General features: G+C 39.7%; 7 protein-coding genes, 1 long non-coding RNA gene and 1 pseudogene across 14 annotated transcripts in view; 4 read left to right on the top strand and 5 right to left on the bottom strand.

Moving 5' to 3' along the window:
• LOC116309942 (protein shisa-like-2A) overlaps positions 1-3,000 on the top strand; it is a 13,130-nt gene extending 10,130 nt beyond the window's left edge. For both annotated transcript variants that reach the window (XM_031726667.2, XM_039606241.1), the window contains one exon: positions 1-3,000. This exon is cut by the window's left edge and continues 38 nt beyond it. In XM_031726667.2, coding sequence (XP_031582527.1) covers positions 1-150 — 150 coding nt within the window. In that variant the 3' untranslated portion in view covers positions 151-3,000.
• Positions 3,001-9,018: 6,018 nt separating this feature from the next.
• On the top strand, positions 9,019-29,597 carry c23h19orf44 (chromosome 23 C19orf44 homolog). 2 transcript variants are annotated; one of them, XR_005610324.1, is made up of 11 exons: positions 9,019-9,490; positions 12,054-12,221; positions 12,349-12,464; positions 12,564-13,089; positions 13,541-13,910; positions 15,105-15,184; positions 18,051-18,522; positions 19,254-19,343; positions 20,248-20,414; positions 20,614-20,975; positions 29,020-29,597. XR_005610324.1 is itself a non-coding variant. In XM_031726674.2 (10 exons), the coding sequence occupies exons 1-10, from the start codon at positions 9,371-9,373 to the stop codon at positions 20,701-20,703; spliced, it is 2,199 nt and encodes a 732-aa protein (XP_031582534.1). In that variant the 5' UTR covers positions 9,019-9,370; the 3' UTR covers positions 20,704-21,116. The 2 variants fall into 2 exon arrangements, 1 of the variants encoding a protein (XP_031582534.1); XM_031726674.2 differs by lacking the exon at positions 29,020-29,597 and having other exon boundaries at positions 20,614-21,116.
• Positions 23,240-29,892, bottom strand: akr1a1b (aldo-keto reductase family 1, member A1b (aldehyde reductase)). Of its 3 annotated transcripts, none has more exons than XM_031726678.2 (9): positions 29,739-29,892; positions 26,639-26,734; positions 25,805-25,924; positions 25,479-25,630; positions 24,999-25,194; positions 24,710-24,909; positions 24,266-24,338; positions 24,087-24,173; positions 23,240-23,551 (listed from the first exon to the last, which is right to left on the bottom strand). In XM_031726678.2, the coding sequence occupies exons 2-9, from the start codon at positions 26,717-26,719 to the stop codon at positions 23,486-23,488; spliced, it is 975 nt and encodes a 324-aa protein (XP_031582538.1). In that variant the 5' UTR covers positions 26,720-26,734; positions 29,739-29,892; the 3' UTR covers positions 23,240-23,485. The 3 variants fall into 3 exon arrangements, with proteins under 3 accessions (XP_031582538.1, XP_039463135.1, XP_031582537.1); XM_039607201.1 differs by lacking the exon at positions 29,739-29,892 and adding an exon at positions 29,604-29,716; XM_031726677.2 differs by lacking the exon at positions 29,739-29,892 and adding an exon at positions 27,939-28,098.
• An 840-nt stretch (positions 29,893-30,732) lies between these two features.
• uhmk1 (U2AF homology motif (UHM) kinase 1) lies at positions 30,733-37,960 on the top strand. Its single transcript, XM_031726676.2, has 9 exons — positions 30,733-31,596; positions 32,239-32,368; positions 33,404-33,590; positions 34,410-34,604; positions 34,708-34,802; positions 34,881-34,957; positions 35,095-35,193; positions 35,323-35,411; positions 35,910-37,960. The coding sequence occupies exons 1-9, from the start codon at positions 31,296-31,298 to the stop codon at positions 36,054-36,056; spliced, it is 1,320 nt and encodes a 439-aa protein (XP_031582536.1). The 5' UTR covers positions 30,733-31,295; the 3' UTR covers positions 36,057-37,960.
• A 1,391-nt stretch (positions 37,961-39,351) lies between these two features.
• Positions 39,352-46,423, bottom strand: LOC116309950 (annotated as a pseudogene).
• Positions 46,424-47,281: 858 nt separating this feature from the next.
• mep1ba (meprin A subunit beta a) lies at positions 47,282-56,456 on the bottom strand. Its single transcript, XM_031726672.2, has 15 exons — positions 56,362-56,456; positions 56,194-56,221; positions 55,901-55,951; positions 55,774-55,817; positions 54,509-54,587; positions 54,302-54,419; positions 53,091-53,269; positions 52,714-52,932; positions 51,030-51,179; positions 49,317-49,532; positions 48,829-49,085; positions 48,307-48,517; positions 48,041-48,217; positions 47,575-47,840; positions 47,282-47,459 (listed from the first exon to the last, which is right to left on the bottom strand). Exons 1-15 carry the CDS (start codon positions 56,401-56,403, stop codon positions 47,415-47,417), a joined length of 2,082 nt encoding a protein of 693 aa, XP_031582532.2. The 5' UTR covers positions 56,404-56,456; the 3' UTR covers positions 47,282-47,414.
• Positions 56,457-60,572: 4,116 nt separating this feature from the next.
• LOC116309946 (calcium-activated potassium channel subunit beta-2-like) lies at positions 60,573-76,875 on the bottom strand. Of its 2 annotated transcripts, XM_039607335.1 has the most exons (5): positions 76,798-76,863; positions 62,702-62,809; positions 62,414-62,584; positions 62,087-62,282; positions 60,573-61,930 (listed from the first exon to the last, which is right to left on the bottom strand). In XM_039607335.1, the coding sequence occupies exons 1-5, from the start codon at positions 76,845-76,847 to the stop codon at positions 61,646-61,648; spliced, it is 810 nt and encodes a 269-aa protein (XP_039463269.1). In that variant the 5' UTR covers positions 76,848-76,863; the 3' UTR covers positions 60,573-61,645. The 2 variants fall into 2 exon arrangements, with proteins under 2 accessions (XP_039463269.1, XP_039463270.1); XM_039607336.1 differs by lacking the exon at positions 62,702-62,809 and having other exon boundaries at positions 76,798-76,875.
• A 2,977-nt stretch (positions 76,876-79,852) lies between these two features.
• On the top strand, positions 79,853-81,401 carry LOC120436057. 2 transcript variants are annotated; one of them, XR_005610087.1, is made up of 3 exons: positions 79,853-80,027; positions 80,255-80,415; positions 81,091-81,401. It is a non-coding gene; the product is annotated as an uncharacterized LOC120436057 (long non-coding RNA). The 2 variants fall into 2 exon arrangements; XR_005610086.1 differs by lacking the exon at positions 81,091-81,401 and having other exon boundaries at positions 79,856-80,027; positions 80,255-80,706.
• A 115-nt stretch (positions 81,402-81,516) lies between these two features.
• LOC120436056 (clumping factor A-like) lies at positions 81,517-85,730 on the bottom strand. The gene is made up of 3 exons (XM_039606368.1): positions 84,566-85,730; positions 83,254-83,298; positions 81,517-83,161 (listed from the first exon to the last, which is right to left on the bottom strand). The coding sequence occupies exons 2-3, from the start codon at positions 83,291-83,293 to the stop codon at positions 82,404-82,406; spliced, it is 798 nt and encodes a 265-aa protein (XP_039462302.1). The 5' UTR covers positions 83,294-83,298; positions 84,566-85,730; the 3' UTR covers positions 81,517-82,403.
• Between the last annotated feature and the right edge of the window lie 41,684 nt (positions 85,731-127,414).

Raw genomic sequence — 127,414 nt, 5'->3', positions numbered from 1 at the left:
AGCAGTGTCCCACCTGGTCCCCAAGGCCTCAGGAAACACTTTCTGAGAGGCAGGCTGGACTGTGACAACCAACCCCCGGACCCTGAGCGCCTTTTCCAACGTTGTTTCATGGCTACAGTTACGTCTGTCAAAGTGGAAGGTCCTGCTTAGCCAGAGTTATTTCTTGGTGTTTCTTGGCCACCTACCTGTCACCACTGCACTATAGTTTTCTGCATTATAACAATCCAGGCTGAGCTGAAGTTTGATCTCCACATAATTACATTTTGTCATGTTTGATTGAACAGAACACAAATGCAAACATTTCTGTTTGAGCCCTGAGACAAATTAGGCCTGTTTTAGAAAAAGAACAAACTGAAAAGGTTTCAGCTGATTAAAAATGTAGCCAAAGATGCAAATGTGATTTCGATGGCGTAACCTTTTGCATATATTACTTTTAGTTTGGAGAGTCACAACTGTTATTTGTTGCACTGAAACCCAGAAGTTATTTAATCAACAGAGACAGCAAAACCTCTGATTGAAAATCATTATTTTGCTGCCTGTCCCAAAAGGCATTGCAGTCTGCTTGAAGGAATACAACTAAACAGTACAATTATAGACTGCTACTTTATGGATAATTGAATATTTATATGCTGGCAAATTGCCAGCAGTGGGTATTCAAAAGAATATATTTAGCCTACTGAAAAATGTTGATTGCACATTATTTAAAATCCACAGTTTGAAATGGCTTTAGATGGATGAGCTTACTTCTAATACATTTATTAGTGATTAATTCACTAATTAATCATTTTTTTAATTCATTTTTTTAATTAATCACAGAAAAAAAAATCCAACATTTTCCCAAAGTCCAGAGATTGGTAGCAGTGTTCACAACTTTGATATTTTATAAAAAATGTAAAAATGAAGTCCTCTCACATTTGACTTCTTTAAATGATAAGTAACCCCAACATGGACCTTGAGGGGAGAAAAAAACAAACAAACTCATTCACTCATTTAAATCACGGGGGGTTTGGGGTGGGCACACTGAGTTTGCCCACATGCTGTGTGTTTAATTTATTTGAGCCATTTCTTCTCATTTAAAAACTCAGTGAGCACAGTGTGAAGAGGCATTCAATAAAGAGAGGGCTTGAACTCTGAGTTAAAATGAACCCAAAGTATCTCACTGCTACCGAATCCTGTCTGCTTTTTTTTTTTTTTTTACACATTTTAGACATTTTTTAATTTTAAGTCCTTTTAAGCATGGGATAGATAACATTACTGGCTTCGTCAATCTCTTAAAGTAGTTTTTGTCATTCACACATGGGTTACTTTTATGCCAATTTCTCTCATGGAACATATACACATAACACTCATCACCCCGGCTATGAGAGCTAAGGTATATGTGCAATTCTTGCCATATGTTCAAAAAACCCGTTGCACTTTTTTTCAGTCAGCATTGTGTTTGTTTACTGTAGTGAAGCGTAACCATTACAACCACCACACTTTTGAAAATGTTGTTGTCCCCAGCATTGTCACTAAAGAATGGCGGGGTGCATATATGTTTGTACAGTGCAGCACCAATGGCTAGCTGCTCCTGCCACTCCCGATCAGGCTTTCATAAAGACAGAGCTCTTTCAAAGACAAAAATATCATTTTTATTGCAAATGAGAAATTCTGTTTTTTGTTTTTTTTGTTTGGCCTTTTTCTCCTTTTTTGTTGAATGTCAGGGGACATTCATAGGATAAGACAAAGCTAAGTGATGGGAAGTCCTAAATAAATGATAAAATAATGGCGACAAGAGAAAAAAACAAAGCGAGATGACTTGGCAAACAGACAATGACTGAAGGAAACATACAGACTAAATGCACAAAAAGGAAAGTGACAATAAGACACAGGTGGAGTGAATCAAGACAGCTGAAAGAGACGCAAATAATTTGCACAAAGAAACAAAGTACAGACAAACAGAACTGCAGGACAACAAAGGAAAAAATAAGATGTTGTAACAAAAGCCAACAACCATGACAGATTAACATTTGTGATTTTAAAGGAAATGTCTACAAAACTCCAAGATCGATCACCGGTATCAGGTCAAATGTTCACTCTGGGCGGTACATTGGTTTGTTTTGTATGCATATATTTAGTGCTAATTAACAAGCCAAACTTAAACAGTTGGTGATCATTATTCTTTCTTAGCAACTACACCTTAGCGTTGTCATTGTGAGCATGTTACAGTAGTATTAGCACCTGTCTCACAACAATGATGTGCCTTATATTCAGGCTCACAGAGCTGTTAGCATGGCTGAAGTCTCTTACTTTGTGTTGTATGAGAAACTATAGCCATCCATGCAGACCTGAAATACTGGAGTATAAAGTAGGCACCATGCATGTGGTTGATACTGGCACTCCAGCTCGAATGGCAGCAGTTTCTCTCTGGCAGCTGCCACTGCAGAGCAGAGCAGAGCAAGGGTGTGTCAAAACTGCATTTAAAGCAGTCCAACTGTACATTGTGCTTTGTTCAGCAACCACCAAATGAAAAGAAAGCTATGGATTTTTCTTTTTTTCTTATGTGACTTTTTTGTTTGTTGTTTTTGTTTGTTTTCAATCCAAAACACTTGAATTATGTGATTTGACTTTGTAATTTCACAGTGTTTTTGAGTCAGCTGTAGGAATGAAAACTAGGTCTGGCCGTGCTTTAATCCATCAGTGTTGTTGTGCTTTGCTGAGTGTGAAAAGAATCTGGAGGAATTTCAAACCCAGTTGTAAATCTCCCGTTTACATTATGGAACAGTTTGTGTTTACTTTGCAAAGAAAGAAAGAAAGAAAGAAAAATAAATCAGCTTTATGTTGTAGTTGTGGGTTTTCATGTTAATGCAACTGCTCAGTTTATTTAAATAATAGATGTCGGGCTTATTAATGACCTCATTACGATAAATCGTTCTTATTGTTGAAATGTACTTACAGAAAAATGTTTGGCAGCTCAAGTGCCTATTACTGATAAATAAGTTATTAAAGATTATGAAGCTATATGTGTGTGTGTGTGTGTGTGTGTGTGTGTGTGTGTGTGTACTGTTTGGTGCTTCATTACATAGCTTTGAACTTACTACACTTTTTTTTCAACTTGCTTTTTTTCAATGCTCATCGTGAATATTTTATAGTTTGAAGCACCGGAGCTGCTGTTGGACTTTCACTGGTAATTTACTCCCTATTATAGGATGTTTTTATGAGTCATTCATATCAAACCACATGTCAGAACCGCACTCTTTACATTTGCAACAGCACCATCAAGACTCCAAATGTCTTTCCAGCAAACACTTGGTCCTCTGCAATTCAAGCGCATATTTTAATAGTAGTTCATGGTTTCAAGTTATACCTAAATGTATGTGTATGAATATGAAATTTGTGCAAAACAGTTCAAATGTAGCAACAAATGTTTTTATTTTTAAAGCAGTCAAACTTGAGCCTCTTCATCCAGGCTTCAATGCAAAAGCCACACTACCATCTTCATCCTCTCTCTGTCTTACAAATACAACAATTTGGGCTCATTCGACCATTTTCACTGGTGTAGTGTTCACCTCATGGTGTTCCTTTTATTTTATTTTTTATTTTTTTGCCTGATTGCCACAGTCTATTCCAGACAATTAATGTTGATGTGTCTGCTACTTATCTGCTTATCGACTCTTATCTGGGGTAAATTAAATTGGTGATTTCTGAGGCTGGTAACTGAAATGAACTTATCCTCTATCTACAGCAAAACGGAAAAAGGGGGAAATTCAGATCTTTCTTTCCTGTGGTGATCCTCATGAGAGCCAGTTTTATCACACTGTTTGATGGTTTTTAAAACTACTTTTAAAGAAACTTTCTTGAAATGGTTCAGACTTACTTACCTCTATGATAGTAATCATGGTGCCATGAGTTTGGTGGTCTTACAAGACGGGCTATCATTTAGGCTAAATGAGGCAGTTTTTCACAACCCACAACATCAATATATAAATATCTTATAGTTAAAATTCATTCTTGTAGGTTAGTCAAATAAGTGAAATTGAACAGGTGGTGAGCTGATCTGAGAGACCGGGATGGGTAGTAAAGAGCAGCAGCTCAAAGTAGTCAAAGCAAAAACTGAGTGAGCAGGTGTTACAAATCTTTTGAGTGATTCCTGACTTAATGGTAATTTTTAGTTTATATGTTTTAATATAAGGCATTGCACAGCAGCTCGGTTTCATGCTTGTGCTTTGATCTTTTGGAGCCTCCAGACAGTATGTGATGTTTAGCGGGGATGAAGGTTCAACACTGTCAGAAGTGTGCAGTGTAGTTTCACTAGTGGAATGAAAAGTGTTATTTTTACATTCACATTCCTAGTAGCTGATGAATGTGGAAGGTGATGCAGCCAAAGAACTGCAGTGAATTTCTTTTAAGATCACAATAATTTATGTTTCATTTTGAGGCTGTTTAAAAACACTCAGAAAATGAAGTATTTTATTTTGGGTACAACAGCTTGTCACTGAGGCAATACCCTCTAAGGTACTGCTGCTGTACACTTGACAGGTAGTGCTCATTTGTACTCTTGTAATTTGAAGCTACCGTACTGAGACCAGTCTGAAGCCTAGTTGGTTTGGAACAGCACTTAGTATGTCAGATCCTTCACTCGAATACATAATTAGCACCAAATGTAGGGAGAGGAAGTAGGTGGCAGATTTGAAATGAGTCATAGTGTGCTCTTGTTCATGAGGTTTACTCCTGCAGGAAGAGCTAGTTTGATCATTTACGCAGACTGGAAAACTACCAAGGGAAAAAGTTTCATATTCAATTTCATCTTCAATCTTATTTAAGTAATATCATTAACCTGAAGTGTACTTAAGGTTCCATAAAAATGATCTTTCTGCTTATTTCTCGAACAGTGTAAAATTTCAGACTGAGGGGGAATTCAAATTCAATCCATCACTGGTTTCATTGTTTCGAAACAGATGAGCCAATCACAGTGAATGATGACAACAAAATCTCAAGAAGTTAAAAGAGGCCTCTCCACGAAATTATATCGGTCTTGGCAGTGTACAGAGACACGATTTGAACTCACAGCACTTTAAATTTCCAGCCACACGCAGATGGTTAAGTAATACAATGATGATGAAAATAAACAATGAAATGTGAAATCCTGCTTAAGCAAAAAGAAAGTTGGAAAGGAAGCAATGACGCAGGACTGAGGAGCTGCTGTATCAGATATAGAATACTGATTCATAAAGACAGTATGGTGTGTGTAGGACTGAATGAACTTGTTTTATAGTGGCATGGTGTCATTTGTAAATGACTTGTGGCAGGTCAGCACACTGCATGGATGGATGTGTGGGATGGCACTGCTCTCTGGCATAGCACTTATCCAATAAGTGGGTCTAATGAATTTAAGGAGAGCCATGAGTCATTTCAGTAAATGTTCTGCTAGTAACATCACAATGAAACAAACAAAGGAAGAGATTTGGGTTGACAAAATGCTGGGGAGACTATTTTTTGTGTTCTGACCAGACAGTCAGTACTGCTCCTTTTCAGTCCTTTTCAGTGATATAGGTATCCCATCATCACAAACACTTTCCAACAGCAAGTTCTGTTTTGTCCTGACGGCCATTCTTTGATTGAGGTTATAAAAGGTGTGGCCTTTTAGACATAAACAGTGACTTTGCTAACTGTAATAACGCATAGAAGGACATGTGTAGGCAGAATTACAGGGTGAAAAAAGTCTTCCACCTGTGTGCTGCATCAGTTTTGTGTGTTCTCAGTCTGCTTATGCAATGGGATTCAACCAATCTAAGTACCGAGAACAGCTCAACTGTAGAGCAGGGGTAATATCAGTCACAGGGACTGATGTGAGTTAATCAGTAGCATTACTTGCTTTTAATTACTGTGGTTCTGTCAGCCTGAAACTCAGCTCAGCTCAATGAACTGCTGAGTGGGAACAAGAGTTAGAAAAATCTCTACATTGTGATAAGAGAGAAACTCAAGCCGTAGAAGTCCAGCTACTGACTTAGCGCCTTGAACACTGGCATCCCAAAACTGGTGTTTGATCTCTCAAGAATCACCTATGTGGAGTACTCACCTCTTTACATGCCACACATAAACTACGTTGGTATGACATTAAGTAAAAAGCAATTTTATGTGCTCTGCATCTCGATCGTTAAGATCTTTCATATACAAACACGGGGAATGGCGAACATGTAGGCGATTAGGCGGAGAGCTCCAGCTTTTGCAGTGTTCAGGAATTTGCACGTTTCTTTGTTTACTTAAATTCACATTTGACAACAAACAGACGATTTTCGATATTTAATATATAAATCTTTTTTTTTTCCACAAAACTCCGGAGAGATTTCTGTTTGTTTGGACACCTCATTTCTCTGAATCTTCACAACAGAGACAGTGAGGGAAAAGTTATCATAACCATAGAGGCAGATAGAGCCACATTAATAAGAAAGACACTGCTGATATAAACTGGAATTAAAAAGCAAATGTAGGGTCCTTTTTTCCTCCAGTTTTTCACAGCTGAGTCAAGCATTGTTACAGACCTAAGGACAACCCCCACCATCAAGACACCAGCACACCGCAAACGTAGGCCTCTCTAAGCCACACTTGCAAAAACTGCTTAGAAATGGTTTAAGGACCGAAGAACAAGAGGTGTTGACCTTACCTGAGCTCACCAGCAAATTATATGGCGACATTCAACTGCAATCTCAGCAGTTCACTTCAGTGCTATGTCACATAATTCCCTTCTAAACAGCTGGTAATTATAGGCTCATATAGGGTGTGATATTTTTAACTCTTTAGCCTACAATGCTGTTATGCTGTATCGGCAACCCACTTTAAAACCCACCTTTACCCCAGATCCTCCTTTTAATGTATGTACTCACTTCACTAAGGTCAAATCTGTCATCACTCCTGCCTGCTTGGCTCTGTTGTCTTGCTTCTGTGAGCATACAAAGATAGACTCTATTATCCAGAAACAGCTGTGCTCTCTGTAAGTCTCTGCATAAACCATTTCCAAATATAGATCACTGCAGATCAGATATAAAATATAGTCTTTTGAGTGCAGAAGTGCTGACTGAAATCAAATTGATTTTATGTATATTGTGGATTCTTTTGGCACTGTAACAATATCTCATCTCCTTCGTTGTCTAGCACTATCATCAGGTCAGAAATTCAATTTGTCCAGTGATTTTGTTTACGACAAAATACCTGAAAAACAAATGACATTCCCATTTGTCTAATCTGTATGTTATCATGCTAGATTCACTGCTGGGACTATGCCCGGTCTCACAGAGCTGCTAGTGTGACTGAAAACCATTTCTTTCTTTCTTTCTTTTTTTAAATTATGGAACACCCCCATGATGTTGAAACTCGAAAACAATATCGAAGGCTTGATTTGAGCTTCCTCACGGGAAACAAAATGTCCTGAAGGGGATTCTGTTTTGTCACTAAAGAATCAGCAGCCTGATACAATAACAGGTGATTTCTTAGCACACAGGCTGACAATAAATAATGATGACTGGGTGCATGCAGAACTAGCCTGGCACAAGGGCATGAAAGAGCAACATAAACTCAATAATACAAAACAGCTCCAAGGACAGGGCCATTGGTGACTCCAGCCCTGCGCGGGACCTAGAAACAGCATTTCCTGTCAGCTTATTGAAGACCAAGAACTGCTAAACAAGGTCACTGATGTTACACACAGCTGCAAACACAGAACTCTGAGACACTCACTTTGCCAGTCACCGGTCTCTGCAGGATCCAAGCAGCTTTTAATAGCTCTGTCACACCAGGCGACTGTCTGACTTTTATGTTGCCACAATCTGACACAGGGCGGAAAAAAGTGAAAAAGACAGACTTTGTTTATCTCCGGGATGTGAAGCCAGAAGAAGGCAAAAAAAAAAAAGAATGAAAAACCTGGAGCATCTTAGTGTCATCTGCACTGAACCTCTGCAGGCAGCCAGATGCAGGTACTTCATATATCGGTCTGTTTGTTTAGTTTATTTGCACAATTCAGCAGCATCTGTGAAGCTATTCCGAAATATTCTAGAATAGAAAAATGCGTGCATTTTCTTGAATTCCTTTTAAATTGCTCCTTTGTCTCACAATACAAAAAAGATGATCTCAAAACTTCTGATAGTCGCCTCACAACATTTAAGCAGTAGAAACGCAATAAACACAAAGCAGTTGTTAACGATTTTTTTTGTCTTTGTCTTGCTGCTATTGACTGCTTGAAAACTCTGACATAAGAGCACGATGTAAAAAAAATAAAATTCTATTATTCATATTAGCAGCGAAAATATGTAATCATATATATATAGACAGAGAGACTATAAATATTCTTAATTAACAGCAATTCAGATTACACACTATACTTCAGCCTGTTAATATGGGTTTATCTGAACGCCACCTTCGTAGCAGAGTGGCGCAGCGGAAGCGTGCTGGGCCCATAACCCAGAGGTCGATGGATCGAAACCATCCTCTGCTATCACATGTTTTAAAATCAGCGCGTGTCAAATTAAACATGCTCATCATAAAGACTCACATTTACCTGCTGGATCGCACAGGGCCAGGGTTACCTCTACAGTCTGTTTAACATATATTACTATTTCCATTTTGCATTTTCTTGCCATTCCACCATGATTTTTTGTAGTATTTGTGGAATGATAGAATAATAACTAAAATAGTTTAACTTACTATTATTACCAACAAAACAATACTAATGTGGAATGGAGGGAATGGAGGGAAATGGGCGCATGCTTGGAGACAGAGGTATAAACAGAATAGATCGCAAATTATGAACGTACTTTGATAATGAACAAAACATAGCAGCCTAATAGCTTTAAATATATTTAAAGTAAACATAAAATAGCAAAGCTTAGATTTAATTTTGACTAACATACAGAGATAAAAATGGACTGAATGAAAAAAAAGACATAACGGTGCACATGTAGGACACGTACACGTAGCTTCTGTACTGAACTGTAGGTGGCGCTCCAAGGAAAACTTTCTTACTACCGAGAAGAAGAAGACGGAGGCGGAAGCTCTTCCATGGAAACAACAGACGCTTCTAACTCATACTCGTTTATGTTTACGTAGTACGTGGGATATGGAAACAATGTAGTTTAATTGGGAACTTCTGAATTTTGCATAATTGATAATTAACTATACTGACAGGAAATGCATCTAAATGAGTCTATGTCGAATTTTCTTTGTGCAGTTTGAAGTTTTAGCTTTAGCTACTTGCTAGTCAACAGTAGTCTCTCGTATGCAGGATAAATGGTGCCCAACATGGGTTAGCAACTGTGGAAATGGCGTACAAAATATTACATGATATTACATATCGAACTGTATCGAAGGAGCAGTTTGCCAGAAAGTGACTGTTTTAAAAATGTGGAAACAAGGTGGCCGAAGCTCCGCTGTGGATCGAGCTCAGGCGTTGCTATCCGCAAAGAGGAGCAACGGAGGAGACACTCAGGGCTCCAGGCAAGAGTCCTCATCCAAAACACGGGTATGTACCGAGTTTTCTTTAGCTGTCCCCCCCTTTTTAAGAGCTGTTTGTTCTTACACGGGAAAGTTACCTTGTCTGTGGTAAAATTAATTTTGAAATTCTTCAGCATTATAGTTAAAAGCGATGAAATGATTTAATTTGTTTTCTTGCGTTACTTTTGGTACAAATAATATCAGAATCTTTATTGTAACTTTACTCAGATGCAATGAAATTTTTCATATAAATAACAATTAAGTTAAATCTAGATAAAAATGTATAATTTTAATGAAAATCATCAAATAGAGGTTTTAAAGTGGCTTTGCATTGCAGTTCTTATCTCTGAGGGCGGTATGTATGTAAATTGCAGATTGTATGGGTGTAGTTCTACTCCTTGTTACCAGTGCTTTAATGGGGCAGAAAAATGGAGTGTCATAGAGGCCAAAACTCTTGGAAAGAAGTTGTATCTCAGCTTGTTGATACTACTTTACAGCAGTGGTTCAAACAGGCTGTGAACACGGTGGGTGGTATTTTCACTCCTGGCCCTCATTCTCAGTTGTCTGTTCTGCTGCTGTTCAGGTCCAGGAGTTTTGTCCCACTGAGCTGTGCTTACCACGTGATGCAGGTCCTTCCTTTCAATAGCAACACTTTAATGTGACATTCTCAGTGGTGCTCTTGTAGTTATTTACCAGCAGATTTTCCATTTAAGCTTTCTAAAGAAGTATTTCTTGTGAGATACTATAAGTGCGTTTGAGCTCTTTAAATAATTATATGATTTGTGTAATTTTAAGTCTTTCATATTTTGATGGAATCTTTAATCTTTCCTAAAGACCAGCTTTATTCTATGTATGTATGTATCTATCTGTAAACAATGCATTATATAGTATTCGTATTAAAGGTATGATGCCTTCTCACTCTGTCTGGATGGACGCTGCTGGTGAGACACCTGCTGCTTCGGTGGCTAAGTAGGACCTTTGAAGCCTAATTTACATCCTCTTGCTGCGAAGCCTGGGCAGGTAGGCGGAGGCTGGCGTGGCGTGGTTTTATGGGGAAGCCAGAGGTCAAAAGCTTTACCCTGCTTCTTCCTCAGGTCGCTAGCCTGCTGCATAGCAGTTACTGCCTCCTCAAACGATCCCCTAGCTTGTGATGGCTTATACGGAGAATTCCTAATGACCTTCTTATCTTGGCCAGGAAGGCTGGAGAGATTGAGCCTTGGGGTACCCTTATCCAGCAGGGGGCCCATGTCCTGAAACAGCTCAGCTTGGTAGGCTGAGAGCAGGATGACCACGTTCAGATTTTATATTGCCTGCGCTTCTGATTTATAAACCTTTTGGTACATGGAGGCTGTGAAATACTCCATCTTACCTGGAAGGATTGGTCCCACCGACACAAGTGGACGTCTGTTCGGATAGAGATGAAATGCCACTGACTGCTCCACCCTAAAAAGTGACCCCCAAAATTTCAAGAAAATGTTTAGTAATGGCTCATCTTCTTTATACACACTGGGACAGCAGTCATGAGCTGCTTGGTGGGTGCCTGGCGAGTGGGCAATATTTTTCTGTCTTACAGATCCCTCTCCTCCCCCCTGAAATTCTGACATCCTGCGCTGCATTCCAGCTAATGGACAGCCTGGCTGTCGCGTGCTTACACATCTCATTACGATTGACCTCACAGGGAGATGGAGTGGGCTGAGTTTTCCCGCCGATGGAGCTGCCAGGCCACGATGCCTGGGCAGAAGGGAGAATGGCATCCCTTTCATTTTCCTCATTTTCATCTCTGACTGGGTCCTCGACCATGTCACCCGCCAGCAAGCATTAGCTGAGTTGGCTTTTTTCACAAACGCCACTCTCGGATTCTGCTGGGAATTACACAGGAGTTAGAGTCTGCTAGTGACGCCTGGGCATGCTTGATGGCCATACAGGCAATGCAGAGGGGATGGGGGTTTTTCTCCGAGATGGTCAAGGGAAAATAGGTAACGCCTGGGCAAGGCTGGGACACGACATCCTTAACCTTGCCGCCACTGGCGTTACCCTGAAAGGATCCAATATCCATGATTACTAAAGCTTAGATCTGACAACTAGTAATAGCCACAAGCTACTTGTCTAGCTAGTTTTTTTTAACCTGCAGTTTGCAGCAACACAACAGCTGATATTATAACAATATATTTCCTTGACAAAAATATATAATTACATTGTAAAAGATGTTCCTGAAAACCAGTAAAACCCACATTCGGACTACTTTAATGGCTGTGTCAATAAACAGATTAATTGAATTATCCTGGTCCAGGACTGCTGAGGAGCTCTTATGAGTATGGGGTAGAAAATGAGAATGCTTGGTGTGGGGTCAGGGGACCCCATATCCTTCAAGTGATCGGTCTGTCTTAGACAGATGTGGTGGCACTGGAGCATCCATGATTGGTCATGCCAGAAGTTGCTTCCCATAGTGAGATTCAGAGTGACGTTTGATACAGATGTCATTCAAGTCGTTGTGACTCTGAAGCATAATTCACATGTAAGAGCAGAATGAGGTACTACAATAATTACATCTTAAAGCACTTCTTACATAAATATAATCTGTTTCTTTGTAGGTTTCTGTGGGTGAATCTTTCAAACCCAGATCTGCTTCCCCAAAAACACACAAGTTATTCTCAGATCTGAGCGACTTGTCCTCAGTCAGTTCAGCTCCTGAGTCTGGAGGGGATTTTAAAGCTACGGATGCTGAAAAGAACCATGGAAAAGAACTGGATTCAAACAAGGTAACTGCTAATTGTTGCTGTATCTCAATAATGGAAGACTACACATTAGTGTTGTTGAACCCAGTAAATTCAACTTGACATGAATTGTATAGATTATTTATTTATTTATTTATTATTTTTTGGTTAGGGTCTCAGGCCGCAGAGCTCTCTGGGAGGAGGAAGCAGGTTTTTGAAGAAGGCTCCACCACCAACAAACAGCAGCCAGTCACCCAGGGACCAAATGCACCCTCAATCTGAATCAAGGTAAGATTCAGCATATAAAACTTTGGTTATTAATTTGCACAGTAGAAAGAATAAAACGTTTTCTGATGTGAAGTTACCTATTTTAATATCTCTGGTCAGATATGCACCATCTTCGCGGCGTACCACTCAGACTCCGTCCTTGACTAGACTGGCTGAAATTGAGAGTCGCATCCGGAGCCGCAAGCAGGCGCAGGAACAGGCCAGACAGGAGACAAAATCTGCCCTCATTCTGACTTCGGATTTGGGAGTGTCATCATCAGCACCAGCAAGAGTCATCCAAACCCCAGAGACATCTGTGCAACAGTCTGTACAGTCTAGCAGTGACCAGAGCCCAAGGGGAGCCCGTTTCCTTAAGAAGAAAGCAGCTGGAGCTCTTGAGAACACTAATACATCTCCTACTATGGCTCCAAAAAGCGTAGATGTTAGTGTGAGAGTCAGGTCCAGAGCAGCAGATCGTGTAGCATCTTCAGAGCGTTTGGAGACAAAGTCAGTTAAACTAACGAGTGGTGTCAGTCTGGAAAGTGATGAAGAAGACATGAAGAAACTGCTTGGAGACTCGATGGACTCAACAGACTATAGCTTCTTAAGACCTGGGAGACCTTCCTCCATGAAAAAGTCAGATAAGGTACACTTGGGCAGTTTTTTTGCTTGGTTCACTCTCATTACTTACAGCCTATTAACTAACAGCATCATTCTGATAGGCATGAAAACAGTTTTAATAAGAAAAAGAAAAAGAAAAATTTTGAACCCAGTATTAATAAAAGAACAAGTTGTTTATTACAGGAAATTGGAAATTGTCTAAATTGAATGATTACGCAGGCAGAGCTAAATCATCTTAACATAATAGACAGACTTTTATGCATGACAGACTTTCATTGTGGAAATAATGACAAACCACATTCACACAGTGGTTGTTAATCATGCCAGACATGTACGTGGTTAAGCCATCAGGACGTTTTCCTGTAATCTGCAGCTTTAAGGGTTAGACAGAGTGAGAACCTGATAACATTTTCACTTTGATGGCTCAGAGACACAGTTTTATCAGCTCAAAGCAGCTGTGCTTTCTACTCATACAGGTATTCCTCAAAAGCAGTCATGAAGTTCACTCCGCTCCACTTACTGCCGAAGTAATTCCTTCGCCACCCTCCAACACAGCGCCACCTCGCTCCTCTGCTTCTCCTTCTAACCGGAGTTCTCCTTTCCGATTCACTGGCCATGCTCAGGCCCGCTTCAGCCCCTCTGTGCTCTCTTCTTCTCCCTCTCCACCCCGTGTCTCCTCCCCACATCCTCCAGAAAGACCGGGCACCTCCTATAGGCCAGAAAGCCCACAGCGTTCCCTGTCCTCCCTCTCAGGACGCAGTGAAGTGCTCTCTCTGGACGAGCTTTTCCCCGTGGAGACGGGATCTGAACGCCCACACAGTGAGATGAGTTCAGTTTCTTCTGAAGGTGAGAGGTGCTCATCAAATGCATTTAGTCCTAGTGTTCAAGAGTTGATTGGACTCAGCTGTGTTCTTTGTGTTTAACTATTAATAGCAATCTAGGAGTATGATGTATTGATCACTCCTAGGAAAGAGAGGGCAACATGGTGCTCATTCCTTTGTACATTAATGACTTTATATCTGAAATAAAATCACTAATGTCCAAATGAACGTCTCATTACTGCTCATGTAAAAGAGAAGGTTACAGTGTGGTCATTCTTCTGTTCAATAATGAAGTAATGTTATACTTGAAGTAAAATCATTAATGACAAAATGAACTCACAGGATGAATCTAATTTGTTTGGCAGTTCTTGGAAAGCTTTTCATGAATGCAGAAAACACAACTTTTGTGCTTTCAGAGGGAAAAAGGGGAATAAAGCCTGTATTATCAGTGTCTCGAGAACCTTTTTATTGTATCGAGCCACTGTGAGTTTTAACAAGCTGCTGTATTTGATAGTGGATTAATTTGATAACAACAGGAAAAGAATAGATTTTATTTTCTGATGCACAATGGCAAACACAAGTATTAGTTAAGCCATCCATCTTTCAAGCATGTCCATATTTGCAGCATCATCAGTCATTCCCTCAAAACACAGTTTGTTTGTTTTTTAATTACTACAGTTTAACGTGCAAAGAATTAACTTAGTTTAGACTATCTGTGTTTTGGGATATTCTGTTTTAAAATTATGTATGTATAGATCTTTTTTAACGATTCTTATTTAGTGAAGTGCTGTGTAAAAGTACAAATAACTGTGATCTAGCGTCCCTGTCATTACCACATGGAAGGTACAACTTCTAGGCCCAAAGACATATTGATAATATTCATAATAAATGTACTTTTACCAGTAATTGATACTGTTGGAGCAGTATGCTACTGGCAGTCATAGTGACCTGAGCTTTATTTCTAGTACCCTGACGTGCATTGTAATAGACTCCGATATGTCCCAGTTTGTCAAATAAACCAGTGTTATGAGATTGTCTCAATTTACAAGTTAGCCTCTTTCAATATTCAGTTTTCAGTTTTTAATCATCAGGTGTTTTTAGTGTCTTTTTGTAGTCCTATGCATTGCACTGCTAGCAGTTATAAACTGAGTAACATGTTATAGTCGGCTACATGAATATACACTCTGAATTCTGTCATTGTGGTTTTATGTTTCTGCAGACTTCAAGATTAATGTGATGACACTGGATGACCTTGCACCTGCTCGCCTTGAATTTACTGCAGAAACGCCAAGAAAACAGGTGGGAAATGACAGGAATTAGTTCCAAACAAGTATAAAGTGAAGAAGAAAGGAGAAAGTTTGCCATTCAGTGTAGCATAATTTAAAGAGGACCTATTAGTGTCATTTATAGCACCATATTTTTATTCTTGAACTCTGCCAGAGGAGCTTTGCATGATTCAGAGTTCAAAATAATCCATATTTATCTTCGACTCATCATCTCTCTGCTTTGGTGCAGCCCCCTCTGTTCATACTCAGTCTGAAAAAAACCATTCAACCAACTCTGCTCTGACTGGCTACCCCTCATAAACTCATGATTTGAGCAGTAGGTGGCTTGGGCTTCTTCCACACAGAGTCGTGTGCCAGAGATGACCATATCAGACTACACTTGAGTTTTTGGTCCGCACAGATGACTTGCACATATGACCTAACTAAACTTTGAGCATTTTTAAAATGAATGTCATCCACTTTAATGGTAAATGCATGAAAGAAAAGAGCATAGCAGGTGCACTTTAAAAGAAATATTTGTTGAATTGCACTCATTATATCTATGAAAACATGTTCTACACAAAGTCAAAACAAGCTTTGAACACATCATCAAAATATAATCTTTTCAGATATGGGGAAACAGGTGTGTTTTGGACCACAAGACATAATTGTTGCAGTTAAAATTATTATAATTCTGATTTGGTCTTCATCAGCTCCAAATGGAACATCCAGGTAGTTGGCTGCTAAATGCTTCACTATGATCCCTAGCTGTTGCTTACTTTGTCTGCTGTTGGGTTGGGACTGCTGCTGCCACAGACAAAGAGCAGCAATGATTAAGCTGGCCACCTAGGGAGCCACCAGCTGGAGTAGTGTCAAAGAAAAGGAAGAAATATTTTAAATTGCTCTTAATGTGATTTTTAAGAGTCTTCCACTGACTGCCTGATGTTCCTTACGACATTAAACAGTGAGAAAGAAAGCGCAAGGTGCTGTGACTCAGGTATTAATCACAGGTTCCTGATGTTATGTGCAAACATTATTCCACAGTGCACACACTAAATAAATCCTAATCAGAAAAAGATAATAACTGTATGTATGCAAAGTTGTATCCTCACCTTGAGTCTGTGATAGTGATGAATGATAAGCAACACCCTGAAATTAATGTAACGCCACTGATATTAATGCTGGAGACTCTAAATTCTGTCCACAAGGACATTTTCTCCTTGGCGTGGTGCACTGAAATTTGCATTAATAATGGAACCAAAAAATCTTACATCATAAAGCAGCCATGTGTTAAAGCCTCACATTAATAACCACAAGCATTAAAACACATATGTGCAGTAATCTGGATATTTACATGTGATATTTAGGATCCTAGGGGATATGATTATAAGTTTGTTTTCTGCCATATCCTAAATATGATACTTTCTCTGCTCTAAAATTGTCAAAAAAGGTTCTAAAGATTTATTAGAATAAACTAAATAGAAATAAACTAAATAGAAATAGAAATTTTATTCCACTGTGGCAGTGGAAAAATGAGCCTTTGACTAAGTTTGAATTCTAAGAGGCCCACAGAAATGAGGTCAGACTGAGATCAGCCCTGATTCGATTTGCTTTTGTTAACTGAAGTATAGAAATGTCTGAAGTGCATAAAGAAATAAAACAGCTTTGATACCAGTGGGAGCGCAGAAGAAATTCTTATCTGTCTGCAGATTGCTAAATTGCCTAATGACTTGTTGGGAAAAGAAGCTAATCTAAAAAACCTAGGAGTAGAGGAGGTGCCAGCCATAGACTCTATTATAAAAGATGGCTGTAGACGACGTTACAGTTGGTGTTAGACTCCACATTTTGAGTCACTTTTAGTTTAATTTTTTTTGTGGTTTTTAATAGCAAGAAGAGTCAATATTTAAATGAAACTTGTTGTCAAATAAGCAAGCTTGATAAGGTAGTTACATCTGTAGACTGCATGAGTCCAAACATAGATGATATAAATGTTGCTTCCTGGACTGAAGAGTGAGGCCAACACATTTTTACGTTTTAAGTAGACTGAGTATAACATTAGCATTTGTAACTTTTTTAACAACGCTATCCTATACAATAAACCTATATCATAAGATACATTTATATAGAGGGAATCAAACAGATTCACTCTATATTCTAGATGTATCTGCTAATTAGTGCTAAATAACCACACTAATTAGCTGTGCTAGAAAGTTCAGTCACCTACACTAGAGCACAAACTTCTTGTTGTGTTGTACCGCACACCAAGCCGTATTATTACCTGTATTATTATTAGTGGGGTGGCTGTAGCTCAGAGCAAGTAGAGCAGGTCATCCACCAATCAGAAGGTTGGTGGTTCGATCCCTGGCTGCTGCAGTCTGCATGCCAAAGTATCCTTGGGCAAGATACTGAACCGCAATTTGAGTGGATGTGTGAATGTTAGATAGAAGCAGTTAGGCATAGAAAACATGCTGGTGTAAATGAGTTGATGAGACATGTTGTATAAAGTGCGAAAGTAGAAAAAGTAGAAATGCTCCATAAATACTAACAACACAAATACTGTTGAGTGGTCCAGTTTACAGACTTTAATTGAAGGAGGTGAACCAACTGACAGCTGTTCTGCTGAGATATATACAGCGAATTATAGTTATCCTGTCTCAAGGAGATTAATGGGGCAGTAGTAATGCTCCTATTCTTGAGAGGATGAACTTACATTTTGAGATACTCTTCAGCTGGAGAAAGCAACTGTTTACCGCAATTTTTTGTGTTTGTCAAATTTCCTTGCATGCAGGTGAAGGCTGATTGTTAGTATACTTATAATATTCTTCAGGGGACCCTTTGTCTGAGACCTCTAAATTCTCTGAAGGACTCCCTAGACTGATATCTTTGCTTTCATGAAACAGGGTAGCCCTGTTCCAGGATCTCCAGACAGAAAGCAGCAGCTACACGAGGAGGAACAGCAACAAGACGAGCTGCTGGATTACCAAAGTGACTTTGAGAGTGAGAGCAAAACAGAGCCAGATTACAGTGCCAGTCAAGTGTCAGAGGATCTGCAAAGAAATGGAGGTGAAGAGAAGGTGATGTCAGAAGTCAGAGATGGGGGTTTGGATTCAGACATGTCTCATGGGAGGACAGAAGATGATTATTCGAGAGCTTTCTCAGAAGCAAGTCATTCCTCCACCTCACGGACCTCAGATCGCAGTCACACTTCCAAGTCAAACAGCCAAGGCAGAAGTGAGGACTCCAGATCCTCATTATTACATGAGGGCCAGGCTTCATATCAACAGTCGAGGAGACATACTTCAGCCAGAAAGGTTTTAAAAGAAACTGCAGTACAGACCCATTCTGGTCGACTAGCTTCAACATGGCCAACAGGTTAGTCTACTACATGTATTATTTGTCTATCTAAGATGTGAGAGAGACCACCATTTCTCACCAAAATTCCTTTAAATCATCAGCTTATTAAGTGAAAGGAGATCTTGTTTGTATGAAGGCGCTAATCTGAACTTTATCTTGCATTATTCTTTGGGTCTAAGAGAAATACTTACTTACTTTTTTAAAAACCTGTAACTAAAATGCCAGAGTAAACTGATATGTCTGAAGCTGACTTAGAAAGTCCACATAATCCACAAACTTCAGAGCATTTCAAAGGTCAGGCTCCATGGCCTCAGGCATGTGCAGAGAACTAGGAATAATTTTGGGTTGTTGGACTTGAGTGAGCGAGATAAAGAGTGAACTTGGCTGTGCAATACTCTGTAGGTAGGTAGGAATTTTAAATTGGATCCTTAATGCAACAAGTGTCATGGGAGCAGCCATTTGGCATTTGCGTTGCCTGCGAGCATTGGAAGGCAGAGTGACGAAAGTAGTGAATTGCAGACATCAATACAAGTTAAGATGAATGCATGAGTGAATATCTGAAGCTTCTTTTCACAAAAGAAGAGAAGCTTGAGAGCTGTTTCACGTTGGTGTTGATTGACAGGGACTAATATAAATGAGTCCATGATTATGTATGTCGATGTGAACCAGAGAGGTCCCCATTTTCTGAATAGGCAACTAGAACTTATGTCTTATCGCACTGAGCTTTAATTTTTTTTTTTTTTTTCCAGATATTCCTGCTGTGGACCCTATGGTGAGCATGACCTACATAAATCCTTCTCCAGTGGTCACTCATACCCTCAATGCAGAAATGGTAGAAGGTGAGAACCAATAAAACTAAATAAGATACAAAATAATTTTAAAAAACATTTTAAAACAGGACATATTCTGCTTTTCATTATTTGCTACCACATATGTGCTCTTCAAATAGTCAATGTTTAAAATTTTGCTCTTTCACACACTTTTTTACCCCTCAGCTGTAAAAGTCTGATCGGGTATTGTTGTCACCCTGCCAGGCGGGCAGGTGTCCTGTAGGGGTTTTCAAATTGATACCATAGAATCACCTACAAAAAATCTTTGATGAGTTTGAATCTCAGTGACCTTGATCTCAAAGTCAAGGTCAAAGGTCAAGTTTTCAGGAAATCTTATGAATGCAATAACATGAGAACAAGACGATGTAGTATTTTAAAATCCATACCATAGGTGCATCTACTAGGAGCCTGGGGTGTACTAGTACATCAGGCCAATTATGCTCCTTATTGGTTAAAAAAAAAGTGATCATGATTTTCTCCAAAATGTTTCAAAAATAAGATTTTTGATGGCATTTTCCACATGATCTTGCTGACAGATTGACTAACAGACGGCTCTGAAAACACACTTTCACTGAGACTCTTCACTTTGTCAAGAGAACTAGAAAGTTGTCAAATTTTGGATTTGTCACACTGATAACAAAATCTTTTAAACTTGGATCCAGATGGTAATTCTCAGGGATTATTAGGGTTTGTACAAGGATGATGGCAAATTTCAAGTGAGTCATACTGATGGCTGTGGTGGGGCCATTTAAAAAAAATTTATGAAACTGTAGCACCATCTATAGGTGATATACTGGGAGACAGTGCCTTCCAGATCAGATAAATAGTTGAGACATTTTTTGTTACTGTCATTTAAACATTCATAAATATTTCAATTTAACCCTGCAATGTGTATCCCTTGGTTCTCCATCAGCAATCAGCACCTTCAATCCAGCTGTGTTTGCACTCAATGAACTGCTAAAACAGCAGCTTGCCATGACAAGGCGGTTCATTGAAAGCAGCCGCCACCTGCACTCCAGCCTGGTGCAGAGTCTGGAACCACCAAACTACAAATATACCACTCTCGAGGACACCAAGAAGGTAAAGTATACTCACGCATTGACTGTGAATAACACTCATCTGTAGCTTTTTGGCTCAGTAATGGAAATAACAGACATTTAAAGTGTACTTGTTATACTCATTTCCAGCTCATTATTTTTATTTTTCATCTCCACAAAAGTAATTTCAAAACAATACCCGTCAAAATGTGACTTAGTGAAACTTTCCCCTCTGTTTTCAGCTTATCCCCATGCACAAATCTCCCAAACTGACAATGAAGGAAGCTTTAGAGGTGGTGCTTCAGGAGATCGGAGACGACCATTGTATGTGACCACTGTGATTGCAAGGACCAGAAGCTGGATCGTGTCTTTATTTTTAAAGACAATTTTTTATACACATTTAAAAACTTTTTTGTTCTACTAAGTGGGAAATTACTTTATTATTCATAAAACACTACATGGAGTTTTATACCAAGTGTCAAAATGAAGAGCTGGCAGCCAAATCCATCACTTTAGGTTCTTAATAAATACTGGACTGGACATTATCAGGCTGTGGTCTGCTAATGTAAAGATGGGCACACCTCCACGCCACCTGCAAGTTAAGGTAACTAACACAGAATGCAAAGTTGAAAGCTGATGTTGAAGGTAGACAAATTCATCAAAAGTGAGAGATTGAATAGCCTTTATAGCTACAGTGGCTTGCAAAAGTATTCGGCCCCCTTGAACTTCTCCACATTTTGTCACATTACAGCCACAAACATGAATCAATTTCATTGGAATTCCACGTGAAAGACCAATACAAAGTGGTGTACACGTGAGAAGTGGAACGAAAATCATACATGATTCCAAACATTTTTTACAAATAAATAACTGAAAAGTGGGGTGTGCGTAATTATTCAGCCCCCTGAGTCAATACTTTGTAGAACCACCTTTTGCTGCAATTACAGCTGCCAGTCTTTTAGGGTATGTCTCTACCAGCTTTGCACATCTAGAGACTGAAATTCTTGCCCATTCTTCTTTGCAAAACAGCTCCACAACTGCCCTGTGACGGCCTCAGAGGTTGTCTAAGAGAATATTGGGAGCAACAACACCATGAAGTCCAAAGAACACACCAGACAGGTCAGGGATAAAGTTATTGAGAAATTTAAAGCAGGCTTAGGCTACAAAAAGATTTCCCAAGCCTTGAACATCCCACGGAGCACTGTTCAAGCCATCATTCAGAAATGGAAGGAGTATGGCACAACTGTAAACCTACCAAGACGAGGCCGTCCACCTAAACTCACAGGCTGAACAAGGAGAGCGCTGATCAGAAATGCAGCCAAGAGGCCCATGGTGACTCTGGACGAGCTGCAGAGATCTACAGCTCAGGTGGGGGAATCTGTCCATAGCACAACTATTAGTCGTGCACTGCACAAAGTTGGCCTTTATTGAAGAGTGGCAAGAAGAAAGCCATTGTTAACAGAAAACCATAAGAAGTCCCGTTTGCAGTTTACCACAAGCCATGTGGGGGACACAGCAAACATGTGGAAGAAGGTGCTCTGGTCAGATGAGACCAAAATGGAACTTTTTGGCCAAAATGCAAAACCCTATGTGTGGCGGAAAACTACCACTGCACATCACTCTGAACACACCATCCCCACTGTCAAATATGGTGGTGGCAGCATCATGCTCTGGGGGTGCTTCTCTTCAGCAGGGACAGGGAAGCTGGTCAGAGTTGATGGGAAGATGGATGGAGCCAAATACAGGGAAACCTTGGAAGAAAACCTCTTGGAGTCGGCAAAAGACTTGAGACTGGGGTGGAGGTTCACCTTCCAGCAGGACAACGACCCTAAACATAAAGCCAGGGCAACAATGGGATGGTTTAAAACAAAACATATCCATGTGTTAGAATGGCCCAGTCAAAGTCCAGATCTAAATCCAATCGAGAATCTGTGGCAAGATCTGAAAACTGCTGTTCAAATGCTGTCCATCTAATCTGACTGAGCTGGAGCTGTTTTGCAAAGAAGAACGGGCAAGAATTTCAGTCTCTAGATGTGCAAAGCTGGTAGAGACATACCCTAAAAGACTGGCAGCTGTAACTGCAGCAAAAGGTGGTTCTACAAAGTATTGACTCAGGGGGCTGAATAATTACGCACACCCCACTTTTCAGTTATTTATTTGTAAAAAATGTTTGGAATCATGTATGATTTTTGTTCCACTTCTCAAGTGTACACCACTTTGTATTGGTCTTTCACCTGGAATTCCAATAAAACTGACTCATGTTTGTGGCTGTAATGTGACAAAATGTGGAAAAGTTCAAGGGGGCCAAATACTTTTGCAAGCCACTGTAATTATGCACCAAAAGACAACTTCTGTTTTCAAAGACTGTAATTTTTGAATTCATACACCATCAGTGATTTGGAGTTATAGGTGGAGAATGGAGGCATCAGACTGAATTAAAACAAAAACAAACAAAAGAGGGATGGAGTTACAGCACATTTCTCAACTTTAATTTTTATGTGCAGTTCGTTTCATGGCCTGCACTTTTAATGAAATTTAAGTTTCGTTACTTCTATATCAGGATATATTTGGTTTTAACGCTCGCCCCATGCAAACCATGGATGTCATATTCATGCTTGTGAAACAGGTTGTTGGGTGTATGTCAGCCTTCTTGTAGAACTGCACTCACAATTCACAAATTACTATTAATTACTTGACTGTATTATATAGACTTGTTGTTTTTTGTGCATGATTGAGGCGGTCATGTAGACCAGATGAAATGAATGGGTTTAAATGGACACACCAAACAATCTTAAAAGCACTTTCTTCTAAGATATAATATTAAACAGACAGCTTAAGCCAATAATCATTCAGTGAAATAAACACTTGCAAGGGAAGTAACAAAATGTTTATTAGAAAATTAACACATACAGTACGGTGTGTTTACAGTTACCAGTTTTTCAGTCTCCACCACCAATAGTAACTTGAATTACTCTAACGGCAAGTGCAGAATTGAACAAAATCTAAAGACAAACTTCGATGGCAGGACCCAGGAACATTTATCAGTCATGTGGGAAGGTGAAGGTGTGTTGATGGGGTTGTTGAAGGCACAAATTCAGGCTGTAGTGTGAGTTGTCAATATGGGTCATTGAAAGGGTAGAAGGGATGTCCGGCATCCCTGGGAACGCGCTTTCCTTCCACCTGCAGTAACACATTTAGCTTTTTTTGTTTGCATTTTGCAAGTTCATGTGTTAATTCTTGACATCAACTGCTTTTTCCTATTCAACCAAAACTGTCTGAAAATACGTATCCAATCTAGTTTCCGCTATGGCTTAGCTGGTAAAAATCAACCACCTCCTTTGAATAAATTAATTTTTAAAATAAATGAGCCAACTTAATTCTTTAATGACTTTAGTATATTCAATAAAGAGATGGAACATTTAATATTCATCCAATCCAATGAACATTTTCCAAATTACAGGTTTCCAAATCACACATAAGAGCTCCATAATCCAATATAAACTAACTTCAACCCACCCCCAACTTCATAAGCATAGGACAGGTATAGTATTTTTATTATTTTCAGCTCGTATTTACAAGATTTACGCAAATGTTGTGCACAGTGTTGCATCTCTGTCTCTGCTCATCAATGCAGAGCTGATGTAGACAGTAAGAGCTACTTAGCGGTTATGTCCCAACATAAAGACTTATTAGAGTACTGATAAAGTCCACTTACTTCTATCATTGGTACGATGTAGCGCCAGCCTCTGGTCAGTGCTCCAATACTTTTCATTTCTTCTGCTTCAAGGGTAAAGTCAAACACCTGACAACAACAAAAACCCCTTTACATATAACACAACATACCTCACTGTAGCTGGACCACAAGATGTAACATTTATTTAAATCTCACTTCACCTGTATGTTTTCTTTGATGCGGGACTCGGTCACACTCTTAGGGATTGTTACGACTCCACGTTGTGTCTGCCACCTGGAAATACAGGATTTGTGCTGATGTGAAGCTGCTGGAGGATTTCGTCACCTTACCAGTGTGCATTTCTGCCCAGAGCATCAAGCACAAGTTTTATACAAGTAGTATACTGCTTTTTTAGCTTTAGTTTGCTGTTATAAAACTACAAATGTGAGTAAAGGTGCCATGCAGTACACAGTTTAGATGCATACTGAGCTACAGACTAACAAGCTGAATCTAGATGTGTTTTTGATGGCATCATTTGAAATCTAAAATTGGAAACCTTAAGAAACAAGGAATGTAAAAAGGTCAAAGATAAACAGAGACACAGTGTGATCTCTGCTAAAAAAAAAATGCAGAATACTTTCGGATATTCTGATCTATAAATTTACCTCAGGAGAATCTGAGCTGGAGACTTTTTATATTTCTCTGCAAGGGAAGAGATCACAGACTCCTCCAGCAGGATGGGTTCGTTCGGATGTTTCCAGGCTCGATCAGCAGACCCCAATGGACTGTAGGCCGTCACCACCAGGCCCCGATCCCGACAGTGGGCCAGCAGCTCTACCTGGGCCAGATAGGGGTGGCATTCTACCTGTCCAGCAAAAATGAAGCAATACCAGGGTCACCTCAGGCATTTTACAAACACCTTTTATTATCATCAACATCACAAACATCCTGTACCTGAAGGACAGTTGGTTTGACACTGGCGACCGACAGGATGTCATCAATCTGCCTGCTGTTGAAGTTGGACAAGCCAATGGCTCGGACAAGACCCTTTCCCACCAGCTTCTCCATGGCAGACCAGGTCAGCTTGTAGTCTGTGTCATCATATAGCAAAGTGCCATCCTCCTGTCTGGGGAAAGGAACGTCTCCTCGTCTAGGAGCAAGCCAAGAAGGTCTTAAAATACAGGCTTGTTTATCAGTTTGAGCATCAACTAACTTTTAAGAAATGTCATAATTTTTATATAACCATTTTTTTTTTATGAAGTAGTATAGTTCTTGTCAAAATCATTTTAAAATCTAACTATTAAGCTGTGAGCAGATTAACTTGGCATAAGATAAGATATACAACAATCCATCAGTTATCTTGATATAACCAAGGTGGTTTTGGGAACATAAGCTAACTGTCTCATTATTGGACCATGTGGAGGCTGAGCTCACTGAAAGGCGTAAGGCCAGTGGATGAGGTAGAGGTCCAGGTATTCAAGCTTCAAGTCCTTCAGGGTCTTCAGGAGGGCTGGCTCGACATCATCTGGATGGTGTTTGCTGTTCCACAGCTTGGATGTGATGAACACATCCTCTCTTCTTAGGGACTGGAGCACAGAGAACACGATTGATATTAATTCTTTGTTTTTTTTTGTTTTTAAAGACTGTAGTAGACCTGACTGGTCAGTAAAGTCGGACAGGTCTAGAATCAGTTGCCCTCAGGGACACAGTTTATGTGCGTTTTTACTGGAGCTTTGAACAGTTTAGTGAAGCAGTTTTACCTTTTCGGGTCCAAGCTTTTCCTGCAGGGCTTCTCCAATCTCAGCCTCATTGCCATAGATGGATGCACAGTCAATGTGGCGATACCCAGCTTCCAGTGCCCAAATAACTGCTTGTTTCACCTGTTAGAAATAAATATACAAAGTTTCAGTAAGTACCCATACACGTTCTTAATGTTTGTACCAAAAAATCTAAATTTAACATCCGAATCTGCTAAATTCTCAGACCAACACGTGAAAAATAAATGGACTGCAATTACCAGACATACAACAATACTATATTTGACTTTCATTCACACATGCTCAGACTAATAATGGTCAAAATAATGTTCACTGGATGCTTAGAACTTATCAAAAGATTTATTGTCCACTTGGGGGCAGTGAAGCATATTGATAGGAATTTATGGGCAAAATCAGTTTAAATGTAAGACAATCTAAATGTAATAAACTGTATTTTTTCCATTTCTAATATATTGAAATAATATATGGTGAAAATAATGTGTCTTCCCCTTGTTCCTGTCTACTCTTCACTACTAGCCTGTCAAATAAAGGCAAAAAATTCCCCCAAATAATATTTTTTTCAATAATAAATAAATAAAATAGACAAGTAAAAAAACATCCAAAAAGCTGAGAGAACTGCAGAGTTGAATTTGTAAAAAACAGAAAGCACTTCTCAGTTTACACATGCCAATTTAATTAAGGATACAAAAAAAGTGCAACTTTATTGTGCGACATTAAAGATGAAGGAAAGGGGAAAGGGATAAACGCAACGCCATTTTATTTTATTAGAAAGTCTCAAATGGCTTAAAAACCGGAGGACAGAAGTGCAGTTTCTACCTTTCCAGGCTCACTCTTCCATGTTCCCAGTCCAATGAGGGGCATCTTGCGCCCTGTGTTAAGAACTGCAAAGTCATTCATGCCTCTCAGAAGCACCTTAAAAAGAAAAGCAGAGTAAGAGCCAGTCAGTGAGATCTGCTCAACTCAGGTGGCTGCGAAAAAGTAGGAAGTGTACACCATTCAGTAGTTTTTTACTGCATAAACTGAAGACAAAGACAAGGATGCACACAAACACAGGTCTTAGGAGAAACTGACAGCAAAGTAAATATATGACCAGTGTAACAACAGTATGTCACAGTTTCACAGTATAGCATTATTATTGATATTCTCAGGTAGAATGACCAATTAATGCTTTGAAAACAGAGTTCAAACCATTAATGAGTCCAGCAGGTACAGCTGGACAAATAAGATTCTTGAGCCATATACTTTATATCCCAAACATCATAGTCAAACAAATGAATATAAATAACAGTTTCCATGCTGAAAAACTGGTATAGCAACTGTCCAACTAGTAAAAGGAGGATCCAATTAAACTCATATTGACTGACAAATGGATTGACAGACTGTGCAAAGCCTTTATAAGGGATATATCAATATCAAAATTTAGCTTCGATTAAACAAAAGATCACATGATGAGAATGCAGCCAGAACACTAGAATTAAGTTTGTATACAGGAGTAAAAATATCAGCTTATGAAAAACATTTCTGAATTGAAAGCTTGCACATCTTAAAGTATGAGAATTTCCAAAGTTGTTTTTGCACCAAAGGGAAAAAAAGAAAAGCTGAAAAGGAAGCATGAAAGGAAATGAAGGCTGCTGACTTGCATTTTCAACAGCTAGAGCAGGGGTAGGCAACTCCAGGCCTCGAGTGCCGGTGTCCTGCAGGTTTTAGATATCACCCTGAGTCAACACAGCTAAATCAAATGATTAGTTCATTACCAGGACTCTGGAGAACCTTGACACATGTTAATGAGGTCTTTTAGCAATTTGAATCAGCTGTATTGGATCAAGGACACATCTAAAACCTGCAGGACACCGGCACTCGAGGAGTTGCCTACCCCTGAGCTAGAGGGATGTGATCATTCCCCTCACTATATAGAAATTACAATACTTCAAATAAAAAGACCTGAAAGTAAGAAACTTGAGGATTTTTCTCAGAGTTGGATTTGAGATTCAACATACAAAGAAATTTCTCAAAGTGCACTCACACAAACATTAATTATACAAAGCCCATATATGCAAAATTGTTTCTCATCTAATTTTGAACATCATAGAAACACATCTAATCTAATAATACCTACCATAGATGTGTATCAGTCAGTAGGTAGTGCAAGCCCGGACGTGAATGAGCTCAGTGTGGCAGCGTGTAGAAGGAACTACGTTTCTGTTGATCCAAAACACCTGTACCCGCCCTCTCTGACTCGCACCGCCTAACACAAACACTATCTGCTTGTGCCACGTTCCTCTCAGACATCTTCCACTGATGACATAAATAGTAACTGCTTTCAGCTGCTTCCGTATTCACTAGATTTTTTATGTCTTATGCAATTTCAAAGGAATTTGTGTCTCCTTCTGGGTGCCCGTTAGGGATGTTTCACTTGTTAGGCAAATGTGTAAACTACTACACTATGAAGCCACAAAGTTAAAAAAAAAACAAAAACAAAAAAACTCCACATCAGTTCTGGTGCCTTTTGAGACTTTGAAGGCTTGATCACTAGATGGCAGAGGGTGGTGTAAACAATTTATAGTCAGAATCTACAAATCATCTGTGAACTTCTTGGTTATCATCTATCTACTGACATCAGTAGCTTTCACTAACATCAGGCCCACACACTTTGTGGTTCCCATGTCAATGTCAGCTTTTAAGCACCTGATGTCTTTCTTTGACAGACACGTGGCACTCTAAAAACTGAGCATTATTGATGGTAGAAGTATGACTCCAGAGGGAAGAATGGCAGTTTCTTTGTTTTGGCTGTTGAATGCATGCATGCAGTTTTATATCCAAATGACCACTGAAATGGCTCCAAAAAAGTGGTCACCTACAAGGTGCCTACAAGGTGCATGAGCGGAGAACAATGCGGCATAACCGTTTTTCTCCTTTTCCCCCCTTTTGTTAATCATCTTGTGGGACCTCATGGGGCTCGTCAGGTTGGGAACCTTAAACGTGCCTCCTTTGGCTGAAAGCTCAGTTCAAAACAATCTTCTTACTTGTTCAATGCCCTTGATTCATTTCTGCAACACCTTTAGTAAATGCATTACAATTAGAAAATGACTTTTATGGTTATAGAGGTATATTTTGCCCTGTTTCAGCAGGTCTGACAGCTCTTTTTTTCATGTCGTATGTTAAACTTGTTTTCCTTCTGCATTCTTTTTTAATTGCAGGAAAGGAAAGCTGTGTTAATTTGGTTTACAACTCGACTGACCAATCTGCAAAAACACCAATATTTTCCAGATCTTTCCAAAAATCCCTGAAAGTCAGCTGGTTTTCTGGAAAGTCACGCGCCCTGCCACACCTCAATACCACTGTCCTCGCGCTCACTGTCCTTCGACATCAAGGACAGTGGCCCTGCGACAGACTGGCAACCTGTCCAGGGTGTACCCCGCCTCTCGCCCTATGACAGCTGGGATAGGCTCCAGCGCCCCCCGCGACCCCGGAAAGGATAAGCGGAAGCGAATGGATGGATGGATGGATGTTAGCAAACAATGCTACACGTAGTAAAGAGGGGGCTACGGTTAGATAAAGTGTTGTGGTTGTGAAGTCATTCGGTGATTTCGCTTGTTGCTGAGATTGTCTTCAGGAAAAAAAAAAATGAATGTAACAGCTGCTCGTTAAAAACAGCAGCCGCCACACTTTCTGTTGAAATAACAGCCGGCTGCTGTTGTAGCTTCTATTGAAGCCAACTCTCACATTCTCTCGCGTTACTATCTTTAAAGTCAGTTTTTAGTAGAAGTCTGCACACACTCACCCTGCTGCCGAAACCGACACACAAACGACACAGCGTCTGCTTTAGGAGCTGACACTTCAGTGACTGCATGCTGTAAAATTATATGACGTGAATCCTCCTTCACGGCTCTGTGCTCACTTTGATTCGTCAACTTACTGTTTCAAGGTTTTAAAAGCTGCCGACTTCAGTCAACGACCTGTTCCGGTTGTCCTCCTGCAGCGTAGGACCACTGTGAGAGTGCTGTTTTCTGCTAAATGTTCAAAAACACCACCTCATCTTGTTGACGTTTTCCTTTTCCGGTATGATGATTCTTCCATTTCCGGGGAATCTAAAGGTAGTTCACAGAAAAATAATAATAATAACGTAAAAATGCACAAACTGTGTAACAGAACGGGAAAAGGTCTACTCTGAAATAAAGTAAAAACTATTGGATAACGAAATTATCTTAATTTAAGGGCTTTCAAATAGGTTACTAGCTTTAGTGGCTTACTTTGCAAATATATATCGGATATCAATCCGATATATTCTCTAGAGAACAAAAGAAGCGATATTCCATTCCACATTTACGTCGTTTTTATAAATAATAAATAAACAAATTAATAAAGTCCTTCAGACGTCCCCAAGTATATTATTGTGTAGTGGGATATTAACGAATATGTATGATATTTTATCAGTGATTTAAAAGAAAAACCCATATGGGTGCCCCAAAGGACAAAACTGCTGTGGGCTCTGTGTGGACACATCCACCTGGGACGCAGGTGGGTCAAATGTGGGTTTGCCCTGCTCATACAGCCCCACAGTTCACCTGATTTTCTTAGGCGTGATCAGGAGGGACAGGATTACACATGAGTACATTCGAGAGACAGTTGAGACTGAGCAATTTGGAGACAAAGTTAGAGAGTCATGTGCAGAGGAGGGGTAGGGATACAATGGACAGAGGATGTTAAATACTGAGCTGCCAGATAGGAGGAAAAGAAGACCTCAGAGGAGACCCGTGGAGGTATTTACACCGGACATACAGAGTGTTGGTGTGACAGAGGAGGATGTTAGGAATAGAGTGAAATAGAGGCAGATGTCCCCTGTAATGACTCCAAAAAACGGTTAAATATTAGTTGTTGTTTTTTTTTTTTTCAAACTACGTTTAGCTTATAGTTGAATTTTAGTTAACCAACATAAATTTGTTTAATAATCTGAAATAGTGTAAGTACACTCCCTCCCGGTAGGGGGCAGAGTGCTGAGAAACATGCACCAACAAGGAAGGAGGGCGGTAGAAACGGAAGTAAGATCAATATCAACAACCTGAGTTTACAACTCAAGTCGAACTTCGCAGCAGTAGCGGATAATATTTTCGAAGTTATTGTTATAACTTCTTACGCTTTAATATTGCCCGGTGCATTATGGGGGAAGCTTCAGCCCGTGCGCTGTGGCGGCGGTTTATCTCTGTGCTCAAACTCAATGGCTAGTTTGGAGATAAGTTAGCTCACTTTCTGTCAGCTGACTGGCTTGAACTCACTTTGGCCGTCTCGGGCAGCAAACTGTCGTCTGATATGCTCGGATATTGCTTTCGGGTTAGTTTGAACACTGACGTAGGCTTAGTCAGAGAGTGTGCTCGCTGCTGTTGACGCGTCCCGGTACAGTCGTCTTTGCAATGATCCTGCAGCTGCTGCCACCAGTCATCTAGCTGGCTCCTCTTCTCCTGTCCCCCCTCCCTTAATGGCTCACTGCGGCTCCTCCGAGCCCAGCGCAAAGGTTCAGGCCCCGCACCCGGACAGCATCCTGCCCCCACAGGGCGGCGTAGACCAGAGCATGAAGCCGGTGCTGTTTGAGATCTTCGGCGAGCTTTGGACTGTCCAGTCGCGTCTCGGCCAGGGAGTCTCGGCCTCGGTGTACCGGGTCAGCTCGGGCAGAGCCACTGCAGCTGTGAAGGAGTTTCAAGCCGACACTCAGGGAGGAGATTACGGGTATCACAAGGAGAGGTCCGTGCTGGAAGACATCCAGGGACATAAAAACATCGGTAAAAGCCTTATTTCACTTGTGTAAAACGTTTGCTCTCATGTGGACCATTAAAACAGTTGCATAACAAACTACTTTTCTTTTCCTGTATAGAAGCGCAACCTACCTAATCATTCGTTTACAAAGCAGACGAAGAACAACCTCACATATCTGAAAAACTGCCATTTCAACAGTACATGTGTATAAGAGACCAGAGTGGATCTACAACTGCGGAAAAGCTTAATATGTAGCGTTTTTGTAACCAATAAATGTCAAATTTATTAGAAAATCACTGCCTATTTTTGCAGTATTTGCTTAGAAAACCCAGTCATCTGATTTGTCCCCACCCTAGTTTGTTTATTTTCTTTATAATAACTCATGAACTCTTATCTAGTAACATGCCAATCTTCAACACCCTCATCCGGCCTTAAGTAGTTCTTAAAAGTTATTGTGAAAGCTTAACTTCAGTGGATTGTAATAATCCATTTATGTCATAAGGATCATGTCTGTACAGATCAGCAAGATGGTCTTATACTGGTATGTCTTTCTGCTGGCATTGCACTGTTATTGACTGTTTTTTGTTGAAAACCTCAATGAAGTTCTAAGTATTATCATTCTCACCATGTGTGTAACGATGCATTCTTTTCCCCTGTTTGTTTCTCAGTCACACTGTATGGAGTGTTTACCAACCACAGCTCTATGAGTGTCACCACACGCTGTCTTTTGCTGGAGCTCCTGGATGTCAGCGTGTCTGAGCTGCTGGTGAGACGCAACAGTAGCACCCAAGGTGTAAGGTAAGTGAGGTGATATCACTATTGTGTGGAGTAGTGATTTAAAAAAACAATAGCTCGTAGCCAGTATGGATGAAACTGTGGATAGATAGAATGCTGATTGGTTGAAAACTGAACTGGAATAGATTAGAGTTAACAAAGTGAAAGAAGTGGGGAAAAATAGTCAAAGGTTAAAATAGCAGCCTGAGAACCTCATGCAGTAGCTGCATGTTTGAATTTTATTTCATTACAAAGAAGTTCTTTGTATGGTATGACTTCTGTCTTCTCAGTCTTCTCAGGGGGGAGCAAACAGGAATAGTTGTTCCACATATTTATATTTTGACAGTAACCCCTGGTGACAGCTATCACATGTAGACAGGTGTCTGCATAGCTCTACGTAGTCTACGTAGGACTGAGGCACAACCAAGCCAATCCCATTACTCTGTCTATGGCAGAGTAATGGGATCCTTACCATGTTTCATTTGCATTTTTCCCCCATCCTGACACTGTCAGTAGTCTCTGCAAATGACAAAATTTTATGATTTTGATTTGTATATGTCTACTTTTCAACTTAAACTGTGAAAAGTTGGTGGCATTTCTCATGGCAGTAGTTTCTATATTTACACTACAGACTTTTGCAACATTATGCGTTAAGTCTTTTATTGCCTTCTAAATACATTGGACAGTAACATAGTTTTCTTTTTCTAAAACATGAAGAGAAGGCTTCATGTTTTGCCATACTGATGTACTGTTGCAAAACCTCATTCAAGCAGCACATAATGCCATCTGCTGGTCAAACAAATATGCTGCATGTATTGTGGCTGTACTACAACATAAAGTGACGTATTGTGGGATAGTTTGACAGCACTATTTATCAGTTGTTGGGAGTGAAGATTGTTCAGTGTTGCTTTTTTTTTCCAGATGTAATACAGGATTTTTAACAATGTAAACAGCATCTGGACCAGTGATCATGTTATATAATAAATAATGTTAGATTTTGTTATTGCTAAGAGGATGTGAGCTACCTGTGTAACATCCTAGTTCAACATTTGTGTTTAGAGCCCAGCAGGGCCACTCCATGTGGCTTGTCCAGCACTGTGCCAGAGACATCCTCGAGGCTCTCGCCTTCCTTCACAGAGAAGGCTACGTCCACGCAGACCTCAAACCACGCAACATCCTCTGGAGCGCTGATGACGAGTCCTTCAAGCTCATCGACTTTGGCCTCAGCTTCAAACAGGGAAACCAGGTGGGTTTTTGTTATTATTCTCAATATTTTAACCTCAACAATTTATTCCCTAACATTAAAAAAACATGATGCAATGACTGAAGTTAAAGATGTGTCTTTTTACAGAAGATTTTCTTTAACTTTAAATATTGTTCAAGAGATTTTAAAAAATCCAGAAAAAGGTGGATGTGGTGGAAGATACAGGTTCATTCAATAGTGAGTTTGGCACTGATTAGGTGGGTTTTGACCAGTTTGTGATGGCCGCTAGTCTGTGGTTTCCTGCTGTTGTTGCAGGATGTCTGCAGGTGCAGATGAGACTAAAGAGAGGCCTAGGTGTTAGCAGACATGGATACCTCAGGAGACTTTGCGTGACAGACTTAGGGCAGGCAAAAGAAAGCTGACAGCCAGTAGCAGGCTGCTGAAAGCAGATTATGAGAGAGCCTGAGCAATTTGGAGATAAAGCAACTGTTGTTATTCCAAGCTTCACCTTATGGAGGCATTGAGAGTTTTTCCTCTTATTGACAGAACTTCTTAACACAAGGCTCTCTGTTTGTCTTCTTGGTTGGAGCTGAACCAACTAGCAATTGAGTTTAAGCTTTTATGAATCAGTCTGTATCAAATGCGTTTAGAGCACACCATTTGAAAAGAAATAAATGCACTTAATAGAGATGACTAGAAAAAATGTTTTGTGCTCATTTTGTTTTTATGTTAACTAAAGATAAAATCATTATTAAAATATGAGTAAATCCTAATGATCTAGTGTGTATTTAGATCTGAATGTTAATAAAAGAGGAGCAGGGATAGCTCTGTTTGTGAAATTACGACATCCTTATCTTGCAGGATGTCAAGTACATCCAGACAGACGGGTACCGCGCACCGGAGGCTGAGCTTCAGAACAGCCTGGCTCAGGCAGGGGTGGAAATGGGAGACTCGGGCTGCACGGCCGCCGTCGACCTGTGGAGCCTGGGCATCATCCTGCTGGAGATGTTCTCAGGAATCAAACTCAAAGACACCGTCCGCTCACAAGAGTGGAAGGTATGGCAAAGCTCTCCAAGTTTTAAGCAAAGAAAAATCTAACACTGACCTTTGGTGCAATAGAAAGACATGAGCTTACACAGTATGGTTTTCTGCCCTGTAGGATAACAGCGCTGCCATTGTAGACCATGTCTTTGCCAACAACAGCCTGGCGTGCCCTGCCATCCCCGTCTATCACCTCAGAGACCTTATCAAAAGGTAAAGAATCATCCACTAAACAGTGAAGTCTTATCACAATGGCTCCGGTTGTTGACTCATGTTACTTTGTGTCTGCAGCATGCTTGTCACCGATCCAAAACAAAGATGCACAGCTGAAACTGCCCTGCTGAGCCCATTCTTCAGTATTCCCTTTGGTAAGTGTCAATATTTGAGACATTCACCAAGATAAACACAACTCTCTGGTGTGTTATACTTAGAGTGTGTGTGTGTGTGTGTGTGTGTGTGTGTGTGTGTGTGTGTGTGTGTGTGTGTGTGTGTGTGTGTGTAACAGCACCTCACATTGAAGACCTGGTTCTGCTGCCTTCTCCTGTTCTGCGTCTGCTCAACCTAATCGATGACAGCCACCTGCACAATGAGGATGAATACGAAGGTACAACAGCATGTTTTTTTCTTTTTCTTTCTATATTTTTGTGTTGCTTCTATCCTTCACTGATTTCTCAAAGCTTTATTATTCCATCATTGCCTCAGTTAAGTAAAAATGTCGGATTGTCATTCCCAGATATCCTGGAGGACATGAAAGAGGAGTGCCAGAAGTACGGATCCGTGGTTTCTCTGCTCATCCCCAAGGAGAATCCAGGGAAAGGACAGGTGAGTCTTTTTGTCCTTCTAAAGGTGCTTTTTAAACTTTCCTTCTAAACAAATACAGCTTTTTCACACCTTTCAAATGAATTTAAATCTGAGAGGGTTTTAATCTTCCATCATTTCACAGTTGCTGTATTTTATTAAGAGAAGCCTTGAAAGAAAACATTACAATTCACACTTCCTTTGCTGCTGCAGGTTTATGTTAAAACACGACCGATCTTTTGTTTATTTTCAGACTTTTCATCTCACTGTATATAAATGTATATCTATAAATCCAGTTCAGAAGATGGATTAATAATGCAGTCATTACAGCAGAAAATGATGACAAATTTATTTTAAATTTATTAACCTTTATTTTAGCATGAAGTCCCATTAAATCAGATGTTTTATAAAGGAAAATTGTTTGCAGCTCATTATCTAAATGAGTTGAAAGCATGTATTTAGCATAGTTGTAAAATACAAACAAATGCACCCACTAAATCTTCATTTCCCTTCTGTCCACAGGTGTTTGTGGAGTATGCCAACTCCAGCGACTGCAAAGAGGCTCAGAGGCTGCTGACAGGCCGCACCTTCGATGGAAAGTTTGTTGTGGCTACCTTCTACCCTCTGAGCGCCTATAAAAGAGGTTACCTCTATCAGACTGTCCAGTGAACTTTTAAATCCTCAATTTACACCTCAGCATAGTTTGCATGTTAAAAACACAACTGCAAAGGTCACCACAAGGGAGAAGTCACCTCCCCATAAACATACCTGCAGTAATGAGTAGCTGCCCTGCAGTTTAAGCTCTTTCAGATATGAGTGAGTGTAGTTCTGCATGCAGTTTTCTACAGCAAATCTGTGTTTCATGCAGAGTGCAAACTGAGCTGTGGTGAGCCTCCGCCTTCAGTCTGTGTGCTCTTTTTATCCATCCAGTGCTTTAATATATACTAGATCTGTCTCATTTAATATCTGTTAGCCAGAGGCTTGCGTTCTGGGGACCGCAGTGCCTGTTCGAGCTTCCGTATCACTTTCATTCACTCATAAAACCTCCCATCAGAGTTGCAAGATGAAAAATCACAGCTCTGCACTGCATTTAAAAACTTCTAAAGGACATCTCACTTGATAAATATATAAAGAGAGACTTTATTTCATCAGCTTTATACTGAATGCTGCTAAAAACATGTAGCAGATGTTAAGTAGTAATTTAAAGGGAGTTTTATGCATCAAACTCAAAACTAATGACAAAAACACCCTGAAAATCACACCCCTTCAAAGTGAAAATTTACTGTGGTGAAAGCATTCTATTAATATTGCCTATTTATATATCTTTTTAGGTTAAACGTTTTAGAGGAAATGACTTGGTACCAGGGGAATATCCAGGTGTCTTCTGCCTGTTTTCAAGGAGATATTGTTTGACTAATGCTTCCACTAGCTGGTAGTTTTCACGCACTAACTCACTGCCATTATCTGAGCAAGCCGAGGGGTCTCTGCACCCTATCCTGTAGCCTTATGCGTCGTAGCCTTTCATTTAAAGCCAATGTGCTCTATTATCTATTTTGATTATTTTCATTGTGTGTGAAACCCTTCAGAAAAACATGCAGTAAGCATAGTTGTTTTTTTTCACTGCAACACACAAGCAAGAAAATTAAGAGATAAAACTGAAGAACTAGTAGGTAAATAAGTCTGTGAACAAAAAATGGTTCCAGCAGAGGTGAAAATGTCTTCTAACTTCCTCTGACTTGAGCCAGTGATGTGTTCCGTTTACCTCGTAGTTTTGTAGTCCGGAGCCAAAGCATCAACCAGATATTGGATGCAGATGTGTGCAGTGGGACATTGGAGAATACCCTGAACAAGTGGTGTAAAGCCACTACCTGGAGGATATTTGTAGCCTCTTTCTTTATGACTTTTTTTTTAAGACAATCTTGAGTTGGTACAGTCCGTGTTGCTGTCATCACTGTTTTTAAATCTTGCACATTGTGGCTTTAAAGGCTGTGCAGTGCTGTTGCAAGGTGAAGGCTACTGTACTAACTAGATAAAGTTTAATATATGACAAGCTTCCAGTGTGCTGGTGCATGATCCAGGTGATTGATTGTACACTGCCAGCCCAGTGTTGTAGCATCATCATCCTGTGGTAGCACTTTTCATACTTCTGCCAGTTTCTTGAAATGCTGCTTTTTGCATGATGAGGAAAAAAAAGAAATCAAAACAAAACATGTAGCCTTGAGATAAAGATTTCCTGGAGCCAACAAAGTTAATATTTTGCATCTTTGAGCAGCAGGTTTTGGTGTTTTTGCAGTGGAATGTGTTTTTTGTTTTCTTGGTTTTATTCTTTTCCATTAGTGGGTTTATAGTAAACACCAAGACCGCTCTGAAAGTCTTTTGAAACATCAGACAATTTCTACACAAGTGCCCTATGACATTCACAGGCTAGCTAACTAACCAAAATGCTGCAATGACAGCTGATTGTGCTACAGCTGCATGTGCTTATAGCTGAAGCCTTTGCTGATGCCTTATGAAATAACCTCCGTCCAGCAGTTTTAGTGTCCACACAAATTAAAGTGCACTGTTACCAACAATAACCTGGAACAAATCATTTTTCTCTATTCCTTCATTAGTTGCTCACTGCTAATTTTTCTTCTTAAAGCCCGACTAAGTAGCTATTAATCAAAAGCTCTAAGCTACATTTGACAATGCAGGTGTTAGCTGCGGTAAACACTAATGCTAATAATGCAAGATTCTAGAAGTGAAATTCCCGTTATATTCTTCATGTTGATTTTGATCGTGAGCTGTAATTTTGTAACCATCCAAAGCAGACTGGCTACAGGCGACAACATTATGAAGCAGCGCTGTGTGCTCCTGTAGAAAGCAGATAGCAACCTTGTTTTAACAAAAAAAAGAAAGCATTTTATTCATAGTAGAGTAAAATGGAAAAGAACTACTTCACCCACAATCATGACCTAAATCCTCAAATTCTGACTTGAATCCTTCTTGAAATGGAAAAGCCGCAATCAGTGATTCCAGGCAGGAACAAAGCCCTTTACTATATTGAGAACTTGTACTTTACTACATACGCAAACACCAACTACAAAATATATTGACAACTATTATTTTACAACACTATGATGGGGAACGAACAAGATTAAATTCAAGAAGGCTGAAAGTTGTTTCCTCTGGAATCTGGGGTGTGCAGTGCATTGTGGGATGTGTAGTTCCTTCTCTGTTAAAAGTAACTTTCTGAACAACAACATGTAAAGTCCTTTGAGTGCTTAGAGTAGAAAAGCGCTATATGCGAACCAGTCCACATCAATGGAGAAAATGAATGGGATATTCACTTCTAGAACCGGAGCTCTTAGAAACATGGGTGGTTACTGTTGGGCTAGCAACAGCTAGCAACAAAACAGCTTTGATTATATTAAACTGAACAAAAGTTTTTTGTTTTGTTTTTTTGCTCAAAGTTACCCTTACAGTTGACCTGTTATGTTTTTCCTTGTTTTCTGCCGCTGAGGGCAGATTTCCATAATATATCTTGTGTTTTGTAAAGGTTTGCTAGTCAGAAGAAATTTGGCTCAAAGGGAGAGGAAACGATTTGTTTCAGACAGGGTGGACTGAAGAGTAAGGCTCAGAATGTGGTAAAAGGAGTTATTGTGAACAGTGCAACATGCAAAGTCACTGTATTGGAGTCCAGTAATAATGATATTGAGCTGGCGTAATAAGTCTTCTTTAAAGTCTGGTGTGTGAAAAGCAGCAGCTGAGTATGCTGCTGAAACATAAAAACGTGATAGAAACCAGATGGTGACGTCGATGAGGAGAATAAGTTTATGCATTAATACTCTTTTTTTTTTTTTTTTTTTTTTTTAAATATAATCCGATTTCATTTGGATTATACTTAAAATATAAACTGAAAGAGAAACAGCAGTGTTATCCTTGGAAAGGTCTAAAGATGTATTTTTCTACAAACTTTATGTGTTTTTGCCTGAAATGTGAATTCCAAAGTTGAGAGCATCTCTGTTGAGTTGAGAGCTGAGAGCATCGCTGAACCAAAATCTTGAGTTTTAAAACTTGAGTCTTTTCAAACACTTTATGGTAAAGCAGGTTGTAGATCTGTGGCATGTAAGCACATTATGTAACTGTAAAACAGGGCTAAATAAAAAAACACCCCACATCTATTCACCCAGTCAGATTGATTAATTGGCTTACAAAGTGTTACAAGGAGAGATTGAATATTGTGAAGTGAATTCCTTGTTTGTGTGGAAAATGGTAAGCTATTCTCCACCTAAAATGGGCTGTAAGGGTGGTTTCACTACTCATGAATACCGACTGGGGCCATCCACAGTTTCTTTTGGACTGCCAGCCACAGCACACAATAAACCAGAGAAGCACAGAGACGAAGTTCAAGATGTTCGACTGAAAAAGAACAAAATAAAACCGGCTGTTATATCGAGCGACTGCTTAACATGAATCCACACTGTCGTCGTTAAAGCACTGCAACATGGTTAGTTTCATATGTTTTTGTCGTATATAATCAGTTGAGTTGAGTTGTGGTTTTTACTGTTAGTAGTTTGTAGTGAAAAGGGCAAAGCAGGTCTGTCTGTGGCTGCACCTTAAAAATGATAATGTGACCAGCTGGCTTTTATAAACGGATAGAAATACTTGTTGATTTTATGAAGCGTTTGTTACCTGAATGTCTGAGTCCAGTGCTGCTCTTTATTTCACTGGAAGCATGAATAGTCTATAAAAAGAAAATGCTTCCACAGAGCTGTGAGAGAGAGAGAGACGTGGGGGGAGTCCTTTAGCAGTTTTTAATGTTTGAGTGGAATATTTATTCAGGTTGCAGTTTTTTTTTTATGTGTTTGCTGATGGTGGTGTGAGCTCTATGATATGCAGAAACAATGTTTTTTGAGTTTGTTTATGATTTTCTTTAGGTAAACTTGCAGTGTGGAGCTTTGTCTCCCAAGTCTGGTAGTGGAAGTCATTTCATCAACACTGTTAATGCATGCTGACCATGATTGTTTTTAGACACATCATCAGAAACTCTTCTTGGAAGTTTCCTAGGTTTTTTCCACTTTCCTCTACTCTGTCTGCATTACTGTGGTTGCTTAACTCTTCAGTTGTGGCAAACCAGTTATTGCTGGGTAGACATAAAACACGTTGCTACCAGTGCATCAAGTTTAAAACTCCCGTACTCTATGAGCAATCATAAGCTTAATAAGCATTGTGTTTAGTAAGACCTTGAATGTGTGCCACAGTCCAGCTTGAAATTTTGAGATTGGGTAAAGTTTATTTAGATTTTTGTTTTTTAATATATTAGTTTAAAATACATTTTTCTTTGCTCAAGGCAAAAAAGACGCTCAGCGCGGCCTCATGCTGCTGGCACTCGCAGCAACTCGAGCAACTGAAAACGTACGCTGGCCTGAAAGTAATCCACAGATGGTTGTCTGGCTACATTTTTGAAACCCTGCAGATAGGAACTGCATTTATGTACTTTTATCACTCATAATAGAGCAAAGTGTGAGCAAATCAGAATATCTACGGTAGTGTTACGCCTCCTGTTTATGCCCTCTGAGGCTTGTATCTCTATCTTGTCTCTGAGGCAGCTCCTCACTTAAGACTTAAATCCATTATTTTGTCTTGATAGACTTCTTAGGCACTCAGTTAAGGTTGTTGATTATAAATTTATTTTCTTCATTTACACGACTGCTTGTTGCAGCACTAATGCACACTACTTTATGTGCGAATGCATTAGTGTTTGAAGTATCTGGTTCTCTGTGTGTGTGTGTTTGTGGCATTAGGCCTTGGAATGTCCTTAAAAACACATCCTTATTTAGTCCTAGAGCCAAAAATCGACCACACCAGAAAAAGTGCTATAAAAATATTATATATTAATATTTTTTTCCACTTTAAATTAGTCAGTCTTTTAAAACTACTTCTCCCTGAAATATTCATATAAAGTTTTAATTATATTTCGGGGGGTTTAACCCTTTAAATCCCAGTTTCGTTACAGGAGCGCACTGGTTTTTTAGCCGAAAAAAACAAAAAACTTAAATATTTTCCATAAAATACATTTGAAGTAATATTTGATTGTTATTATAATTAGGCCTTTGGATGGTCCAAAGATTACTACTGACATTCATTTTGATCCGCCGTTAGTTTTTTTGCAGGAGCATGGTTTTTCACTCTTGCCCCTCTAAATGCATATTATCTTATTGCCTTCTAAAATAAAATAAAAAGCATTATGTAAATAAAAATACAAGATCAGTTTGAACCAAATAAACATTTATTTTTCAACGATGAACAAGAACATATATATTGTTGGGAATGGGGAAATATATGAGAGAGAAAGAGAGAGAGCTAGTGACAGTGTGAGAAAGAGAGAGAGCGCGTGAGGGGGGGCTTGTGTGGCTGGGGGGTAAATGTCTTGCTCAGGTAGAGCAGTGGCTGCAGATAAATTTGCTGTGGGCTCGACAGGTGAACCTTCCACATTTGCTGCAGGTGTTTCCAACTCGCCTCCTTTTCTCAAAACAAAGCTCACAGTGCCTTCTGCCCGTGCTGTGTCACTCCAGAGGGGCCTGCAGCAGCACCATCCTGCGCAGCTCTGACTAATCCAGCAGCGGTTGATGAGCGGGGAAGGCGCTCTCTTTTCGATAAATGAGGCTTGATCATGGTTTCTCCCACCTCTTCTATGTAGAGCCTCCTCGTGTGGCTTCTGCTGATGCCAGGCCTGATCTACTGAGGTCCACAGCACGAAGGCGTTGTACAGGGAGATGTCTATCATGTTATGAAAGAGAGCCATTGGCCATCTATTGGTCCGTCTCCTGGAGGAGTAGGTGCTGACAACCTAACAAAAAAAAGAAAAAAAAAACAAAACATAAAACCTCTGTATATTTTACACAAGAATATATGAGCAAAAATGAATAAAGGTGTGCGTAACTGATGCGTAATGACACCCACCTTATCAAGGTTGTCGACACCTCCTTTGCATCGATTGTAGTCATCAATGATCACCGGCTTCTTTTTCTCTCCATCGCTGACCTCCGGCGTGCGATTTTGGTGCTCAATAAAAGCACATTCCTGCCCCGTCGGGGAATGTAGGATACTAGGGTGTGCCTCAATGTAAAGGCGAAGGTGGACGTGTAGATCGGTCTTCCTTTTGTCTGGCGCAAAACGGGTGGAATTTCTGGTTTGTTCTGCCGAATTGTGCCGACTAGAGCTATTTTGCTCTTGAGTTCCTCTGCCAGTTCAAATGAGGTAAAAAAGTTATCGCATGTGACGACGTGTCCCTGGAGCCCCTCGGTCATCTGCAGGACCACCCTCATCCCCTGATTTACTTCGGCTGGTTCGCCCGCTGCTCTCCTGGTGTAAACCTGCAGCCGCCAGGCGTACGATGTTTTGACGTCACAGGCTGCCCAAACCTTTATGCCGTATTTAGCAGGCTTTTTCGGAATGTACTGTCGGAAACTGCACCTTCCTTTGAACGGTACCAGCTGCTCATCCACCGTAAGGTCTCGGTCTGGGCTAAACAACATCATCAGGCGGTGTGTCCACATGTCCCATACCTGCCGAAAGGGAGAGTACGGCGTGCAGGTCGGGAGAGCTTGTCGTCAAATCTGAGGGCGCTGGAGATGTGAGAAAATATTTTTGGGGACATTGCGGCCCGGAAAATGCTCCTTCCGGTTTTCTCACTCCAAAGGCTGGAGGTGGGCTCGTGTTTTGACCGGTATACACCGGCCAAAATGAGCAGCCCCACATAAGCCAGCATTTCGTCTTTGTCCAAATCTCGCCAGGCTGAGATTGTGCGTCTGCCATGGAGGTTTGTCATTGCAACGATATGGTTCATGATCTCATCAGTCAGGAACAACCTGAAGCTGGAGAGTGGGTCAGAAATTCGGGCGACGGCGTAGTGGGTAGGTCCCGGAATATGCCCTGTGGCTGTTGCGACGTAGCGCAGCGTCTCGGTGTTTGTCGGGGACCATATCTTGCCGTTTTTGGAGGTCCACATCGCTGCTTCCTCGTGCATCTCCCCCTCGTTCTCATCTCCAGAAGACAAATCAGAAGAAGGCTCCTGCTGATCGGTGTGGAAAGACGAATCCTCCGTGTCATCCCCGGAGTCAGAGTCATTCTCGGCGGGTGAAGAGGAGAGATCCTCGCTGTCAGTGCGCATTAGAATATCCACGACTTCCTCGGTGTTGTAATACCGTGCCATCGTGAAAATGCCTACTCCCGCGCTACGGCTTATTCTTATAACCTCTGCTGCAGTGTACCTACATAAACAAGCTGAGCTTGAAGACAAAATAAAGTCTAATTTGGTTTTTGTTCTTGATTTGATGTTAGATTTGTTTGTATTGCAGGGTGGACTTCAAAGAGGAAAGGCTTCTGATTTTAGACATAAACATACTTTTATCTAAAGTTAGAAACAGACACCATTTTTTTTTCTTTTTTAAGGCAAAAAGACCTTTAATTTTTTTTAAATATAAAGGTCATTGATAGTGACACACAACACCACTCTTTTTTCACCCTCTAAAGCAGAACGACATGCTCAAAATCTGACTTTTTTTGGCTGGAGCTCGTTCAATGCTGAAATATGAAACAAGGGCGCCACCTATTGGACAAATAAAAAATTACAATTTTAAGGCCCGGACTTCAAAATGTCACCCACACTCGGAAGCTGAAATTCGATTTAGTCATAATGATCGTGCAGTGAAAAATGGCGTTTATAATGGTTTTCAATGGGGCGTTTTTTGGCTCTAGGACAAAAGGTGGATGGCGGTTTGTAACTTAGCCACTTTAAGCTAATTTAATGAACTCAGACCGCAATTCTAAAAATTAAAAAAAAAAAAAAAAAAAAAAATGTTTGGCAAATTTGGCTATATTCTATTCAACACAGTGAAAATGGCTTGAAATTAAAAAACACAGTGGATGAAAAATGGCTCCAGGACATTCCAAGGGTTAAAGCTGCTCAGAGTATTTTATGATGTTGTTCGGCAGACAAATGAAGAATATGAGGGTTCAGAGGTGGGCGATGATTTCCTTTGTCTTTCTTCCAGTTAGCTCTCCCACTTTTGACCTGCATTTGAGTGTGTATGCAGAGGATTTTGATTCTTTCCCCCCCTTTTTTTCCAATTTCATCCTGCCTGCTGTTGGAGTCTTCCATCCTTCTTCCCAAATCCACTGCTGTGATTCAAACGTGGTTCCTAAGCACTTACTTTTCCAACTTTTTTTAAGTTGTAGAAAATGAGATTTGTTCTCTGCATATTCCATCTGCTTCACTGAAATTCTGGGTTTGTCTTTACTGAGGTTGAAGTACATGATTCTAGGAGTTACAGCTTGTGTCCTTGTAGCTGCTAGTGAATCAAGGTGCAGCTTTAAGTCAGTCCATTTTCTATATTTCTGCCATCAAAGATATATTTTTTCAGAGTGTGCTTTATCTTCACTGCACATTTATTGTGCATCTAGATAGTGTCTTATATGTGTGTACACCTGTGTGGAGGATGAAATAGCAGTGAAAAAGTTAAAAGCCTTCTAGCTGTGTGCATGGCGTGATGTGTAATATGTGGTGGGACTATACTGCTCCATCAGCATGTGTGTATGTGTGTGGTGATATGGCTCTATATGCCAGTTTGCTTGCAAAGGCAATCGAAAAGTCCTTTGAAATGACAAACAGGGAGTCAGTTTAGAGCTGAAGAGTGAGTGAATATGAAAAAGTGCCACCAGCTGTTTAATCTTTAACACAACTGTTGTATGTTGTCCTGTTATTGAAAGCACATTATCAAAGGAATATCTTGAAATTCTTTACAGCACAGCAGATAAAAGCTGAAGATTAGATCAAATATAAAGAACATCAGCTGCTTCATTTACACGAAACATCAACTGACAGTGAAATGAGCGAGCTAAACGTGAGCAAGAACGCTACAACAGTAGAAATGTCCTGTTGGTTCAGTTTTTTTTGCTGAATTTGAATTTAACATGCTGCATATTGACAAAGTGTTTAGAAAAGTGTTCTTCGTGTGAATAATTGTAATTTTTCTTTTTAAATCTTTTAAAGCTGCAGTAATTGATCTGATTTTTCAAGCTAATAAATCCAAACAATAATTCTACATGGGTTCAGGAAAAAAAAAAAGCTCTGTGGAGCTGAGACGACAGTCACTCCTTATGACATCTTTCACGTTACCCTTTGTCATTTGACAACAAAGACACTGATTAGTGCAGCTTTAAAAGTGTGTTTTCTGCACAAACAGGTCCCAGAGTACTGACCTGAGTTTTTTTTCCTTTTTCTTTATAATATCTGACCAACTACTGTTGTAAAATCAGGTTTGGGTATAAATGCCGAGCAGGCAGCACAATCTCTGAGGGCTCAGAAATACCAAATCCAGACCGGAGTACCAGCTGAGTGAAACCAAATGATTTGAGAAGCGAGAGAACTTGCACAGTAATTGTTGTCATTTCGAGTCCGAACAACTCCAAAAAAAAAAAAAAGGTCTTTTAGTGTAATCATTTAAAAAGTCGAAAGACAATCCACAAGACAAGTGTTGCCTTTTTTTTTGGTTGAGGCCTTCCTGTTGATTTTATGTTTGAGAAGCAGTTTACTGAATGTTAAAGTTAGATGATCTTCCAGAGAGCAGTGGGTCCATTTGAAGCTCAGAACTGACTGATTGCTCATAAATCACAGGGATGTGAGGATTTCTGTCCTCAGTGAGGAGTCCTTCTTACTGAATATCCCACTGGTCACTGAAAACAGATGATTGTTTTTGATTGTTACAGATTGTCTGCTTAGAGAAAGCACAATGTAAGAAGGTCACTGTATGCAAGATGCATGCAACATGTGTGAAGCTGTGTGTGTTAATCCATTCTATAGAGCCTTCCAGATCACAGTAACCCATGACACTCACTGTGTTTGAGTGTATCACAATAAAAACAATGCTTGACTTGAAACTGCAGTCTGTCTGGTGTTTTGGGACTCTGGATTTTCTCTCTTTTTCTCTCAGAAGTCTTAAAAAGACCCCTATATGTAAAACAAATGTTCATTTAACAGTCCAAAATGAAAGATGGTTGTTACGTCCAGTATAAAATAATATTTAATAAATTACATTACTGGGATAAAAAGTCAATTTGTTTCTTTTCTGCAGTTCATTCTGTCCAGTAATATTGAGTGGAATGCCTCTTAGTGGTCACTGTTGGAACTGCAGTCAGCAGGTATAGTGACAAACCATCTCAGCATGGTTCAAACTCGGGAATTCAATTTACCAGATTGATGAGGTTTGGTTAGAGATCCTCTAAGGTCTTGTACATTAATAATGAGGTAATTGCATTAAGAACTGAAGATGCCTCTTGGATAAGAGGTGAAAATCTTCACACAAAAAAACTTGAAGTCCAGTCGCCTTTTTCTCAAGCTCTTAAGACTAAAGCTAATTGTGTGGTTAAACTTAAAATCCAGGTTATTCGCCTTTGAAAATCTAAACACTAATGCTTTGATTCCCAAACCTTTTCCTGGGTTACTTTCCCCAAAAATATTTCTCCAACTCAATGGAAGGATCCAGAAAAAAAAAACGCATATCATCAGCAAATCTTTTGTGTAATTTATTTTGGTTTACGTAATTCCCTCATTCTAATTTCACTGATGCACCTCAGCCATCAGCGTTGGACATGTGTCCTGCGTTCTGCACTTACCACCTGAACCAAAGCATTTACAGTAGTGTAAACACAGGTAAAGTAAATTTTAGATGGACATACATACATACGTACACATCGATGGTTAGGGTTCGGAACCAGGGAAAAAACCACTGATAATCCCCTGATGTGTATCAATTGTGTCCTACATTAAAGGTAAATGACAAAACATCCTGACCTGATTCTCCCAGCAGTCTTGTGAAAAAAGACAAGGTGGACAAGGAGGTGGACAAATGCTGTCAGATTTTATTTTATTTAAAGTCAGATTGCACTTGGTGACAATCTGATTAAACAATTGCAGAAATCACTGAGTCACTCATAATGTGGTTTCTGTTCTGGCCACTGTCACATGTTTCCTTTGACTGCCCATCACGGTGTAGTGAAAGGAGATGATACATCTTTACTTGGTTGCTCCTGTAATAAAAAAGAGAAATTTAATGTGGATTTGATCACATTTTCTTTAGACTAATCAGCACAGAAGGGACAGTAACAACTGAAGATGTGCTGACTCTGTTTTACTCGTACTCACTTCCACGAATCCAGATATGTTATGTATGATCACCCCCTCCGTGCTCTCCTGCTGTCTCCTCATCTTACTCGTCCTCCAGGCTTTCCCCACAATCAGCATGGAAACCACCAGCATGAGTCCTGCCACTGATCCAGCGATAGCTATGACTACAGTGGTGTTATTGACAGCTCCCTGTGGAGCTGCTTGATCTGCTGCCTTTATCGGTCTCTCATCACCATGGACGGCAGAGTCGGGCATGGGCTGCGTCTTCAACAAGTCTGATATATCTGAGGGAAGACAAGGAAACTATATTGTTGGGGTATAAAGCTATAAAATCTGAACACATCTAAGAGCCAGGCAATTATGTTGGAGCCTCTCCAAAAATTGCAAGGCTAACCAAACAGGGGTAGGTCATAATACTTGGCTCAGAATTGTAATTCTGATCATAACATTGTGGTTCCCATCTGTTGTCTAAAAGCTTCCTCACCTTCCAGACTGAAGAGGAAGAAGGCGTCGTCTCCTTTGATGAAGTATCTGCTCCTCAGTCTGTCGTGGGTGATGAAGCTACTTGTTCCTAACCCTGGGCCTCGATAGTAATAACTGCCATCAGACTCAGTTATTTTAGAGCCCACAATCTTGGGATTATCCCAGAAGAACTCAGTACCTGGAGAGAAAACATGGAAACATAACAGCTCACTGAAAACCCGGAATGACTTGGCAAATAATTAGTTAACCTGTTGCCCTGCTTCTTACCATCAGAGGACTTCCTCTCAGGGTCGGTTGTGATCATTCGGTTCATGTTCATGTGCTGCCTGATGTCGGACTGCTGATCCATCAAGGTCATGGTTACTTGGTGCCATGGACATGGCCACTTGAGATTGTCGTCATTGGGGCCTGAGGTCAGGTGGAAGTAGATGGCCATATACCCTGGATTGCTGCTTTGTCCGTTTAGGTACACACCTACCTGAAGAGGACAGGGCAATATGAAGTACTGAGCACTTTAAAGGTAGAGACGAGCACTTTGTAGCTACCACAGGGTTTCCACGTTACCTAATGTACACTGGTTCAAAAACCTTTTGTTTTTCTTCCATTTGAAAAATACAGGCTCTAAAATAGTGACTAAATCTATTTGAACATCATAAATAAAAAATAAATAAACAAAAATAGTGTTTTATTTATTATGGAGGACCATACTTTGAAGTGTTTCCAGTTATTTTTAATGCAACAGAATTAAAAAGATATATAAATATTAAATAGTAATTAATAGTAATTTACCTGGAAGGTGTAACCTGTTGGTGACAGGAAGCGAGGGCTGCCCATTCTCTTTCCAGCTGGTGTGGTGGCCAGCAGCTCGTTGATGCCACGGACATGCCAGATGTGATGAGGACACTTTGTGGATGACAGGTTAATGTCATCCAAAGAGAAACCTCCCTTTGATGGATTCATTCCCCTCACGCCCTCAAAAACCACTCGGGCCTTCTGTGTCACATTCAGGTTGATGTTGTGCAGCTCCCAGGAGCCCATGACACCTCCTACAAAGACAGAAGAACAGATGTTAACTCTTAATTTATCAATTATATCCAAACTTTAACACATCCGTGTATAAAGTTTTTCATTCATTTAAAACTTAATTGAATTGTTCTTTTTACAAATCTCGGTTAAATGTATTGATGCTTTCGCTAAGTGTCACCAAATTCAGAACTTTCCAAATCACACCTTTAACAATAACCTTCACAATCACAACTCTTTATGTCATTTCTTACCTGAAATGCTGTGGAAGAGCTTCATTTTCCCGTTGGGGTTGGCCTTGTCGTACTCTCTCACCCAGATGTTGAGAACATCATCGTCTGCCCCGGAGTTATAGAGGAAGAACTGCAGACACTGGGGTCCAGATTTGGGATAAAGCCAGCGACTCTCCAGAAAAGCACGCTCGCCAGGTAGTGCAGAGGCTGTGCTGAAGTGCATGAAGTAACCTTTCCCTGGGCAGCAAAAGTCAAGGGTGATATTAAGCATCAACATTGTGATGTCACAGTAAACCTGATTGCCTGTGAATGACATAATTGTTGAAATACTGTATTTCCAACAACTACAGATGCTTGATGCATCTCTCTTCTTTTTAAGGCATCTGCTTCTTCTTTTGTCTTTTTCTTTTTCCCAGTTTCCTCAGATTTTTTAATGACTCATTGGACAACATCTGGAGATATGCCAAATTATCAGCTAATTGAGAATCAACTTCATTACATACATTATCTTATGCCTGTCAAACTGTGTTACCTTTAGTATTTTTCTTAGGTTCGACTAAAGAAATTGAAACAAATTATGTGTTTTTGCAACAGACTTCTAGTAACAAAGTGCCTACTGGTAGAATTTAAATGGTTTCTTTGCTAAATTTTCTGTTTTGTGCAGACACAACACTAGTTCATCAAATTAGTTACGTGCTTTTAATGCTTAAATGAATAATAGGTCAGTGGTTAGTGGTTCAACAAACAACAAAGCATTCTGCTTACAATGGTCATGTAGAAGGACTGGACTGAAACTGAGTGATAAAGCAGCCAATGACGAAAGAAAAACTTTGAAAGACCTTCAGAAAGCATGAAAAACTATTGCACAAGACCACTTTAAAAATCACAAGATGGACTCAAATTTAGATTATTTAATATTATTATTTTGATTATGGAATGAAAATATAAAGAAATTAGGAGTGTCTCAAGAGTTTTGCCAAGTATTGTACAGACTAGGCCAGGGGTCCCCAATCTCAGTCCACGAGGGCCGGTGTCCCTGCAGGTTTTAGATGTGTCCTTGATCCATCACAGCTGATTTAAATGGCTAAATTACCTCCTCAACATGTCTTGAAGTTCTCCAGAAGCCTGGTAATGAACTAATCATTTGATTCAGGTGTGTTTCTATTCTCTTGATGTACCCCTGGTATTAAAGCAGTGGGATACTGGGTTTGTATTTTTGTTGTTAGTACAGTAGTAGTTCAACTTAATGAATAGAAAACCAAATAAAGAATGATTCTCTCTTTTAATGAGATCAGTATCGAAGCATTTTATCCTTGCCAAGTTTATCATATAAACACTTGCAAGTTATTTTTCTAACAAACTAAGCGTGTTTTTGTGAAAACAATAAATCACTTTATCTTGATTCCAGCCTGAACTTTGCACAGGCCACAGCTGTAAATCACCTCGGCTCTCTTTGTTTTTCAGATACATGTAACCAAAGTAGTAGCTCTTAACTCAGATAAGAGCACACAGGTAATCATTCCTTGGGACTCCGCTCAACATCTCTCCTCAGACATCCCCACCCTCCACAAACCAGAGTCCAGTTTTTGAAAGTGCACTAAATGTTTTTGTAGTGCAAACTATTTATTTAACTAAGGGAGAACTGTTGGGATTAAGAATCCCTTTGTGCATGGAAGGATCCTTCCATGAAGGCTTAGCATAATAACACACATTTTTGTGATTATTCATGGTTACCTTCGCATTGTCCCAAATTGGTGAAATCAGTCTGAGGTCCTCCAGCCACTGAAGCAAGCTGCTCCCACTTTGCATCGCCAGAGCCCTGAATCATCCCGCAGATGTTCTCCTCCTCAAAATTACAGCTGTCCACAAAGGTGGAAGACGTGGCTGTCGAGAGGAAGCAATCACATTTTCACTGCTCAAAGGAATCGATCTAGTCCTGTGGACAGAACACTGACATTTTCCCTTTTTACAAAAATTACAACGTTTTAATTTTGGGGAAAAAAGATGGCTAAAATTGAGAAATAAGCAAAAAGGAGAGGAAGTTGACACTTTTAATATAATGTAATATTTGCCAGGTCTTTTAGGTTTATTGGTATTTCATAATCAATATATTCTAATTATATTATATCATAGTATAATATTTTTGTTTTATGGAAACTTGTTATGCAAGAGTTATTGATGTGGCCCACTCTCATCAGCTGTGTTATCACAGATCCAAGTTTTATTGGGCTGCATTGAAGTCTGTTAAAAAGAAACAAGGTGTTGATAAAGAGCCTGACAACTAAGTTGTGATAACGCAAACAAACAGCAAGAGTACAACCATCCACATGTGGCTATATTATGATACAATAGTGCAAAAGGCTTCTAGGTCTAGAAAACAACTCGCAGACTTCCAAAGCACCTGTGTGTTGACCTGAAGACAGGAAACAAATCGGCACCTGTGCCGATCACCTGTGCCTTACATAACACTGTACAGTGTAGCGTGAGGAAAGTTAATCTGTTGATTAAACTATGGTTTACTATTAAACTTTGAAGACTGATTGTGGTTTATTGTCCAAGATTATCAGTGTATAATCTCATCACTTTCTGCCAGACAGACTTTAATCTGTGGAACACTGCTTGGTTATCATTGGACATTGGTTTTAATGAACTGATTCAATTTATTGTTTGTTCAAAGTGCCATCGGTCACTGTAGATTCAATATACGTGTAGAATTTTTGGCTACTGTTTTACAACAACACCCATGATGTGTTATGAATTTAAATATTGTTTTCCATCTTCATGCTTCTTCCCTTCTTGATGCTCAGCTGATGATGACTTAAGAAAAATAGGAAGATATGAAAATGATGAAAATGAGCAAGATATGCTTTCTCTGCACACTGAACACAAAGAGCAAATGTTTCTTTCATGCTTTGTTTCATGATCTGTGATCAGTTCTGTTTGTCTGCTACACTGTGCACAAATTACCACATGAATTTTGCAGAACTTGTTGTTTGGGTTGAGTATGGGTAAATTTTAAATTTCCTTGCCATAATTGTCTAAATTGTTGGAAAATGCTCAAAGAGTCACCACAAACAACAACAACCTCTTAAAATATTTTCAGTTTTCGCTCCATTTAATACAATAATAATCTATCTCAGGTGATTTTATCTACTCCAACATGTTAGCTTAGCATGCTAATCCACATTAGAGTCACTAAAGAGATTTTTATTGCATGACATGATTAGTATTTCATTTGGTTAAACATAGTTCTAAGAAAAAAAGGCCATTAACACTTAATTTATAACATCAGTTCATTAGTACTCAATAGTTTTTTTCTAGTGTGAAATGTTTTCTTCTGTACCTGTGAATATTCTGTACGGTTTCTGCATTTCTTGTACTATATGTGATTCGTTTCTGACAAGTTGTCATGACTCACTGCAGTTGTAGAGGCGGTTGAGCTTAGTTAGGTCACTAGAACTGAACCCCATCCTCTGGCCAATCACATTCATGAAGTGGGGGATCTTTGTGACGATGGTCGGCTCTGAGCCGATGCTGAAGGCTGTCTTGCTGTAGTGCATCACAGAACCGTAGTCATAGGGAACCCCCAGTGCGCTGGACACTGTGTCATCATATGTGTTGAAGTTGTGCTCTTTACCTGAGGAATACCAGGAAGAAATTACCCTTCTTTGACACAATATTTCAGTTGTCTGTCATTATTCTGACAACAGGTATATAAGGGAAACACAAACTCCTAATGGTTTTATAATCTAATTCTAGATTAAATGAGGTGTAATTCACACTTGTTACTCTTACCGGACTGAATCTGATTCCAAATGATGTTGACGTAGTCATCACGGTCAGCTCTGGACTGCTCGTGCCAGAAGCCGAGAGCATGCAGGAACTCATGTTCAACTGTTCCCAGACTATCACAGTTGCTACCAATGGAAAGCTCCTGCTTCCCCACATGCCGGTTGCCAACATAGGAGTAGCATCTGTAGAGGAAGAAATCTAGATGTACAAATCTCTAAACACACAGATCTCCAGTCTTCCAGGCTCAACTCACAAACTGTGTGACTATTAGCAGAAGGCAAACAGGTAATACAATAAAAGCCACCACTAATAATGTAATTGATCACTTAATTATCATCTCTTTTTTTTAGATTTTGTAATTGATTTCATTTACCAGTTATTTGTTATGTCAAGTGTTATGAATTATGTTTATTTATGTCACTAAGTTGTGTAAAAGTTTTATCTGAATATATTTTGTATCATAAACCATAGAAATATATATATATATATAGATAGATAGATAGATAGATAGATAGATATATGCAAGATGCAAGATGCTAGCAGGCAAGGCATACATGGAACGCCATAACCAAGTGGCCGGCATAGTGTACAGGAACATCTGTGCCGAGTATAACCTGGAAGTCCCAAGGTCAAAATGGGAGATGCCCCCAAGGGTTATGGAGAATGACCGAGCTAAGATCCTGTGGGACTTCCAGATGCAGACGGACAAAATGGCGGTGGCTAACCAACCGGACATAGTGGTGGTAGACAAACAGAAGAAGACGGCTGTAGTGATCGATGTAGCAGTTCCGAATGACAGCAATATCAGGAAGAAGGAACACGAGAAGCTGGAGAAATACCAAGGGCTCAGAGAAGAGCTCGAGAGGATGTGGAGGGTGAAGGTAACGGTGGTCCCCGTGGTAATCGGAGCACTAGGTGCGGTGACTCCCAAGCTAGGCGAGTGGCTCCAGCAGATCCCGGGAACAACATCGGAGATCTCTGTCCAGAAGAGCACAGTCCTGGGAACAGCTAAGATACTGCGCAGGACCCTCAAGCTCCCAGGCCTCTGGTAGAGGACCCGAGCTTGAAGGATAAACCGCCCGCAGGGGCGTGCTGGGTGTTTTTTTTTTTTTTTTATAATAGAACCATATTTATAGGGAATGGGCATGGAAATGATTACCAAATGTTATCATAGTTTCTTTAACAAGCCACCAGATGGTTGAAGCCTGACTCACCCATTGCCTTTAAAAACAGAGATATAGTTCTCCTCTCCTTTCCACGGCGAGAAATCAATGCAGGTCTTCAGTCTGTACTGATCGAAAGCCTTCAGGATCACCCCCTTTGCATTCATCTCTACAAAGTACAAAATAACATAGAGAAGCGTTATGATTTGGTGCATAGAGTCATAAGTGCTGTGAATGAGAGTTTCCAGAATGTCTTACCCAGGCTGTCCTCTAAGTAGTAGGGGATGGTTGTTGGCCAGCGATATTGATCACCTATGATGGAGTTTCTGTCGGATGTCTAAAGGGAAACACGAATGCTGTTATGTTGTAAAAATGCCCACTAAGCCAGTGAACGTTCTTTTATCCAGCTTTAAGACTCTAATAATTACAAAAATTTACAAAATTAATTTTATGATGTAATATGACTTGAAACTAGTGTTCGAGCCTATAACCAAAATTACAAACAACTGGATGTTTTTTTGCAAGCAGAAGAGACACCATTTAAACAAAGAAATATGCAGATTTAAAGCCTTTCTGCACTGCCATCACTTTTCTGACCAAGAATTTATGGTCATCTTTTATATGCAGTCTGTCTGTGTTTTCATTATGTTAAATATCACGCGCTGGTTCACTGACATGATTAGAAGGAGATGTTAAGTTCCCAATTTGGTGCTATAAGCTATTTCAGAAGATAAATAAATAACAGGACAAAATGACCTAAAAACTAGAATAGTAAAAAAAAAAATGCATAAAATATGGTGGAAATATATAATAATATGTTTAATATAGTCTTTTAATTTGTTCTAGAAAAATCAACAATTAATTTTTTTCACCTGCTCCTTTAATTGCACAAGCCCTTAAAAACTTAAATAAAATGTTGTAGGTGAGGAATATATTTCTCATCTTCAGTTTTAAGTCAGTGAGATACACATAAAAATGGGCTTTTTGCACACCAACACCAGAGTGACCAAATATAACATCCACAACTGAGGCTAAAATGAATCCCCAAAGCAAAGACACTAGAATCCAGGAAAGTCCGGGGTAAACAGGCAGGAAATGGTACAACACGACAAAGTACTGAGGGCACACAGAAACCATAAATACACAGAAGATAACAATGGACATGGAAACAGAAATAAAAGAAAACACAGCTTGCACCAACCAAGGTCACAACACAGGAAATTTAATTAAAATTTAAACACAAGAAACAAATGACTATCAAAATAAAACAGGAAGCGACTAAATAGGAAATCTCTATCATCTTGGACAAAGATTTGGCAAGATACAGGAAGACACTAGGAACGCTAGACTAATTAAAACGCAAACAATCAAAATTCTAAATAATCCTAAACACTAACAGAAACCAGATTACAAAGATGGTAAAAGCTCCAGACTTAACACAGTGGCACTACTAAAATATAGAAAAAACCCAAAAGAAATGAAAATATAAAACTCAGGATTTTCATGGCAAAGGATAAACTCACTTTTTCCTGATTAATATCTCCTTCCAACAGGTCCAGCCCAGCCGCTAAAGAGAAAAAAGTAAAATATGTTCACCGACGAGAGACATTATCAAGCAAAATGAAACAAGAACAGTGAACAATAACAAACCTTCATTGATGTTAATGATGTCCCAGTCATGGCCTTCGTCAACATCAATTTCTGCAGGTAAGGAATCAGTGATAATAAGATAAAAGACCTGTGAACTCTAATAACATGAATGCAGAATTGGCTGAAAAAGGTTGTTTTACTAAAGCATTAATATGCAGATGAGTAATAAAAAGAAGTATATGGAACAGTGACATTACAAGTTCAACATTCCTCTAAAACACTTCTGGGGTGTAACATTGTAATTCCTAACCCTAACCCTAACATCACCACCTAAAACATATTGTTTAGCTCACCTGTATCACCGGTTAGTCTGGCTGCTGTCTGTAAAGTAAATTAGAAAGCACAACAATCAATCAACAGAGAAAACTTTAATATTATCCACGTGAAACTGAATGGACTCAAATCCTGCCTGGAAATGTAATAGATACTTTTATTGTATCCACATGAAGAGGTTCTCTTACCAATCCCAGAGCAAACACCAGAATGATCCACCTGAGCTTCATGGTTCCAGCTGCAGGGCGATGCTCTCTGAAGGCCTGCTGTGGCTCAAGTAAAGCTGTTAACCTGTTTTTGTGCTGAAGATTTTCACGATCATTTTATAACTCAGGTTGTTAAAGATTGTGTGGTTACATAATTCATTATTAACTCCATCCATCCATTTTCTACTGCTTATCTGAGTTCAACTCATGGGGTCAGGAATCCAAACAGGACTTATCTGGTGTTGTTGGAGCGACAGTAAATAACAGGTTTGAATTTTTGAAGTTTAATACAGTAGAGAAGCACAGGAGAGGCTCACAGATGCAGATGTGGCTTTACCTCGGAGAGACAGTGACACAGATTTAAGATAAGATAAGATAAGATAAGATAAGATAAGATAAGACTTTATTGATCCCACGACGGGGAAATTTGCGTTACCTCAGCTCAGGTACAGATATCAGAAGGAAATACAAAAATACAAATAAGTACAACCAATGAAAAAAAGTAAGATAATACACTATATACAACGGTAGCATACACAGTATGTGATTATGGATATGGTTGGAAATATGCAAGACATAAACTATATAGCTTAACATAACTATTGTACCACTACTATTCCTATGTATAGACATGTACACACATGTACACACTAAATATACATATGTATACATATACATACATATATACCTGCACATGTCCATACACATAGAAGGTCCATTATGCATGAAGTGGTGACCATGGATGTTCACGGTGTTCAGTGAGTCATGACATCGTGATTGAGGAGTTATAGAGTCTAACTGCTGTTGGGATGAATGATCTGCGAAAGCGCTCCTTCCTGCAGCGAGGGTGTTTCAGTCTCTGACTAAAGGAGCTGCTCAGCACACTCACATACTCATGCAGTGGGTGTTGTGGGTTGTTCATAATGGATGTCAGCTTTACTAACATCCTCCTCTCGCCAACCACCTCCACAGACTCCAGAGGACATCCCAGCACGGAGCTAGACCTCCGCACCAGTTTGTCAATCCTGCTCCTGTCCCTGTCTGTGCATCTACTCCCCCAGCAGGCCACTGCATAGAAAAGGGCAGATGCTACCACAGTGTCATAGAATGTCCTTAGAGTCCTGCAGACTTCGAAGGACCTCAGTCTCCTCAGCAGGTGGAGTCGACTCTGGCCCTTCTTATACAGGACATCTGTATTTGTAGTCCAGTCCAGTTTATCGTTGAGGTGAACACCCAGGTACTTATAAGAGTCCACTATATCAATGTCTTTCCTTTGGATGTTCACCGGTGTTGTAGGGGGTGACTTCCTCCTGAAGTCTATGATCATCTCCTTTGTCTTGCCGGCGTTGATTTGGAGTGCGTTGGTCTCACACCAGCCAACAAAGTCACTGATGACCCCCCTGTATTCCTGATCATTCCCATCTGATTCACATCCAATGATGGCTGTATCATCTGAGAACTTCTGTAGATGGCAATCGTCCGAATTATAACAGAAGTCTGAAGTGTAAAGGCTGAACAGGAAAGGTGAGAGAACCGTGCCCTGTGGTACCCCCGTGCTACAGATGACCACCTCGGACACACAGTCATGGAGCCTCACCTACTGTGGTCTGTTGGTAAGGTAGTCGATGGTCCATGCAGTCAGCTGTTTGCCTACTCCAGCTCCCTCCAGCTTCCCTCTCAGCTGCTATTTCTGCTATTTACATAGCAGAAATCTTCTACATCTTTTGCGCCTCCATGTTTCACTATGAGATGGCGGTCGACAATAATCCTCACTTCCAGGGCCCGTCTGAGAGGGGCCCGTCCAGGGCCCCCGGAGAGATACAGTGTTTTCATGTGACCACAAAATGTGCTGCTAATTCTAAATTGCTCATTACACTCCACTTCATAATATCTGAAAAAGACTAAGTGTAAATTCTTGTTATTTTGTGGGTTTGCAAGTGTGCAACATCCATAAATGTCAACTTTTTTCAATGGCCTTCATACTTAGTTTACCTGAAATGCTGTTTTATACAAATTACTTTTAGGCCAATTTAGAAGCTCATATCTGCTTGTTGCATGACATTAACACCTGTAAAAATATCCAGCTCCATATTTTTGTTCTTGAACTCTTCTGTAGTAACATTGTATCATTCACAATTTTTTCCCTCCCGGTTCATCCTTTTCCTCTACCTTTAATCAACTCTCTTCTGATTGGAAGCCCTCCCCAAACAGATGGCTGTGGGTGCTGTTGGTGGGCGTGGCTTCTGTTTTCAGAATTAGTGTTCTGTGCATGAAAAATGGGTTTTTGGAGCTGTCTGAAGGCTAAGCTTAAATTACATGTACAATCAGTTTATCTGCAACCTAAAAACGGAAAACACATATAAGATGATATTACTGTAATTATTGACATCTTTAGAGTGTTATGGAGGTGTGTACTCAGTTTTTTCATGTACTGAATGAGTACACTTTCATATACTGATTATATTTGTGTTGGATACAGTGATCTGTGATGGTGAATGGGATCCAGACTTAAACAGGGCCTATGAAACTGTTATAAGGTGTCATCTTAATGTTATAATTAACACAGTAAACAAATGCCAAATATTTAGGTGTAATGAGTGGTTTGAACTGACGGTTTTATAAAGGCCCTGTGGCTCATATATGTGGATACAGTGACCAAAATAAATAAATAAATAACAATCTTTATTAAACAGTCCACTTCTTTTTGACAGGCAACTTGTGTTTATTTGGTAGTACAATCATTTATGCAACAAAATGTTAGAAAGAAAATGTAAAACCAAGATGTCTGTAGTATAACGTGTGAAGCTGTGACTCCTCTATATTAAGCCCAGCAGTCCTAATTAGGAGGCTGTAAAGGATTACCACCAATTTATCCTCTGCTCTAAAGTCAAAAAGAGTGAGATTAATGTGCTGCATTTGGTAAGCGAGCTCGGTGATGTAAAATAGATAAAAAATATTCGGTTAATGGTTGATGGAAAAGTTAATTGATAACCTTTCTGTTTACCATCATTCCTCTTAATTCCAGCTGGTTTCAGTTTATTTTAGTTTAACGACCATTTCTCATCTTTACTCCCACAGAATCATTAAAAACACATTTCAAAACTTACTTTAATTAACACTGTATAGCCGAATTAGTTCAACCTGATATGAAAAAGGAAAAAACAATCTCTCAGAGAGACTATATAACTTGCAAAATACCTGACTTATTGTGCAGAAAGAATTCTAGTTTTACATAAGTGTGGCTTTAAAAAATGATTGTCAGGGTTTGATTGTTTGCTAAAAGTAGATTTTTAAAAGACAAACATGCTGCAAACCCAGAAATTCTGACATGTTTGTTACTCCTCAGCTGTGAATAAATGAACATCACACTCAAAATCTGCAAAAATTGTAAAATACCAAAGGCTTGAAGTGGTTTCAGAGTCACCAGCTGACTGAAGGAGCTATAAGAGACAAAATAATAATAATAATAATAAGATTGTGAGATTTCAGGTAGCAGTCACTTCACCAAACCCCAACATGATTTCCAGTCAGTTTAAAAACCTACTTCTAAGAGACAAGACCAGTTAAGCATTAGCAGCCTTTGGTATATGGAAACCACAATAATTTAAATATACATTTTTGATACTAAGCTAAAGTTTAAGAACTAATCTGTTCTTAAGGAAATAGTTTGACTTTTTGGTAAAATAAATCTCACTAACATAATTTGAATAACATAAAATGCTACTATGTCTTTAGCCTATGCTAACAATGAAGCTATAACCAGTAGTTTCTTATGTTAGGGTAAAGATAGGAAACAGCTCGCATTATAAATACTATTAACAATTATTTTAAAAACTATTTAAAAAAAAAAAAACTATGTCAGCTTATTGTCTTTAAAGCTGCTGTTTTATCTGTTACATGACTATGGGGGTGTCCAAATTCATAGGCTGCATCCTCCTGAGGCCGCATTTGTAGGCCGATTACATCACAGTGACGCAATGAAGGCTGTCCAAATTCATAGACTCCTCCAAATGCAGCCGACAAATGCGTCCTCCTTTTCCCCGAATTTGAAGGATGGGTCAGGTGTATCCTTTGTGACCCACCATATCCCAGAATTCATAGCGCGGCCCAGCCAATTCCAGTTTCCAACAATGGCGGCAGCTACTTAGCTTTAATATTACTCTTATTACTCTTTCTGGGTCAGAAAATAAACTTTTAAGATATTTTCAGAGCTGTAGCTGTGTAAACTTCAAATATTTGCTCGGTTTATCAAGATATCACATATTTGCAAAAGTGCTCCGACGTTTTCGGAGACGTCTGTTACCCACCAGCTCAAATAGCTAGCCATGACAGTGAACACCCGGCACATCGTTTTCAAACCACCCGCGGTCTTTTGCTACTCAGGTTAAACATGATATATAAGTCACTTAGATAACTTTAAAATGTTATTGTTTGGCTTTTTTCACTGTTTTATTTGTTCCTGAGTAAATCGGTTTGGCTTAGATTAAAGTTATAGTTTTTACACAACTGAATAAACATCAAACAGAAAACTGATTAAACATTAGTGTGTGATGATCGAGAATTCACGCCAGTGTCCTGTTATATTTTAGATAGAAAGGAGAAGACAGCTGAGTTTATTAAACTCCCCTAAGACAGCTGGTGACGCAAAACTGAAGGCTAGACCTTCCAATTCACAGCCGCTCACTCCGGGCCTACCCGGCCTTCGGAGGACCCAGCCCACGTAGACCGCGAAGGCTGGGTCCTCAGCAGGATGCAGCCTATGAATTTGGACACCCCTCATGACTAGGGACTATGCTATGTCTGTATGCTAGTTTTTAAGCTAAGATGGCAATCTGTTACGTTTCCTTAGCATAAAGACAATTACAAATTTAAAAAGCAACTGGCAGGAGGGTTAATCTACACTTTTCTGAAACTTGGATAGCTGTTTCAGTTGCTTTGGCACTACAGCGACCTTCTCATCCAGCTCTTAGCAAAAAGGCTAATAAGAGTATTTGCTAAAATATTGAACGAATAGACATATAAAGCAGAACAGGCACTTAAATATGTATGTAACAAGTGACATAAGTAAAAATCCTGTGATTTACCCACAGGCTCCACTGGAGTCAAGCATAATAACAAAGAGAAACGCTTCTTTGTGATTGTCAGAAAATGTTCGAGTCATAGCGTGTCAGCTGCCACAGACAAACCACATCTCAGCCTTTTTGTGTTTCAGTCTCGACACCATGACTCTGCTTATTGCCCCTTGTCTATGTAGCCTCGAAATCCTTCACCTCTTGATGCGGCTCAGTCTGTCGCACACGACGGACAGGTACTGAGTCAGCTTCACCATGGCAATGATGACGCTTCCTCCAATCAAAGTGCAGGTGGGCCAGAAGAGGGAGTGGAAGACAGCGATCTGACTGTAGATTTGTGTCAGGATGGCGCTGTCTGTTTTGTCTGTGCCGTCCACGAAACACTGAAGTGTGTGCTGAGACCGAAGACGCTCAGAAATGTTCTGAACCAAGACCTGCATGGCTGCGTAGTCCTTACGGCACTTTGGGATGTAGAAGCACTGAACAGGATAGAAGAAGAGTGAAAGTAACAGCTGTGTTTGGTAGCTCTTTTAGATTATGCTATTAGTGTAAAGCCTACTGGTGTTCTCTCAGTTTTGCTGTGTGCTGTTTGGATGGAAAAGTGCACACCAAAGATGCCAGCAATTACTGAGTACCTCAGGGTTGTTGTCCTGCGTCTCCTCATTATGGAACAGTCGTACCACTTTTCCAGACGAGTTAAGGCTGACATACACCTGGAGACAGGGGTAGCGAGACCTCTTCCAGCACTCTGTTCCACAGCTGTATGAACAGTTCACATCCCAAACTATAGTGGAGTTGACGATAGTGCAGCTTGTCTCATCGGTCCACACGCTGGAGAAAAAGACAAAGACTCCACTTGATGTTATGAGGATATGCAGCAGAAAGTTTCCAAGGAAACTCCTCTGATAAGATTATTCGCAAGACCTTTCTTAAATATTACTGAAATTAATTCAGCCTATTACCTGTCAGAATAAGAGCGCAGGATGGTGATTCCCACAACAAAGTACATCATGATGGAGAAGAAGACCATGCTGAGGCCCAGCAGGACGGCTCTGTCCTCTCCTGCCCTCAGAGCTGTCACTGTCTTCCTCCTGTCCAGGACCTCATATTCACGAATCTTCTGGTAGATGGATCTAAAAAAGGTGAATATTGATGATGCATCTCCTCCTAATTATAAGCAAGACTGAATTAATATATATATATATATATATATATATATATATATATATATATATATATATATATCAAACCTGCGATCAGATCTTCCATCTGTTGCTTTACTTCCCGCCCACAGAAACATTCTTTCTGAGGAACGCTCAAATTGTAGTCCACCACTGCTGCCAGAGGTGCTGACCCAGCTGTGAAACATACAAAAAGTAGCCTTTAAGAACCGACGCACCCTGCAGGATATGATTTCTGTTGTCTTGACAGTTTTCTGGTCAGCTTCAGAAGGTATTTCTAGATTGATCTGTTGGTGTCAAATGCACACATTTAAAAAAGAAAAAACAATACTTAGATTCTTACCAGCTGTTAAAGTGTGGCTGATACTGTATTATGTGCATCATCACACATTTAAAAGTAGGAACTACCACAAATGTGTTTGTCATGACATTAGTGGGTGTTTGTCTGTCTGTGAACAGAAGGTGGATGTGTACTAGGATTTGTCCTAGCTTTTCAGAATCCCTAATCACTCTTCCCTAGTTCCAATCCAACCAAGTCTCACAGCAAAACACGTAATAGACAGACCACCGTGTCCATTTCACGCTGCATTACCAGCAGGGGGAGATAATATATTTAAAATCAAGAAGTCGGAGTTAAGCAAAAACATATGAAGTGCATTCCAGGGTCCTTAATCGCCAGAAACAATTAAACTAGGAGGCTAATATGTATATACATGTAAATACCTTAATAATGTGTGTTGAAACACTTTCCCATGATTATTTTAATGTTGGCTTGAAATAAAATATCTCCCTCTGCTGGTACTTCTGCATGCTTGTCTGTTTCACACTTTGCTTCTCTAAAGTGTGAAATGGACACAGTGGACTGGTGTGTCTATTACACATTTTGCTGCGATATCAGGTTGCCCAATTCCAATTCCTAATAAATCCCCGAGGGCTAATTGGTAGCTCACGATCAAATAATGACGTGTAGACAACTTTGCATTTCTGTAGACATCATAGGGGAACTATGAACAGTTCCACACTGGGTAGCAAAGCTTTAGTAACTCTAATGTTCCACCTTATTGTTTCACATAGATGTTCTGGTGCAGAACTACAGGCTTCCATTGACACATTTTGTCAGTGCAATAGTACCTCAACCATTCATACTATAGTCACAAAGCCTTATAGGAATGTAGCTGGCTTTAACATGAAGATGAAGCTGAAGATGGGCTTATTTTAGTTGAAAAGGCACTGGCATCACAGCTGGTGTGATCCTATCACAAGACAGTCTTTAGAGACAAAACATGTCTTGAATACTATGTTTCTAATGCATTACTGTACTGCAGCAAACATCAGTAGGTGAGAGCAACCCCAGCTGTTTACACAGCTACAGACCCAGCTACATTAATTACTGACACAGAAGTTTATTCATCAGTCTCTGAAAGGTATATGTGTGTGCCGTGTAGTGTTCTAGGACAGTAAAAGGTAAAAGTTTGCCTTCATGGCAACAACATCCATGCAGGGAGGATGTTTAATGCAGGATTTTCATGCAGGAGACTGGGATCTGTGCCCCATGAAACCAAAAGTCTGTGTTGACTTATTACTTTAAGACTTATGAGACTTATTATTCACACAGTAGGTGTGTCCAGGGTCAGACTTTTTAAATATTTTTTACAGATCTTTTAACATCAGTCGTGCTAGTGTTAAAACAATATTTTTTATTGCTAATACCTGACAAGGACATTCCAGATTGCATTATCAGTTCGCCTGCAGTTTCTTTTTACGCTGTAAGCTAAAATAAGTGTGAATGGCACTTACATTGTGTCTGTGCACGTGTCTGAGAACGTATGTGGGTCTGATTTATGTGTAATGAACGTGTTGACTGACTGCATGCCTACGCAGGGTGACATGTGTGTCTTCGAGTGTTATATTCGTCAGTTATTTGGACACTTATGTCTGTAAATTAATGGAAAAACTCCACCGGCACACATGAAGTGGTATGTGGACACACTGCCCACTCCACATTGCACTCATTCCTGTGCAGTTTAAGACCTCCTGCACAAATAGACACCACACTGTCCGTAAAAGCTGACGTCACCAAGGTCAGACACCATTGTCACCTGAATCAGAAAGAAACATTATATTATGTAAATGCTAGTATTGTTTTATAAGTTATAGCACCATTTTATAGCACTTTTTTAAAGATGTGATCCAAGTAAGAGGTGTGCCCAGTAGACGAGATAGAGAGCAGAAATACAGCGGAACATGTTGCAAACCATTTCTAGGTTGAATGAAAAGCTCTGTAAGAATGCGCAGCAAGTCAAGGACATGAGCTCTCCAGGATGTTCACAAACAACTGAAGACTTTATGGCCAAAACCGCAGAGGATTCACCACAAGCTGCAAACCTCTGGTGTCATGGTCGATTTGTTTTTTGGAGTTTTCCTGGTTTCTATAAATATAAAGTTTTTTTTTTGGTGTGGGGTTGTTTCTTTGTACCCCTGCCTCAGTTATGTTGTCCTTTATAGTGTTCTGATTGAATTATGGTTTGCCTTGATTTCTTTGTATTTCAATAATTATTGTACTATCATGAGTTTGTTGATATTTTAATATTCTAGCTTCTGTTAGTACTTATAGTTATTTTATTGGGTTCCTTGTATTTTGATTTATTGGTTATCCCAATAAGTCTGTGTCTGTTAGTTGCTCTATGCTTAGTCACTCAGAGTGTCTGGCCTGCCCTTGTCTTCGTTCTTTGTCAGAGCATGTGTTCCTTGTGGTTCCCTGTTATTTTTGGATTTCTGTTTGTTGGCATTTTGGACTTAGCCTTTGGTCTTGGTTTGGACAGTGTGAATAAAAGGCTCACCTTTTGTTAGCCCAGCTTGCGTTTGGGTTTTAAATCATAATACATGTCAGCTGGTAAGCCTTAGCTACAGAAAAACAGGATGCAGTCCGCAAAAAGATTCAAAAACAACCCGATAGAGCACTATAACATATTTTTAAGTTTTCTGTGAGCTCTTAGGGCAAAAGCAGGAAAAAAAATCAAGCTAGAGAGGTTCATGTTTATCTTGTGTTTTTTAATTTCTATACAATAATTGTTTCAGGGACGAGAACAAGCAGAGAAGCAAATCTGCTGTTTGCACCTGTCTACTTAAACAGAAGTGGTCAACATGACAGCGCTTAATATTGACTAAAGCATGCTTCATTACACTCACATTCACACCAGTGCACACAGTCTGTTAAAAAATAGGGCAATGGCTGATAAGCCATGGGTGCCTGAGTCTCAATATTTACTTATCTTGTAGGTGTGTGTTGTACAGTAGGTTGAGGTGAACAGTTTCAGACCAGCTTTTTAGCACAGCACTGTGGGGCTCTGTGGCAGCTTAGCGACACTTTACCTTCACTGAAATCTACTCTGACGATAAGACGATTGGTGGTGGGAAATGTCAACACTGGAAGCAAAGAATCCCATTTTATGACTGAAATGTGAACCACGGCCTAAATCAGAGGTTTCCAACCTGAAGACTGAGGTATTATTCCAGACAAAACACAAAGGACTGTAAGTCAACATGGCTTCGTGATTAAAAGCTCCGGGCCAAACAGGGTGGATTTTGGCCGCAAAGAACAAACAGAACAACTGCAAAAGAGAGTAGACAAAAAGTAATGATGTGCAATGGTGGCTTATTAGCACATGAGGAGTGAAAAGACAAGAAGCCTAGGAACAACAAGTAAGCCTGCACTCTGAGAGCAAAGTGCTCTATTAAGATAAATTGGTACTATTAGTGGTATCTTTAAATAAGGGAGGGACTGATCATTCAGGACTTTGTATGTGAAGAGAAGGATTATAGACCGAATTCATTATTTAACAGGAGCCAATGAAGAGAAGTTAATATGGAAGAAATGTCTATCTGTCTAGATAGAAGATATGTCTATCTAGACTCTGTTAGTACTCTTGCTGCAGCACTTTGGATCAGCTGAACACTCATGAAAACAATTTCTGACATAAAGATATCACATAAGTGCCTGGCTCGATGTTGGGCAAGAGTCATCTTCAAGTGAATGTGAATCTGTAAATCTCTCAGGAAGGAAGGAAAAACTTGTGCTAATAGTATCACTCTTTCAAGACCTGTAAGTAAGGCTGGTGTTTTCATTATACTACAGTGGTGTTGCTGAACATGCTCAAGTACAGAGGCTCTGTTAGAGCTCAAGGCTCTGCTCATGGCTCTGTTTAAATAGGTGTTTGCTTGAAATGTGCATGGATTATTTTGAGGCAAGCAATACCACAATATCACAGAAGACTGCATTTCTTTTTCAAAGAATGCCTTTGTAAACGCAAAATGTATCAGTTCATCTCATTCTTTTAATAAGGAAATAATTCCTTTTTTGTTATAATTAATATAAAAAGGTACAAATATATTCAGTTCTGCACATTTAGTATGTTTTACTGCTTTGTTCACCTAACCTGAGCAAATAAATAACTTACTATATAAGTACAGTCCCCATATTAATATATTATATTAACAGTATCAGCAGTGGGGAAAAAAAAGATAAAAAAAAAAAAGAAATAATAAAAAATAAAAATCACTTACCATAAATAAATATATTTCTATGACAGTATTTATAAATGGTATTCTTTTATTTTATTACTATGTAATTATCATTCTTCTTATAGTTTTAAGGTAAGATATACTTCCTTTATCTTGCTGTTTCACAGCATTAAACACAGCTCTTAACAGAGCTTTAAAACAGTAAAAGCTTAATAAAATAAATACACTATAACAAGGCAAAATAGCTTAATCAGGTAAAACTTATATAGAAGAAGTGAAGTTAATATAAAATTTAAGAACTTCAAAGAAAGTGTAAATATCATATAAAAAGGGCTTAATAATTAATAACAAATAAATTCACGTATTGTGGTATGAGGTGGTAACGTATATGTCTCTGTGGCAGAGAAGATGAGAGCCATCTGATATAAAATAACTGGCTGACATTTAATGTGTAAATATTTGTCTATTTTTAATTCAGCTTTTGCTTGAAAATGCAACTAAAGTAATAGTACTTTTACTTGAGTTCAGTATCCCAGGACTAACACAGACAAATATGCTATATTGTAACAAATAGTTCCATACTGATGGTGGTTTAAATGAAAATACTAAATCTAGAGAAGAGAATGCATTGCTAAGATTTTATAGCTCCCACCTGAGCAGTGATGATGAAACAGAGCTCACCTGATTTCTGATGGCGGTGTTGGATAAAAGTCAATGGTCAGACTGTCGGAGCAGTTGTCCCCTACCATGTCACCTTATGCTTCACAACACCTTCACCCATTGGATAATTTAGCTCTTTATCTAAAGACTGCTGCCATTTAATGCTGTGACTGCTGCCTTACAGAAAGGCTCAGCAGTGCTTCAATTTCCCAGTAAAGCCCAACAAGAAGAATACAGTTATCGGTATCAGAGACAATGAAATAATTTTCTCGTACAAAAGCTTCTGTTGCTGTTTTCAAATTGTCAGTAATGTAATTTTCTGATCGATTGTTCTAAAAATAAAAAACACCAAACTGTCAACGGTGATCCATCGAAATTCTGACCCCCCCTTCTCTGTGTCTGGGGTGAACGAAGCCTCGTGGCTCTGTTTTTGACTGCTGCTCTGTCTGATGGGTCAAATCTCAGTCACTGAGCTTACATCATCCTCATCTGCATGTTTTAGGGTGGTTGTGGGAGGTGTCCGTGCTGCGTGGAAGGGAGGGGCCATTGTCAAGTCTCTAAGTCATATTAAAGGCTTCTGGTGCCACTTTGGTCATGTTGGGTTTTGAAATGAGCACATTAAAGCAGTTTTTAATATTTTAGGTTTTCAAAAACAGAGAGCGAATCATTCTAAGCAGTGAAGATCCTGCTGAAAATCTGCAAATGCTGTACCGCAAGAATCATGATGTGGAGCATAAACCATGATGGCTGCCATTAATACCATCTACTGCTAGTGCTTAGGACTCTGTCATCACTTTATGATGCTTAGCTACATATCTCAGGAGTATGACTGACAAAACACTGACTGAATTTGCCCTGATGGACCTGATTTATGATGCGGGAACTGAAGCTGTAGTGCCAACTGGGGGATGCAGAATGCATAACAATTGAAATTGTTAGGAAAGAGTTTGAGTTTTATTTTTCAGTCACACTTTTTGGTTGCATATTGTAGCAAATTGGTTTGGTCTTGGTGTTGCGTATAGTTTATACTGTCTTTGTGCCTGTTTTGTGGCAATCCTGCTGCTAAACATGAGTATCCCATTTAACTGGCCATGTTGTTGAGCTGTCTTTTGCTCTGTTGTGTTGAGTGCTGCTAGGCCTATCAACATTTTAGATATATTTTTGTTCTAATGGAAAGGTTAGTGCAGCTTTCAGAAATGAAAGCACAAGGCCACTGGGTTTAACTAGAAACAATTTTACAATTAGTTCTCATTCTTAGTATATTATGGCTCCTCTGAAACAAAGACATTGTGGAATTGGCTTGAACTTGTATTCTTTCTAATGACCAGCTGTAGGTTACAAAGAGTTGTCTAACTGTATAAAAATCTACTTCAAGATTAACATCTATCTCCAATTGCTCTGTAATTCTGGTAAATAATTCCCATGATGCATTGAGTATTTCTTCTTCAATCACCTTTCTCACTTACTATGTGCTAATAGACCTCTCTGCACTGAATCGTACTTGTTATTATTCTCTGTCTCTCTTCCACAGCATGTCTTCTATCCTGTCTTCCTTCTCTCAACCCTCAACTCCTCCCTGAGCCTGGTCCTGCCGGAGCTTTCTTCCTGTTAAAAGGAAGTTTTTCCTTCCCACTGTCCCCAAAGTGCTTGTGTGGGAAAATTTATGTTAATATTATAAAATTATATATATTATAATATTATTAAAAAAAAATTAAATACGTAAACAATGAATAGAACTTTGTAAGAATAGAAACCTGGGGAAAATCATGCTGCAAGCAATACTAAACCATAGAAACCACTGACGACCAAACTGGAAATGAAAAGCTTAAATTATCAAACTTACTACATCGTATTTGTTTTTAGAGTTTTTATTATTTTATATTTGATTCACTTATTGTATTGCTTTTTTTCAATCTTATACAGTACTGTAACTGCCTGATTTCCTTCATAATTTTCTTAATATATGCTGTTTTTTCTATACTGCCCTCATCTAATGTCTGGCACCACACACAGTGTGAACATGTGACATGCTCTGAGTTTGACCTTTAAACAGATATTTGAAACAACAGCTTTGTATATGTATGTCCATGTATAGCTTTGTATATCTTTTTAGTATTCATCACATTATTTTACCAAATATTTAAAGCACGAGAAGTATTAAATTATGGAAACAGCACCAAAACTGTTGAATGCCAGTGCTGTTTTCCACGAGGTTTAGTCAGGATCATATTCAGATTTCTTTATTGTTAATATATCACAGATGCATGGCTGAATTAAATTCTGTGCACAGAGACAAACAAGAACATCACAATAAAACAAAATAGTTTTTTTTTAAATGAAGTGCAGCCAAATAAAATAAAATAAATCAATAAATCAGAAGATGTTATTACACATGTATAGAACATAAAACAAATACGAATAAAAGCAATATTTGCAAAATAAAAACTATGGCTGAGGTGTTCTCAGCTGTTGCACTGTATCCATGGGTCATGTATTAGTATCATGTGCATTGTGAATTTAATCTGATGGCACTTGGTTTTAGGTAATCCTAAAAATCTGTATATTATAAAAAGCAGAAACTCATTGTTATTTTTCCACTATGTCTGTTAAAAAGGTCATGGTCAGCATGTCCACCAGAGGAATGTAGTCTGATATGGTCAAAAATACTGCCATGAACACATGCTCGGACTTGGTGCCTACATATTACTGTCCTCATGTACACGTACAGAGCCACATACACACACACACACACACACACACACACACACACACACACACACACACACACACACACACACACACACACACACACCTACACATGCTGGCTTCATCTCAGGCAGGTCATAACCTAAGCACTTGTCTGTCTTTGACAACTTAAACCTCTTGGTGTTCCTGGAAGGCAGGAGCGTCAGGTGGTATAGTGATACCACAGGTGCTGCCATTCTCTGTGACAGGGTTAGACACAGAGGCATGCCTACACGTACGCACACACACACACACACACACACACACACACACACACACACACACACACACACAAAACTCCTAAATCACTTCTTCACTCTTAAATTTAATAGTTTCTGTAATGTGCACTCGCTTTCTGTCACCACAGAGCGACCATGAAAACAGATTTATGTCGCCGCTGAGGGTGTGTCTCAGCAGTGATGTCATGGGTCTGTTTCTGGAAGGTTATTCGGATGGCATCTGTTCAGTGTGTGTAATCTGCAGCTGCTGAACAGACCCTGAAAGCACAACACAGCTGTTCAGCTTTGTTTAGAATTGAAATTCTGCACTCTATAGCTTGTAAAATACTTAATGTGACTGAAAGAACTAATAAAAGAGGACTAAACAGTAAAGATGTGCTTGTGATGTGAAGCCGAGGTGGATGGCACTGTTGTCTGATATTCTAGTGCGCGGTTTGATGGTACATCACTTTAGATCAGTCTCATATTTCAGCATTCATCTTGCATTCATATCTCTACAGCATTCATAGAACAATTTTAGATCTTTTAATGGACTTTGCATAGGCAACACGCTGTACTGATAGATATTGGATTTTCCATTGGACTATTTTGTTGATGCAATAAGCAGAATTTGCTCACTTTGATGTACGGCTTGATTGTCAACCACATTGGCCAACGTCTCCAAAAGCAACTAATTGTTTATGGTAAGGTCATTAATGCTAAATGGTTATTGTGACAGGATTTTTTTCACCTAGGTTGAAATCATTCTGCATTGATGCATATCTTTTTGAACATTATCTATTTGTCTTTTTTCCCCTTTAACTGACACTCGTCACTTAGAAGGCAGATTTGAAACATGAGGCAAGAGAAGCTATGATGGCATTCATCTTCCTATTTGGAAGTAGACCAGGGGCATTACAGTTATGTGGCATGTGCTTTAGTAAGGCTTACGTCAAAGGGTACATTGAATTTCAAATGTTTCACTTTTATAGTAACTGCTAGAAGTAGTACTCCCTTGTTTGTTTCATAATTGCAGGAACTGAGGATCATTGTAGTTCTTAGAACTCTGTTTATAGGGTCTTTTCCCCTTGACTTTAAAAATGGCGGTGCAATGTGATTGGTTAAGCAAGTGTAGGTTGTTTAGTTGAAGGCACAAATGCAGTAGCCAGCAACCGAAATTTTATCCATGTAACAGTTGTTTATTTAGCCTTAAAATGTAATAAAACAAGAAGAAATTAACCAGCTGTGAAGACCTGACAAAGACGTGTGACGGTGGGAAGGAAGAACTCCCATTTAACAGGAAGAGACAGGACCAGACTCAGGGAGGGAAGCAAAGCAATGTAGCGCAAACAAGATTACAGCAAGGTACGTATTAGAAATCAGTGGTTGGCTATTACATAACTGATTGGCAAGCAAACAGAAAATATCCTTCAAACATATGTAGCTCTCAGGCGACCTCCTCCAGTGGAAGGTAGTCCACAATGTTCGGTTTCCCAGACATAGATTAAGTCTAGTCTTAAGTCTAAAATCTTTTTTCAGTGGAAACTTTCGTTGAATTTTCCTTTAAATCAAGATCTAGGTGAAATGGACAATATTGGTTGACTTCAGTGGTGGATACTGAAGTCCATAGCTCAATTTGGCTTTGCATAACGCCCTATTTGCAAGGCATCAGAGACCATTCCTGTGAAAAAGAAACCTCCACTCCCGACCCACATCTGTGCTTCATGCTATGCGCATTTTAATCCAATTTACTGAAAAATCTCTCTGAATTTGATAACAAATTTTGAAAGTGTCTGGTACACTCAGCTAGACATCTCATGTTACTAATAGGCTGCCAGATAGTAACTGTTGAGTCACTTGAAAGACATTAAAGTGTTCCTTAATGCATGGTGCCATCCATCTCATCTGTCTCATCATGCTTTAAGATTTTACTCTTCTAATGGAAGTGGAGCTTTCCATTTGTTTGAATGGGCCCCTGTGGTGTGTAGAGACGTGAGTCATGATTTTTATAAAGAAACGCAGCCTCTCTAACCCTTGAGTTAGAGAGAGGCAGAAAACGTGAGCAGACAAAACAATAAACAACCTCAAATCACCGAGGTCACTATTTGGGACTAATAGCCACTGCAGCATCTCCTGTTTTTGGTATAATAAGGGAGGCAATAAATGGTCTTTATAAACAGTAAACACATGTGGGATGACATTCACAGGTCATCTGAGCAATTATTATAAATTAGTAGATCTGATGATCCTAGGTAATAATAGTCCGGTGAGATTTGTGAGATAAAATTGCAAGTTCATAACTTCTTCATATAAACAAACAATAAACCACATGATAATATGAACATTCACTGTTTTCCTCATCCTGTAGGTGAAAAAGTGAAAGGGGAGCACTGGCAGAGAAAATGAAAGAGATGGTAAAGCAGTGTGATTTACTTTAGACTGGATTAAAGATGGTTCATCTGGCACATATTTTGTTGTGATTGTTACAATGACTGCTAATAGAGCAGTGCAGACAGCTGGTGTTAATGGCTGAGAACCAGACTCCACGGCTCCTCACGGCGAGGTAACATTAATGGAATGATCCAGACTGCTGGAAAGTCATTTTGCTGCATGTAATTAAATTAACAGCTACAGTTTACAGTAGCTCTGTGGTGGCGTCATTCAGCCCAAATATGGAGAAAACATTTTGAGACTATATCAAATTTATATTTATATTTTTAATGTGTTTCCTCATGTGTATATTCAATTCTTAAAAATGTGACACTGAAGGTTGCAAAATGTATGTTCTCGTGTGGACAGGAACTATGAGGACATGAAGTCCTATCACATTTGAAGTAATGGTGAACAAAGGGAGAAGCAGAAAACAAACAAACAGACTCAAACTTGAATTATGAAAGAAAAAAACTTTTTTTTTTAGAAATATACCAACAGTTTGTACAATTTATAGTTTGTATGAGCAGGCCTTACAGTCGCCATGACCACCAACAGCTACAAATGTCTTATTTGCATGCTAACATTTGTATTAATCCGTGTTGTCTTCATATATAGACAGAAAAATGTAGGTTTGGTTAGAAAAAGTCCCAAAACTTTCACCATTGACTTGCTGAAAGATTCAAAATGCTCCTCAGAGCTGAGAATAGAAAATTAATAATAATAATAATATTCTCTGTGGGTTTGTCACTGTGGGTGACCCCTTTCATACTGAACAGAGTCATTTGATCATTAATATAAATCATTTATACAGCCACTATAACTAATTTAAAATATAGAGCAACCTTTAAATCAGAAGTCTTTTCTCATCTCTAGCTCCTGGTTAATATGTCATATTTTCACTATAATAGACAGCCACTAGAATGAGTCCTAAAATAGAGAAAATGAATTTGCATTTGACACTTTACATTACTTTACATTTAATTTCCCAGTTGGTGACTTTTGACGGTGTTTGAGTGGCAAAATGAGACTACAGGAGCTGTCAAGGACAATCGGCAGCATTGTACCAAACACACAAGCTTAGTGGTGCTAGTGCTGAAGTCATGCAAGCATGTGATTTGTTTGTAGCCCCGTGTTGGCATTTTATTTCGGGCAAGTATATTTCTGCTTCACTATCATAGAGTTTGCATTAACTTGTGATGATAATCTAGCTGAACAAATCAGGAAACATACCTTAACACCCTGCTATGGAAAGCCTTTATGTATTTTTTTCTGTGTTTAATTTAAACATTGTTCCTCAGCTGAGCTGATACACAAACATCGACTCAAATGATCAAGCTTCACGTCAGACTTTACAGCCGTCATAAAAGGAATAGCATCGCTTTGTTTTCTTCTCAGTGATTGACAAAGGCAGTTTTTACACAGCTGAGACAGAAGAACTTCACTTAGTGTGGAAACTGCTCTGATGCCAAGATTGCATCTCTGTCATATTCAATAATCCCAACCCCCTCTGAAACCTTTAGCAGTGTAATCAAACACCTTCCTAATCCACAAATATATCACCAGAGGACTCAATCAGAGCTTCACAAACAGTTGTTCACCTTGTCTCAGTTTGATAAATTGTCTGAACTTACCTTCAAATGCAGCTGCAGTCAAAAAGTTTCCTGGCTAGGTGAACATTTTGCATTTAATATCCAAGGCTTCATCAAATAAGAGTCATCTAGACCGAGCCAACAGGCGGTCCATGTCTATGAGGCATGGAGCAGCTCTGGCAGCCTTCAGCATGCCTCCCATACTGCAGACTGAACAACAGCCAGAGGAGCCACACTGCCCCTCACTGCTCCCACTAATAATTAGTGTGTGATGATGATTGTGGGATTTAGGAGAGAGAGGGCGTTTGGTGCAAAGGGAAACAAGAGTGAGTGACAAGAAACAAACTAAGAGGTGAAAAAAGAACAACTAAGGTGATGGGAAAAATATCTCTTAGAGATTCTGCCACGTTAATCCTTAAAGGAGCAATTATTCCAGATGTTTCCTGAAACATCTGTCAGCTGCTAGATGCTGATCAATGAGTCCGGGGCAATCTGGGCTGTCTGGGCTGTTGGGGCCCCTAAGCTGTTTAGTCCTTGACGATCAGTTATTTGGTTCAAAATCAAGACAGTTACATTAAAGGGGACCAGTGTTGGGTGCAATGCATTACAAAGTAATGGATTCCGTTTTTGTTAAGGCAGCAGTGCAACTCATTATTATACTAAAGTCAGTAATCAGATCACAATTCCGATTATATTTGTACTCGTGTTACAAACAGCTTCAGATATTTGCACACAGGCCGCTGTTTTCCGGACATGAAAAAACGAACACATCACTGGTTTTTGAAAATATCTGCGCAGACCGCATGTTAACACAAAGCTATTGAAAAGCCCAGAGTGATGTTAAAGCTGAGTGGATACCAATTCCAGCCCAGCAGCCAAAGCCTGATCTTCAGCAGGCAGTGATGAGCAGTCAGGCTTGTAGCACTCTGCCCTCCCTCTCTCCCAGCACCGGTTTCTACACTAGAACACAGTGGTGATTGTTTTGAAGTGTCTTCGGGCTGGTTTTCAATTTTTCTTTGTGTTAAAGCTTCAACACAAAAGAAATATTGTATGTATGAGCTCTTTAGGATAGGGATCTGTGTTGGTGTGTGTCACGATGCATATCAAGCCAGAGAGTTGGTTAGAGAGTAACACAAAAGTAATGTAATGAGTAGTAACACAAAGTCACAAAATTACTTTCATGGTGAGTAATTAAAGGAATACATTAAATATGTGTAATACATCAAAGTCGCATTAAACAGGGCCAATATTTCAGATAATAAAGTCAGGAGATGCACAGTTATTTGCTCAGAGCAGGACGCTCAGTAATCAAATGGCTCTAAATTTACACTTTTTTCAGGTAGGTTTTTTTCTATTCTTGACTGTGTTTGATGTCATTGAGTGGGGATATGTGCTTGATCTGGTGATCTCAGATACACAGCACTGGCTATCAACACAGAAGAAGAAAAATAAGGATTATTTTGAACTGTGAATAGTGCAAAGCTACTCTAAGAGAGTCCAAGAATAAAAGGTTCAGAGTGAGCATAACAGATCCTCTTTAAAGACATTACTTATGGTCAGGTACTACCTATTCATGATTATGTGATGGTGTTATTACAACTGAGCATCTTAACATTAAACAGACTCTCATCCCATCCATCCATCCATCTCTACATGGCTATAACTAATCCATGGTGAGAAAAAATACTATTACTAGTATTATTGTTGTTGTAATATAATTTAATTTCCAAGAATATTAAAGATTATTGTTGAAATTCTATATTTAAAAAACAAATGTGTAGAATAAGAGACATTTAAATGTGGATGTGGATGTTTAGGTCCTACAGCAATTTTTTTTCCAGTACATGTGTTAGTCAGATTCTCATAATCTGACAGTAAAAAATGTATTTTATTTGTGTCATATAAACATAAAGCTAAAAAGAGTTTAAAAAAAACAAACAAAAAGGAAACACGTATGATCTGGTCTGGACCGAAAGGAGAAACGGAGCAGTGATCTCACCGTGGGGTGCAGTGGACGGTGGCCTTTCTGAAGGTCCTCTGGTGTAGCATGCTGTTTCTGTGTTTATGACTGACTGAGTAGCTGTGGACTGGCTTCACAGTTAGTTCACACAGTCAGTGAACTCACATATGAGGTCCACAGGAAGAGGTGGAATCCTATAAACAAACAGAGAAAGAATCGTAGGAAGTGGAAGCTTTGGCCACCTTCCTGGTGGTGAAAGATGTGCAGTTGCAACTACAGACTTCCATCCAGTGAAAGTTGATAGTTTAATGCGAATTTTTTCACAGTTATTCAAAATTACAAAACTTTTTTGCAAACTTGATGCTTTAAGCTTGATCTCTATAACCCATATTTTTTGATGATATTCTATACTGTAGATGAGATATTTCAGTCTTCACATTTTGAAAGTTTCACAATTTGTTGTTTTTTGTAGATGCACTGAACCTCTGCCAGTTTTTTATCTTTTATGTTTTTTTGTTTGTTTGTTTGTTTGTTTGTTTGTTTGTTTGCTTTTGAGAACCAATTTGGCTCAGTGAGATGCGTCGCCACCTTGAGATCAGGAGGCCCAGGTTCGAGCCCAGCTCATGGCAACATTTCTTTTAAATAATTTCCCCTAGGGATCAATAACATATTCTGATTCAGATTTTTTTTTTTTTAACCAGCAGCAGGCAAAGACCAACTTGTTTGCTCAGTCACGCTACAATAATAATAGGATGGCAACCTCCGTGAAACTAGGAAAAATTTATGGTCCAGTGACTGAATTGAATTTTATTGTTGTGAGAGAACAATTGCAGGTAGCTGCACTGTTCAACTGATCACTGAGAGGGTGAGGATACAAGACCCCTTAACTTCTGAGCAACCACTTTTGATTGCAAGTCGACTGCACAGACATGGTCTGGCTCAGACTTAGATTGCAAATGTCTGTAGCATCACTCGCCCTGACAGAGAACGTTAACCTCAACAGAACTCAGCATGAAGCTGGAGTTTAAACTGAAAACAGTTTCAGCACAGACAGCGGGTACATTTGTAATTTAGCAACTGTATATAATTCTGCTAATTTTACAATCTTCCTCTTTAAAATTAGCTAATAGCAGCCTTGGCTTTTTAATTAATTAGATTGCTTAATGATTGTAACTTTATTTCAACGATTCAGCAGTGTATGCATCACAGTATGAATTTTAGTTCATGAATGAGAACATATGTTTTTAGTAGGATGTTTTTTTGGAGTCTCTCTTGCTTGCGGAAGCCACACGAGGGACAGCCAATCAGAAGAAAGTGCACTTTTAGGAAAGAGGGGGCTTTTAAACAATAAGACTAAATGCTTATTTCAAACGCAGGCCTTAATCGCTGCCTAATCCACTTTTTTTAAAGCTTTGAATCACTGAAGGCTGTTGTAGAGCACAAGTTCACAAGGCAAAATTTGTGGAATACTTCTTTAATTTAAGTTACTCTTAAAAAAAAACTGCATTACATGTGGAAACCAAACTCTCTACTACTAGGAAAAACTGTTCATGCAGTCCATGGAGTAAATTTAGAATGAGAGGTGCTCTTATTATTTTTACCACTAGGTGGAAGCAGAGAGGAGGATCTGACAGTGCTGCAAAAATTCAACATGGTTGCAGTTTTGACCAAGGCTCAGCAGGGGTCAGTATGGAGTTGCATATGTGAACAGGACCAAGATGCTGTTTGTCCATAGGAGGCACTGTATCCACAGCCATTCCTGTTCTGTATGTCACACATAAACACATGCCGTGTTTTGAAACAGGGTTCACTCAAGGCTTAACTTGGCATCCCATTTTAGAACTCCACCCTTAACAGCTCTAAATGGACTTAGTGACTTCACCCCACCCCCGTCCTGCTGTGTTGCTCTGTGTGTGTGTGTGTGTGTGTGTGTGTGTGTGTGTGTGTGTGTGTGTGTGTGTGTGTGTGTGTGTGTGTGTGTGTGTGTGTGTGTGTGTTTCTAACACAACGTGCAAGAATCTGGGAAAGCAGAAAAGACGGAGAGGAACTAAAAGGCCAAGACATTAGGAGGAAATGTAGGTCATTGAAGATATGAGTGAGGATGAAGTGGAGTGAAGGGACCTGGAGGGAGACAAGGGGGAGAATGACAGACGAGGACAAGACACCTGAAAGACTCCCAGCCCTGATGTGGCCAGAGGCAAAGGAACGTCAGGGGCAGAGAGACAGAAAGAGTCAAAGAGGGATGAAGAAAGAATCAGAATCAATAACAGTGTGTGTGTGTGTGTGTGTGTGTGTGTGTGTGTGTGTGTGTGTGTGTGTGTGTGTGTGTGTGTGTGTGTGTGTTCTGACCAATCAAAAGCAACCATTACCTCTCTCCTCTCTCCTTATACCTCCTCCCTCTCTTGTTATACAAAGAGGTGACCTAAATACTAAATCTGCCAAACTGTTGGAGAAAAACTAAGAGAAACTGCTTCCTGCCTGTGTGCATGTTTGTGTGTGCGTGTGTGTGTGTGTGTGTGTGTGTGTGAGAGTGAGGGCAGTGTTGGGGTTGTGCTAAATGTTGCATCAGTAATGAAAGCCATATTATTGCAGCTCAAAGCTTTATTCTTGCCTGTTGGCATAGCAACTACTGAGCCAAACCAGGATGATCAAAGAGGGTCTGATTACACAGTGTTTGCCTGTGTGTGTGTGTGTGTGTGTGTGTGTGTGTGTGTGTGTGTGTGTGTGTGTGTGTGTGTGTGTGTGTGTGTGCATGTGCATGTATGTGTGCGAGTGTGTGTGTGTTTCTGCACTTTTTTGGGCTTCATACACTGTTGGATATACAGAGTAATATATTATGCATCAGTGGTGCAAAATTGCTTGAGTTTGATAAGAACCAGTGGTGCCAGCGGTACATCAGTTCCATAGTTTAATGAAGCTATCATCTCAGTGAGATCAGGTATCAAAAGAAACACAGTTTGGTATTTTAGCCCTGAAGAACCAGGATGAACGTAGTTTGTAATAACATGATTATTTTCCTTTTTGGTGCAGACTGCAGACAGGATATAATAAAAAAGTAAATACCGGTACTACAGCTCCAGTGAACCCTTAAGTAGTCTCAGGTAGAGGGGGTGGGAGCAAGTGGGGAGCCGTGTGCACTCTGCAGGAAGCGAGAGAGACGAGAGCTGAACAGTGTCGAGTGAACGCAGAGTTCCTAGAAGGGCGACAGACATATTTTCGGATTGACGGATAGTTAACTGGAGTGAAAAGCTGTTGTACCCTACTGTGAGGTAAATGTGAATTTTGTCTGACACTTGTACCATATGTTATTGTGTAAAATGGACTAACTGCGATTAGCCGCTAGCACAACTGCTAACACAGCCGCTAGCCCAGCTGCTAACATAGCCGCTAGCATATTCGCTAAGCTCTTGTTCTGCTCTGTTTTATTAATTAAGCTAATGCTAAGATTGAATGTTATCTCATGTGAATTGGCATTTAGCGGGGTTGTGTGATTCAGTAGGAGGAGACGGACGTCTTGCTGGCGTGTCAGAGAGGTCCCTTCTACTGGTGTGCTGAAGTTATGTGTTCACGTGGAGAGGACGACTGAGTGCTGCTGCCGCGGCCTGCTGGTAGCCTTGACCCACTTTCCCCTGCTATCCCCTTGAACTGCCTGGAGGTGTGAGTACTGTTTGCACGTGCTTTTTATTTTACTGCTTGGCAACAAGTGAAGCGACCATATTGTTTTAGGTCCCAACGCACCCGAGCCACGACTCAGGCCTGCAACGAGGGGTTTGCTAGCAGAAAGACTGTAGCACTTGAGGTGTGAGTGTGTGTGGGCTCACAGTATTATTTTAATTATTTTGTTTCTGTTGAAGTAGATACCATACCATTGTTTAACAAACTTTATTGATTTTACTTATTTTCTTTTGTGTTATTAATTAATCATTCACTAAAGTGGAGTTAACTTTATAATTGACCTGCTTGTGTGTGATTTATTTCCATATAGTGTAGTTTTATTGCATATTTTGTACCATAAGCATTAAAAAGGGAGTATCAGTAGGAAAGTAACAACAGGAACCCAGGGCCCCTCTCAATAGAACGTGGGACGGGTGTTACATAATATGCATTTAACAATTTGATTATTTTCTAACAAAAAACTGAGTGAAACTCAAGTTAGACCTGTGTTTGTAAATGAACCGCCCCATGTTGTGTAGCTTTCTGGATTTTATACTTCTACAACACTGTCCAATAGAGACACATGAATGAAATGCAGTGTCATTAAAAACACTGATTTTTTTCATATTCTTCAATGATCTTTATTTAAAAATATAATATATTTACATCTGAATAAAGTTTTAGGCATTACGCTGACTGATGGATGAAGAATTCCCGTTGGATTGTTCCCATCACGACCCAGGTGATCAGTCTCTTGATAGCTTTTCCTCTGGTTCCTGCTCTCTGCTGACACTCCTAGCTCTAGCCACGTTCTCCATTCTCTCTCTTTAAACAAAGTCTTATAAATAGTTTAACCATGTGCATTGAATCTGCATTTGGGTCTAAGCCTTCTATGGAGGGAATATCTCTACACAGTGACATCCATTCAATTTTCAATTCAATTCAATTTTATTTATAGAGCGCCAAATCACAGCAACAGTCTCCTCAAGGCGCTTTATATTGTAAGGTATACTTACAAAAAAAACCCCAACAATCAAATGACCCCCTGTGAGCAAGCACTTTGGCGACAGTGGGAAGGAAAAACTCCCTTTTAACAGGAAGAAACCTCCAGCAGAACCAGGCTCAGGGAGGGGCGGCCATCTGCTGCGACCGGTTGGGGAGGGGCAAGGAAAACAGGATAAAAACATGCTGTGGAAGAGAGACAGAGGTTAAAAACAAGTACGATTCAGCACAGAGAGGACTATTAATACATAGAGGGTGAAGAAGAAACACCCAGTGCATGATGGGAATCCCCCGGCAGCCTAATGCTGGGCATACACTCTGCGATTTTTGGCCCATTTTGAGCCGATTTTTCAGTCGTGCGACCGTTTTGGGGATCGGCCCGAGTTTGCCCTTAATCACGTGTCGTGCATCGTATACATGGGGTAACGAGAGGCGATTAACACCTCACGACCAGCTCCCAATCATCAAGCGTTTGGTCGTAAGGAAATCAAACCTGTTTGAAATCCTGTCGGCCATCGTGAGGGTGTCAACGCAGCGTCTCACACTGCAAACACAGAAATAAAAGCGAAAAGACGGAACAGCACGGCAGTGCGGCGTGTGATCCGGACACAAGCGATGGAGGCACGACTTGTAGAACTTTGGCAAGGTCATCCGAGCCTTTTCGATGTTACCTCACAAAATTATCGCGACCGCAACAACCGTGAAAATAGTGTAAGATTTTGTGTTTTAACCTTCATGCTATGGACGCACAGTGTGAGCACTCAGGTCGCACAGAGCATCGGGCCGTATAGTGTGAGACCCTGCATCGTGACCTACGAACTTCTAGCCCCTGCGAGTCAATCGGACAGTTTGAGCAGGAGCTGAATAACGCGACTGAAGAAATCGCACAGTGTATGCCCAGCTTATTGCAGCCTGCAAGGAAGATTCAGGGTCACATGAGTAGGACATCAGCCTGCTAAAAGGATACTGAAAACGCCGTCGGAATAGTGTTAGTTGTCATCACTGGTGCAGGTGGACTCATCTGAACACCTCCGAAATTTGCAAGCACGCGAGTTTTCCTCTTCTTCCTCAAAATCCTCTCGGGACCGCTTCCTCGAGCCTCCAGTTTCATGGTTGTCAAGCTCTTCATGTGCGTCTTCAAAAAGTTCATCACTACTGCTCTCGGAGTTTGCAAGCCTGGACTGTTTGCTATTAGGCTCTTCTTCATCTCCATCTTCCTTTCTGGACCTTTTCGTGGATCCAACAGGCAGCTGTTCTTCTTCTGTTACCTGCTGATTGATGTCCTCGTCAGCAATATTACCAGCATGAGGACAGCCCTCGCTATCAGTGTCACAGGCAGAGATGAAGTCAGAGTCATCATCAGAAAACTCCTCGCTCCATCTGAATCTTTTGTTTGGTTCCACATCTTCTTCATCCATCTCTCTAGGCCTCCTCCTGGATACACCTGGCTGAGGATCCTCTTCTGGGATGTACTGGTGAACATCCTCACAGTCTTCAAATGCCTCATCAGAATCATCATTTTCAATGTCGGCAATGTTTACATTGTTAACATTGCCGTCATTGACATTGTCAATGTCAAAGACATCATATTGTTCCTCTAATTCATCTAACAGCTCAATCAGCCTCCAAAAAATGATATTATAGAGAGCATGATAAAGACTGTTCAGTAAACCCCAGAATCCACCAATAGGTTCATAAGCTGGTTCCTGATCTCCACTTGGAAGATTTTCTGGGTTAACCTGTCGGCCTGCAAGATCATTTTATCTTTTAATTAGCATTCATAAATATCTGCTGAAAATCAGTTTTTCATCAATTTCAAGACTGAGTACATGTGCTTACCATTACGGTTATTTTGTGATTCATCTCCTCTTCCATTCATTTTGACTACAAGGAACACAAAACAACAATGATCACTAAACCTCAACTCAGAATGTTCAGCGAATTTGCTTTTTTTGTGATAACTTTAGGCTACGTCCACACGTACGGGCATTTTTGAAAACAGGAGTTTTCCTTTTTCGTTTACAAAACAAAAATCCCGTCCACATGTGCAGTTTTGAAAAAATATCTCCTTCCACATGTAAACCCTAAAAACAAAGTCAAACGCTGTCAAGAACATGCCAAATCCTAACCGTGTAGAAATGTTGGCCAATCAGAAGTCCAGAAGCTTGGGAGGAAAACCTCACAAAACCTTACGTACTTCTGAAAAGTTCTTGTCTTTTTCTTGAAGGCAGCTAATTTTGTGTTACTTTCAAGTGCCTTCATCATTTCAAATGTTAATAACTAAAGACAGCATTTTGGCTGGTATAGACTCACAACTTTGGAATGGACAAAATGCATATAGCATACATAAATGTAATTTTTTTAAATTACATTTATTCCAAACCGACGTCAGGATTTGGGTTGTGAGAGCGTCTGTGTTGAATGTAGAAGCCACGTCTGATGCTCACTCTGATGCCTCTGTCTTTCTAAATGGAGGCACAGTAACTGTGTGTGTATATGTAAGCGTGTAAAAACTGCAGATACTAAGATTAATAGCAACAGTATTTTGTCTACATCGGCCATTGTAGAAATTGATCTGATGTAAACAATAACGTGGCCACAGCGTGACGTCAAAAACGGCGCACACTTTTGACATTGCCTGAGTAAATCTCCGTTTTCCTCGTCCACACATAAACACAAAAACGTACTTTTCAAAAATCTCCACCCTGGCAGGAGTTTTTAAAAATCTCACCTTTCAGTGACTCAATATGATGTTTAGGTGTGGACGAGAGGCCCAAATGCATAGACAAAGCTTCAAAAATAGCCGTGTACATGTGGACGTAGCCTCAGTTTCTCAAAAAATGCTCTCAGAAATTCTAATAGTTTGTTTGAGAACAAAACTTAAACTTATTAACAAGATAATCTCAGAAATAATCGTGTTAAAAAGAGCTTCTGTCACTGTAAGATATGATTAAGAACATTTTCTAATTTATGTATAATTTGTCTTCATTTGTTTTCTTGAATAATAGATCCACATCATCCTCTCTACGATGTAAAATATAGTCTAGAGTTGCACAATGTAAAGTACATAAATACTGTCCTGGCCAGCAGGGAATCAGGCTTTATATTTAAGTAAATGATCTTAAGTTTATAAACTGAAATTTGAGCTTACTTTAGTTCTTGGTAAATTGCAGAGCAGTTAATCCTCAGGGAAACGTAGAAATTTCACTAAATAGTCCTCTGCTTTCAAACGCTTGCAGTGTCTCTTCAGTTCTGTTTTCATATGCTGATGTTTTCATCCAAAACATGTTTAAATGCTGTGATGTCATTTTAGCATCAAGGCATCACTATGGCAACAAAACAACATGCATTAAATGACGTTCCAAACAACAACAACCAAGCTGTTTTCAGTGCTTAATATTTAACATGCCTTTGTTATAAACTTTATTTGTACAAATCTGTGATGTTGATGTGCACAGCCTGGGATTCAGACCTCAGAGGGTTAATCCAACAAATCACGAAAAATTAGGTTTAAATTTTTGTTCATGACAGTGCAGATTTCTGACATTTTGTGTACTTTAAGTGTAGCCCTGGCTATATAAATAGGTAATTTATTTAAATAGTTCATTTATATTGATAGTTAAATGCAAATGTTCACTGTGTTCAATAATGTGTATACAAATGCCTGTAAGGTATGTGATGTGTGTCAGTTAAATGCACAACCTTTTTATTTGTATTTTGAGATTTATGTCATTATTTTTGATATGGTATTGATATGTACCGGTATGTCAGAAAGTGTGAATATTGTTATATTAATATTAATATAATATTATAATATTAATATTATATTAATATTTTAATGACTAAAAGAAAGAACCCACAACCCTCACTCCCACTACACGTCCAGTTTGATGGCATAGCTCGCAAGATGAATATGCCGTATGAGGCTTTTGTCCAAAATATAATGCTAATTTTCATTAAGTCCCAATAATAACATTTTTTTTAAACAGGATTTGAATTAGTAAAATACATTTTGATGTTATTGTACCATGAATAAGTTTTTGTGCCTCAAGCAGCTGCTTGTGAGAACGTGTTTACGTTCCTGTTTTGATTTTATTTCGCTCTTTTTATCTATTTTAGTCAGTGTTTGTAAACAAGAAGCATCAAGGGAAGGTTCCTGTAAATCCATAATGCTCAGGTTTTAAGGGCAAAATTGGTTTTGTGGAAAGAAAGTGAAATGCCATTTAAGTTATGACATATAATCAATGTTATATCTTTGCAAAAACAAAAATAAATTCATGGCTTTTTTTGTCTCGCATCTTGTTAATCAAGGACTGTCTCACAAGTGTTGACTAGATGAATTTGCAGCTCTTTTCTCTTCAGTAGTGGTAAAGGCAGTGAACACGGACTCGATGTATTTTGGCTTTGTTCATCGTTGATACACAGTCTGCAGTCACACCATACGGTAATATATTCTGGCTCGATTTTGTTGATACATTACAATTAATAACACACAATGTTTCAACAGGGCTAATGGCCTTTGTTGCATTTTATTCTCTGTGGTGTGTCTAAGCTAACACCATAAAGACAGATAACTCTTGTTTATTTTGTCTGTCAGGTGAAAAGCTGAGAGTCAGTAATGTGTAACTGAAACCACAATATCTGCTCATGTGAATTAATCGAGCCAGTCTAACAAAGAAGAATGAAAAGAGAGCAGGTTTATTGCTTTTGCCAGCTGAGAGAAGGAGCGTGTGTGCGTGTGTGTGCATGCAGTGTGCAGTGTGAAGAGTCACTTTGGGGGTGAGCCTGGTATTACAGAGTTATAAAAAAAACATGTCATCATTTCTCAGAAACCACAGAGCCGGTTGCCATGGGGATGCTGCAGGGAGCTCCTCATCCTCCCACCAATGGGCTTCAGCGATCTGTTACCGCGGGAAACCTGGCTTGTTGCCTAGGAGACCAGAGACTGTGTGCTCCAGCTTAAATGAGAGAAAGAGCTGAAACACAGGGCATAAAAAGGTTCACAGAGATATCTGGGATTACTGGTGTGTGGAGGCAATATCGATCTCTTAATTGAAAATTAGATATCAGCCAATGAATGTAGCAGTTATATTGATTCTGGTGTTATTGCACTATTTGTCACGGTTACTGTATACTGTCTTTGTTTGGTAATATAAAAGAAAAAAAACCCATAAAGACATGAGTAAAAGTGTGGCCAAATATCTAAATTATATTAAAAAAAAAAGATGATAGTTATTCAGTAATACTGTCCTCAGTTTAGAAAGAATGAAATGGAAGTGATGTTTACTGATGCACCATATGCCAGCTAACTGCTATAGTGTACCTAACTTTACTTACGATTGATTGAGATCAAACAAAACATCAGTCAGAGCATAAAATATAACATAATAGTATCAAACTTATATCTTCCATCGCCTTGTAAAAGGTGAAAGGCTCTTTAAAACTCACATTTTATAATATTGCTTACATTTTAAAAACCAAGAACTGATGGAGCCAAACATGATTGGATGAAAACAGAGGTTTTACAGTTTTTATAGATTTAAATGTACAATAGAAGTGTAGGTAGACAGCAGAGCAGTGACTGATACTAGACAAGGTGGTGAAGAGTGGCAAAGCCAGAGAGAAAATCTGCCATTCAGCCCCCAGTAGGACTGGCTGGCACATGAAGACAGTCTGGACCACAAAAAGGACAAGTTAGCAAATAAGATATCCAGCAATAGTTTCCAGAAACAAGAGAAGTTTGAGGCGTTTTCTACCACAACTGTTGAAGCGATCTATCAAAGACTGTATAAGAGAGCTGAAGTATATGTGTAGATGTCAACTAACTGTTGAGCTATGAGCAGGTCCAGGGACCAGGACCAATAAAAAAAGGTCACTATGCCCCACAGGTTACCTTTACTTTTAAAACTGAGGCACGGAGTTTGGTGACAAAAGACTTAAATACTCACATCAGCAATAAGTAACAGCAGCACAACTAAGCTTATGCTAATTATTCATTTAATAGTACCTCCGTGCATCAGCCATGGCAGAGCTAACTAGCACAGACCCCACTGGGGCTCAGCGGCTGATGCTTACATCTAACAGATCAGACTTCTCAAAGTATCCAAGTACCCTTCATGTCTCATTGGAAATAAAAAAAAGAGGTTAGTGTGTGCAGCTAGCTTTAAATCATAATCTCACTTGAAAATAGAAAGGTCTCGAGGAGATTCTGCACTCCCAGTCGGGGCTCCAGTGAACTCCATTGGTTCATTCTGAGAACCAATGCTTTGTACACTGCCATCTCAAAGACAACTATTGACTGCATTTTTGTAAATGTGGTTACATTTCCCTATGAGAGCTCTGTGTACAACGTTTTGTAGCCGTGCATACCATCCTTGCAAGTGCTGAGTAGCCTGTAAAGGTATCCCAGTGTTTATTCATTGATTAGGTTTATTAATTTTATAGGCCTGCCTCTCACAGTGCTGTCTTAAATGTGAATCCAGTGGTTACTTATGTGCATATTAGTTTATAACCTCTTCTTTTGCAGACAAAGTAATTTTTGTCTGAGTGAGGTGAGCCAAATGCCCCTACTGAAAGTTTGCTGTTTGACCAGGTCATATGATCTGGCGCACCCCCCAGTTGAGCCTTAAGTGTGGAAAACTAGTAGGGAAAAATACAGATCGTTGGTCTTAAACTTTCATTCTGATATCTTTTATTTCAGTTTTAGTGCTTAGCAGAAAAGGACAGAAATCTGGCATCATTAAAAAAAAATACAAGTGATGAGCGGTTTTACTTATGGTAATAATATGAAACTTTTCCTTATCTGTCTTTATCTCAAAAATGCCCACAGATTAGTAAGTTTCTAGTTTGAAGATACAAAGTCTGTATTTCACAGATTTGTGAAAAAAAAGCTCCAGATGAGCATTTTATGTGAAAATACCAGCACCAGGAAAACAAAGTGTGAGAGGACGTATTCAACACACGATGAATTATTGATAAGTGAGCCATCTGGAGATGCAAATAACCTCCTACTTATTCACCAAGGACGTCACCTGAGTGCAAGACAGCACTGCAATGCAGAGGGAAATATTACATAGTGTGTTGTATGGCATTGTGCCATAGAAATACATTGTGTGACTAAAGCTTGTTTTCCACTTTTTTGAATTCTGCATTTCAAGGTTTTATATTGTACAGCTACTGAAAAGTTTATTGTTTTATGAGGGCTGAGTTTCTCTTTTAAATCTTTCCACCATGAAGGCCCGAGCACAACCCAACACTTTTAGAATGTTGCAGAGTGTTGGTGCATCCAGTAAAGACTAAAATTACTTTTTATAGAATGTTTTTACACATTCTGTGGTATCTGCTGAAATTCAGCAATATTCCTGCTGCTGACTCATGTTGAACAGCTGTTATTTACTCTAAGCGGTTTTGATTGGGCCAAAGTTAAAATGTTGGCGTTTGTTGGAGATTGGAGATTTGTTGCCCATTGAACTGCAGGATGTTCATTTTGTCCTTGCAGCTATGGAGCTTTTAAGTGATGAATTTAGGGAACTCCATGGATAAAGTCTGGTGCCTGTTGTGCTCACTTTCAACTCTTTGAATGTAGCTGTCAACCCAGAGAGCTATGGCCATGCCAAGCAGGGAGTCCCACAAATTCATCCAGAATGATTGGTGACTCTGTTGAGGGGAAAGCTGCCAACATCTGTCTCTAGACTCTTTATTCAAGTCACTAATTAGGCACTACTGGGGAGGTTTCATCCTTGCTCTATTGGACCACTTGAACTGAGACTGCTCAACTTTTCTTTTTATATTTTCTACTAATACCTGACTAATAAAAGGAAATACAAATAAGAGATACATAATACATAAGTACATATAAAATATAAGTTATTTTTTTAAAGCTTCAGTCTTTAAAAATAAATCATACAAGCCATTATACATCCAATGGCATCAATTAAAAATTCAATTTTTTAATGATGTAACAAAGTATACACACAATATTCAAATTGCCTGTCTGATATTGTTTAGGTTGCACGCCTTCTTGGATCGAGTTTTGATGCATCCCGTAAATTGCTGATTAGACTGAGGTCTCAGGCTCCAAATGACAATCCAAGGTTTCCCAGCAGAACGCTGAAATACGTTTTCATAAAGCGAAAAGTGGAAGTCGTATGGGTTGAGAACAGTTGTATGCAATTAGTGAATATTTTCCCACTCAAAGATGTCATTATGCACGATAACTTCCTGTTAAAAACAAAGTGTAGATATTAGCTTGCCTTTTTTAAAATATTTAGGATATGGCAACAGTGTTGGAGTTCTTTTAAATTTTACACCAAAACATAAATGAAACAAAGAATGATTGATGGGCTCGAAACCAGGAAACAGACAGCAGCAGGGCATGATGCAGTAATGTAGTTTTAGCCAACTAAAATAAAAGATAAGCACATCAGTACAAATAAATATTTTAAATTAAAGTTAGGATTTTTTTCATTAATACAACATATGGTATTACTATTTCCCGACAGTCACCACAAACTTTAGCTGGTTACAAGTGACTCTTGAGATTATTTTTATGTTATTTACATTTGTGCAAATCCCTCTGTAATAAAAGTAGCAAAGCAAACACTACTTTGCGTGCCCTCAAAACCCTTTACTGACACATCTGAACGCCACATCAAACAGAATGCTTTCCACTGAACTCAAGCAATTTGACTGATGCCAACAGTGTCGGAGTTTATTTTCCAGTAGTGTACTGTTACCTTTGATAAGCGGGCAGTGCGTGAATATAAAATAGAAAAGCATATACAAATAGTAAGTGTGCTACATGAAGACCAGTCACTTTAATGAGTCATGCACCCTTTCTGATGCACAAGGTTAACTAAATACTAACTTTTGGATATTCAGTGTTTTGTTAATTGAAACTGAAAAGCACTTTAGGTTAACCAAAGAAAAATTTTCCTACTTAAAAAGAAAGAGAGAAAAACACTTATCGACACTGCACACACAGGTTTGGTGTTTAAAGCATAAATTTGACCGTAAACGTCTTAAGGTTTGCTTCAAAAATGAAAGTCCCCATTTCTAAAATTGCACCAAATAATGAGCTTCAATAAAAAGGCATAACTGATTGTGGCTTTGAAAAGCCTCTGAGTCATGCCTGGCTTACATCAGGATACTTTTTGATGCTTGAGTCACTCTGGTTTTATCTTAATAAGAAAAAGAGGTCAGTCTGATCCCCTGAGTGTGTACATTTGCAAAGCAGATAATGAATGGCTCGAGATGTCTGAAGAAAAGAAAATGTATAAAAGGTGGATGTTGCTTCCAAATCTGGAAGTGAAAGCTGCTTCAATGGCCAAAAGGGGGCGACATCATTGGTGGCAAAAAGATTTTAGGGTGTATCAAAGTGTTTGGGAAAACTGGCCTCAACTCCCATCGCTGTGACCTCAGTAAACACTTTCTGGTCATATTTCGTCCATTCATTACATTTTCGACATCATTTTGGTCGCCAAGAGTCAGAAAGAAGGATTATCCATTAATGGTCATGAGTGAGTCGTTTCATAGTCTGATCCATCCCTTATTCGTCAAGTTTGATTTCAGAACACCAAGATGTTTAGAAAAATCTCAGCTTGAGGCTTAAAGCCGGGACTTTGATAAGAAATGGGTGTTCAAAGTTGCGTCTATGTTTTATACTGTCAGTGATAACTTAATGTCTCAGTTTTCCCACATTAAGTCACTTGTATTATACATTTATCACAGTACAACTATTGTCATAACTCATAGTGCTAACAGGCCTCTTAGGTTTACTCTTTCACATTGATGTGGTGCAGAAGGCCATGGGTAGTGTCTCTAAATCACTGTCAGTTTTACAGCTTTCTGAAACACCTATGGCTCTGATGAAACAGCTTGGAAAAAAACTCCCAGGACAGGATCTATTCCAGATCCAATGTTGACTGGATCTGTACATTTAATTCTCCTGACCAAGACTAAACAGAACAAGGAAATGACTAGATTTGATCCAAGACCAGCAAAAAAGCACTGAACAGACCTCATCTTATCTTAATGACCTTATAGTACCATATCACCCCATTAGAGCACTTTGCTCTCGCACTGCAGGATTACTTGTTGTTCTTAGAGTATTTAAAAGTAGAATGGGAGGCAGAGCCTTCAGTTTTCAGGCCCAGTCTGGATTTGGGAGAAAGAAACTATCTCTACTTTTAAGATTAGGCTTAAAACTTTCCTTTTTGCTAAACATATAGGGGTGGATCAGGTGACCCTGAATCCTCCCTTAGTTATCCTGCAATAGGTGTAGCCTGCTGGGGGATTCCCATGATGCATTGAGTATTTCTTCTTCAATCACCTTTCTCACTCACTATGTGTTCATAGACCTCTCTGCATTGAATCATACTTGTTATTATTCTCTGTCTCTCTTCCACAGCATGTCTTTTATCCTGTTTTCCTTCTCTCACCCCAACCGGTCGCAACAGATGGCCCCGCCCCTCCCTGAGCCTGGTTCTGCTGGAGGTTTCTTCCTGTTAAAAGGAAGTTTTTCCTTCCCACTGTCCCCAAAGTGCTTGCTCATAGGGGGTTATATGATTGTTGGGTTTTTCTCTGTATGTATTATTGTAGGGTCTACCTTACAATATAAAGCACCTTCAGGAGACTGTAGTTGTGATTTTTATTTGTATAAATAAAATTGAATTGAATTGAACATCCAGAGGGTCTGTGATATGTTAAATGATGAAAGTGGCTTTTCATTCCTCTACATATTAAACCAAAGTATATAAACTGATTAGCTATTAACAATTGATTTGTTTTTCTATACTGACAACTGTAACTGAAATGGCTTTGATACTGAATAATTCTTTAAAAAAATTCTCATTTCTGAAGCAATTCATGCCTCATCAGTGTGTGGTACATTATCTCATATTTACAATTTTCTCCACACGATCTTGTAATTATGAGATATTAGGCTAATGCAGCATTGATTGAACTGTGAATTGGGATAATTAAGAACTTGCCACGGGATATGATGTCAGCCAAAAAAAATGAATAAATAAACACGCTGATTTATCTGTCTTAAGACGGATACTGATTTTTGGTCATTTAAAAATACGATACATTGTCTGAAATTATTTTTTTTAATACACATTAACCATAAACATTTGTTCTGTGTAGTTATTCATCAGTCATTATAAATGCTGGGGTCATTGCTCAAAAAAAGCAATTTATACAATTACTTGTTACTTTTCTTACAAGTAATGCAGTACATAACTAACTAACTAATTACTCACTGTTAAACTTGTTTTGTTTTGTTTTTTTACACTACTCTTTGGGTTTACGTACCTATGTCCACAACTCCATTTTCCTCCTTCTGCCCACAAACTGAAATCAGCTGATTGTAGTGGGGTGGGGTGGCCTATTTATTGAGATGAAGAGTAGGATTTTTTACAGAGAGTCAATAAATATCTGAAAATGACTCAGCTTTTTAATTTGTTTTAATCACAAGTTCCAACTTGTGATTCCCGCAGTGAATGATTGTCAGGCTAGGACTGATCTTTCCACAGAGGAGTGACTGCTGCTCCGTATCATATCATCATAACAGCTGTGGAATCAGTCGCAAAGCCAACAAGCTGTGAGTGTAACATTTCTTCAGCGATGCCCTGCATATGAAAGCACTCTACCAGGATCTCACAGATAGTAATGCTATTGCATCATTGCTGTTCATCTAATTAAAACAAGACGTTGTAGATGTCACATTCAGACAGGGGAGACTGCAACACCACAGCAGAGCTGCACAGTAGCCATGCAGAGAGTGATGAAGAGCTAACAGCCAAATAAAAGCCCTGAAAGGTGACCAGGTGAGAAACCCTTGGAGATCCGTAAATAAATTAGCTGCACTGTGTTAATGTTTCCTCCACTGGTTCGCTAATCTAAAGCCTTGAAAACGCATCTTTTTCTCTCCCTTTTGGCCTTCCGTCCACACTGAGACGGCGTTTTCGGTCATGGAAAACGGAGCGTTTTGAAAACACTCTCCTCAAAGCGGATACATTTGAAAACACCGTTTTCGCGTGGCAGTGTGGACAGCTTTTCGAAAACGATGACACATTTTAGTCATGTGATGCAGTCATGTAACCAATTAAACTAAGATAGTGGAGGGCGTTACACAGCAGTTGTTTTGTTTGCTCTCAGTTTTGACAGCCCTATTAAAGATTAATATCAGTCTGTACATGCTCCAGATAGCTTTTCTTCAAATTCTTTAACTCTCACTCGCTTTTGCAACTTTGTACTTTTGTGTTACTCGCAGCAACAACTCCACCTCATTGTTAGTCCATTTAAAAAAAAAACTCGATCCTTTTCCTCGACATTTTGCCACGACGTTTCAAAGAGCCAGAGCGTTTTCAGACGTATACGCCATTTTCAAATTTATCCAGGCTAGTGTGGACGTAGCCTAAATCTTTTACAGTGGTAACCTCTTCTAGTTTTGTTAACTAAGGGTCAACATTTTATCATCATAAAACTGAACAGAACAACGAATAAGCTGTGTTGGTTAAGGATTGCGTACAAAAGTAACTGTTTATCATTATTATCTTGTTTTCATAATTGCTGGAAGCTAAAATTGTAACTGAAATTTTTCACGAGATCACGTGGCTTTCATAACCTCAGAGACATTTATGAAATTATAAAACTCCCACACGTTAGTACATTTCTTCAGTTTTCTTCTTTTAGAGGTCATTTGAGGTTATCACCAACTTAACGCCCTTTTGCACTTCAGTTGGCCCTTTTGCAGGTGTAACTCAGATTGGGATCTTTATAACAGGATCTGACAGTTGGATAGGAAGAGCTAATAATGCTGATGGAGTTTAGTTAGGAAGGCTCCTGAACATTTACCTCTCTTCTGTCCCCGTCGACCTCCTTCTGGCTCCCCGTCTGCCTCCTGTTGAATATTTCACGTTAAGACTAATGAAGGGAAGCTATCTGTCTTTCACTGCAGCAGGAGCTTTAAATAGAACTGGAACATCAGTTCACTGCTAGCAGTCCCACAGCTCCGTCTCTGTGTTAACCTCACCAAATGGCCTGGCATCGTTCGAGCACACTGAGAAATGAATGGGATTATTGAGCATGGGAAATCTGACAAATATCAAACTGACGATGATATGAATTGCAGGATCAAAACAAGGAGCCAAAGGGAAAAAATTACTGAAGCTCTGCTGCAGTTGAATGATGAGGTGGGGGCTCAGATCAGATGGATGCGTTTCATCAGGAAGCCTGGCTTTGTTGTATCCCTGTATGGTTGGTTGTAATTATACAGATTTATATTCATTAAAAGAGGTTTTTTGGGGGCGTTTTTTGTTTTCATCAATGTGAGAACCAGATGGAGAACTGACATCTGAGTGTGTTATTTTTGTCAGGTCTTTTTGCACTTTAAAGGGATAGTACACCATTTTCCTTTATCGTTCAATGGTGAAATGCTTCTTTTGCTCTTTGGTTTTTATGACGATTAAACCAAAGATATAAAGCAACACGTGCTGATCCCAGGGCGTAAAATGGTGCTGTTCTCTATTTTATCACATCTTTTAAAAAGTCCACATTTTGAGGCTGTAATGGTGGCAGTGGAATAAATCCAACTTTTTTCAACTTGTTTACCGTGGTGTACCATCCTGTTTTGTATTTTGTTTTTACTTGCGCAGGTCTTGAAAACTGAAAAATTACTTAATTTATGTTCATGAAAAGATTGAGTCCTGTCTGTCTTTTGAGTAAAAATGTGATGTTTACCCAGTGCATTTAAATGTGATGCCAAAGGATTCTTCACAACATCCACATATGAGTTTATAGTAAGACATACTGCACTGTTACCATGAACCGGATGCTTTCGACACCAACACAAAAGGACATATTCTATGTGATTTGGAAATAATAGCAGCTTCGACACAATATCAGTATTTCACACCCTTCAAAATGAAATGGGATTAAAAGATGTTTATTATTGACCTTTAAAAAAGTTAATGATGTTGACTGTGATTAGAGCCAGGCTGGCAATTTACCCATTTCCTGTCTTTATACCCTGCTTCAATGAGCCAGTATCTACTTCTTTCCATGGTTAAGCCACATGCATTTTCATCAAATGTTGCAGTTGTCCATTACCCAGTTCATTAAAACTTCTCCAAGTATATTTGGCACAATGGGGCATTAAGATTATGAGTCTGCTTGCTAAAGATGCCGGACTGTACAAAACATAAAAATAAATAAATACTTCTTCCAAAAGCATCAACACCACACACACAGTGAGAAGGTGAAGCCTAGAAGTAGCAAAACCATTTTTTGTATCGGGATATGAATATGCCTTTTATTGCTAATTTATGATTACGATTTTTAACATTTAAGCCTATGGATATTCACTCATTTTTGGAGTCAGGCTAGAGTGGCGGCTGGAGGTACTGCAGTTTTTATTTCTTCTGCATCGGCTTCGTTTTTCTGCATCGGCTTCGAGGTTGCCACTTAGTCAAAACATATGAAGTGCGTTAAATTAATGTTTGAATTTTTTAAAAAAAATGTGTGTGTGTAATAAATACCCTCAGCCTCAGACATGCCTCATCCTTCAGTGTATGACGCATGCATTTCCACGCATCCTAACTCTAACCCTAACCCACAGTAAAAGCGACTGCAGTAACACGCATCATCTGATGGTGAGTAATATTTTGCATTCTTCTGCAGATCACACAGGTCAGCTTTCAGGTTTATTCTGTGGAATAGTTTGTAATATGGTAACTCTCCTCTGAATGGATGCTGCGCTCCACCTGAGCTGTCAGATTTATCCAGAGATCACTAACGTATATCGGCACACAGTCCCCAGCAATTTCTAACAGAAGACTTCACCCTTATATCAAAACCATATCAAGTCTGTTTCAACTGCCTCTCACTGATCTGAACTGCCATGCTGCCAGAGAAAAAGATGCATGAAACCAGAGCTTACATTGTATCATTTTGGTTAGTGCACTTGCCCCTTTCAATGCTCCTGGTAGAATGCTGGCCTTTATTGTAATGAACTGGCTCTGTCTGTGTTGACACATTAGCACAGTGATCATCCAGATTACTCATTATTTTCTCTTTTCCTCCTTTTCTTTGTCTCCTCGGTTGCTACATCTTTACAGATAATCACCAGTATAATCCTGAGCTTTCAGCGTAAAGTTTAGCAAACCCTCAACAGCGAAGTAATGAGCCCGACATGAGTCAGGGTTCATTTTAAATCCTGTCAGTGTCCAAAACATACATCCTCTTTCTCACTTCCCTTCTCTCCTCTACTTCTCACTCCCTCCAGAGAGAGAGTAAAAGTCTTCAGTAGCACTCCATATCCAACTGAGAGACAAGTTGAAGAGACAGACAGACACCCCGAGGATTACCAGCTTGCAGAGATAAAGGCAGGCAGAGGAGAAGAGATGGCAAGGCTGCAACAGATTTCCAGATGGAAAAGGTGTAAAGGTGATTAAAACAGAAGCTTTAAAAGTTCAATTTAAGTTAAAATGCCCAAGCAAAGTTCACTGTGGCCATGTCAGTCCCGTTAATAGGGTGTGATATACTGCAGCTGCATATTGATTTATTAATATCAGCTTTAATGCTCTCCAGATTTACGACTGACATGTCAACACTCCTCGTCAATCAGAGGGGAGCTGACATTTTGGTTCCGCCAGTTCCGGTCAAACCTAAATGAAAGTGAAAGTCTTCATCATGCAGAATGTATTCTCAGGCTTTATTTGTGTGCGTGTGTGTGTGTTTGGGGTGTGAGCTGTGAGCACTCTGGGCTACAGTGCTATTTATAACTGACATTGGCAGAGTTGCATGAGGACACTGTGCTGCATGAGGACAGAGAGGGAGAGAGAGAGCAGGAGAACATGATGAACTGTTCACTGCATTCCTACATAAAATGTCCACATAGTGTATACTCTCAGCACCTGTGTTTGTACAGCGTTTTGTACTTAATATCACCGCTGTGACAGAGGCTTACGCTGTGTTTTAAATGAGAATCTTTTTGGCGGCACACAGTAAATGTGGCACCACAAATGCTGTCATTGCTTGAGCAATCCACAGGAGCTGCTGTACACTACAGCCCCTCCGGCTAACAGTCTCCCACACGCCAGTATTTTAAGGCTTCAGAAATTATCCCCTGACAAGCCAACTGAAATTTTCTGTGCAGAGACTTGGCTTAGGATCACAACTTTTGGATAGCAAATATGAACAGGCGGCCAAACATTAATTACTCACCTGTTGTAAATAGCACAATCTCAAACAGTCCCTTGGCTGCAATTTTGGTTTTTTCGATATCGTTTTATCACCATACTGTATGATGGCACGTGTCTCTACGTATTAGACACTCAAGGCGTGCTGTACATCGCCAAGTGACCCTAAATCAACTGGCAACCTCCAGAGCTTAAAAATGAAGTCAACACAGAGTTGCAAAAAACTGCAGTACCCCTAGTGGCCTCTTGAGATTTCAAAAGTGAGTCAATCCTCATGTTTAGGTCATAGACAGTATATAAGGTGGACGTAGCTACTGTGATGTCATCCAGTGGTTTCTGAAGTCCCGTTTTGAAGGGTGTAGGCGCAATCTTGGTTTCACAAACCCGCTGAATTTTACCGCGAGCAATCTGCGTTAAATGAAAAGGAGTTTAATTCCTTTTAAATTTGTAAATTCTGTCATCTACGCTTGACCCTAATGCCCGTGAGAACAGATACATTGATTGTATACTGAAGATGAAAATAATAATAATTTAGATCATTTTTAGCTCTTAACTGTGCGTCAGTACTTGTTTGCTTGTTTGGAAACTGAAGGAGCATTTTGACCTGGAGATGGCAAATTTTATATTTGGAAACTGCATCTACTGCATTGCTCAGTGTCTAGTGACGTCTCTGAAAGCTCTCTGTGCTTAAAGCCAACGCTTGACAGAGAGAAGCATCACTCTTCTTAGGAATCTTAATATATTAATTCATAAGCAAGACAAGTCAAAAAGCTCTCTGCACAGCCCACGCAAGTAGGTAGGTAATCAGAGAAGGCATACAGATCAGATGATGAGCCAGTTCAGGCAAGGGTCAGGATCAGGTATGCAAAAATGCTTGCGTAAGTGCTGTTCAAACAAAAGATATCGAGAGATTAACGGGTAAAGCATGTGTAAGGCCGCGGGGAGCTAGTGTTGCAATTGTTGATCAAATGACTATTTAAGTTGTGAAGCTGTGGATCTAACCATCACAGGCCTCACAACTAACATATGAATAATGCAGCTTTAAAGTGTAACTCCACACTAGTTTGTGCTTTTTGAAGGAGGTAAACGTAGCTGCACTGACCTGGTTAGTCAGCAGAACCGCCGACCACACCCAGCATCACAGCTGAGGTTGTATTTCTGAGACCACACACAGCTTTGGTTGCATAGAAACCACAGTACGCGTGCTGCACAGGGTGTGGAAAGTCCTAGTTGGAAGCTCATGTAATTACCTGGGTGTGGCTACTCTGTCCCTAAAAAACAGACACTACTGTCCCATTTACACTTGGTATTAACATGTGCACACTTTTCATTCACACCACAGACTATATTAGGATATATTTCTACCTTACCTATTATTACTTTATACTTCTCACATGTAGCACACAGTCTTCAAAAATGGAAATGCTCTGGTTTCTGTGACAGGAGGTAGGATACGTGACATGCATTCACTCAAATTCAGTGGAGAGCTACCAGCATTCTTGTCACATGGGGGAATCGGATATCACACAGGCTTTGTAAGGGTGAGAGTCCTGGCAGTTTGAAGAGCCTTAAGTGTCTAGTCACATTGCATTAGGTATGAATCTTCTCACCTGCACCTCTGTCGGGTAATATGCTGTATGTGTGAAAATGGCTCATGAGTTCGTCCATATTTTGATCCGATCTCGATGGCTGGCTGACTTGTCAGCAACCAGGTGCTTTCCAGGCTGAAGTGAACCCTTGTAACCGAAAACATGCAGCTTTCTAACATGTATTTAAAAGGGTGTATTTCATTCCATACAGCTTTTTTTCTTGATCTTACTCAAGCTGAGTAGTTTTGTAGTTCAAATCTAAAGAACGGAAGTGAAACTTAAAAACGAAGCGGGACTTGAACTCTGGTAAAACTTGGCTGCATTTAAGTAGTTTCAGGAACCCTCACAGTGGCTTGTTTGCATTGGTAGGAACAATCATTAAATAATGAGGGGCCACCGAGAGGTAACGGCCCCGTCTTAAAGACCTGCAGAGTTGTCAGGAAAGTCGAAGAAGCTGGAGGCGTTAGTGCTGGGTTCAGATTTAACAGCCAGACATGGTGAAATTTTGTGGTTTGCATTTTATTTCACTATTGTTTTTCCTCATGCTGTTTGAATATTTTTCACTGCCGTTTTTAACTTTTGCATTCAGTCTCTAGTTAGGTTTGGATACTAAAAACTATTATGTAAACTGTTAGGTTTAGGAAAAGATGTGGTTTGGGTTTGAGCATGTCCCTTCACCTCAGTAACCTACAAAACTGAAAAATAACAAGATATGAGTGACAGCCCCGTCTTACTAATGCTAGAACCTGGCAATACACTGCGGGCAATAACTGAGATGCACAAGAAACTGCATTATTATAAGATTCTGGAATGAGAATGTCGTGTGTGCTCACACTTAGCTATCCTCACTCCGATGTGACTCAGTGTAATGCCATCCAAATCATCACAGAAAGTAACTGTATCAGGAAGTAGCTGCTTATTTTAAAGGACGTGGCAAAGTCTGTTTTCACTTCTCCCCATGTGTACAGCCACTTGCAGAGAAGCATGAGAGGTGCAAAGAGGTCACCGGATTTAAAATACAATGCATTATGGATGACAAGAAAACGCCATGAATATTTAGTCATGTTGGAGTTTCTCAACTATTCAACAGAAGGTCAATGAAAGGTAGCTAACCTCTGAAGCAGAGGAGCCAGGGGCTGTTCTGTCTATGTTCTAACAAGGTCTGCGTGTGGTTAGATATAAACTTGGAAAATGATAATATTTAGTCAAATCTCCCCCTGATCACCCCAGGGATTTAAACCTGAACTAATGTGTCTCTAATTAAAGTCTCAGCGGGAAGACACAAAGTCAAATTTATCTTTAAATATCTGCTTTCAAAAATGTTTGTGAATCACATAAAGAAGTGTTTTTATATGCACTGTTACCCACTGCTTGTTCAGGGGTTGGGATGTCTCTCTGTGGACTTGTAAAGTGGTGTTACTGTAAACTGTGATGAGATTAGTTTTGTTAGGATTTGCAACTCTAGAAATAAAAAAATGTGGCTAAATTTTAATAACGTTCTCAACCTCTGACATGTGACACCAATCACCAGCAACTTATATCTCATTAAATAACCTTTACCCATACATGTGTAAAATACAACCAGAACCAGTCCATGGATCAGTCGGTACCCGATGTCCTAAAATGAAAACTAAAAACCAAACAAAAGAAGAGGCAATAAAAACTGCTTCAGCAGGGTGCAAGTGTATGTAAAGTGAAGCGCACCCACTTTACTTGCATACATGAACTCATTACTGTCATTTATTTTCTACAGTAAATAGCTGAGCAAACATTAGCTGTCCTTCCACTGATTTTCTTATCATGTGTGTGGACTCAAACTCCATTGTCCACTGTAGTCCTGGCGCTGCACTGCAGCCTCAGTGAGCTAACAGTGCAGCAGTGCATGGACCATTTCTCAGTCAGCTTCAAGTTGAGATTTTAATGCTTACAGAAGCTCACAGCAGATCTTCAGAGTAGACCAAGGAGTGCCATCACCAGCTGCAGTTCAAAACAGTGCACTTAGTTTGTCCATCCTTAAGACCAATTTCACAACAGATACCTCATAAGCTGCCTCGTGAATTTCGAAATAAGACCAGGTGGAATAGCTGAGTTCATTTGTCTCAAATGAGAAAAAAAAAAAAAAAAAAAATATATATATATATATATATATATATATATATATATAAAGCCTGCACAAGCATTTGATATGTGTGGGGATACATTCAAATATTTTCATAAATAATAAATATTATACAAGCTTTTCTTCAGTCATTGAAGCAGGTCTGAACTGCTATTGTATTAGCTAGCTTTGCATGTCAAAACAGAAATGATTCCATTTATATTCATGAATATAACAATGTATATGTACATAGGTTTATCTGTGAATGCTTATTTTATCCATTTACTGATGCAGGCTTGTATTTCAGTTAAGTTAGTGGCAGCACACTCTTGCCCCTCGCCTTACTATGACAACTGGGCTATGCTCCAGCCACCCCGCAACCCTGAACTAGATATGTACGGACAGACGGAAGGACAAAGATCTTGATTTCTGGAGCGAGGACCCAGATTTATTTCAAAATAATCTGTCATGTCTACTAAAATTCTTGGATTTCAGCACTTTTCAGCTCTTCGTGTGTCATGTTTCTATTTGTTTGTTCAGTCTGTGGCCCTTTGCTTACAGTTTCAAAGTTGCTCTGGCGCTGTGACAAAAACGTATCCCCTCTCCCCATCCCAAATGGACCATTTCATTACTTCATACCCTGCAAATTAAACAGTGTTTACATCATTGTTAGTGTGATGTTGGGTAGTCTGCCTCCCCCTTTTTTATACAATGGATCAAGGAAGTCGTGATATGGTTTGAAATAGAGTAGCTGGCGTATTTCTCAGAGGGAAAAGATGTAACAAAACCTGGTTTCCTTTCGTAGAGTGTGTAGAGCATTTATCCTTCCAAGCATTTTGAGGTCATTTGTTGTCTCCTGTTCATGTTTTTCCTGCACAAACTGACACAGAGCTGACTTTCTGAGCGCAAATGGCTTGCAAATCTTGCACACTGTACAGCTTTTTTTCCTTTTAGCATTTCTGGGTTTGTTTGCTTAATTGATTCTAAATGATATTGCATTTTATTAGAGAGATTATTTATTTTATTATTACTTTCATGGTCGTGTTTCAGTCAGAAGAGAAACTGTAAATGATCCTGACAGATGAAAGGAAGATCAAATTTCAGGGATTTTTATAGGCCTACACTTAGCATTGTGTTTAAGTGAACTAAACTGTTTAGCTTTAGGCTCAATTACATAAGCTGACATAAATATTCTTGCATAAATATGTTGACAGTAAAAAGTCAGACCTCGAAACAGCTACATTTAAAAAAAAAAAAAAAAAAATCTGTCTCTTTGTTTTGGGATGCTGAGTGGGTGGAGTTGTCGAGTGAAGTCTGTCACCTGCAGCTACTCTCCTGTTTTTCTGACGTTATTATCCTCGGGTTGTTTCCGTGCTTTTCTGTAAAATCTTAAATGCATCGCAGGTTTTTTGGGATAAGAGCCAGTATCTAACAGATTTCAAATATTCGGATCATCGTAGCGAAAACGATAAAGCATAATAGCCTCGTATCATGAAAATCCTCCGCTGCGGCGTGTGGTGTTATCTGTGCAGCTCCACTGTTAATCCCAGGATCAATAACTGGAGCCACTCTTTCATGATCGCTTCACGGTGGCCTCAATCTGTCACACGATATCATGTCAGTGCTCCACAGACACACGCATGCATTTTAGCTGTATAGAAGATCCCACTTTAGTCAAGAAAAGAACACCAACAGTGCCCGCGTCGCACCATTGCTGTACATTTGGCACCTGTTTTTATATATATATATAAAACTGTGACATTATTTATGGTTTCTATGTTCTTTCTCGGCAACAGCCTTAAACCATCCTTCACACTCGTGATGTTTACAACACAATCACATCTACTTTTCTTCTGCTGCAGCGTCTTCAAAGGCACCTTGACTGGAATATTGGCAAGAGACGGTTTCTCATTCACTTTCCGTGCACACGCGTTCTCTGGCAGCCTGGATATTTGTGCTGGCACCATTGCACCTTGCAGGTTCTCTAACATTTGCATAAAAGCCTTTTTTATTTTAGTCATCTGTGCAGAGTAGAGAGAGAAAAGCCACCTGGCAGGAGCTTCACTTTGATTATTCTGCTGACAAATGTAAAAAAAAAAAAAAAAAAAAAATAGATGAAAGGATTAAGAGATATGCAGTTTTTAGTGTCTTATTTTGTTTTTTGAGTTTAACAGCAGACTCCTGTTAGGTTAGAAACAGTATGTACCATACGGCCTCTAAACAAACAAACTATTCATTTGTTAATTGCCCCCATTTAGCCCATAATATGCAATGTTTGCTTTCTTTTTCCAAGTGCTCATACAAATGTAACAAATGACAATTCTCTAAGGCAAATGAACCCATGCAGTAAAACTATCCATCTATCTATTTTCTTAAGTGCTTATCCAGCTCTGAGTTTCAGGCCCTGGATGCTTTCCCAGCTTTCACAGGGCAATAGGGAGACTGCACCCTTCAGTGACTGCTGTTTCCATCATCGGGCAACAAACTAACGTACTCATATGTCCACAGCCAGTTTGGACTCACCAGTTAGCTGCGCTGCCTCAAATAAAATCAAATTACTGTCATAGACAGAGCGTTCTATTGCTATCACTATTTTATTTACAAGCTACATTATCCTGATAATCACACTAAAAACCACATTCAGAGCATATACAGAGAAACTCTTTGGGCCTGAGTGGATAAGAGCTGCATGAGAGATTTGATTCGATTTTACTTATATAGTATCAAATCACAAGAACAGTCACCTCAAGGCACTTTGGAATTTGAGGTAAAGTCTCTACAATAATACAGAGAAAACCTCAACAATCAACAACCCCAAGTGAAAAGGCACTTGGCGACAGTAGGAAAGAAAAACTCCCTTAAAACAGGAAGTCAAAAACACATTGTTGAAGAGAGCCAGAAATAAAAATAAGTAATGACTGAGCCTATCTATGTCGCTAAATTCTGGAGGTGTGGCAACCGAAAAATTCAGAATCTCGTGTCAATTTTTTTCCAATGAGCTCGGTGCATTAAAGATTAAAAATGTCAGATTCATTACTTTCAAATATGTATGGGATAAACAATGATTGTTTCTTGTCGTATTTAATTTTTGTAATTATTTTGTGTTTTGTCCTCACGCTGTTTAGATTCGGACTTAAAAAAATAGCCGAAAGCATCAGTTTCACAGTCATAAAACTGATAGGCAAAATAACAAACTGTTGGATGGTGATCATTATCTAAACACTTTTCACACAGAGCTCCAGATCGCTTGGTCTACATCACCTCCTGCTTCTCGTGTTATTAAAGCTGAAGATGTGCCAAACAGCTGCAGCAGCACTCCGGCTCTTTGCTCCCCTGAGCTCGCTGTCAGTGGCTGTTTCTTGTGTGACACGAGTTCTTTCAGAGGGAGAAAAAAATGAAGTGTTAGCCCTAAACTAAAAGTGGCAGTGTGGTGAAAAAAAATATCAATAGCTAAGATAAGCCTTGAGCATTTTCAAATGGCCTGGTATAAAGTTACTGCAGATCCCCGAATGCTAAATATAAAATTGATTTGGTGACAGTATGCATTAGCAAAACCTTTTTTTCTCAGATCTAGGTTCAACCTTGGAATAAACCTTGACTTCTATGATGAATTCTCTCAAACCTCCCAGTTTCTGTCATCCAGCCCAACAACTGTACAGAAACAGACGTGCCTCTGCTACTCTGCTGGCACTGAGCCCATCTCCACTTCTTTCATATACACCCTCTGCTTCATACCAGCTATTTCTGGTGCTCTCATTCTGTATGCCTCTCCCCATCTTCCACTGTGTTTATCTCTTTTTGGGTGTGTGTGTGTGCGAATGAGAATGTGTGTATCTTTCTTACACATCCGAACACTCTTTCATTTCTTGGCTGCCTGCCTGCAGAGATTCATCATTAATTCATCCAATTTCTTAATGTTCCTCCTCTTCCTTGCCTTCACATGGCCTCAGTGTCCCTACCTCTTCAGCCTCCCACTGGCTCCTCTCCACCTGCACCACTTTTAGATTGAAGAGCTTTTTTCTTCTTTATTTCCTCCTGTGTCACTTCTGAGTAACTCCATAATAAGTGTTCTCAAACTGCAGAGAACATTGACTAATGGTGGCCCTCTATGTCCAGCATACAAGTGAAATAGATTTCATGTATGCACAGGAACAAATAGTGTTCTTGTACTTAAACGTTATAAAATGTATTATTAAATGTACTTAAACAGTTATAACCTGTTACTGGATCGTGCATACCAAAGTCAGAATAAAGTAACACGATATTTAGAATCCCCACATATCATTCCCTTCAATACAAACAATGGCAGGAATAAACACTTTTAAATGGAACTATAAAACATTATCCGGTCTTTAAGTCTGACGTCATTAGCCGTGTCTGGGTCCAAACTCCACTGCAGGTCCCAAAGTCAAACGATCACTGCGGGATCACTGAGAGTTAAAAACTGTCTAAATTCTTTCATCTGTAATAAAATGATCAGTGTTGCTGCTTTACCAGGTGTAACAATTAAGTTTAACATCCAGGCATCCATGAAAACAGAATTTATGAAATTTAACGGAGTTAGAAGTTAGCAGGAAGTTAGCTCGCTAGTTTCCATCTAAATATAATATACCAGGTTCTGACTGAGGGATTTCTGAAACAAATTAAGACGTACAGCTCTGCTATCACTTCCAACATAAATGAAGACAGGAAAGTCAACAGCAGTGACGTTTGTAGGGTTATTCATGTTTGGCTAGCTGGTATATAATGATGTGCTACGTGATTGCTAGCGACAAAGCTATGTTAGCATAATATAAACACAGTGAAGCTGGAGGATGAACGCTAACTTTTTTCCACTCGATATAAGTTAACGTGAGGGTTCCCGATGGTTAGGGACAAATGGAATTGCATGGCAGGATGCTGTAAACAGACCAAACTTCAGTCAGGAACATCTGAGATCATCCAGCCACAAAACGATGTTACTCATTATACTGCTGCATGGACTGGGCTATACTTACATCGTAAGGTTTTAAAAACTGAGCTTTAAAATGAATAGCGGTAATAAAAAGTGAGAGGGGCCGACAGTGATCACTGACTGTTTTTAGGGGCTTGCTGAGATTAAATAGAACAAGATACAAAACATTAAAACATGTTAAAAACACAACAGTCTTAATAAACTCAGAGCAGTTTGGGGCGGGAGGCAGGATTCATCACGTCATCACTTAAAGACCGGATTATTATTACTTTCACCTTCAGATCAGTCTGTGGACCTTGAAGAAGAGGTCAGAGGTCAAATGTGATGTGATATTTGAAATCTTTTTATGGTACTTTCTATATGTCGACAATACACACCACACTTGTAAAAATCATTGTTTCTAAGTTAAGGCTTTTTGTTAGTTTTCAACCAATAAATCATTGAGTTGACCTTGAAGACCTTGGCGGATGTAAGCCAAATTTTAATGGATTGTTAACATGACCTCATTCTAGACCTCTACAAAGTTTTATCAGAAGTCAGTCAAAACTTTTGGACTTATCTTGTTTACAGACAAAATGATGACATGCATGCTACCAAAAACATAACCTCCTTGTCGAAGGTAACTATTACCGGTACATCTGGTATAATACAATACACACTTGCTGAAGTACATCTATTCAAAAGCTTGATAATGCAAGTGGAACTTTCAGAACCTGCTGATCTACTGGGATTTTTGCTACGTAGCCATGTCCAGGGTTTAAAGAGAAAACTATCCTGTGAGTGGCAGTTTTCTGAGCAAAAATGCCAGAGGTCAGAGAAGAATGGCTAGACTGCTCTGAGCTGATAGGAAGGAAACAGTAATTCAAATAAACTCTCAATTAGTCTATGCAGTTGAGCGCCTCTGAATGCACAACACGTTGAACCATGAATGGTTCAACCTGTAGCAGATGTGCACAGCAGCAGAAGACCCCAGCAGGCGCCACTCCTGCCCGCTAAGAGCAGAAAATTGAGACTACGACTCATGATGCTATCATGTCAATACGGACAAAGATCTCTGAGGAATGCTCCCAGCACTCTGCTGAATTATTGTTATGAAAAATAAAGGCAGTTTTAAAGGCAGCTGTGGATCCAGCCCAGAACTAATAAAATGGTCTTTGCATGTAATTAAATAATATGTACTGATAAAATGCCACTATAGCATTAAAAGGGCCAAACAATGTATATTTGTATTATCTTACTGGCTGCCAGGAGAGCTTGGTAGTTTACTGAGGGCCTGTATTAACTCTGAACCCTTTTTACTTGTAATCATGAGAAAATATTCACACATGATAACCATTAATAACAACTAACTCTTCAACAGGGCAAACAAGGAGCGCACAATAATTGGTGAAATATAAATGATTTGAAACATACACAAGCCTCTGGTAATGCCATCAGTAAACAACACTCCACCCTTTCATCCACACACGTGCGGCTCCAAAATAACAACACGGTGGTGGCAAATATGCAAACACTGAGGCTTCAGATGGAGTCAAGAAAACAATGGTTGGTGCCACGGTGGCTGCGGCCCTCCTTTATAGTCGCTCCAGGAGGAAACTGGTTTGATTAAATTTGTTGATGCTGGATGTAAATCAAAAGGTGCAGAATCATCCCATGTGTGCTTCAGTGTGATGATACTGAGTTGGGCATTTTTTGAGAAGCGCTAATGACTCTGTAAACACAACCCAGCCTTTGTATATATAAAAGTGTGGAATGTAGACTAAAGAAGGACGTGTTAAGGAGTCTATTATGAAGACAACACTAATTTTAGAACACCGGATACGTATTGAAAAACCCCTAAAAACTAATAATAAAGTCAAAGTAGAGAGCAAAATGAAATGTCACTTTAACCTTTACTGTTCACTCCAAAGGCAGACTGGTCCCATTTCATTTCTTTCTGCTTCTTTTGCTTTCATCATCCACTATGAGGGAGACGAGGGAGGGAGGTGAAAGTGTCCTTGAGATGGTTTTCTCATGCAAATAAGTGCTGGGAAAGAGATTTCTGCCATAATACCTTTACCAGTGTCACTGCAATAGAGCTGGGGTGAAGCACTGAATACCATAGTGCTGTAATGTAAACTATAGCTGATGCTGGATAGTGCAATCCCAGCTTCAGTACTAATGCATTACAGGATAATTAACATTACTCAAGCACGCTGAAGCTAAGAACATCATATTGATATAGTTATGTAGTAATTAAGGAGGCATACAATGAAGGAGGAATGCCTCCACTGCATGAAAATATTTTGCTGTATTACTTTCTTTAAAAAAAACACACCTTAAACTCTCCACAGAGATAATGAAGAAAGGAAAAAGAAAAAATGAATGACGCTAGGGTTGAAGTGGTGGATAATGTATACTTAATAGTGAAAAAAATGTTACAATATTTACATAAGATAAATCCAGCACATGTTGTTAAGGGATTATAAATAGGTGAGATGACAAAGTGAAGATTAAATTAATGAAGACAAAAAGGGAAAGTACATAATGAAGCATAATAAACTTGGGTATGTTAAACTCTCTTATTTGCGGTTTTTATTAGCAGAAAGCATAAATGTCTTTTTTTTTTAAACAAATATTTCTCTCCCCTGCTCACTGAGCCAAAGACAGTTCATGTCGTCATTGTCCATTGAGTGTGAGGCTGTTCCCCATGGGTCACAGATGTTACTGACTGAATTTGGGGATTTTTTGTTCACTCGCTGCTGTTGTTTTTGCAGTATTTCCAAAAGTCTGGGATTTAGGAGTTAACGGAGAACCTCGAAAGAAGGCTGAAGAGCTCATCCTGTTGCTGCCAGTTGCATTTAATGACTTTTAGCCATATCTTTAATCCTGCAGATTTATGCCACAACAAAACCCTTCCACCTTACCCAATATCTGCGTAGCCACGAAATGAGGCAGAGCCAAACACATTTTTTCATTACTGACAAATGTCGGAGACTGAAAAACCAGATTTAGTGTGAAATTAATGTTCTCTTCTGTTTATAACTGGTTCCAGTTCTTGACAGATTTCAGACAGATTTCCCAGCCCTTGCTCTAAATATGTCAAAGAGGGTTTGGTGAGTCATCCAAAACTTGTGTGACCAACATAGCACCTTTAACCATGTTATTTGCCTCAGTGGGTGGCCCAGCCTTTCAGTTTGATACGTTTGAGAACAGTCTGTGTTGCCTCTTCTGTCAGAAAAGGCAGCAGTCCGTGTTCACCCCAAAAATCCAAAACAAAAATTCACAATCATCTTATTTTTGAAAGAGAAAAGAATGAATGCAGGGAGAGCTTGTACTGAACCTCTGACACATTCAAGTTTCTCTACCAAGGTTACCGTATTTTTGCAGAGATTTGCATCAACACATAGTAAACCAGAGCAGCACACAGTTTATCTTGACCCCAATCGTAGCCTTTCAGTGTATTGTGTAACTGTAATTCTTTAATGGCATCAATATTTGTGTTTTGTAAAATAAAAAAAAATGCACGCAGGCCGTATTTCTCCCAGCTGACCTCTTTTCTAATGAATAACAACGAGTTACTCAAAAGTGTACAAAGAGCTTTATGTCCTACTTGATTCTGTTTCGGTCCAGAGCTGTTGCTGGATATACATCAGGTAAATAATTCAACATCAGCATGTTTCAGGGGCTGTAGTTTTACTCTTCCAGTGCAGCATTCACATTTTAATGCATGGTAATCCATTTGCTCAGAAGACTTGCTGACTCTGAGAAACTGTTGGGACACAAAAGAGATAAAAAGGGAGAATGGTCTGGGATTTGAACCCGCTGATGGAATCTGTAAAGATTAAATTATTATCCGTGGACTGACTATTCCCGGACATTAACTGTTAAGCTTATAGATATGAGCATGTATACTGTATCTCTGTAGGGTTGTGCCGAGGGACAACGATCTTGGCTCAGAGTTGTCACCAACAGCTCACCAGTGTCGACGTTTTTTGTTCTGTTTTTATCTGGTTTCCTATTAATGTATTAGATCGTTATTATCATTATTAAAGTTGATCTCTCTTGCTATAGTTTCTCTCCATATAATGACACCTACAACAAGGACGTGTGTGGGCGAGCAGCAGCAGCTACACAGATCCATCATTATCTCAAAATACGAATGGACGATATTTCTGTGTTTTGTTTCGATTTTAAATTACAGTTTAGTGTAACTGCTGACATTATTTGTTTGTGCATGAACACACGTGAAAGTGCATTTGTGGAGGACACATCTCGCTATTTCACACATATAAAAAACAATTCAACAAGTTAGTAGAACTACAACATAGGCCTAAAGAAAAATATTAACAGGACGACTAGACTAAGGAGAAGATGACCCGACGCCTAGAAACTATTCACCAGATCCACCAGATGGGCCAGTATCCAGAGCTAACAGATATTAATAATAGTTGTTTCATTATGTCTACCTTGTATTTCCTTTCATGAAAATGCCTGCATTGTGTGTATTAATTACACACTAGATTAGGAGCTGAGATGGTTGCCACTTCCAGCAGACCATCTGCTTACCTTTCAGCCACCCAGCCAGCATTTGTGTAACTTGAAGTTTGATCTGTATTTAGATGGAGCAAATAGAGATGAGCTCTGATTAGTGTTTGCACCTGTTTTCTCCCTTTTTTTGTTAGTCTAGGTAGATAAGCGCTTGTATTTTTTTTTTATTACTTTTGATTAGGTTATCTGAGCTTTTATTGGTAAACAGTGTTGTTTGTTCTTTTGGCCTGTGTTCATAAATCTGCTGAAGACTAAATACAACTTATATTTTTAATAAAAACGTCTTAATTCCTTTGGCTGCTTGGGACATGGTCGATGTCTTTATCATGTTGTGCCTCAGCCCTCTAGATAGGACGTAACAAGAGTTTATTATTTATTCCTAATATAACATGACTAATGGGGCCAGAAACATTAACGGTCACACAGCAGTACAGCTTTTAAACCAAGCCAGCTCAGGGAGAGAAAATGAAGGTGAACAGAGTTCCACAGTGTTGGAGCCTGGACACAGAAGGCTTTGTCTCCCGGGACAGGGATAACAAGACGAGGATGGACAGGAAGTTTAAAAAGCCTGGCGCTGAGCCTTAACCCAGAGCTAGCAATAAGACTGGCAAAGTACGCTCTCCACATCTTTCAGTGCTTGTATTCAGTTCTCACAGGACTGCACACACACTCTCCACACATGTGCACCTCTCCACTGAACCGGGAATAATATGAGACGGCTGATAGCGCTGGTTTGCAGTCTTCCTTCGCCTGTTTCCATAGATCTATAAATAACAGTGCTTATCATGCACCACAGCCTCCCATCACCCTGCCTGTTCCTGCAGCACACACACATCTGCAGACTTCTCCTTACGTTTCTTTTCTACAGTTTCCCACTTATTTTTTCTGACTCCCCCTCCCCCCCTTCTCCCATTTTTTTTTACCCCCCACCACTACCACCGCCCCCGCCCTCTAATTTTATCTCACTTCCCTCATTATGCTGTCCTTTATTTCTCTAACTCTCCAGTTTCTCTCTCACTACCCTGTGATTCATTCTGCTCACCTCCCCTCTTCATTTAGTACCCTCCCCGACATCCATCATGTTCCCCTGTCTCTCGCTCATTAACTGTTAACCCAGCCTGTCTCTTCTTCCATCTTCACACACAGAGATTGATGGATTGAAAGAGGACATGGCAATGCTCTCTGATAATAGTAACGTGCAGTATTGGACTGCAGTTGTGGATTGTACACAGAATCACTGCAGCTTACTGGACTTTCTCCTTCATCGTCTGTGGGTCTTTGAGCTCCTTTGCACCATGTAAGCTCCCACTGAGACTGCTAACCACAATTTGTTATAATAACCAAGATGAGAATGCCTGCTTGCCAGTTTAGACGGTGAAAGCTACCTTTTGCATGCTAAGCTTTGTTATAAAGCTGTATGTCTAAAGCTAAAGTAAAACTAATCTAATTCCGATCTTGACTTGATGATGAATACCCTTAAATGAAAACCACAGATCTCAAAGTCATGGTCCTACAAGAGAAGACTTGAGGTCATCGGTGTTATTGATCTTTTAGTGTCTGCCCTAACAATGAGTCTGAGCCTGTGGTCTCTACTATTGATATCAGAGGGAAACCTCCAACCAAAAGTGAGTCAATACCTACAGACTCCTGTGTGAAAATGCCTTTGGCCTCAATGGATTGTATAACAATTATGACAAGGGTGATTTTTGTATTTTTTTTTTTTTTAAATAGCTAATGCACATGGACACTGGAGTTAGGGGTCTGGATGCAGTTGGCAACTGATAAATCGATAACAACATTTTTGTCCGATTATTGCAATTTTTGCCCTTGATGCTTTAAAATTAGTTCAACCAAAGTCCAAAACTAATGGCTGACATCCTGGTTCATACATCTGCCTTTGCCACAGTCTACAATATGTGTTCTTCATCAGTTCTGACTCTAGAAATCAAATTCCAGAGGTTAACATGAGTCACTGCTGCTCCTTTCCTCATCTGAAATATGAGTGTGTGCATGTGTGGTTTTTTTTTATTATTATTATAATTACGGGAAACTCCAGTTTCGTTTCTGTAAGTGTTCTGACTTTGCTTTCTCTGTTTACATAATCAGATGTTTTGTTCTGTGACTTTTTGAGGAGCAAACTGGGGGAACATTCTGATGTGAATTAGTGCATACTTGACCTTGATGGAAGATATTCCAGTGCTGGCAGCGCTGCGCAGCTTTATGTTTAAGTCTGGGATCAGTTACCTTCATCATTCTCAGTTTGGGAAACATTGTAGCACTGTGGCCTCACCTGGCAGCTGACAGATGTTTCCTAGTTTCTAAATTTAATTCAAGTTCTTTCATTTTGTTTCAACAGCAGACATCCTGTGAGATCTGGTTTGTTTCCTCTGACATTACTAATATCTTGCAAATCCTTTTTGAATGGGGCAAAAGAAATAGGTCAAGGTTTTGGGGTTGCCACAGCAGTGGAACTAACGTTGGGTGAATAATGACCACACTTAAGTTGAATACCTGCCATGTCTATGTATGAGTAGTTTGTGGTCCCAATGGGATTTCATTCATTAACCCTGATCCAGCAATCACTGTCTGGCTGTCTCCACTGAAGCCTCACCATTAGTAACCTCCTTCCATTAGTGCAGGCTAAAAAGGAAAGAAGAAATCTTTGGTTTGTAGTGGGCGTGCACAGATGTCCACTTCTTCAGTCAGTCACTCCAACACTCCAGTTCTAGCAAACTTCCTCATCTTAATTAAATCCTTAAATAATGCTAGACATTCACTTTAAGGCAAAGTAGTGACCTTAGCATTTTCCTGTTCCCTGCTTCCAAAAACAACACACACACCAAACTGCAGCGTATAGGTTGAAGAATACCAAAGGCACCAGCTGCAGGTGTACAGTAGTTGGAGCTATTTCTGGCTACCTGCAGTCTAGATGGTTGCTAGTCTTATTGTATACAACATATGGTATAACATTATCATAAAAATGTTGAATGAAACCCATCATTCCTCCGAGATGTAAAACCTCTGTGTTTGTGCTGGCAGATCACTAACATAATAACCACACATGGACATAGCAGACCTTATACCAGTATTCCTCTAATACCAGGTAGAGGGCGACAGCTTTGGTTACAAATAACAATAATAATAATAATAATAATAATAATAAAAATGTTTTCAAAAATCAGATTATATATATTTTAAAGTCAAAATGTTGTTACTTCTTACTTGATCTAAGACCTCAGTAAGACTTTCCTTGTGATTTTACGGCTTTAGTTTCTAATGAAAAGTTTATTCACTGCAGTGTGAAATTCATTTGTGCATTTTTTCCACATGAAAGTTAAAAATGAGGATAAAGCATGCTGGGGGCTCTAGCGTGGGGATCCTGTGTGACTTTCACTAACCTGCATTCAGTGTCCCTTCATTTCTCGGGCAGAGCCACCCCTCGCTCATTATGTCCAGTTTCAAAACACCTAGATGGTGATATATTTACCTTGATGCTTCATGAACTCATGTATGACGTCAGGGCTTTGATTTATCTGAAGTATATGATGATGACAGTTGGGGGTAGCTTCGGCATCGATATTTGACGATAAAGAATCATATATAAAGAATATTTTGAAGCTGTCGTAGTGTTGGGCTTAGTTATTCTGCCCATAAAAGGCATAAATCTTACTTGATTTAAGCTTAGCTGTTAACTTCTGTCAGCTCTCTGAAAGTCTCCTTCTGACTTCATGCTTATATCCACCTTCAGTTTCGCCATGAAGCAAAACTTGTGCCGTCCGATTCAAATGAGTTTCTCCTCTCTGTTTCTCACCACATCTAAGTTCGGCTTGTGGTACAGTCTGCATGTTTATTTTTACTATAACAGATTTACAAGAAAAGCAAAGTTCTGCTGAAGCTGCAGCTGAAGCACTTCTTTTCAGTGCTTATCGTTGGCTTCATACTCCCACGATCCTCTTTTGCTTTTGTTTATTTTACAGACTTTTCTGTATACCATTTATTCTATTGCAAACCCATCCCACCTCTGTGGGAATCATTAAACATTTATCTAGTCTAATTCATCTGTCTATCCATGCTAGCTTCACTGTGTCACCCCTCCTATTCTTTTCATTTTTAACTCCATTTTTCTTGTCGTTTTCTGTCATAAATCCATACTTTGTGCCCCACCCCCGCACTACCCAGACCTCCATTCCCCCAAATTCAATGCACCATCTCTCCTTGTCGTCCTCTGCATTTATTTAATACTCTTATCCAACCCTCTCTCATACACATCTCCAGTTTTATTGGGACATGCACTTAAGGGAATCACTTTCTCCCCCACATCTCCAGCTTCCCCACCCCCAATCCCTACTGAACAGAAGTGCTGCACCCCCATTAGTAGGACACACAGGCTTTCAAGAAAATGCCCTTCCAAGACATTGGAAACATCAGTTCTGAGATGCATTAAATCATGTATTTGAATGACAGGATTCCTTTTAAAGGGGAATTCTGATGTTGGATGGTTTAAACTATAGACTGCATATAAAAGATGGAAGCAGCCACACTTTATTGTTAGTTTGAGATGTCCCGTTTTTGAAATCATCAGTTTGTGTTCTGGTAGACTTGACTAAATTCATCTGGTAAAGGAAGCCAGGGGTCATTTGTCTATAGACCTGTTTACAGCTGATGTCGTTTTGTAACCACAGTTGTTGCCCCCTGGTGGCCTTTTGGAGGATTGCAGGTTTAAAGCACTTTCGCATTAGCATCACTTTTTTAGAAGCTACATACATATCTTATAATCACTCCTTTGTTTAACTGCTGTTTGAGCTTCTATAAACCAAGCATACACACTAAACCAAATTATTTTAGGATCTTTTTCAAAAACATTTTTTCTAATGTCACTGACAATGTATGCTGCCGCAAAAGTTAGTGTAGTCAGTAATGTTAGCAACAATCATAACTTATTGCCCATTTTATCCACTGGCCACTGTTGTTTGACAATGTGTTGGTAATGTTAATGTAGTAAGGCTTAGATGAGTGAACAGGTCTTTTTCTGCCTATATGCTTAAACACAAACCCTGATTTTTCAGACGAAAACAGCGTCAGAATCTCTGTTTTAAGGGATTTGAGTGCCATCACGCTTCATACTCACATTTTTGTGTGTGCTTGACTCACTTCAGTCTTCTATTACACTAAAGATGCCAGTGGAAACGGGATAAAAGAAGTCAAAACAGGAAACAAAGTGATTACAGAGGTGTTTTCACAGTTTTCTATAGAGCATTTCATTAAACCTGTTATGGCTGTCTCTTTATGTAAAAACCCCCTTGCTCCTGCATTGTTCTATTAACCGGGTTACATAACTTGCGTTTTACATGAAGAATAACAACACAGCAAATTACATGGACATTGCCTAAGTGCAGCTGGCTTTGCCATCACAGTGTCTCGCACTGGGAGCTTCTTAAGTTAAAGGGTGGAGAAGTGTTCTAAGTGTTTCCACAACGTGGCCAAATCCCTGGGAAGAATGAACATATCATCATGTGCTCACATATTAAAAACATAAAGTCTTAAAATCTTACTAAATGTAGTTTGCGGTGTTCTACCTCCCCGTGTTTGTTGCATGGTAACCCCACCAACTCCTTAGTGAAATGAACAGCATGAAACCTGAGGCACTAATGAGTGTTACATCACTCATGTACGTGCATATGCATGTGCATGAACCCAGTGCAAACAAACTGTGGGAACGCTTCTAAAAACATTCCTCATAAGTGGTCAAAAATTGCACAGACGACCCACAAGCAATGCTGTGGGCAGCTCCAAGAGTGAATACTATTGTATGTAGAACTGAAGGGTGACACGGGACACAAAACTGTGAATGTTTACTCTGAGCATTTCCTCCGTAAATAAATCTGTGTTTTTTGTTTTGGTCTCAGCGTGTTTGCCGGGCTTTGTTTAGCAGCGCTGGTTTCATCTCCTTATTCCTGTGAGACACGTTGGCCTGAAGTGACCTCAGCCTTCCTACACTAACTCCCCACCACACCCCCACCCAGTCAGCAATTCATTATCTAACCTAACCAAGCACACAAGCCCTGATTCATTTTTCTTCTTCCCTCTCTCTCAGCTAAACCTCCCCCACCACCACCTCCATCCCCACGCCTGCCTGCCTGCCTGTAATTGTTGATTGTCCTTTCCAGTTTATGCCTGCAGCAAGCTCACGTAGGCGCCCACACACACACATGCACACACACACACTGAATCTCTATCTTTTTATAGCACTGTCTTGTTATGCAGGGAAAGCAGATTTCTCCCCAGTGAACAGTAAGCATCTCCTGCAGCCAAAAGTGCTCTGTGTTATATAACAAGGGACTTCAAAGTGTGTCACAGAAGTATGAGCTGTCCATTTCCAACTCCAGTCGTATTGTTGATGGATCTCTGATGATGGGATGCATGAATGTTAATGTTATGGTTATTTGTGCTTTTAGAATTCTGAGAGAGATTGCTACGAAACCGCTGAAAGGAAGCTGTGGTTTCGGTCTAACTGTTTATTTGTGGCATCCACAAGCACAAAAGTACAGGATGTATTTTTGTCTGCTGGTATGTGTTATAAAACTCCAACAGCACAGAAAGGATACTACACAATGTTATGTTAGTACATGTTGAACAAATATAGCTGGAAGTGTTAGTTTAAAACTTAAAAGTATGTTTTGGTATTTTTCGTCATGAAATCACATATTAACACCCCAAGTTCCGAAACAGATAGGTTGGGTACGTGCACGGGAAAAATTCTGTAATTCTGGCTTTGGAGACTTTTCATATATGGGCGAATAAGATGTGGTGATCACTCTGCAAAAATGTAACTTTCTGCTGTAAACTGAATATTTTACCATGTCTGTGTAGAATGATTCACTTTTCGAGCCAGCCTCAAGTAGCCATTAGAAGAACTGCAGATTCTAGCACTATTTTATTACTGGTTTAGTTGGGCCCCAGTAATACAGGCCTAAAGACCAGTTGGCAACAAGTGAAGGCACGGGAAAATGGTGTCTTCCCTGTCAGGCGTTACTGGCAGTTGCTATAAAATTGACTGCTAAAGATCCAATCACATAAACCTACAGAAACCAGTCAGAGATCCTCTGGTTGCCACTGGTTGCTAGGGAAATATGTTTTTTTCCCAAGTGTTTCTGGGAGGTTGGTTGCTGTTGCTAGGGGAAATTGGTCACAAAGACATATTGGGTGCTGTGCAGAAAACATCTTTGTGACTGTTTTGGTTGTTAGTTAGCAAGTATTTGCAGACAAGTTGATGGGGGTGTCCGAATTCATAGGCTGCATCCTCCTGAGGCCGCATTTGTAGGCCGATTACGTCACAGCGACACGACAAAGGCTGTCCAAATTCGTAGACTCCTCCAAATGCAGCCGACAAATGCGTCCACTTTTCCCCAGATTTGAAGGATGGGTCGGGTGTATCCTTCGTGGCCCACCATCTCCCAGAATTCATAGCGCGGCACAGCCAATTCCAGTGTCCAACAATGGCGGCCGCTACTTAGTTTTGATATTACTCTTATTACTCTTTCTGGGTCACAAAATAAACTTTTAAGATATTTTCAGGCGAGAATTTAGCTGTGTAAACTTTAAATATCTGCTCGGTTTATCAAGATATCACATATTTACAAAAGTGCTCCGACATTTTCGGAGACCACCAGCTCGATAGCTAGCCGGGGCGAGAACAGTGAACACCCGGCACATCGTTTTCAAACACCCCCCCCCCCCCCCGCAATCTTTCGCTACTCAGGTTAAACATGATATATAAGTCACTAAGATAACTTAAAAATATTATTGTTTGGCTTTTTTCAGTGTTTTATTTGTTCCTAAGTAAATCGGTTTGGCTGAGATTAAAGTTATAGTTTTCACACAGCTGAATAAACGTCATACAGAAAACTGATTAAACAGAAGAGAATTCACGCTAGTGTCCTGTTATATTTTACATAGCAAGGAGTAGACGGCTGATTTATTAAACTCCACCGAGACAGCTAGTGACGTAAAACTGAAGGCTAGACCACCCAATTTTACAGCTGCTCACTCCCGATCTACCCAGCGTTCGGAGTACCCGGCCCACATAGACCGCCGGGTCCTCAAGACATTGCAGCCTATGAATTTGGACACCCCTGATGTCTTTTGTGCAAAGTATAGGTAACCACGGTAACCTAGTAGTAACCAAAGCAATCACCAGGAGATTTTTGGTAAAACACCCTGTTTGTGACCAATGTCACCCTGTGACAGCCAGCAACCACTCGCCAAACACTCATCATTAGTATTCATTGTATCTATATACCATAGTGGTCGATTATTACTACACTGCTTGGTTGCTAAAAGTTATATTTTAATGTTAAGACCTCTAGCCTTCCTGCTTTTTAGATGGGGCAGAACTAGCCACTTATTTTCAGAGTTAATTTTTTTAAATAATGCTATTTTTATGCATTGAAAGAGTTTGGCAGGAAGTGACTTCGGTAAATGACAGAGATTCATACTCCAGACAGCAGGGCTCACGTCTACACTGGCACCTTTGACTCGGTTCAGGCAACAGAAACACCAGTAAAGGTCATAGAAGATCATGGTTTGGATTAAATATAAATAAATATGGCGCATTTAAAGTCACTGTGGATTTCTTCTGTATTGAAGCAGGCCATGATCTTTCCCTGACTTTAATGAAGTGGTGTGAATGTCTAACGAGAACTGTTGAATAATGTATTCACTAGAGGTGGATATTGCACGAAAAATGTAGATATTTTGCTGTGAAAATTATGTCAGAATATTTTAGGATGCTATCAATACAAAAACATTTGCAGCTTTTCAGTTAGATTCTCCTGTTTATGGCGAACACAAATGGAGTCCGGTTTATTCAGGACACATTTGCTGCTGCAGGTTTTGATTTAGGAATAAAAATTCTGGGCTGCTTGAACCTTTCGAGATGGTGCATGAATAATGTGGCACTGTGGCGTGCAGTGTTGTTTCTGCAATGTGCTATCAGTGAGGATATACAAGAAAACCAAACACATTTCCTCTGTGGACTAGCATGGGCACCACATTACACTGAGGACTCTGAGCTGAATGCAGCTGCTCTTTGCTTTTTAAAGCCCCACCTCGAGGCTGCAGATATGATACTAAAAGATGGCTGCTCGAGAAAACAACAAAAACTGGCAGCTTTATTGGAAAAGTTAATCAAGTGACTTCTGTATCTTTCTCCCTTACTGCCCTTCCCTCCTCCTCCCACATCGATCCGCCTCTCCACCCCACCCCTTTTGGAAAGATGGCGGGGGAGTGTAGATTATAGCTTATCCCTGCTCTGCTCAGCTCTGCATTGCCTCGCTCTGACAGCAAAGCCCTTTCACCTACATTCACTGAGAGTGCCTGCCTGCCTAGACACACACACACACACACACACACACACACACACACACACACACACACACAGAGTCTGCCTGCCTGGTCTTGTCATGCAGGGAGCAGCAGTGCTCTGCAGTCTGACATGGCTCCCTACAGGAGGGAAGTATTTACCATCTGTCTACATTTATTCTCTCTATCTTTTTCTCCTATACCCTTGTCTTCTGTTCTCTCCTTCAACTCTATCTAAAGCGTGGGGCTGAGTGTATAAACTTTTATTTGGTAGCCACGAAAGCTTCAGCTAGCCTTGGATACTTTTGTTTTTAGATAAAAGCATTAAAAAACAGCTAACCATAATCCACAATAAACCTCGTCCTTGTCCAAATGTGCCGCCTTGCTTCTCAGTGTTAATATTATAAACATATAGAGGTGAATATTTTTTTAGGGTATGGAAGCTTCACTGCAGTGCCTCCTAGTCTGCTAATTGGATTCAGTGCATGTTTTTGAGCTCTTTCTTTTTTCAGAGTGATGAAAGTCGGTGTGTAATATCTACCATGGAGAGTCGCATCTCTGGTATGCCTTTGTGCAGATCAGTGCCCCCCACAAGCTCAAGAAGCTTCTCAATCTTTAACTATTTTGGATTACACAGATACATTCATTTACACCCAGTGAACTACTTCAAAAGTCATTTTCACAACATCAGGAGCCTTTAATTTCCACCATAGTATTCAGTCAGTTGATAATTTTGATTGATACAAAGCTACATAAATACAACAACTAAACAGATGCAATAAAGAGTTCTCCAATAATAGAGATATGTCAGAAAAAAACATTGATTTTTGCTCTTCATGGAGATAATATTATTAAACCTAAAAGGGTTCTTCAACCCCACTTATGCAGCAACATAAAGGTACATAAAAGCAATCCTCCTATTATATTTCGACATAAGTGAATTTTCACATATACACTGCACTGAACTTTCTAGGCATTATGCAGATGGTGGATGTGTATGTGAGAACATCAGTGTCCAGTGTAGTGAGATCAGCCATCATTTGCTTACTGGTACAAAGTCCATGTGATATCAGTGGCTGTGCACTGAAAATGGTGCAGGCAATAGTCTTCAGCCTTTAGTATGTTTCAGTAGATCTGGTGCTCGAAACTACCTTTCTAAGCCAAATGACTGAAGCTATGTATGTTTTTTTTTATGTAATGCTAAAACAATCTGTTAATTGAAATGTGTGTAGGTGAGTTTAAAGTTTGTTCTTTACAAAACGGCTGTGTCAAACTGAATTTCAAGGGACTGTCAGATCTTCAATTGTGGCCAGTTTGCACAGTGACCTTTTTGCAGAGTTGTCCTTGGAGAGAAGCAGATTCTTACAAAGCTTAGCAAGGCCTTTAGATTCTTACAGTTAAAGATGCAATCTTGTCCAGAACACTGGCTACAACATTCTTTCTCTTAAATCTATTACTGAAGTAATGCTCTTGCTTAGCAGAACACAAAAACCAGAAGTGTAACAATTCTGCAACCAGGATCAGAATCGAGATACAAATGCAAAATCATATTGTGGTTCCATCTTTTCTTACAGTGATACCGACCGTAGAAAAAGCTGTAACATGGAAGTGTATCTAAGTAATGGAGCTTATATTTTGTTCATCACCCAGTCATAATAAATTCATCATCGCTTAGGTAGGAAGATATTTTCTCCATGTTTTGTTGTTCTTTCACGCTAAAGAAAAACTTTTTTTTAATCATCACTTAAAGTGAGAGAAGTCAGCCTCAGCTTTGCAAAGACTTTTAGCTTATGTCTTGCTTTTAGTCGTAAAACTCAGTCATACAGCCGGACTTTGGTTATGCAGCAGACAAACTGAGACACTAGTGGAGCAGTTGGTGAAGACCAAAGTAAAACCAAAGGAAAAGAGATCATTGGATTTATTTTTACATTCTCAAAAAAAATGTTAAAAACTGTTTGCGGTCTCATTTGCCTGGAAATGTGAAGGGAGGAAGCAGTGAGGCCAAAAAATATTTGGATAATGAGCCCATTTTTTTTGTCATTTTGCCTCTGCACACCACCATAGCTCATTTTAAATCAAAGAATCAAGACGTGATCCAAGTTCAGACTTTCTGCTTTAAATTAAACGTTAAATTTAACCAAAAATTTAAATTCACTGTTTAAGAACTGCAACCATTTTTATACACATCCCCCCTCCCCCCATTTTTAGACTCTCTAAAATAATTGGACGAACTACCATAATTTCAAATACAGGGATTGTTTTAATACTTGGAAGAAAATATTTTGTTCAACGAAACTGCGTAAAGTCTAGAACCCACGGACATCACCAAATGCTATGTTTCACACCTTGAGATGCTCTGCAGGGGTCTTTGGGGGTCTTTTACCTTCAGTTTTGTCTTCAGTAACAAAAAAGCATGCTCTGTTAGGTCTAGATCAGGTGACCGACTTAGTCATTGAAGAAAATCACATTCCTTTGCCTTGAGGCCATGTCCACACTAATACGTTTTCGTTTGAAAACACATCTTTTTCTCTCCGTTTTGGCCTCCCGTCCACACTGAGACGGCATTTTCAGTCAAGGAAAACGCAGCGTTTTGAAAATGTTCTCCAAAACGGATACATTTTAAAACGCCATTTTCACGTCGCAGTGTCGACAGCGAACCCGGAGACTTTTCGAAAACGATGACACATTTTAGTCATGTGATGCAGTCATGTGACTAATTAAACTAAGATAGCGGAGGGCATTATACAGCAGTTGTTTTGTTTGTGCTCAATTTTGATAGCCCTATTAAAAATTAATATCAGTCTGTACATGCTCCAGATAGCTTTTCTTCAAATTCTTTAACTCTCACTCGCTTTTGCAACTTTGTACTTTTGTGTTACTCGCAGCAACAACTCCACCTCATTGTTAGTTCATTTAAAAAACTCGCTGCTTTTCCTCGACATTTTGCCGCGACGTTTCAACGAGCTGGAAAGTAAATAAACGGCAGACAGAAATAAGGCAGGTCGAATTATCTTGTGTTTCACGCATACGCAGGACTGGAACGTAAGCGTTTTGAGCCGTTTCAATGTGGATGCATGACTCTGTGAAAATTACTGAAAACGCTAGAGTGGACGCGGAGCGTTTTCAGATGAAAACGCCGTTTTCAAGTGTATCCGGGCTAGTGTGGACGTAGCCTGAGAAACTCTGTGGATTGCTTTAGATCATTATCCATTTGCAATGTGAAGCTAAATGTGAGCATAGCCCTGTACACTTCAGAATTCATCCTACCACCTCTACCAGCACTCACATCTTCAATAAACACTAGAAACCTGGTTCCAATCCCAACCATATATTCCAGTGCCATAACATTATCTTCACCATGTTTGATGGAATATGTTGTATACTTCAGATCACGAACTGTTCTTTTCTTGCTCCAGATTTTTTGCCTTGAGTTATTTTTTCGAGATCTCGCAAAATAGGCCGCATCCTCAGTGGCGTGTCTAGAAAGTTTTTGTTGGGGGGGCCAGGTAGGGGCACAGATTTGGAGAAGGGTGGCAGATGTATTGTTAAAAAAAAAAATTCTACCAACCGTTAACCATAATTCAATAACCCTATAAACCTAATAACCGAATGCGCTTTTAACTCTTATTAGAATGAGATTTTAACCACCACGGTGCAAAGTTTTTAGATACTGCATTGATATAGTACAAGAGATACAATCAGTGCTTTGTCAGTGTTTACTCAGCATTCAAGGACAGCAATATTTGCATAGTATTTTTCCTGACACATAGTGCACATATGTTTTGGGCAAAAACATTTTTGAATATTAAAATACGAACATTTTTAACATACAATTGGCAAATTAGCCAATGCCAATGCAAAACTTTATCTGCCTATTAAAAAAAAGAAGATAATCTTCTTAGAAACTGGTGTTTGATTTTGAAACAGGAAAAAAGTGGGGAAACAACTGAAAAGACTAACATTTGAATAAAACCTGAAAGCAAGTAAATACTTTCTATGCTACGTTATGATAAACTTTGGTAATATTGATGCATAAAGAACAACACTGGCTGATGATGAAATACAGTCAGCTGGCATGGTGACACTGCCAGTATTAACCTGCAGGGCTGGACTGGGACAAAAAAATGGGTATTTTGACTACAGACCGGCCCACCAGGTATTAAAGCCATAAAGCCTTTGAATGAAAACAAACGCTGTTGTGACAGTGATGTACACTGTCTTGTTGGTATATGTATGATTTCTATACATTTTACGTCAGATAAAAACTTTGTTCGCAAGATTCAGATAATTATTTAATAAAAGCTAGATATTTTAAATGAGAATAAGAAAGAAAAGTATTTCTTTGTGCCCCCCTTTCCCTGTTAATGCTCCACCTGGGCCCCTGGCAACACTTTGCTAGACCCGCCCCTGCACAGTTACCAGTTGTCAGCTACTTAGAAAAGGATCCTGGTGTTATTTGTCTCTCAGAAACAGTTCATAACTTCAACTCATTCATGTCACCTAAAGGTAAACCTGTTTCTCCATCACCTGTTCAGCTCTGATGATTCAGTAAGGACATCTCCTGGTTTCATCTTCATGTTTCAGCTGACAGCAGGTTTCCCCAATCTTATAAACACTAGATTTGCATAATGGCTAGAACCAGCCCAGTGAAGGAACAATGGGCTGGGAGGTCAGTTCCTTCATCGTGATTATGCAAATTCTCATGACCATTGATCAATAACTACTGATCAACAACCACTGGTCAATGGCCATGAGTACCATTCACAGAGAGTTGGGGAATGGCTGCAATCACAGCATTGTAAGATGGCGAAAGATGTACCCTTAGGCCCCCTCCTCGATTCAGAGATGGTCTTTCCCTTTTCACATAAATGGCCTCCTTGACTCCGCGCTCAAACCAGCGTTCTTCCCTGTCCAGGATGTGTACATCCTCATCCTTGAAAGAGTGTCCACTGGCCTGTAGGTGTAAATACACTGCAGAGTCCTGGCCTGAAGAGGTGGCTCTTCTGTGTTGTGCGATCCGCTTTGCCAGAGGTTGTTTGGTTTCCCCAATGTATAAATCCTGGCAATCCTCCTGGCACTTAACAGCGTACACTATGTTACTCTGTTTGTGTCAGGGGACCCGATCCTGACACATACGTGATCACTACAGGTTTTCGCTTGAGCAGCGGTTGTCCTTCTCTCCTGGATCAGCTGGAGCTTTCTTTAGGCAGCTTCCCAGCTTTGACAAATGTCCACCTGGGATAACCACATTTACTCAGGGCCTTCTTGATGTGATGTCCTTCTGCTTCCCTGGCCGCTGTGTCTGTGGGGATGGTGTTCGCTCTGTGTTGTAGCATCCTGATGACAACCAATTTATGCTCCAGTGGATGATGAGAGTCAAACCTTGAATACTGATCCGTATGCGTAGGTTTCCGGTACACATCAGCTTTTAGATGTCCCCCATTACTGATGGAAATCTCACAGTCTAAGAAGGCTAACCTGCCACTTTTCATATCCTCCCTGGTGAATTTGATGTATCAGTCCACCAAGTTAATGTGATCCGTGAATTGTGGTACATCCTGAGATTTGATTTTCACCCAGGTGTCATCCACATACCTGAACCAATGACTTGATGGTGTTCCAGGGTAGGATAGCAAAGCCCTCTTTTCCACTTCTTCCATGTACAAATTGGCCACGATGGGTGAAACTGGGCAACCCATGACACACCCATGTTTCTGCCTGTAGAACTGACCGTTGTATGTGAAGTAGGTGGAATGAAGACACAGTTCCAAAAGCAAACACACTTGGTCGATGCTGAGAGTGGTCCTGTTGCTGAGGTTTGGTTCATCCTGTAATCTCTTATGAACTACCTCCAACTCGTCCGTGACTGGGATGCAAGTGAAGAGAGATGTAACATCATACAAGACCATGGTTTCATCTGTCTCCATAATGACATCTCTCACCTTCTCAACAAAATCCAAGGTGTTCTGGATGTGGTGTTCAGAGCTGCCCACCAGCAGGTTGAGGATCGAAGCCAGAAACTTAGAGATGTTATAGGTGACCGAGTTGATCATACAGACAATCAGTCTTAAAGGTGCACCCTGCTTATGTATCTTCAGTAAACCAAACAGACTTGGTGTAGACTCCCCTGGGTATAGCCTGTGGTATGAGGTCCGGTCAATAGCCTTGTCTTGTTCTAACTGCTTCAGACAGTCTATCACCTTCTTCCTGTAGCTGCTTCCTGGGTCTCGTTTCAGGGGCTCATAAGTATTTTCGTCACTGAGCAGTGAATGGGGGGCCTAAGGGTACATTTTTCGCCATCTTACAATGCTGTGATTGCAGCCATTCCCCAACGCTCTGTGAATGGTACTCATGGCAATTGATGAGTGGTCTTTGATCAGTGATTTTTGTTTGAGTCATGCAACTCACACAAGTTTTGTTAACAAAGTTTGGTGTCTAAAATCCCCACCCTGATATCTGTGAGGGGAAAGGGCCATATAAGCTCTCCAGACATGGCTGACACAAATGCTGATTCATCTGTGCTTCTGCAAATGGTTATTAGGAATGTCTGGAATGCACACAAACAGGTTGAAAAATTAATATGAGCAACAGTCTAAATCCTGGGAGATGTTATTTGTGGATGTACTGCTTGTCAGGTTTTATGCTCTGCGAATAATAACCAAGTAGGATGGTGCAATTTAGAGTAAATATCATCTTTTTTTGCTCCTGTCTTCCAGCAGGGCAGCTGATTGTTAGCTCCGTCTTCATTAGGGCGCCTTGGGGTCAGCTAGGACTGAAATTAGACCGTGCTGATTTGGCCACTTTCCACATCTCGCTTGCCTGCTCTCTCACACACACACATACGCACAGATATTTCATCCTGCTAAAGCTTCCTGTCAGCAACTAGGAATATAGTGTGGGTGCTTGTAGCTTCCAGCTCATATGTGTTATCACACTCATTCACTCTCAAACTGTCTGTGCTGCGATATAAATGTGCAACCGGGCACTTTATCAGTTTACTAATGAGAGCACATTGCACAAATCGAAGACTGTAAAGGGAAAGATCGCATTACTAAGCAAAGCGTTAAAAATATCAGTGTATGAAAATTAATTTATTTGCAGAGTAGTTGAATTAATAGAAATAGTAGCCGTAAGAGCGAGAAGTCCTTGTTCCTGGAGCAGTAGAGATGGTAGAAAAATAATAGGTAAATCTGACAGTATAAATATATCAAACAATAACAGGGTGCACTGAACAGTGACTGTTGTGTTGGTGAAGCCAGACCGC

Source organism: Oreochromis aureus, linkage group 23 (assembly GCF_013358895.1).
Source record: "Oreochromis aureus strain Israel breed Guangdong linkage group 23, ZZ_aureus, whole genome shotgun sequence".
In the NCBI taxonomy this organism is placed as follows: domain Eukaryota; kingdom Metazoa; phylum Chordata; class Actinopteri; order Cichliformes; family Cichlidae; genus Oreochromis; species Oreochromis aureus.
This window is presented reverse-complemented; position numbering and strand designations above follow the sequence as displayed.

What these genes read in the sequence shown, in the direction of transcription:
- mep1ba (XM_031726672.2), bottom strand. Translation starts at nt 56,403, where the DNA reads ATGAAGCTCAGGTGGATCATTCTGGTGTTTGCTCTGGGATTG. An exon ending in TTGGAATCAGATTCAGTCCG is followed by an intron (nt 52,933 to 53,090) that starts GTAAGAGTAACA and finishes GGTATTCCTCAG; the next exon opens with GTAAAGAGCACAACTTCAAC. An exon ending in CAATTTGGGACAATGCGAAG is followed by an intron (nt 49,533 to 51,029) that starts GTAACCATGAAT and finishes TTTGCTGCCCAG; the next exon opens with GGAAAGGTTACTTCATGCAC.
- LOC120436056 (XM_039606368.1), bottom strand. Translation starts at nt 83,293, where the DNA reads ATGAATGGAAGAGGAGATGAATCACAAAATAACCGTAATG. An exon ending in ATCACAAAATAACCGTAATG is followed by an intron (nt 83,162 to 83,253) that starts GTAAGCACATGT and finishes ATGATCTTGCAG; the next exon opens with GCCGACAGGTTAACCCAGAA.
- LOC116309946 (XM_039607335.1), bottom strand. Translation starts at nt 76,847, where the DNA reads ATGCTACACCAGAGGACCTTCAGAAAGGCCACCGTCCACTGCACCCCA. An exon ending in ACCGTCCACTGCACCCCACG is followed by an intron (nt 62,810 to 76,797) that starts GTGAGATCACTG and finishes TATGTTTCACAG; the next exon opens with CTGGGTCAGCACCTCTGGCA. An exon ending in CTGCGCTCTTATTCTGACAG is followed by an intron (nt 62,283 to 62,413) that starts GTAATAGGCTGA and finishes CTTTTTCTCCAG; the next exon opens with CGTGTGGACCGATGAGACAA.
- uhmk1 (XM_031726676.2), top strand. Translation starts at nt 31,296, where the DNA reads ATGGCTCACTGCGGCTCCTCCGAGCCCAGCGCAAAGGTTCAGGCCCCG. An exon ending in TCCGCTCACAAGAGTGGAAG is followed by an intron (nt 34,605 to 34,707) that starts GTATGGCAAAGC and finishes TCTGCCCTGTAG; the next exon opens with GATAACAGCGCTGCCATTGT. An exon ending in CAATGAGGATGAATACGAAG is followed by an intron (nt 35,194 to 35,322) that starts GTACAACAGCAT and finishes TGTCATTCCCAG; the next exon opens with ATATCCTGGAGGACATGAAA.
- akr1a1b (XM_039607201.1), bottom strand. Translation starts at nt 29,672, where the DNA reads ATGCAGTCACTGAAGTGTCAGCTCCTAAAGCAGACGCTGTGTCGTTTG. An exon ending in TCAAACCAACTGTCCTTCAG is followed by an intron (nt 24,910 to 24,998) that starts GTACAGGATGTT and finishes TTTGCTGGACAG; the next exon opens with GTAGAATGCCACCCCTATCT. An exon ending in GCATCAAAGAAAACATACAG is followed by an intron (nt 24,174 to 24,265) that starts GTGAAGTGAGAT and finishes TGTTGTTGTCAG; the next exon opens with GTGTTTGACTTTACCCTTGA.
- c23h19orf44 (XM_031726674.2), top strand. Translation starts at nt 9,371, where the DNA reads ATGTGGAAACAAGGTGGCCGAAGCTCCGCTGTGGATCGAGCTCAGGCG. An exon ending in GAGTTCAGTTTCTTCTGAAG is followed by an intron (nt 13,911 to 15,104) that starts GTGAGAGGTGCT and finishes ATGTTTCTGCAG; the next exon opens with ACTTCAAGATTAATGTGATG. An exon ending in AGCTTCAACATGGCCAACAG is followed by an intron (nt 18,523 to 19,253) that starts GTTAGTCTACTA and finishes TTTTTTTTCCAG; the next exon opens with ATATTCCTGCTGTGGACCCT.